A 144,179-nucleotide genomic window follows, 5' to 3' on the forward strand; every position below is an offset into this window, starting at 1 on the left:
GAAGGATAATGCAGTCTGAAATTATATAAGACTTAATAGACTTTGATGGATTTATTTTACACAGAAGTTATACAGCGTTGGTGCAGCTGAGAAAAAGTGGCGAGACTGTGATTCTGTTTGTCCTAACAAGCTGGTGCAGCGATACTGTGCCCTTTTCTCGATGTGTAGCGCTGTCTCAGGTGACAGTCTTGGTGCGTGCGTCTGGAGGTAGCGATGTGCGGCTCCTGTAATTTGTTATCACTGACATGAAATATGCAAAGCCGAGGGCGGCGATCTGTTAGAAGCATTGGAATTACTCTCTGACGGAGCCTTGAAATCTAGGCAGATTCCAGCGTGTGACACTCCCGTTTGCCGGTCATTACCATGGAGCAATAGGACTCGCTCATAAAGTAGCATGCACAACGCGATAAAACGTCAAGACAACAGATCTGATATGAATGAGATTGCACTTCACATAGCGAGTTGTCCAAGATGACTGAGGTCTAAGCTCTCGGTACATCTAAGACTTCACCACAGGCTCCCCAGTCAAGACCAAAGCCAGTGCGAAGTCCCGTTCAGGATGAGTGTCCCATGTGCAACCCATCATAATAACAGTCAAGACCAGAATCCTCTCCAGACAGAAGCCTGAATCAGATGACCAAGCTTCTCTGCTCTTCCTTTTTTACCAAACCCCGGTAAACTCGCCGAAATCACTCACACAGCCACCTCCACAAGGGTTCTGTGCCAATAACAAGACTCCACGAGCTCCTTGTCTCCCCTCAAACTCATCTGCTTTACCCTTCGGCCAATCCAAAACAAAGTTAATAATATACTTTTTCCTGCTGGAGATGCAACCAATCCCTGACTCGTAACTTCCTGTACAGGGAGGAGAAGATAGAAAACAAGTCACTCTCACACTTATTTTTATATTCAGGGCCGCTCATTAATGTTGTTATTACACCTGTGATAGTACCCCTCTACAAGGGTCCCTCGGGATTCAATTTACATTTACAAAGTCATACGGATAGAACATGCTACTTAACTCACACACAGATGGTCTCAGGACTGGCTGGAGCATCAAGGTGACAAGATGTTGAGCCAGAGTGATGATTGCCCTTCACTCAGCACTTGATGTAGGAGCAGCAGAAGAAGTTGCTATTCACTAACGTCACGAGTTGTATCTGAAATACGAAGTAAAACAACAATCGTAACCTACTCCATTAAACAACTAATAAACTTTAAAAAATTAAAGATTAACATCTAGAAACTGAAAATTATTGAAAACAGCTTGCCTAGCAGTAGTAGGACATCATGTCAGTGGTCAAACAGCTAGTAGACAAACATCTATTGTAGATAGACCGTCAAGTAACATTCCAAATTGTGGCTGCAAAGAGATTCAACTTTCAATTGCAGCCAAGAAAAATTCCACAGGGCGTGCATGCATTCTATAAAACTAGAGCCACCATAGGTCACTAGGTGAAAGTCACGCGCTAAACGAAAGTTAAACTAAGTAACGACCAGAAAGCGCAAATCAGCTTACAAAATGATACGATTAACCACGCGAAAACGCCTACATTCGAACACTTACCGAACCTTGATACAGCGCACCTGTGTGACCCGTGCGGCTACGGGAACCGAACTGAGCAGTTACACTGTGGGCAATATTCGTGGTAAACAACGTGAATGGGGCGCATAAAACAACATGCAGAGCAACTAAGGTCAAGCTAGTATGAATTCCAAAAAAATACAAAAGAAATAATGGTAATAATCGAAAGTAATGGAAGCTCAATACGAGAGAAAAGAAAAAGGAACATGACTAATAACGGAAGAAGTACAGCAAAGCAATACACGCGTGAAGTGGAATGTTAACATAAATCATAGCATAAGCCAAAGGCCGAAATACATAAAATTGTCAAAATCTGTAAGTAATAGCAGGAAAGTGCAAAATGATAAATGATAGCTTATGAACCAGTGAAATTAAAAGATAAAACGTTTAAAAAATAAAATTGGTAAATCTGCATCCAACAGCAGAAGCGTCCTAACGAAAATTAAATGTAAAACGTGTGCAAGATTTAAAAAAATTTAAAACTTAAAAAAAATGGAAAATAAAAATATGTTTGTACACAGTAATAAACCATCTGATGTTATTACAATAAAAGAGATAAAGAACGCAGATTAAGCAACCGTTCGCAGTGTGACTGCCGTTTCAATGGGCAAACTGGCAGATCTCTTCAGACTAGGTTAACAACCCCAAATTAGCAATGTTTATGCACTAAGCGTTAAATAACCTGAAACTAGGGAATACTGAGGAGGATCTTTTTAGACTTCACGTCTGTGATAAGAGCTTAACATTAAACGTTTTGAAGGAGATCGAGTTTTTCAAATGTAGATTGAATAATTCTGACACTGCTCTCAACGAATAAGTTGAGCTCAAGCATAAAAATCTCCTGAATAACTTTGTACAATGCTTCCAATAGCCAGTTTTGGCGGCAGCTTACTGTCTTCTATGCTAGCATTTCATAACTCTACCATGACTCCTTAATCTGTGTTCCGTATATCTTTTATTGCAACAGTATCTGATGGTTAATTCCTGTCAAAAACTTTTCATTTTTAAATTCCTTAAAATGATTTTAAATTTTTTTATTCTGTCAAATGTTTTACTTTTTAATTTTACTGATTCACAACGTATCATTTGTTGCGTCAGGGCTCTTCTGCTATTAGATGCAGATATGCCAATTTCATTTTTTAAACATTTTATCTTTTAATTTCACTGGTTCATACCTATCATTTGTAACGTTCACACTTTTCTACTATTACATGCAGATTTTGCCAGTTTTATGTATTTCGATCTTTATTTATTTTGGTGTTCCACGCCATATGTGTGTTGCTTTGTTGCACTTCTTCCATAGTTATTAGTCATGCTGCTTCCTCTTGTTAAAGCAAACATCTCTCGTATTGGACTGCCGTTACTTTCGGTCAATACCTTCATTGCTTCTGCACGGTTTCGGCATTCGTACGTGCTTGTATCTTAGTTCCTCTCCATGTCGTGTTATGAGTCTCTAACATTCTGCGTGTTGTCTGTTTGTTCTAAGTCGTGACTCCCTACCACTTTCGCGCAACGACGCTCTGAGCGTGTTTTTTAGGGAATTGGATATTTTGAACCTGGGACCTGTTGCTGGTAAGGAGACGCCAGACCACACATGACATGTAGAGTTCAGAAGAGTTGAGTGAGACTAGCGATGATATAACCAAATACTTAATTATTTCCAGCGTCAGCTCCACTGCACTCCCTGTAAAAGAATCTTAATACTAACTAAATTTAGTGGAAGGGGTTCAAGGCTTTCCTATTTTTAGTTAGCTGGTAAAATAACGTCGAAAAAGCACTTAAGTTTACCATTGGAAATTTTATTCTACTCACAAAACATTGTTTATAAATTGCACTATTGATAAAATGAAATATTTTAATACAGGATGATAAAAACCAACTGCGTTCAACAAAAATGTGAACGAATATTCCCTGAGTCGGTTTCCAAGTTCTACAATGGATCGAAGGATGACCTATGCCATATCACATCTATAATCTAGATTTAAATTAAGTTTCACAAAAGAGAAAACTATGAAAATGGTCTACAGTGACCCTCAATTATCTTTAATTACTTATCTAACTTGTCGTAAATTACAGTGGCTGATGTGGCTTCTCAATAATTATACAACAGAAAAATCATCGCATTTCAGATTTTAACTTATGTAGCAAATGTGAATACCATGAGCTTTAATTGATGATCGACACTAGTATTACGCAAAAAGGGGGTGTAACAGATGAGACTTCTGCAGTTCTGAGTGAAGCTTTATGCGCTGTTATGCGGCATCACGTGCATTCATTAACTTGTCGTTGGTTAGGCAGTGTCAGGGGGCGGCGGGTGGCACAGCTCCACGCACCTCGCCGTCTCGGAAGCAACTCTCTCCTAACTTCTCCTTACTACAATTTACCGAAGTTGGTTTAAAAAAAAACTATCTGGCTGTATTTTCATCTGACCAATCAGGGTCTCAATGTTAACCTTAAGCTCCACCTACAAAAATTCTGTCTATCCAATGAGAAACGTTATACTTTTCGTGGTGGGGCAATGTTTTTAACGTTTGCAATGTAACAGAGACGCGAAAAAGTCTCACGCTAAAACTTGCAGCTGGTGTGGCCCCTTTAGTGTTATCGTAAGATCTATGCTGTTTTTCTGGAGGGCTCTATCTTTTAACATGGGCTGGGGCGTGGTCCTGGCGGTTGACTGGCGACGTGGGTGTCCGTCCCTTATCGTAGGGCCTTCTAGCTTAACACGGTTCTGCTCTCGGCTTCTGTTCTCGTTTCTCCCCTCGGAACTGCGTCTGTCTCACGGTGGGAAGGTATGACATGCATTTAGGCATTCTTGTATTAGTCTGTGGTATTCCATTTGCTCACTCGTTACTCGTATTACTTTGGTTAATTTAATGTCACGACTTATTCGGAGCTATGTGACATACTGCTGGATTTGCTTACCATGTCAGGGTTTTCATGGAAGGTGATGTATTTGCCTGACACCTTACAAGTCCCCTTCCCAGTGTTTACCTTGAATACGGCCCACAGCGTTGCTACTCAGTCCGCTTCCCGTAGCCGCACGGGTCACGCGGTAGTGTTCGCCTAGAATGTAGACATTTTCTTGCTGTTCGCAATATCAGAATATAATCTGATTTGCGTTGTCTGCAGCGTAGGGTCTTTACATAATTTATCTTTGGTTTAGCGCGTGACTTCCACCTGTCCTATAGTGGCATTATTTTTGTAGACTGCATGCATTCCAGGTGGCAAATTTGGGACAAGAGGCATTTTCTCAGGCCGCAATTGAAAGTTGAGGCTTTTTGCAGTCACAATTTGCAATGTTATTTGATGGTTCACCTACGGTATATGTTTGCCTACTAGTTGTTTGGGCTAGGATGTGACATTCAACTACTGCTAAATATGCTATTTTTCAGTCATTTTATTTGTTATTCAGTTTCTAAGGTAGTAGTGGTAAGTTCCTATGGGACCAAACTGCTGAGGTCATCGGTCCCCAATTTCTTAATGTTAATATCTAATTTCTTAAAATTTCTTAATTGCTTAATGGAGCAGGTCGTGATTGTTGTTTTATTTCAGATTTCAGGTACACCTGGTGATCGGGCTAAGACCCCGAAACCATTGTAACGTATAGCGACTTCTGTGGTCCAAGACTTTGGTCAGTGAGCTATTTTAGAACTGTGGCGGGTTTTTTCACCATGAACCTGTTGCAGAACAGTTGTGGATGTCCCATAAATAAAAATTTATGCAAATACTTTCGCTGGCGCTGCCGCAAATACGGCCACCGAGTTGGATGGCGCACGTCTTTAGGCGTGTGCCGCTACCGGAAAGCCGCTCCGGAGACACAACAGTAGAGGATAAAAGCCATCTGAATACCCCCAGGCGAAGGTAGCACACCTCATAATGGCGACAGGGCTGCTCTCCAAGATTTCACGCAAGTTCGAGTGGGGTGGAGGACTATGCAGGCACTGGTGAGGGTCATAACTGCGGTTGCCTGAACCTCCGTTTGCATATATGGGAGGGGATGCTGCTTAGTAACTGTAATGGTAAGGACTGCTTCAGCTGATAATCGTGATATGATCGTAGTCGGTGGAGATGACATACCTGTACTGGGTATTTGCAGCGTATCTGCCGTATTTAATTACTAAAACTGTTTCGTTCACAGTTTTATGCCCACATGAAAGTGAAAATATTTTTGCTATTGACTCTTTTGATCTATTTGGCTTGCACATTCAAGATAGTGTTCTCTCTGTGCATACGGACAGGACAAATGAACGTTGTCATGAGTTTAGTAACTTTTTCCGAGATGGTCAATTCAAAGCTACTAATTTCGAGGCACACATTGTCACGAAAGACAATTTGCAACCAATGTTTTGCCGAGTGCGGTCCGTCCATCAAACTATCAGACATCAAGTGGCACAGGAACTCTTATCTTGGAAGGGTAACGGTGTGATTTACACTGTAGCAGTCAGTCAGTGGGCAATCCCTTTGGCAATTATAAGGGAACCTTAGGAAAATTACACTTATGTGCAGGTTTCAAGGCAATAGTAAATCCACAGTGACTGACTCTTTTCTTTGCCTCATAATGATGGACTCATGGTCAAGCTTGGTGCAGGTCGCTTCTTTCTTAAGATTGATCTTCGTGATGCTTATTTGCAGCCTCCCTTCAATGAACAGTACCAACAAATTTTTGTGATCAACAGCCACATGTGGTTATTTCCGTTCTTGCGGTTTTCGATTGGTAGTGCTTCCACACCTGCAACCCTTCAACACTACCTATCACAGTTGACTGCTACAGTTCCTTCTTGTTCGAACTATTTGGGCAACATAGTAGTTTTGGGTCATTCTCACAGTTAACATCTTTCCAGACCCAGGCAATTGTTCCAACTACTCTCGGATGCTGGGTTCAGGTGTAATATCACCAAATGCTCCTTCTTCACACTGTTTAAGAACATCTTGCCATGCTTGAAACTATTTATTTATGTAGTTGAAGACTATGTCCATTATTTTGGCGTAATGCTAAGTTTCCACCCGCATAAACAAACGATTCTAGATCTGTGCTGTCGAATGAATCAGGGCAGAATGAGAACAGATCTACCTATCAGCAGCTGCTGAAGGTCGTTGGTGATGAAGTGGGAAACGACATCGTGCGAGCAAGTTAAACGTGTTTTAACTTTTGTAACTTATGCGTAAGCTGGCACAACAGGTGGGAGAATTTGTAGCTGCGAGTGAATTGTCTGGAGAAGAATCCATTATCGACCTGCTGTTCCCTCGTGCCATCCTTCGACTATGATGGAGTCGTCATCCAGTTTCACTGTCACGTCTTCTGGTTGAAATTGCTGCACATCGAGTTTCACTACGAATCTGTTACTTTCGTTCAACGTGTCAGATGCGCAGGCATGCTCCCGAGGGGCGTCAGACTCACCGTTTGTATGTTATACTTTCGACATTGTGGGAAAGAATCGGCAGTACATCTGTGGACTGTTCGCTCAAGGTGTTAAACGGTAGCCTTTAACTGGGTTTTCCACAGGCATGGATTTCTTACACGTGCCATCCCCCTTACAAGCAAGTTAGTGTTTCTGTGGTGTCACCGCCAGACACCACAATTGCTAGGTGGTAGTTTAAATCGGCCGCGGTCCATGTAGTACATGTCGGACCCGCGTGTCGCCACTGTGATCGCAGACCTAGCGCCACCACCAAGGCAGGTCTCGTGATACGAGAGTGGACTCGACCCCAGTTGTACGAGGACCAAGCTACCGCCCAGTTGTACGCGAACCTAGCTATCGCCCAGTGGTACGAAGCCTTTCTCTCTCATTAGCCGAGAGACAGAATAGCCATCAGAAGTTAATGGCTACGAACTAGCAAGGAGCCATTTGTATCAGTGACTATAGCTTACGAGTATTCAAGAGAAATAAAAGTTAAGTAAAAAGCATCTACATACTTTTCTTATTCATTCATAAGTTTTTATGTTCCAGACTTCACGACCGTATGCTTATTGCTGTGCGTGCACTATCGGCCACAGCGTTAGTCTAGCGTGCCTTTCTTTTGGCTACTACCGTGTGGCGTAACAGTCTTGTTACGTCACAACAGTTTCCACGCGCTGAAATTGAAAACGCTATTTGCGCGGCTTAAATATGGCGGCAAATCAAATTATTCCTACAGGATTTGCACAGATTCTAGCGGAAGAGCTTATTGTGACGTTGGTGAAGAAAAAACTGGCCCACAATGTTGGGTATGGAAATGGGCATCTCGTAGGTATCGTTTGAGGAAATTCCAATACCCTAAAAAGGGACTTCGCTACGAAGGAGAACCTTTCGTTCGAAAATCATTCTCGAATGACTAAATTCAATTCTCAAATCTTTTTCAGCCATATTTCTCGCTCTGTCGAAAAGTGTAATACACATATATGAGATGCTATGCCAGTAACACTGAAATATCTGTCAACAGCAGTCACTGTAATATATGTATTGCATTGCAAAGAGCACTGTTTCTAAATTAGATACACCGAAAAGTAGGGATTTTGTCACAACAGTTCAGCTCTGTTTATATTCCCACGCGGCCAGTGCGCCGCTACGGCGTCGACTTAACCCCTCGCAGAACCACCAAGGGGTGTGTGTATATGTGTGTGTGTGTGTGGGGGGGGGGGGGGGGGTACTTTATGCTCACCTTTTCAAGATATAGTAATCTAGCTAGTTACTTAGCATTTCAGAATTTTGAAGAAAAGTATTCCTCGTTTTAATTAATTCTTCTACTAGATTCCACAAATGTTATAAACTTTTCAGTTAAACCTGATCCAAAGTTTCGGTCTTAGTAGTAAATGTCGCTTTCGACAATGCATGACATACTGAGTATTTTCAGGTCCATGACTTAAGCTACACATTAATAACATTTTAAAGAGAATATGTTGGGAGTAAAAGTCAACAATCAATGAAATTTACATTTTTAAATTTTTTTAGTAGTCATTAAATAGCTTGGTAATGAATGTCATTGAAAATGTGTTGATATTGCTAACTGTGTGCTAAAAGATATTTTTAGGTTAGGAAATATACATACACGTCAGTACCACTTTAAAAAGTCTGTTGTTAGTATAAGTCAACAACAATTAACTAATTACGTTTTTTATAAACCTTTTTCGTTGGAAATAAGGTACCACCCCCCCCCCCCCCCCCTTGGTAGTGCGCGTCATGGAAAATGCGTTGTTATTGCTAGGGTTAAAAGACGCTGCACCAAGCTCTAGTCTAGACTGTCTGTCAGTTCATTTCTGCTTGTGTACTCTTAAGTGTTGTCACTCAACCTGTGTTGCTATTTTGAAACAAACCATTCGCACTTTTTATTAAAATTCACCACCGGTTTCGCGCCGCTAGAAGACGCATTCTCAGGTGATATAGATTCTTTTTAACAGGTCATCGTCCAAAGGTAACTGCCTTAGAGCCACCCATATCGTTCACATCATGTTGTAAACAAATCGCGCGCTAAAAGCGGCAGTATAACGAAGGCGACAGCAAAACCGCGCCACAGGCAGGAAGGTGGTTGGGCGGCAGCAGGCAAAAATAAACGAGGTCCTAGCATATGCGAAGAGACTCTTGACTATCCTCATCCTAGCTTTCAACAGATTTTGGAATTAATGGAACGTCAGGATTCATATGATAGTGCAATGGTAGACTTTTATTCCACTCCTATTTATGCAGTTCAGAGTAATGGCAAACAGACTGTGCCTTTACGCTAGTGCGCCGAGGCACGCAAAATCTCAGCCAGGGCAGCATCGCAAACAAAACCAGAGTGCTAGGCAGCAGGCTAGAGAAGTTAAATACTACCCTTGGTGTTTCACTGCAGACAGCCTTTGGCACGCCCCTGTAATCACGCTAAGTGCTGCCATTACGGCAAGCAAGGCCACGTTTAATCCGTCCGCAGAAACGCAAGTTTAAAAGGACTCTAAATGTCTCAGTCAAAGGATATCAGTGCAATATATTCAAAGCCAAGTAGTTATTCGAGGATTGATCAGTGCAAGTCAAGTGCAACAACGAAGAAACTGCACCCTTCTTCCATCCAGCATTAGACTAATAAATTGTTTATGACTTCTCAGATTGCCAAATACAAAATACATATCCAATTGGACACGGCTGCATCTATGACTCTCTCGAATAGAAACACATAAGAACTGTTAGGCAAGCCCAAGCTACTTAAATCACAGGCAACTATTTCTGGGTGCGGTGGAGATGACATACCTGTACTGGGTATTTGCAGCGTATCTGCCGTATTTAATTACTAAAACTGTTTCGTTCACAGTTTTATGCCCACATGAAAGTGAAAATATTTTTGCTATTGACTCTTTTGATCTATTTGGCTTGCACATTCAAGATAGTGTTCTCTCTGTGCATACGGACAGGACAAATGAACGTTGTCATGAGTTTAGTAACTTTTTCCGAGATGGTCAATTCAAAGCTACTAATTTCGAGGCACACATTATCACGAAAGACAATTTGCAACCAATGTTTTGCCGAGTGCGGTCCGTCCATCAAACTATCAGACATCAAGTGGCACAGGAACTCTTATCTTGGAAGGGTAACGGTGTGATTTACACTGTAGCAGTCAGTCAGTGGGCAATCCCTTTGGCAATTATAAGGAAACCTTAGGAAAATTACACTTATGTGCAGGTTTCAAGGCAATAGTAAATCCACAGTGACTGACTCTTTTCTTTGCCTCATAATGATGGACTCATGGTCAAGCTTGGTGCAGGTCGCTTCTTTCTTAAGATTGATCTTCGTGATGCTTATTTGCAGCCTCCCTTCAATGAACAGTACCAACAAGTTTTTGTGATCAACAGCCACATGTGGTTATTTCCGTTCTTGCGGTTTTCGATTGGTAGTGCTTCCACACCTGCAACTCTTCAACACTACCTATCACAGTTGACTGCTACAGTTCCTTCTTGTTCGAACTACACTCCTGGAAATTGAAATAAGAACACCGTGAATTCATTGTCCCAGGAAGGGGAAACTTTATTGACACATTCCTGGGGTCAGATACATCACATGATCACACTGACAGAACCACAGGCACATAGACACAGGCAACAGAGCATGCACAATGTCGGCACTAGTACAGTGTATATCCACCTTTCGCAGCAATGCAGGCTGCTATTCTCCCATGGAGACGATCGTAGAGATGCTGGATGTAGTCCTGTGGAACGGCTTGCCATGCCATTTCCACCTGGCGCCTCAGTTGGACCAGCGTTCGTGCTGGACGTGCAGACCGCGTGAGACGACGCTTCATCCAGTCCCAAACATGCTCAATGGGGGACAGATCCGGAGATCTTGCTGGCCAGGGTAGTTGACTTACACCTTCTAGAGCACGTTGGGTGGCACGGGATACATGCGGACGTGCATTGTCCTGTTGGAACAGCAAGTTCCCTTGCCAGTCTAGGAATGGTAGAACGATGGGTTCGATGACGGTTTGGATGTACCGTGCACTATTCAGTGTCCCCTCGACGATCACCAGTGGTGTACGGCCAGTGTAGGAGATCGCTCCCCACACCATGATGCCGGGTGTTGGCCCTGTGTGCCTCGGTCGTATGCAGTCCTGATTGTGGCGCTCACCTGCACGGCGCCAAACACGCATACGACCATCATTGGCACCAAGGCAGAAGCGACTCTCATCGCTGAAGACGACACGTCTCCATTCGTCCCTCCATTCACGCCTGTCGCGACACCACTGGAGGCGGGCTGCACGATGTTGGGGCGTGAGCGGAAGACGGCCTAACGGTGTGCGGGACCGTAGCCCAGCTTCATGGAGACGGTTGCGAATGGTCCTCGCCGATACCCCAGGAGCAACAGTGTCCCTAATTTGCTGGGAAGTGGCGGTGCGGTCCCCTACGGCACTGCGTAGGATCCTACGGTCTTGGCGTGCATCCGTGCGTCGCTGCGGTCCGGTCCCAGATCGACGGGCACGTGCACCTTCCGCCGACCACTGGCGACAACATCGATGTACTGTGGAGACCTCACGCCCCACGTGTTGAGCAATTCGGCGGTACGTCCACCCGGCCTCCCGCATGCCCACTATACGCCCTCGCTCAAAGTCCGTCAACTGCACATACGGTTCACGTCCACGCTGTCGCGGCATGCTACCAGTGTTAAAGACTGCGATGGAGCTCCGTATGCCACGGCAAAATGGCTGACACTGACGGCGGCGGTGCACAAACGCTGCGCAGCTAGCGCCATTCGACGGCCAACACCGCGGTTCCTGGTGTGTCCGCTGTGCCGTGCGTGTGATCATTGCTTGTACAGCCCTCTCGCAGTGTCCGGAGCAAGTAGGTGGGTCTGACACACCGGTGTCAATGTGTTCTTTTTTCCATTTCCAGGAGTGTATTTGGGCAACATAGTAGTTTTGGGTCATTCTCACAGTTAACATCTTTCCAGACCCAGGTAATTGTTCCAACTACTCTCGGATGCTGGGTTCAGGTGTAATATCACCAAATGCTCCTTCTTCACACTGTTTAAGAACATCTTGCCATGCTTGAAACTATTTATTTATGTAGTTGAAGACTATGTCCATTATTTTGGCATAATGCTAAGTTTCCACCCGCATAAACAAACGATTCTAGATCTGTACTGTCGAATGAATCAGGGCAGAATGAGAACAGATCTACCTATCAGCAGCTGCTGAAGGTCGTTGGTGATAAGGTGGGAAACGACATCGTGCGAGCAAGTTAAACGTGTTTTAACTTCTGTAACTTATGCGTAAGCTGGCACAACAGTATGTAAATAGGATATTGCCACAAGTAAGTTAACTTACACGAGTGGGGGGAATGCAAATGGAAGTTTAACTAATTCATGTGTATGGAAATATGGCTTTATGCCTAAGTTTCTCTCTCTCTCTCTCTCTCTGTCTGATTGCTTAGAGAGAGCAGGCTGGGGCAGGGCGCAGAGAGGGAGATTTCTGGTGATTGCCGTTGATGAAAGAGTTCACTGGCAGTTTGTCTTGGCTATGAGGCACTCAGTACGAACGGACTCTATTTGGAGCTCGCTGGGGGGTGGATCAATAAATTTAAAACTGTTTAAACAAACAATGCTCAATTTCACCGCCCCCCTCCCCCCAAGGTCCCGTTATTCCTAATGTGTTAAGTCGAGCACACACGGTGGTACTGTAGTGCCATGCACCATATGCTACAACACAAACAAAACACAAAAAATAAACACACAATGGCAGTTGGCAACACTACACATTTTAAAAATCAACATTCAAAAATCACCGAAAACCGGTATCTGGAGCTTGCAGACCTAGTACATACATCTCCAAGACAATACACATGGATTAACATCAGAAATCATAAGTAACACCAAATGGCAAATTAACTTCACGGTGCTTGTGCCAAAGAGTTGTTTCTAACCTGCAAAACACGAGAATAAGAAAAGAAAACTTAAAATAGCGACATTTGTAACTATTATACAACGCATTTATTATAACTAACCTTTCCCCATCGCTTCACCTCTGTATATGTATGTCACGTATGATGCATACAACTCTTGGTCCATCTCCTCCTCTCTCTGCCCATCATCCCCCCCCCCTCTCTCTCTCTCTCTCTCTCTCTCTCTCTCTCTCTCTCTCTCTCTCTCTCTGAACATATCCTCCCCTCTTTCTGTCCACCTCCTCCTTCCCCTCCTCCCTGTCTTTACATTCCCTCCTAGAGGTAGAGCAATATAAATCCCCCATGTTGGTCCTCTTGGGGCATGGAGTTTGTTTCACATAGGAGATCTTACACAAAATACATATGCTCTGCTTTGTGTATTAGGTTAGTGGATAATCCTGTTGGTATTACGGTTGCTACGTGTTTATTTGTCACTTGTCTTTTTTTATTTGTTGCTAGCTGAGTTTACATATTGTTACTTTGTGATAGTGAGTGGAGCTCTGGACACTAGAAAATGGAGTGACAAGTGGAGAAAGCGGAACATTTCCGACATACTCTTCTATTTGACCTCAATAGAGGGGTGACAGCAATATTTGTACTGTGTGTGAGGATAACGCCATTGGACAGAGCACGGCACGAAAATGGCTTTCGCATTTTAAGCTGGATCGTTTTGACATTAGTGACTATCCATGTTCAGGAAGACCTTCAAGGATTTGATGAAGATCGTTTAAATGCATTAACTGCAATGATCAACGTTAGTGTTCTCGAGAACCGCAAATCTGAAGAACTATGATCATTCCACCATCTTGCGACATTTGGATGCAATGGCAAACATCCAAAAATTGGGTGTGGGTGTAACCAGAAGTTGCATTTCACACAGAGAATCCCTTTAACCACACGTTTTTTGCATTCTTTACACTCTGCGCTGTTATGAAACTTCTTTTTAGCTGAGACTGAAGTGTCGCTGCACTGTTCTACCAGTGCCATCTTGTGTGATGTGGATCCCAAACTGCACCACAGTGCTCAAGACGAGAACATACAAATGTAATGTTGGGAGCCTCTCTAGTAGACCTGTTGCATTTTCTCAATCCTCTGTGATGTGGAGCCTACACTGCGCCACAGTGCTCCAAAAGAGAACGTACAAGTGTAATGTCGGCACTCTCTCTAGTAGACCTGTTGCATTTTCTCAGAGTTCTGCCAATAAATCATAGTCTTTGATTTGCTTCACCCACAACATTACCCATGTGATTGTTCCAACTTAAATTATTCATAATTGAAAACCCAAAGTATTTTGTTGAATTTGCAACCTTTAGATAGGTGTGATTTATCGTGTAACCAAAATTTAGGGGTGTAGCAACACCACAGTTTAAGACAGGGAAGTTAGATTTCGTGCAATATTTCGGAGTGCACAAGCTATAGGCAGGTGCATGCCGGATTGCAGTAAGTTACACTGACCAGCGGCTGCAAAGTGGAATGGAGGCCACACGGCCATCGAACCGCTGAAAAGCTTAAACACAGTGGTTTGCATGTCGCAAGCTATAGGCAGAAGGGGCCCACAGGCACAACCAGGGTGTGGGGCGTACATGACTCGGAGCGATGCGTTAGCAAACCAGAGGGGCGCAGCCAAGTATAAATAGTTGCCATTTTCTGAAGAGATTCATTGAAGTATGACAGCTCTCCTGGATGGTGGGGCGTGTCGCACCACCAGCTACACCAGGCAACAGATGGGGTGCCACCGTCCCAGTCCACGGCGGGTCATTGGTTCGACCCTCTGAGGCCGTCACGGGGTCCGCAGCTAACCAATGCGGGCCACTCTTCAGCTCGCTACCGCGGACAGTCATCTCAGCTCCCGGCACATTCCGGAGACTTTCGTGGCGAGGGGCCACAGATTCAGACGCTGTATCGTGTGTGGTTGTTGCCGCCGTGTTCCTAGCTACACCAGCCAAGGAAGAAGCAGCAGCGGGGCCAGCCTACGGCTCCTGGCGGAGCAGCGCGGAGTCAATGGGGACGGCGGTCACTGAGTCGGCTGCTGGGGCAGCCACCCTGACGTAATCGGAACTCTACAGCTGGCGAACAAGGCCAGCACGACACAGCGTTGCATCGCACAGGTCGCTGGGGCAGTGGCCTCAGCATTGCAGGGCCTGTGGCGTGGACCGAGGTGAACTAAGCTCTGTAGTGGAAACGAATAAATCATTTGAAAAGCTCTGACGAGTTTTAATACGGCACATCCAGGCACCCACCCATTACATTTGGTGTCAATAGGCTGCATTTGGCATCTGATATTACTACATTTGGTGTCAGAAAAGCTGACGTCATCTGTCCAGTACTACGTTCCAGCCCACCGCCTACAGTATAGTCACAAGATGTGGTGAGTGCTGTCAAAATTGTTCTTTTGAGTGCTGGGCGTTTTCTTTCTTGTTGGTGTTTTGAGTATGGCTTGCCAGGAGCCAAATTTTAGATGTTTTTCATATGCATATTATTTATTTTGTCAGAATAAGTGCTAGTTTATTTGGGACAGTAAGATGACATTTTTCGTGGCATTTGATTACTTTGTATTGGTTTATGATGCTACTGAGTATGATACGGAGTTGTAGGAAGTCAGATTATTCTTGCACTTAGTCCCGAAACAAAAAGACAAACTGAGAACGAAAGCAACACAATGGCAGAGTCAAGGATGCAAGGTGCGTCGGAACCAGAAGCGGTGCGGATTTCAATGAAAAAGATACCACAATTGGCAGCGGACAATACTCAGTTGAGAAAGAATAACATCTAGATGTGAGCGGGAAACCGCATCTGATCAGTCGTTGTTGCCTAGGGTGCAGGGGATTGATCCAGCCACCGCAAGCTTTATTATTGCGTTTTCTGGCAAGGCATCTGAGGATGTGTGTTCATTTGTGGATGACTTGGAAATTTCAGTTGCGATGAATGGTTGGTCTGATGAGCAGTTGTTACATGTAGTCAAGATTAGACTAACGGGTGATGCGAAAACATATGTAAGGTGTTCTGAGGCCTTAAGGAAGGCACGACAGTTAAAATAGTTAAAGGAAGGGCCTTCACAAAGGTACAAGAAACAGAATAGCGCTCGGTACTTTAGGGAGAGGTTAAGGACAATGACGAAGAGACAGGGGGAGACGATGGAGAAATTTGCGGACAGGATAAGAGAAATTAACGAGTATACTTAAGAGTCGGGTCAGAGAGATGAAGCGAATAGTGTTCTTTTGCAGGAGGCTGAGCAAAGGGCACTTGATGTATTTTTGAGAGGGTTACCAGTGCACATGTCACAGAAAGTGCGTGAAGGGACTCCGAAAGATTTGTATTCGGCCATTAAGCTGGCAATTCAGTGAGAGGAAATAGACGCGGCAACAGGGGTATGTGAGAGGCAAACAGTATTTGCAGCGGGTATAAAATGTTATAAGTGTGGTCGTATGGGACATCTGCATAGGCAATGTACCCAGTCACCAAGGAATACAGGAAAGGGTGAAAATCAGCAGCCTGGAGGATGGAGAAATGGAGATGTGGACAAGTGTTAAATGACAGAGGGGGCCCAAGACACACCTAAAGGAGCTCCCATTTAATTTCAATTCTACGAATATGTATGCAGAAGTGGAATGTTCAGTGGTAGGATCCGTAGGAGCTAAAAAGTTGAAGGTTTTGTTGGACACAGGGGCTCAAGTGTCAGTGGCTACTAAGAATATAATGGGATGAAGGAAGTTAGACCCACCACGTTATAGGTTGCGTGGAGTGGGGGATAAGGAGGTCACGCCTTTGGGGTCAGTGAGAGTTGACTTTTGGATAGGGAAAATCCAATTTATTGCATGCATGGAGGTAGTACCATGGGTGAGTGAGGGCTACGACATGATCCTAGCAGTAGATTTCTTGCATCAACATCATGCCAAAATTGACCTTCGACAACGAGCTGTGGAACTTGGTGGAATGTTATTTCCACTAGGGGAAACTGTTGTCAATGCAGAGCTGTCGCAAGGGGTGTTCAACATAATGAGCAAACCAATTGAACCGCGTACATTAGCATTAAGGCTTAATTCACATGAGTGTGTGTCTAGTGGAACCGGGAAGTCGCTTTGGGTAAGTGTGGAGTCGAATCTATCTGTGTGTACATTATGTGTTATTGAACCATTGGAGCATAATGAAGATTTGAGTTCATTGGGTTATTTTGTGAAACATAGTGTTTTACGCGTACAGGAAGGGAACAAGGTGCGAGTAGTTAGCGTGAACGTGGATAATTTTAGCGCTGTAGACGGGAGTTTGAGAAAAGGAGTTTTAGTAGCAAATTTGGATGTGCCAGATGACGAAGACTGGTGTTCGAGAGGTAGGCGAAGCAATCAACCACTAACTGCTGATAGAACTGCATTGCGTGACAAAATTAAGCATTTGAAAGAAGAAGAAAGGGAGCAGATGGACGAATTATTGTGGGAGTTTAAGGAATTGTTTTTCCACAAGGGCCGTTACCAGCAACTCCATTAGTTCAACACTGGATACCAACAGGGAATGAAGCACCTGTTTACCGTAAACCATACAGAATACCGAGGTATTTGCAGATGATTGTAGAAGATTTCATTGATCAGCAGCTTGCAGACGGTATTATAGAGCATAGTAATAGTTGCTGGGGAGCAGGCATTGTCGTTGTGCCTAAAAAAATCTGTGGATGGAACTAAGAAATACAGGTTCCGTTGCGACTACCGATACCTCAATAATAAGACAGTAATGGACGCATACCCCATTCCAAACATATCGGAGACTTTGGATCACTTAGGACAGCGCCAGTACTTTTCTACAATGGATTTGACAAGTGGTTATCACCAGTTAGAGGTGGCTCCAGAGGATCGCCCAAAAACTGCTTTCTCTACACCTGCAGGCCATTACCAGTACATTAGAATGCCATTCGGTTTGAAAAACACTCCGGCAACGTTTCAGAGGTTGCTAGACAGTGTATTGAGGGGTTTGAAACCACGGCAGTGTCTTGTCTATTTGGATGACATTATAGTGTTTTCAAGTAGTATGGAGCAACATAGACAGCAGTTAGGGGATGTCTTTATGAGGTTAAGAGCAGCTCATTTGACGTGTAAATTATTTGGGTCATATTATCAGTAAGGATGGAGTGCGAACAGATCCAAGGTTGGTACAGGCTGTAAGGGACTTTCGGGAACCGAAAACAGTTAAGGAAGTGCAGTCATTCATCGGAATTTGCAATTTCTATTGAAAGTTCGTGAAGGGTTTTGCAGATTTAGCAAGCCGTTGACGCAATTGTTACGGAAGGGTGTGAAATTTGAGTGGACAGAAGAGTGTCAGAAAGCGTTTGACAAACTGTCATCAAGTCTGGTTTCCAGATTTTGAAAAGGAGTTTATACTAGCATGCAATGCATCGAATCGAGCATTAGGGTGTGTTCTTAGTCAGGAAATTGATGGAAAGGAGATCCTGTAGCCTATGCGTCTAGGCAGTTGAATGCAGCAGAGAAGAATTACTCAACAACAGAGAGGGAGATGCTTAGCGTAATCTATGGACTCACATATTTTAAATGTTGTTATATGGGAGAAGATTTTGGGTAGTGACAGATCATGCTGCATTGAAGTGGTTGTTGGGGTTGAAGGATCCGTCTACTAGACTAGCTCGATGGGCTGTGAGGCTTAGTGAATTCGACTACGAGGTGGTGCACAAGCCAGGGAAGAAGCATGGTAATGTGGATGCACAAAGTAGGAAGGTGGCAAAAGTAGAAGTCATAGGTTATGACCTAGCATTATGGCAAAAATACTGGACACAGACAACAATTGTAAATTGTATCAGACAGCCACAGTTTAATGTTTATGACAGTCTTCTGTGCAGGGAAATGAAGTTAGGGCCATGGGTAGTAGTGCCAGCAGAACTGAGGGACGAGGTTTTAACGGAAGCTGATGATCACGTGTTATTCGGTCATGGAGGGTGTAGAGTGACAAACAGGAGAGTGGTGGAGAGGTATTGGTGGAGAGGTAGGAAAGGAGATGTGGATCAGTACGTCAAGAATTGCATACCATGTGCGCAGAGAGCAGATTTGAGTCGGAAACGGATACAGCTACAACGATTACCGGAAGCAACATGTCCATTCTCTTTCCTGGGGATTGATGTCTTAGGACCTTTTAGGCGAACACCATCGGGGATAGATTCGTTCTCACAACAATAGACCATTTTTCGAGGTATGTGGAATGGTGGCTATGCCAAGTCAACAGGCAGCAAAGGTGGAGGAGGAGGAGGAGGAGATTACTGTTTAACGTCCCGTCAACAACGAGGTCATTAGAGACGGAGCACAAGCTCGGATTAGGGAAGGAAATCAGCCGTGCCCTTCGTAAGGAACCATCCTGGCATTTGCCTGAAGCGATTTAGGGAAATCACGGAAAACCTAAATCAGGATGGCCGGACGCGGGATTGAACCGTTGTCCTCCCGAATGCGAGTCCAGTGGCAGCAAAGGTCACGTAAGCATTAGTAAATAACTGGATTTTGAAGTTTGGTGTACCAGAGACAATAATTACTGACCAAGGGACCAACTTGAGGTCGGATTTAATGAAGGAACTATGTAAATTGATGACCATAAAGAAGTTGAGGGCGAGTGCATTGCATCCACAGGCCAACGGAAGGACAGAACGGGTACACAGAACAATCGGGAAGATGCTCAGTTTTTATGTGGACTCTCATCACCGTCAGTGGGACGAGTATTTGAAGCATACTGTATAAGCATACAATGCAGAAGTCCATACAAATACCCGTTTGTCTCCATATGTGGTCGTGAATGGGTGAAAAATGCCGTCACCGTTTGATTTAGTGAAGCTACAGAAAAGAAGGACTGGCGAATCTGTATGTCAATTCGCAAGGACAATTCGGGATGTTTGGAAACGGGTACAAAAGGCGAATACAAAGGCTTTGGAAAGGCAGGAAGACGCAGTAAAGCAGAAAGGAAGTTTACCACAGTATAGGGTGGGCCAATGGGTAATGCTGTCCAGCCCCTATATGCGAAAAGGGAGAACGAAGAAGTTCCTCATGAGATATCAAGGGCCATACCACGTTGTTGAAATCACATTTCCCATTAATGTTAAGCTTCAGCTGCCAACTAGAACGACGATAGTACACGCTGGGTGATTACGGCCATTTAAGAGTTGTCCGGAAGTGCTTCCAGACATGTCACAGGAAGGAACAAGGAAGAAAGAGAGTGAAGAGCACAGAGTAAACCAGGAGGATAGAGTACAGATGAAGTACCGTATGCTTCGCGTTCTAGAAAGTAGTAGAGTATTTGTAGTTTTTTTTTAATTTTCTGGTTATGTATCATTGGGTTTGTGTAGATTCATTAAGCATTGTGTTTTGTGTGTTTTCGAGAATTGTGAGCCTGCTAGGGATAGGAAGGGTGATGGTGATCCCTGTCCACAGGTCACTGAAAAAGGAAGTGTAGCATCTGACGTATGTGGAGTGTTGTTGTTGAAGGAGAGATCAAATGCAGTTCTGGAGAGGTAAATATGCGGAGTAAATAAATGTGTGTTGAAATATGTCAGAGTCATATGATTTCCTGTTTAAATTTTCAGTTATCGACATTGCTGGGTCAGAAACATCATGTTTATATAATGTAAATTCAGGCATGAAAGTAGTTACACAATCGGTGTTGGGTTTGGATCTTCTCCACCTACGAGAATTTGGTAGTAGTAGCAAGTTGTTTTGAGCAAGGAGTGTTTACGGAAGCGAAATGTGTAGATCTCGAAGGAAGTGGAATTTTAATCAATGGAACTAAGTGTAACATAATAGGACTAACCTTCCATCTGCCCGCGTCAATTTCAGGAGTCGTGCAGTCTAATGTTACACAGCCACAGCTGTACTGGCCAGAAACCACTTCAGAGTTTTTGCCAAGGCAGAATCTGTCCTTGTTAGCTCAAACTCTGGAGCCAGGTCTGTTGAGATCCGTAAACCAGTTCATTTCAGAGCAGGAGGGGCGCATATCAGCCGAAAGCTTGTGCAACATGTCGTGCAGTATAGGGAAAGGCAATGGCAAATAACGATCATTTTGAGCACCTCTGTGCCATGTGTCATCGCAGCCTTAACTTTGTTATGTGTTGTTTTCTTTCTGATCAGGTGGAGAGCCACTTCCCAGAAGGATCCGAGGGTAGTCCAAGTCCCAGTGGATTGGATACCAAGGGCGTTCTCCTGGATGGCAGGGCGTGTTGATCTGGTTTGACCCTCTGAGGCTGATGCGAGGTCCGCAGCCAGCCAGGGCACTCTTCAGCTTGCTACCGTGGACAGTCGTCTCGGCTTCCCACACAAGCCAGAGACTTTCGTGGCGAGGGGCCACAGATTCGAACGCCGGATCGGGTGCAGTTGTTGCCGCCACATTCCCAGCTACACCAGCCGACAGCCAGCCAGGGCACTCTTCAGCTTGCTACCGTGGACAGTCGTCTCGGCTTCCCACACAAGCCAGAGACTTCCGTGGCGAGGGGCCACAGATTCGAACGCCGGATCGGGTGCAGTTGTTGCCGCCACATTCCCAGCTACACCAGCCGAGGAAGAAGCAGCAACGGAGCCAGCCTACGGCTCCTGGTGGAGCAGCACGGTGTCAATGGGGATGGTGCCCGCTGAGTCGGCTGCTGGCGCAGCCATCCTGACGTAATCTGAACTCTACAGCTGGCGAACAAAGCTGGCAAGACACAGTGTTGCGTTGCACAGGTCGCTGGGGCAGTGGCCTCAGCATTGCGGGGCCTGTGACCTGGTCTGAGGTGAATGAAGTTCTGTAGTGGAAACGAATAAATCATTTGAAAAGCTCCGACGAGTTTCAATACAGCACCTCCTGGCACCCACCCACTACATTTGGTGTCAATATGCCGCATTTGGCATCTGATACCACTACAGGAGATTCCTTTTGGTACTAATATGGATTAGTTCACACTTTTCATTATTTAGAGTCAATTTCCACTTTTCATGCCACACAGATACAGTATAATTACTAAATCATTTTGCAATCTTCAGATCATCTGATGATTTTACAAGACAATAAATGACAGCATCATCCGCAAACAATCTAAGAGTGCTACTCAGATTGTCTCCTAAATAGTTTATGACTTTACACAGATCAGGAACAGCAGAGAACCTATAACACTTCCTTGCAGAACACCAGATATTACTTCTGTCTTACTCTATGACTTTCCATCAATTACTATGACCTGTGACCTTTATGACGCAGAACCATGAATCTAGTTGCACAACTGAGGAAATAGCCCATTGACATGAAATTTGATTAGAAGTTGTTTGTGAAGTACAGTGTGAAAAGCTGCAGGACTAATCCTAAAACAAACAGGATGGAATTTGGAAGCCTACTGGTTTATTTCTGAAGACTTTTCCCTCGTCCATAACACCTACTCAGCTAATGATGGAGAACTTCTCGATATTTAAATAGCAATAAAATAGTTCAAATAGCTACCTGACAGAAGAAAATTTTATACAGATCATATGCCAATAACTTATGCATTCAAAAAGAAGAATGAAAAGGTTTCACCACTGCACGTCCATTGTTTCCAGTATATTTCTCAGTTCACAAGTGATTTGCATAGTGTGTCTGGCACAGAAAATACACTGGCTGGTGATTTTTCAAGGCTGTAAGATTTAGAGATGATAGACTATGATGAAATAGGTACTTCACCAAAGAAACAGGAAGAACTTCAACATATGTAGTCAAGTTGCAGCACTTCACAGAAATTTAATGAGTTAAGTACTCTTGATCAATTAAGAATTCCGTGTGACTTCTCATCTGAAACCATTTCTCCATATGTTTCCAAACAATTTAGGACCACAGTTTTTAAGCATTACTATAACATTGTTAATTCAAGTGTGATATCTTGAGTAAAGCTATCATTCAGATTTGCCCTGCAAAACCTGAAGGATAGTCAACAATGGATTAAGACATATACAGCCTCTCAGAAGAGCTAAACTGCCAGGTATACTAAACCACTAACTGGAAAATTCCCCATTGTCAGTGAACGTTTTCACATGGTACCTGTTGATCTAGTGAGACCTCTACCACACTCCAATGGATTTATTTACTGTTTAATTTGTACCGATAGATTCACCACCTGTACAAAACCTGTCCCCCTTCGAAACACTGGAGCGAAGACCGTAGCAACAGCCTTTATTTCTTTGATTGTCAGATTTGGAACACCACAGCAGATGGCAACAGAGCAAGGAAAACAGTATCAATCTAGTATATTCTGAGCCTTACAAATATTTGTGGCTGTAAACTGACTAAAAATAGTGCACACACCCCACAGACTAATGGAAAAATTGGAAGGTTTAACCATACATTGAAGAGTACTTGGCTTGCTTTGTTCCTTCTGAAGTGAAAGAAAGTCTACAACAGTAGAAATGCTATATGGTACTACATCGAAACTGCTGGGAAACTACTTCCAATAACTTGATGTATCAATAAACACTGGCCTTCCAGCTTTCATAATTTAACTGAAGAAAAGAATGAATCACATGAATTCTTCTGAGTATTCCTGTATGGCCAAAGAAATTCCTTTTATCCATAAGAATCTTGAAAACACAAGTCATGTGTTTATTAGAATTGATAAGATACAGCCTGGGCTCTCACAGCTATATATGAAGGTCCTTATGAAGTGATTCAATATTTATCCAAGTACTTCACTGCCAAGATTAAACATAAACTAATCAACAGTTTCATTGATTAAAGCTACCCTTCTTTCTTCCTGATAAGGAATGTGTGTACCCAAAACCATAAATCCACTACTAGCTGAGCAGAATATGAAGTGTTCCCAAGAACTCCAGAAAGTTACATTGAGTTACATACACACTGAGTGTGGAGTGATGTGGGGATATATAATAAATGTAAATTGTGACTAAAAAGAAAATTATTTATTTCAAGGAGTCCAAACTGAATGTTCTCTTGTATGAATGTCTACATTTTGTGTTTTTAAGTGCAAGGACGGTAAAAGGGGAGTTGTGAAATAAAGTGTTGTAGTCTAAAATGGTGTTTGGTTTAGTTACATTTCAAAACACACACACACACACACACACACACACACACACACACACACACCCCAAAAGATTTCATGTTTAAGCACCTTGCTTTCTCGATAATTCCATATTTTCATTATGTTAATAGTTATGATTTAATTCAGTATAGGACCATAGCTATAATGTGGAAACACTTGTTATTCATCCTGCTTGTCTTATAGTTAGGCCAGCGATAAGCAATGTGCCTTGCTTGTTATTGCAACTCTAAGTACAATGGCATATTGCATGAGTCAGTCAACTTGAAATTGGTTGTTGCTTTCCAGATAGCCCTACTATTTCTCACAAACTGTGTTGGTGCTTAAATCAATGCACTTAAATTTCCACAATAAGTGTATACTGAAGATCTTAAGATAGGTGTCTTGGGTGCCCTTTAATGGAAAATATAAGACCTTAATAAAACACATATTTTATTTAGACAGTTACAGATTCAACAACAAACAGATAAATTACAGCTGTTATGTAATAAAATCCACGCACATGCGCGCGCGCGCGCACATACACACACACACACACACACACACACACACACACACACTTTCAAAGATTTACATGTCCACAGATACTGTACAACCATTCAATGACGGATCACAGATATTTAATCAAAAAGATTGATTCTAGTAATCAACTAAATTTGAAACTAAAAGATATATCTACTGTTTATCACAGGCTTGGAAAAAAAAATACTTTTCTCACAAAATAAAAAATTGGAAAGAATACACAGAAAGTAAATGTAAGTATCTGTGTGTACCACTTACAGGAACAAAAAAACTGTCATCTCCCTGTTCTTTCCTAAAAGTTTTGAGACATAAATCTTGTTCTCATTTCACAAATAAGTGCATTAAATACATCATACATATTAGATGCCATTTAACACAATGTAAAACACTTCACATAAATAGCAGAATATCTTCACTCTACTGATGACCATTTCTTGTTTTAATTGAAAATAAATTTTTTGCAGTATACTAACATTCAATCCTCCAGCATGTATTTCTACTTTTCAATGATGTCACTTATGTGAGTAAATGAGCACAGAAAAACAAAAATTTCTGCAACCATTATACCATTTCAAGACGACAATTATCATATGACAACTGATGGTTGAGCAACAAGAACATTTAAGATAGTATTACAACTATAAATTAACTTATTAATAGTTTTCACTGCTGCTCAATTTGTGAATAACAATCTAAAACCTTATATGGATGATGACAAGTAATGGTTCTGGAAGCAAGTCACATCCGGCCTGTTTACTGCTAAACACATGTTACGATTCATGCAGTAAAATATTTGTTGCGCTGTTGATGTCATTGTTCGCGCTTCGCAAAGCACTCAGAACTCTTGTTCGTTCAAATCCCATCTCAACTAGTGTTTGGACTTGTTCTTCTGACGGCTGAACACTGTTCTCTGAAATGATACCAATCGTCGTTATAAGAATTTAATGTGTTTTGAACATAAAAACACCTTCAACCACTGAATGTTTACAAAAAAACCATAAGAAAATCATTACTATGAAATAATAACAGGCAAACACATGTACTCACCTTCAGGTACAGCATTTGGTCGCCTATTTCTGAGGAAACCTCCAAATAATGTTCCATTTTCCTGAGGCCAATAGTTGTCAGGTCCAACCAAGGTTTCAGCAAAGCCCTGACCCTGCTACAGAAAAAGGGATGCGACTGATAATGACCAGCATATTTACACTTACTATAATATGTAAAGCTAATTTTTATCATCCATTTAGCTTCATTCTTAAAAATCAGTAATAACCCTAGATATAAAGCACAACTAACATAAAAAAGCTAAAGCATGTCTTGACATACTAAGCACAGACTGTTACTATTGTTTTATAAAAAAATCTGATATTTCAGTAGTACAGAAACATGATAAATATTTTTAGGCGATATGTGAAATGAAATGTGGCATGGCTATCTGCCACACATTTGTTATATAGAAAATAACACTAACAACAGTCATATGCCAGTGCCAGTGATCAGCTTTTCATTTGCACATTATCACGTGAAAATTATTTTTACTCCTTTGTTAATGGAGAATTGTTTTTGCTCTAATTACAGCTCACATAGAAAATCACAAAATGGTTGCAAGAACATGGCAATGCGTAAGCTAATACAATATTTTGCTATTTGTGTTTAAATTATGAGTTGTGAATAACGGAATGTAATGATGAAAGTGTTGCTGCAGCAATGATGTCAAAGATGAACGAACAGCAAGAAAGGTGCAATCGAACTACATCTGAAGCAGATATATCAAAAAATCTCATTATAAGATAAATTAAGATAGAAAATGGTTTTCACATGACAAATTAGGTCACTTAACAACAAACTATATGGTGGACTTGGTTAGTTTTATGCAAGAAAAAGGGGCATGATCAAACAAGTGCCCCAGCATATGCAAAATAAAGGTATGTGTTATGTTGTCCACTTGCACAACATCAATAGGAAGTTCAAGATATTGCAGCTGCATAAATACTTCAAGTTTTAATGGTGAGATACATCAACTTTTTCTGTATAAATAAACAAACTTGACTGTGGTGAGTGGTACACTGTCAATAGTGGGACGCATCACATCACACAACACAACGTATCAAATTGATTTGTACACCATGTATCAGCCATTTAAAACTCTAACATGGACAGTGCCAAAGATGTACAAACTGAAAGATTTGACATGGGTTGAATTTATGCACAGGTTTTCAATGGACAGAGCAATATTTTGAAGATAATTGGTTTTGTCAGGTGGATATTTTAACTTATTTTCTGTTAAGAAATCTGCACAAAAAGAGTAGATGAAATAATTAAAAGCATGGCAAGTCATTTTTATTTTTCAAAAACAACATTGCAATTGCTTTTTCTGCATCCAGTGGTCGAAACGAGCTTTATTGTCTGGCTGCGAAGGTTGTTAGTCAAGGAAAGTCCTGTGTTGTTCCTGAAACTGATCATACAAAGATTGTGTGATAAAATGAGTCATCACAATAAATGCTACATGCACCAGTTTTTGAAGGCTTGTGGTGTAAAGACATTGATTGATAGCAGCTTTTGTGAGGAGAGTGTATATGGTGGTAAACATCAGTGGCTCAAGTTTGGTGAAAAGTGTAGAATCCCACTAAACATGGTGAATTAGTTTATGCAGATGTTTGTGGACCAATGAAAGTAAATTATTTGCAAGGTCATCAATACTTTGCTGTTTTTAAGAATGATTTTCCCAGTTTCACAAAACTATACCTTTTGCAACTCTGTTTATTAAAATGACAAAGGCTAAAGTTGGAGTTACCGTGACAGAATTATGAACATCTGTTGGCAATGAGTTCCACAATGAAGATGTAAATAGGTTTTCTGGCTCAAAACTGGACTGAAAAATTCAATTACTGCACTTCATACTTCTCAGCAGAACGGAATCCTGTGTATGATGCCAAATTTTTGGTTCTGGTTTGTTGAACACTTCCCAAAAGTATTTTGGAGGAAGTAATTCTGCCTGCAACACAATGCTGCACAATGGAATAGTTGGTGCAGAAATAAAAATTTCGTTACAAATCACACGGACATTTCAAAATTGTGTGTGTCTGCCAGCAATGGAATGGTGTCGTAGCCGAATTTCAACTTGGGAGGGCTGAAGTACAAACAAGCTGGGAACTCAGGTCATCAGATTTTGTGAGAAAGAAGACCAGAGCAAGAGATTCAGCACTCTGACAACAGTGTGGAACAGAGAGAATGTGCTATTGCAAAGTGGCTAAATGTAGTAACTTCACTCAGAGATGTTACAAGAACACCTTCAGTGTGCAAATATTACATAAAGGAACACACTGAAAACCTGAACTTAAACACTTGACCAGCTGAGAGTGCTGTCAGGTTCAGAAAAGGAGAGCACATTTGGTCACAAGAGCATTGGGAGAGGGTGTGGGGGGAAGAGATCAAGTCACTGTCTTCGCTCTCCTCAGGCTCATTCTCAGAGTTAGGCCATCCCATCTGCAGTGGAAGACCAGCTCTATGAAACCACAAGACGCTCTTGTGAATGCTGCCAGCTTGGAGTCCCCTTCTGCAAATCCAAAGTCATCCACCTGTGGAGGGGACTTCTGATCTGCAGGTCACAATCCTGCCAGTCAAAAAGCTGACTGAGGATGAGGGCCAGGACGATCTTCCATGGATGAAGAACCAATCTGCCCACCTGCAAGCTGTTCAACTTAGACGCTGGGAGGCTGTGTCACCATCCCTGCGGGAGCAGTACAAGCACCACACTTACAAGCTGCATGCTGGGACCATCACTCGGGCTGTCCTTCATGTTGCTGCTAGGGCTTCTGCCTACACGCCATCTCAACAACCGACAATAGGGGCATGCAAATATGTGGGCACGAGCCTAAGTGCAGCTTCACTCTTCCAGAGTGCTGAGGCTCTGACGCATCCACACCATACCAGGCTGCGGGACGCAGCGACTGCATCCTCTTACAAAGGGGCTGCAGCACTGACTGCAGGCAATGCTAGGATCTGAGACTGATAGTTCCCTTGCAGGAAGCAAAGATTAGGGCCATGGGCATGTTTGTAAGAGGTATTTCAGCACATATGTTGTGAAGGGTAAGAATGAAGAATTCAAGGGATTTGTCCTCCACTACCATTTCCACATAGTTTAAGGAAACAGATTGCAACCCAAAGAGAGAGTGACCAAGGTATTTTCTCCTCTTGACATTAAACACTACAGCTGTGGACAGCAGGCCACATGAAGAGGCAATGTCGTCAACCACAGGGTGTTGAATGCGGTCAGGTTGGACATAATTTGTGCGATTGCAAAAACAATAAATTACAATAAGAAGCAGCTTGAGTCAAATGCAAAAGGGAGCGCCTTAACTGTCAAAGGTCATTTCCAATAAAACAGTACACTGCAAGAATGAGTGCAGAGGCAGACTGTTGCTTGATCGGCACAGTAGGGAATAAGGAACATAAATTCTTGGTCGACACAGGTGCCTAAGTATCATTTGTATGGACAACTTAGATAGGAAGAAACTTCAGCCTCCATGATATAGGTTACGTGAAGTGGGTAACAATGAGGTAGAATCCTTTGGGACAATGCTGCTCACTTTTAGAATTGGGGCTGGAAAGTTTAAGAAGCATATGGAGGTATTACTACATGCTGGTGAGGGCTCTGTGTAACTTTTGCGGCCTATGTTCGAACTTTATGAAACTTTGTTTCCATTAGGGGAGAAGACTGCTAGTGAAACAATGTACCAAGGTGTGCCTGTCATATAGGCAGTACCAGCTAAACCTGTACATGTGCACTAAAGGTTAATTCGCAGGATAATCTATCAGCAGGTACAGGAAAATTGTTCAGAGTTGTGATTGGTAGAACCACTGATGTGCAATAAAGAGATAGGTAAAATTATTTAATTGGACAGATAAAAAATCTACTCACCAAGTGGTGGCAGAACACACACATAAAAGACTGTTGTAATTGGCAAGCTTTCGGAGCCAGTGGCTCCTTCTTCAGGCATAAGGGTTGAAGGGGAAGGAAGAAGGGTGATGGAATAAGACTGGAGAGGTCTAGCAAAAGGGGTAGATATTGGGGAAGTCACCCAGAGCCGCAGATTAGGGGAGACTTACTTTCCTTCTCATCATGTATGGTGAGACTTCACTGGAGCAGTCACCCAGAACTGCAGGTTAGGGGAGACTTACTTTCTTTCTCATTCTGTATGGTGAGTCTCCACTGATCCACAGTACTGGTTGACTTTCCCAAAATCTACCTCTTTTCCTAGACCTCTTCAGTCCTTTTCCTTCCTCTTCAGCCCTTCTGCCTGAAGGAGGAGCCACTAGCTCCAAAAGCTTGCCAATTACAACAGTCTTATGTGTATGTTCTGCCACCAATTGGTGAGTAGATTTTCTATCTATCCAATTACATAATTCTGTCAATAAAAGAGTTAGGTAAGTCGCACTGTACGATGTGCAAGAGCTTAGAACAAGTTACACATACAGACGGAATATTTATGGTTCCTGCAAATATAGACTATTTTGGCACGGACAAGACGAGTCTACCAATGGGCCAAACGATTGCCAGTTTGAGTGTCTTGGAAGAAGAATATAATGACAGGCTGAGTAACAAGTGCAGCCACAAGCATATCATTAACAATTCTGCACTATGTGATAAACATTTGCAATGGAAAGATAGGGAAGACGGGGAAGCTTTACCGCTTAGGATCTTCGATTTCTTCAATGTAGTGGGTCCGTTACCAGCAACACTGATTACAAAGCATGGGACACTATGAGGATGCAATGCCCTAGTGCATAAGAAACCATACAGCAGGCTGTTCCAACCGAGCTCCAGGCAGTCGGAGCGCTCACTGCGGCAGCTCGGAGCCCGCGTGGAGGGGGAAAGCGAAATCACTGCCCCCTGGCCGCATGCAGCCACAACTGACGCAATAATCTTTGTTCAATGACAGCTATGACTAGCCACGGGAGCCCTGTACCTCTGCTGGAGGATACCTTTCTATTCATTGAGAGGGATGGTCGTCCGCAGTGTCTTGTATGTCATAAAGTATTCAATTCTGCAAAGAGGTACAATATACAATGACATTATACACGTCTTCACGCTGCGCACTACGATCAGGTAGAAGGCGTGGCACGCAGAGAACTGGTAGCCAGGCTTAAGAACGACATAGCAGGAGACTTAAGTTCAAAAACAGTTTCGTAATACGGAGGGTATCAAAACATGCAACATAGTTCGTGTTCTGTAATGCGTTTATAATTTTCAGGTGAATGAGAGTGGAGAAAACACTACTGAATCTGCACTTCGAGCAAGCTACAGGGTCGCTCACATCATTGCAACAAGTGGCAAGCCATTTTCGGTGGGACCACTCGTAAAATCGTGCATGGTAGCTGTTGTAGAATGTTTGTTTCCAATGGAGGTGCAGGCAACTGAAGGGGTTTGCCTGTCGAAGCAAACAATGTCTCGTCGAATCCTGGACATGGCAGCGGATTTAGAGACACAGCTCAGGAGAAAGGCGGAGAGCTTTGTTGCATTTTCGCTAGCGTTTGACGAAAGCACCGACATATCGGACCATGCTCAACTTGCAGTCTTTGTGCGTGGTGTCGACATGGAGCTGCAAGTACCTGAAGAACTCTTGGATGTGGTGTCACTCGATTACACCGCAACAGGACGTGACATTTTTGAAGCTGTTTGTGAATCAGTGGACAATATGAATTTGCCGTGGGATAAGCTCCATTCTGTAGCGACAGACGGTGCACCACAAATGATCGGGCGTCACCAAGGTTTTGCTTCTCGTTTGAAAAAATAAACTCAGGGACGAATTCGGGAAAGACATTTTGACTCTTCATTGTTTTATTCACCAAGAGGCACTGTGTGCTGAAACAGTAGAGCTAGGTGGCGTAATGAAAGATGTCGTGAAGTGTATGAATTTTGTGCGGCGTCACGGTATGAATCATCGCCAATTCAAAGGATTCCTGAAAGATATCAAAGTGGAGTATGGGGATATACCTTACCACAGTACAGTTCGTTGGCTGAGTCGGGGAAAAGTTCCTGATGTTTTCTTTGCCATTCGTGAGGAAATATCCCTTTTTCTTGAAATGAAAGGGGAAGAAATGTGTTGTCTGAAAGATATAAAATGGATATCAGACCTGGCGTTCCTAGCTGATATAACTATGCATCTGAATAATTTAAATCTGTCACTGCAGGGCAAAGGGCGGCTAATCGTTGACATGCACGACCAGATCAAAGTGTTCATGGAAAAGTTACGTTTATTTGAGAGGCAGATGAGTAATGGACATTTAACGTTCTTCAGTCGTCTTGCTTCTTTAGAACTACCTGAAGGTACTACTTTCGGCGATTACCAAGCAAAGTTAAAGCAGCTCCTCATGTCGTTTGAAACACGATTCCGAGACCTCTCTAGTTTGGAAATGGAACTTAAGGTGTTCAGCACTCCCTTTTCAGTTTCCCCCGATGACTTGTCACCGTCACTTCAATTGGAGATAATTGATTTGCAAAATTCAACTTTGTTGAAAGAGAGGTACTACAACACGTTGGATTTGTCACGATGGTATAGTTCATTACAGCAAAAAACATTTCCCAAGCTTCACAGCAATGCCGCTCAGCTCATGTGCATGTTTGGATCTAAGTATTGTTGTGAGCAGCTTTTCTCAGTAATGAAAAGAGTAAAAAGTAAGGAACGATCATTTCTTCAGGATGCAACAATGAAGGCCATCCTCCGCATTAACTCTGCGAACACTTTGACGCCTGATATTTCAGATCTTGTAATGAAAAGAAAATGTCAAGCTACAGAGACCCAATAAAGTTAGTATGCAATTTCTTGTAAAACAGTTGTTTCTTATTTATTTCCTGATCATCGTATTTCCTGGTGTAGCATGTCACCACGTCTTAGCAGCTAAGAGTATGATGATGTCGATCTTGTAAGGTGCAGCTGGCACATCGAAACACTTGCCTTGCCGCCTGCCTCAGCCAGCCGTGCCACATGCCGGCCCACTTGACTGATTACAGCGAGTGACACGGCTCCCTGGAGCAGGGAGCGCTCCGCAGCTCACAACGGAGCCGACGAGCTGGAACAGCCTGCCATACAGGGTTCCAAAGCAATTAACAATCTCTAATGGTGGAAGCAATTAACAATTGCTAATGGTGGAATTCACTGAACACCAGTTGGCTGATGGAATCACTGGGGACAGTGATAGTCCCTGGAGTCCAAACATGGTCAATGTGCCCAAAAGTCATCGGATGGTACCAAAAAATATCGGCTCTGTTGCAGTTTTTGTTTCACCAATGCAGAACCTGTCAGCAATGCATATCCCATCGCAAACGTCATGGGGACAGCCGACAATCTGGATCAACGCAAATACTTTTTTGACTACGGATTTGAAGAGTGGCTACCACCAGCTTGAAGCAGTTCCAGAAGACCAGCCAGACAGCTTTTTCCACACCATGTGGACATCATCATTATCACAGTATGCCATGTGGACTAAAAAATGCACAGGCTACATTTTGGGGACTCTCAGATGGACCACTTCATGGATTGAAGCCTAGGAAATGCAGGGTGTATCTTGATGACAACTGTATTTGCAAAGAATATGGAAAAAATGTGAAACAACTGGAAGAAGTCTTTAAGGGGAGCCAGAACGATGAAAATGACAAAATTAACATTTTTTGGTTTCTTTCATTATAAAATTATTTGGAGTTTTCTGAATAAAACAAATCAAGTTTCACCCTTCTAAGTGAATCCTAAGTGTGTTTTTTATTGCTGCTAAGTGTATGGATTGCGTTGCATTGGCAAGGGCAGTGCTGCAGGGACAATGTTACGTGGAATTATGAACTTGCCAAAACCACCAACAAGTTTGGATTTTATAATAAATTGGTGGGATTTTCTGTTTAAGATATTGTTCAAGAAATAATGAAGAAAGCAGTTGAAGAAGCTGTAACAGATAATGGGAATTGTAGAGATTTAACTGTTGCTTTAGATGGATCATGGCAACATAGAGGTTATAAATCTCTAAATGGAGTTGTGACAGCTACCACAGGAGACTGTTGCAAAGTAACTGATGTTGCTATTATCTCAAAACATTGTAGATGTAACGGCAATACCAAGGACGAACATAGTGAAAGTTGGGAAGCAAATTTTCATGGCACGAGTGGAGCAATGGAAGCAGAGGGAGTGAAAGCAATTTTTTCCAGATAACAGGAGTGGTATAATGTACGATACACTAACTATCTAGGAGATGGTGATTCTAAGGAATATAAAGCTGTAGAGGAACTCAAACCTTATGGCAATGAAATTCACATTAAAAAACAGGAGTCCATTGGACATGTGCAGAAGTGCATGGGGGCTCACTTGCGCAAACTAAAGCAGACATTAGGATCCCAGAAGCTTAGTGATGTCAGACCCTTGGAGGAAGAGGAAGATTGACAGAGGAAGCTATTGATAGATTGCAGAGAAATACAAGAAGCATTGAGCATATGAGGAGAGCAGTATGGACATTACTTTTTCATACTGCATCAACAAATGAGCACCCACAACATGCACTGTGCCCCACAGGTGATGACTCATGGTGTAAATACCAATCAGGAAAGGAATATGCCCATAAAAACAGTTTGCCAAATCCTGTAATTGATGTAATTAAGCCCATATGAGATTTATCACAGCCAGTTTATTGGAAAAGTGTTTACATGAGAAAACACAAAATCCAAATGAAAGTGTAAATAATTTAATTTGGATTAGGATTCCCAGAGAAAAACATTGCACTTTTGAGTGTAGGATGCAGTGGCAACAAACAATGAAGGAAACATTATCAAATGTGATGTGCTGAAACGTTTAGGTTTCCAACCAGGACAACGACATTTCCACAATGCGCCTAACTGATGGAGAAAGACTAAGAGGTGCAGGAAGAAGAGACAAAATCCTACAATATGCAGCAAAATGGAAGAAAAGACCAGTGAAAAGGAAAGTAACACTGGAAAAAGAAGAGGATGCTGATAATCCATCATATGGGGCAGGAATGTATTAAAAACCTTGGGAAGCCATTTCTAAAACTTTAAAATTTTGATCTTTGAGGAATATTTTCTCAAAAACTGCTAACAGTATATCAATGAAGTTTATACACAATATTGTTTACTTCTTTTCCTTCATTTTTATTGTAAAAAAATATTATATAATCCAAGCATTATAGAAGAAAAAGTGCAAAATGTTAGAGAAAAAATAAGCATCTGTTTAAAAAAATTGTAAAACACAAACCAATAAATATTTCTTAACGTGGCATTATAACTTTGTAGAGAAATATTCACTGAACATGTAGTCCAAATTTCAGAGCAATATGTTTAATGGTTTTAGAAAAAATGTTTCTTTTATTTGCTAAAATTAACATGGAGGAGATGGATCGTTCCGGCTCCCCTTGAATACGGTGGCATGCTTAACTCTCAGTGCAGGTAAGAGTCATTTCATTCAAACAGAAGTAAACTTTATAGGACAAATAATTAGCAAGGAACAAATAAAGACTCCTCTACATTTAATATCAACAGTTCGTGACTTTGTACCACCACAGACCACAAAACACTTAAAATCTGTTTTGGTCTCTTTAATAACTGTAGGAAATTCATAAGAGATTTTGCACGAATTGCCAAGCTTTTGAAACATCTATTAAGAAAAGGAGCTAAATTTGAGTGGTCAGTAGTGTGGCAAGTCACATTCGAGAAATAGAAGCGTGCTTTAGTATATAGGCCTGTATTTGTATTTCCTATTCTGCAATACAAGCAATAGGGCAATGGGATGCGTTTTGAGCCAAATCAGGGATAATACGGAACACCCAGTGGCTTATGCATTAGGACAGTTGAATAAAGCAGAACAACTATTCAGCAGTTCGCCAGGTGCAAGTCTTTCGATTTGACGCCACTTCAGTGACTTGCACATTGATGGAAATGAAATAATGATGATTAGGAGAACACAACACCCAGTCCGAGCAGAGAAAATCTCCAACCCAGCCAGGAATCAAACCCAGGCCCTTCGGATTGACATTCTATTGCGCTGACCACTCAGCTACCGGGGCGGACATTATTTATGGTGTTACCTACTTTCACTGTTACTTGTATGGACAAACGTAGTCACTGATCATACTTCCATTGGGAAGTGGCTCCTGTGACAGAGGCCCTTCCTGTGGATTAAAACAGTGGGCATTGAAATTAAGTGAGTTTAATTATGAGGTAGTGCATAAACCTATCAAAACACACAATCACGCAGACACGTTCAGTAAAAAAATTGGAGCTCTGCAGGCACTAGGCAAAAGCTTGGTTAGAATGGCAGAAAGTGCAAGCAACAGACATAGATGGACAAGCTTTTAGGTCACAGCATAGCGGTTTTCAGTGATAAAGTACGAAGTGTGGACCATGCATAGTGGTTCCTGCATTGTTCAGAAACAAAGTTTTGCAACAGGCTCTTGACCACTTGTTGGCAAGTCATGGAGGCCAAAGGACAACAGACAGAAGTGCAGCAGAAAAGTTTCATGGAGAACCAGAAAGCAAGATGTTGACTAATATGTGAAAGACTGTGTGCCATCCCCGTCAAGAGCAAATTTAAGTCACCAATGCATACCCCACTGCAAAGGTTACAGGAAGTGACAAAGCATTTTGAAATGCTTGGTTTAGATATTCTTGGACCTTTCAAAACAACAGCAGCTGGTAACAAGCAAATTCTAATGATTATAGATCATTTTTCCCAGTTCATGGCAATGATAGCAATTCCGGATCAGCAAGCAACAAAACTTGTAAATGTGATGCTTAATAATTGGATACTAACATTTTTATAAAATGAATAGTTGCTACTCACCATATAGCAGAGATGCTGAATCAGAGATAGGCCGAACTAAAACACCGTCAGAAAGTGAGCTTTCAGTCAATGGCCCAAACTGGCCCCAACAGATACTATTCTCGAGTGTGTGTGTGTGTGTGTGTGTGTGTGTGTGTGTGTGTGTGTGTGTGTGTGTGTGTGTGTGTGTGTATAGTCTATTTCCGATAAAGGCCCTTAGTCTGAGAGCTCACTTTCTGACAGTCTTGTAGTTGCGCCTATCTGCAATTCAGCATCTGCGCTATATGGTGAGTAGCAAGTATCCTTTTCATAGTGTAACATTACATTCCATCCTGGATTTTCCACTGTTTAATTTTGGATACTAACATATGGTGTTCTTGATACTACACTCCTGGAAATGGAAAAAAGAACACATTGACACCGGTGTGTCAGACCCACCATACTTGCTCCGGACACTGCGAGAGGGCTGTACAAGCAATGATCACACGCACAGCACAGCGGACACACCAGGAACCGCGGTGTTGGCCGTCGAATGGCGCTAGCTGCGCAGCATTTGTGCACCGCCGCCGTCAGTGTCAGCCAGTTTGCCGTGGCATACAGAGCTCCATCGCAGTCTTTAACACTGGTAGCATGCCGCGACAGCGTGGACGTGAACCGTATGTGCAGTTGACGGACTTTGAGCGAGGGCGTATAGTGGGCATGCGGGAGGCCGGGTGGACGTACCGCTGAATTGCTCAACACGTGGGGCGTGAGGTCTCCACAGTACATCGATGTTGTCGCCAGTGGTCGGCGGAAGGTGCACGTGCCCGTCGACCTGGGACCGGACCGCAGCGACGCACGGATGCACGCCAAGACCGTAGGATCCTACGCAGTGCCGTAGGGGATCGCACCGCCACTTCCCAGCAAATTAGGGACACTGTTGCTCCTGGGGTATCGGCGAGGACCATTCGCAACCGTCTCCATGAAGCTGGGCTACGGTCCCGCACACCGTTAGGCCGTCTTCCGCTCACGCCCCAACATCGTGCAGCCCGCCTCCAGTGGTGTCGCGACAGGCGTGAATGGAGGGACGAATGGAGACGTGTCGTCTTCAGCGATGAGAGTCGCTTCTGCCTTGGTGCCAATGATGGTCGTATGCGTGTTTGACGCCGTGCAGGTGAGCACCACAATCAGGACTGCATACGACCGAGGCACACGGGGCCAACACCAGGCATCATGGTGTGGGAAGCGATCTCCTACACTGGCCGTACACCACTGGTGATCGTCGAGGGGACACTGAATAGTGCACGGTACATCCAAACCGTCATCGAACCCATCGATCTACCATTCCTAGACCGGCAAGGGAACTTGCTGTTCCAACAGGACAATGCACGTCCGCATGTATCCCGTGCCACCCAACGTGCTCTAGAAGGTGTAAGTCAACTACCCTGGCCAGCAACATCTCCGGATCTGTCCCCCATTGAGCATGTTTGGGACTGGATGAAGCGTCGTCTCACGCGGTCTGCACGTCCAGCACGAACGCTGGTCCAACTGAGGCGCCAGGTGGAAATGGCATGGCAAGCCGTTCCACAGGACTACATCCAGCATCTCTACGATCGTCTCCATGGGAGAATAGCAGCCTGCATTGCTGCGAAAGGTGGATATACACTGTACTAGTGCCGACATTGTGCATGCTCTGTTGCCTGTGTCTATGTGCCTGTGGTTCTGTCAGTGTGATCATGTGATGTATCTGACCCCAGGAATGTGTCAATAAAGTTTCCCCTTCCTGGGACAATGAATTCGCGGTGTTCTTATTTCAATTTCCAGGAGTGTATAATTACAGATCAGAGTACAAATTTTATGAAGCATTGTGTTGTCTGCTTTGTATCCAAAAACTTTGCACTAGTCCTTTCCATCCACAAGCAAATCACCATATTGAACTGGTTTACCATACAATTTCTAAGATAAACCATTATGTGAATAGTGAACATGATAACTGGGATACATATTCACAATATGTACTCTCAGCATATAATTCAAAATCACAAAGTAGTACAGGCTTTTCACGTTATGAGTTTGTATACGGTAGAAAGACACCACCCTCTTTCGAGATTGTGAAACTTAAATTAGATGCCAATGACAAATCAGTGAATAAATTCACAAAACGGATTAGAGAAATTGGTAGAAGGTCAAATGAGCAAATACAAAATGCACTCCAGCATCAAGAAAAGACAGGGAACCAATGAAGAAATTGCCGCAATATCGAGTATGTCAGTGGGGTTTGATAACTAATCCATACAAGCCAAAAGGAAGAAAAAAAAAATTAATTAGATACCAGGGTCCACATCAAGCAATAGGGATGACATCACCAGTGAATCTGAAGGTAAAGTTTCCAACAAAAACATTGTTTATTCATGTAGGCCAAGTCAAACCCTTCAGTGGAGTGGTGGGTGCTCTGCCAACAGATTCCAAAACAACACGTGGTATGCAATAAAGGCTTTAGGAAGGTGAAGAAGTAGTAGTTAAAACTGCACAGGATTCACGTAACATACCATATGCACTGTGTGGTATTCAGTAGTATTTTGTTATGCACTGAAGCTAAGAGGGAAGGAAAATGATGGGGAATTCCTTTCTCTCATGTGGCGTGCCAGCAAAGGTGGCCAACAAGAATGCAGTAATTTTGCTGCTCCTTCAGCTTGCAGGGAGTGGAATAGGAGGTGAATAGCGGAACCAACTCAGGGGAAAGTTAACAGTATTTTACGACGTCAGTTGTCTATGTGTGAACAGATGTAGTGTCACTATATGCATCAATTCATTTTCTGATAGAATTCTTAGATTCCCAGTATCAATGTTTCATTACAACTCTTACCAGTGATATGGAGCACAATAGGGAAATAGATACAAGTTTGCACTAGTGCAGTAATGAATTTAAGAGAATAGAGAAACATATCCACTGATGTCCAGAGAAAAGTTACGGACTGCCTGCTGATCTGGACTGACATGCGCGCATGAGAGGTAGCATTGTTCCTAGGAAAATTCAAAGCACCAGAATGTCCTTTAGAAGATAATCCTTACCCACATTTCCAAGGAATGGGAGTACATTGGATTATTCGTTATTTGTTCTGGTGATCATATTTCTGAAATGATACAAAAAAGGAAAGCTATGGGACATTTACAAAATGTAGTTAAAAAACAGTGGAATCTCAACAAATGCAATGGTTTGCAATATAACCGGAACAACTTTTCACTTACCTGCAACAGTTTCAGGTATAACAGTAATGAAGGTGACACACCCTTTGCTGTTTTAGCCACAGAAGCAATTACAGGTACTGCCAGCCCAAAACCTAACATTTTATATCATTTGCTCAATAGACCAATTAACAGCATCATAGAAGGGGCAGATTTCTGCAGAACACGTTGTCACCTGATATAAAACCTCTGAACACCTCAAGCTCATTCTCAGAGTTCGGCCATTTTATTTGCAATGAAAGCCTAGTTCTATTAAGGGGAGACGGAAGGCAAGTGGGCTTCAAAAATTTGATTTTTAGATTTCAGAATATTTGAAATGCCTGGTCTTTCCTATGTGAAACAGTTCTTGTTTTATATAAACATGACAATTTTTTGTGAGATATAACGATTTTCCTGACGCTCTGTGCAATCTGGCATTTAAATTTCATGCCTTCCTTTTTGTGCCATGCAGAGATAATACACAGCATTCTTTTACTCCTTGTATATTATTTCGTGCTTCTATTGTTTTACTGCTTCAATGTTTCCTACCCTGTATCTACTATCGATACTTGATTTTCCAATTGTGTTTGTTATTGTTTTCGAGTGCTAATGGTTGTACTTAGTGAAGTTTGTTGTGAGTGAAGTTTGTGTTGATTTGTATTTTCTTTGGTTCTGCGTGTTTTCATAAAAAGTCCACGAATAAAGAAATTCTCGCCTAAACTAAAATTCAGAGGAAATAAATACATAAAGGTAAATTAGGCTAGTGGGTCAAAGGACCCAAGAATGTTAGACATAACGAAAATCAGCACATCAAGAAAGAAACTGCAGTGTCTTCAAGGCATTTCCTCCCGGTCAGCTTGTGGAGATGAACATTTGTTTGGAAATATTATGGTGAACCTTAGCATGCTCTGTTATTTCATTTCCAAAAATACTGTGTGCAGAATATGTGGTGGGGACATATCTTTGGGTGAGAACTAGCGTCTTCGTAAAGGGATTGTGTAGAACCTGACATTGAGTTGTACAAAACGTGGTGCAGTTGCTACAGCAATGACATCAAAAGTGGCAAATAGTAATTTATATGAGAACAACGTAAGGCTAGTTTATGGTCTCAGATCTACTGGTAAAGGGATGGAGGTTGGCAAACTCTTGTGTGCATTACTTGACACTCCAAATCCTCCTGCAAAATTTATAACTTACAATAATGTTATTGGTACTGCTGTTGCTGAAGTTTGTAACATCTCAATGAAGGAAGCAGCTGAAGAAGTATTCAAGGAAAGTGATGACAGTGAAAGCAGTGATATTTGTGCATGTTTTGATGGCAGCTGACAGAAACGTGGACACACTTCACTAAATGGTGTTGTGACAGCTACATCATATGATACTAGCATATAGAGATTCTAAGCAAGTACTACAAAACTTGTGGCAGTGTAACTGAGAAAGAGCATGAACATAACTGTCAGATGAATTATACTGGTCCAAGTGGTGGGATGGAAGTAGCAGGAGTTCTCAGGATTTTTAATCGTTTAGTGGCAAAAAGAGGTGTCAAATACACACAGTATTTAGGGGACAGTGACAGCAAGGTTTATGACTGGGTACATGCAGAACAACCCTATGATCCTAATGTCAATTTCTAAATTAGAGTGCATTGGACATGTCCAGAAGAGAATGGGGTCCAGGTTGAGAAGATCATTGAAAGGAAAGTCAAAAATAGTATTGGAAGATGGTAAGAAGATAGGTGGTAAAGGTCGCCTGACAAATGTTGAAACAGATAGATTACAGAATTATTATGGCTTGGCCATAAGAAGAAATGTAGGGAATTTAGAAAACAGGAAAAAAGCTGTATGGGCTATCTTTCTCCATAAGCTTTCCACAAATGAAATTCCAGAGCAAGGTCTTTGCCTGTATGATCCTGACACTTGGTGCAAGTACAGGAGAAGCACCAGATATGTCCACAAACATTCTTTACCTGCATGAGTAATGAATGAAATTAAACTCATATTTAGAGACCTTTGTAAAGATATCTTTTTGAAGAAATGTCTTCATGGGAAAACTCAAAATGTAAATGAATGTGTTGAATTCTGTCATTTGGAACCGGTTACTGAAAACTGTATTTGTTCAGCTTACAACTCTCACATTTGGTGTTTATGATGCAATTTTATGCTTCAATGATGGTGTAAATAGAAAACTGGATGTTTTGGAATTATTGGGCATAAAATCTAGTAGAAATACTGCAAAAGCCTTGATGCAAATAGATAAAGAGAGAAGCCGCAAAGCAGACATTGCTAATTTAAAACGCACAAAAGGAGCCATACATAAAAGACGAGGGACCAAGAGAAGAAAAGAAGACCACTATGATTCAGATGATGCTCAGTATAGTACAGGAAAATATTAGTGGTAAGTGATTTTCATCAATAACTATACTAGAATTGTAATATTAAACAGTAAATGGATTTTTCTCAAAACTACCCTTTTTTTACTTTCAGGTACCATTATTTGATAAACTAATGGGGTTAGAAACATGAAATTTGGTCAATTTGTACTGCAGATGGTAATCAGTTATTACAAGTAAACTGAGAACCACCAAACAATCAGTAACTGTTTTATAATAATTAATGTACAAAAAAAAGTTAAATTTTACTAGTGAAAGAAAAAAAAATTTTTCCTTCAAAACCATATAAGGTATTATGTTCATTTTACTTGTAAATTGAGGCATATATGTTATATATACACAGTAAAAATTTCATTGTTTTATCACTTATAGTTCTTTTGAAAAGTGTGCCCATTCAAAGGGTAAAATAGCATTGGCAGAATAGGGATAAAAATTGCCTTCCATCTCCCCTTATGTTGCATGATGCTCTGGTGAATTCAACAAGTGTCTACAAGCTGCCTCTGATCTGGAGTCCACTGCTGCAAACCCACAGCTGTCAAGCCACGGAAGAGGTTTATGATTTGCAAGCCGCAGTCCTGATGATCACAACGGTGATGGAGTGAGGACCGGACCAATCTTCTGTGGATGAAGAACCAATCTGCCCATCTGCAAGCTGTTCACCTTAAGACACTGGGTGTGTCTTTCACCATTTTTGAGGCACTACAAGTGCCACCATCAGCTGAATGCTGGGACTGCCACTTGGGCTGTCCATTGTGTTTCTGATGGATATTCCACCTGAATAACAGATGATGACAGAAGCATACAGGTTTCTGGGACTCAGCCTAAATGCAGCTTCACTCTACAAGAGCACTGAGGGCCTGACAAATGTCCACATCCATGCCAGGCTGCAGGGATGCACAGCCAATGCAACCTCCCGTGACGGGAGCCACGGCACTGTCCGTAGGGGGACCCGTGCTCAGCAAGTTCCTCCCTAGGCACTGACATGGCACCTCACGCTTTCAAGCAGGGCAAACTCTACACGGTCGATGCTAGGCAGTGCCGGTAAGAAGAAGGAGGGATTGTAAAATTCTCACCAATAAATGTCTATTAATTAAATGATGTTTCTTAGTGCCCCAGCACTTTACAGGATCATTAACCCCTGCTCTTCATTCAAACTCCTGATAAGAACACAACTCCGGCTCAGGTTGTAATAACACACACTGAATCAAACTGATCTCACAGAAGTTAATGGTAAAACTCTGAGATTTCTTGACAATAGAAAAAGGCTGGATTCCCATATAATGCTGAAGTGTGATGTTAAATCTTGAAAGGATACACGGTAGGTTCTGATGACTGTGGGTTTCATGTTCATTTTTCTGACAAAAGGTGTACCTATGTATGCAGATATGTAAAATTCAACTGCAAACAATTATAGAAACCTCTGACTCAAACAGTCTAAAAGGCTTCTCGATATGTCAGATATATATGGAAAGGAAGATGTTGCAGAAAACGAACATCTATTAATATTGATTTTGAGGAGGATGGTCAACGTGGCTGTATGAATCAAGATGTAGTTATAAGCAATGAAAATGTTAGCGACCATTTGTATGCAGGGTGTATACGTGGACAAGGAAAAAAAAATCCCGGATTTCCCAGTTAAAACTGCACTTTCTCCCGGGTGACAGTATATTTTCCCTTATCAATCCTTTGAATGGTTATGGTTTTATACACGGGCGTACAATTTCCCGGCACTTTAGAAAATGAAAATCAGGGAAAAAGACACGTTTTGGAAATATCTTTGATGTGCAGCAACATGTACGCTGCGTATTTTCGTATTACGAAAGTATACATTGGAATTCCACCAAACACCGCATGTTACTTTCCCAATCATTGAAATCGAGATTTCGATGCACTTTTGTAAGCCGTTCATAGCTCATGTCACGTGATCTCACCAGCCGATGACAGCGGATATTCATAGCATAGGACACGTGATGCAGTCAGCCAACAGCAACATCACTGTTAAGTTGCACGAACACACAAACAGCAAAAGTTAATAGTTTAAATTAATATTCATAGTGTTGCTACAAGAAAAGCAAAGCTTTCACATATAATATTGGTCTCAAGCTGCAAGAGAAGCTAAGCATTCTCATATACTGTTGATCTTTTTTGCACGCGTTACACTTTAAGATATATCACACAAATGTGCCAGGAAAATTTTTAATAATGACATAAATGTCTGATCTTCAGGGTTCGAAATTGTTCTAAATGGCTCTTCATCAAAAAGTTGATTGTTAAATGAGAATCTAACGCTCCGTGATTTAATAAATTCATGGTACATTCTTGCACATAGTTCAACTTACGTAAAAGGATATTTTTGAAAGTAACTCTTTTTCAAACCACTATTCGCAATATTTTTCTGCGACCTGTTAGAAATAGGTTCGTTTCAGCAGTTGCCAGAGAGCGCATATAACAGGTGACACCACGCTTGGATACCTATCATGATGTAGGAAGCCCGTATGTACGTACGTGTTGAACATTGAAAGATCATACATTATGTCATAAAAGAAACAAGACATCAGAGGATACTGCAAGAGCATCAGAATTTCGTGAACCATATTAAAATGTGCACATTCGTATGTCCAGATTCCCAATGAAGTAGACCTCGACCTGATATTAAGCTTTTGAATGTGGTTTTCGGGATGAAAATTTTCTTGGAGCACTTGAAATGCACCGAACAGTTGAAACTAGCCAGTACTGTGGAATTAAACATTTCGTTTCAAATACATTGACTGCCTCTGCGGAAAAGGTTAACAAAAGTCAAATTTCTTTAGCAAATAGACACAAAAATAACTTCATTGTTCTGCAAGGCGATTAATGCTCGACTGTCAGAAACGTAGAAATAAAATAAAATATGAAACTAATGATATATTTTAGCCTTCTGTAATTACGTGAATGTGTTTTAATTCACTTGCTGGCTCCCGGCCACAGATATCTGTTTTGTTTTTATTTCGCTTGAGAGTAAACGAAGGGGAAACAGCAAAATCACTAAATGTAAACACGGGTCACGTGGAGACTACCCACTATAACTCAAACTGCTCTGTGCATCAGCACAGGACCAATGACATTTGCGAACCGGGTCAATACTTAAAAAAATCGAATTTTCAAAATATGTTCATCTTGTAGGGCACATCTTTCTGAAAAGTCTGAAACATAAAACATATGTATTCGAGGAAATGTAAGACATATTATTTGGTCTTAAGTATGCCAACGTGCAGTGCCACGCCTCTTCTTAAAGCATTTTTCTAACGGCACGTCCAAACTATATTCAGGAGAGTGGAAATTGATATGTACTGTGGTGCCTCTCCTGCTCCTAGTCGGCCGGTTTGACAGCCTGCCCTCTATCTTTTTTAAAATCTTCAGAAAATCTGAACTCTTTATTGCCTATTAGTTAATAACTTGCTGTTCTGTGTGACATAAAATTAAATATAAGATATATAAAACCAATACTGAGTCTGCAGCTCGTGGTCGTGCGGTAGCGTTCTCGCTTCCCGCGGCCGGGTTCCCGGGTTCGATTCCCGGCGGGGTCAGGGATTTTCTCTGCCTCGTGATGACTGGGTGTTGTGTGCTGTCCTTAGGTTAGTTAGGTTATAGTCCTAAGTTCTAGGGGACTGATGACCATAGATGTTAAGTCCCATAGTGCTCAGAGCCATTTGAACCATTTTTTTGAACCAATACTGACAAGAGATTAGCAAGAAATTACACATTTCTTCAAACCTTAGCTCCTAGCATTTTTTCCCTCTCTAATCTTGTTACAGCTTTATGGCGTGCTTTCCTTTCTGCGAAAGAATCTATTACCTCATCAAAGTTCGTCAAACGTTTTGCTACATGAAAAATCGAAATGTCGTTATCTAATACTGAAAAGCTGTTAACACAAATATATACCCAATACTGGTGTGGTTTCTCGATCTGATTACATCTATTTTGTCACTGTCTGCTAGATAAAACAAAACAGGCCTTTCTAATATGGCAGCAACTTTGCTACGCACCAAATAAACGAGACTGTTTTGGCACAAATGGCCATTTTTATTATACAACAGAATATAATCCATGAAGTACCAATATCAAATGCCAATTAGGCCTACTACAAGCAAAAAGCTTTATGTTAGGAAATAGTTTCACATTTCATTCATACGCACCAGCTTCTGAAGCATGAGATCGAAAAGTAGCGTTACGAAATTTTTATATAAATTTGGAATCGTCTTATTCTTCCATAATTTGTGCGATGTCCCCGTTTCTTCTCCTTCTTTGTCCTAACAAACAATCTTGTCATCACCAATTCTGTAGCTATTGCTGCCATTGCCAAAATTTGTTCGCCGATTAACTTCTCTAACCCTGCCAGAATCACAGGTTTAGTTATCCCGCGATTATTTTCCGGTTAGGCGTTATTACGTGTTCGAAAAACACGTTTTCCGCCTTACTTCCAGAATAGAATTTCCATGGCTGCTAGCCGGGGACTGTACTACTGGTCCTTACTAGTGTAGCAATCTGGCCAAAAATTTTCTGTCAAAATTTCATTTTCTTGGATACACCGAGAAAATGTATGTGTGAAATCTTATGGGACTTAACTGCGAAGGTCATCAGTCCCTAAGCTTACACACTACTTTAACCTAAATTATACTAAGGACAAAAACACACACCCATGCCCGAGGGAGGACTCGAACAGCCGCCGAGAAGATAATACGTAACCTTTTGTACCTGTTATTCTTTTCGTTTATTTCCATTCTGATTGTCTGAATCCAAGGATTTTGCTAGTAATTATAACAATGCTGATCATTCGCAAACACAATCAACCGCATAATCAGACAGCGATTGGCCGTCATCCGTTCGACTTTACTCCCTCAGCTCGTATAGCACCGTCCCCTTTTGTCTGCGGAAAGTTTATTTATAGATGCGATGAGGATTCTCCTGACAGAGACATCACGTACACTACGCATGCATTCAAAAGTCAACTTATGATTCATTCAGAAATCAACTTAAAATGTGTTCAAAAATGTTCAAAAACCAACAGGGAAGCGTTTCAAAATCATATGAATAATGGATGGACAAAAGTGCGCTGGATGCTAGGCGCTTTGTGAAACAAGTTGTTTTCCTTCAAGAATATGAATTAGGGCCCCCCCCCCCCTCCCCTTTTGCCGGTAGCATCTTGCTGCGACTGCTTGCACAGCCAACAGCCACATTTCTGTAGCCAGAAGCGGGAGAATATACTCCTCAAACGTGACTCAACTGCGCATGCGCATGAGCCTGTTCACAACTGCTAAAACAAATCGAATGTAAACAGTTGCAACTTCACGCTCATTGGAGGCAATCTGCTGTTATGAAGCACTGCACAGTCTTCCTAAAGCCTTTGACACATTTTCAATTGGCAGATGCTTGCATGAACACTGTGCGTCGTCGTCGTACATGGCGCATTTCCTTTGCAAATTAAGTTATTTCTGTTTTTTTCTCTCATTTATGTTTTATTGTTGACGTATTATTCTGCAGTAGTGGGATACAGTAATATCCTTTGTTAGCGTATCGTTTCCTACCAGTCAAAATTACAAAAATTTAACTGAAAACTAAAACAATGAAAAATTCCCGGAATTCCTAAAATATCCCGGGTTTTTTCTGGTTTTCTCCCGGATGAAAAAAATTCCCGGGTTTTTCCCGGATCTCCCGGTTGTTCCGGGTCGTATACACCCTGGTATGACACTGAAGGAGAGCAACTCTGAAGCAAGAAATGAACTTTAAGTAATCCACAATTTATGTCAATGGCGAAATTTGGAACAACCCTCATGTTACTGTGAGGATTCAACACATTAACCAAGAATAGTGGTTCTCTGTGAGATTCCAAGGAATTATAAATAAGAAGTGAGATGAAAAATTCTGAAGAAAGCAATGAAGAAAGAAAAGAATTCGCAGAAGAAAAATAAAACATAAGAACTAATTTTTACAACTAAAACAAATAGGGTGATCAAAAATCAAAGGGATTTTGCTATAAAATTAAATGTACATAAGGAAGCAGTTTGATACATAAGGCTCAATTGGTGGCAAAAGGATAAATACAATGATTTGGACTATATTACGTTGATATATTTAGCCCTGCAGCAAGATTTGCAATGCTGAGAGTCCTGCTGAGTGTTGCAATTCAACGTGATTGGTATATAAGGCAATATGATGTAAAGACATCGACTGTCAATGGTAATTTGAAGCAGGAAATTTAGATGTCAATTACTGAAGAGTCTGTATGGTTTAAAGCAAACCTTATAATGCAGGTACAAATTTCTTGTTACATATCTTAGTGAACATGATTTATGGGAGAGATGTTCGGATCCATGCGTGTTCTATAGTGAGGGTCTGGCACTACTGTTTTGTGATGGATTGGTTGTGGGCTCTACTGATGCAACAGCTAAATCTGTTGAACAGTTGGCCGAATGTTTGTGGGTCACTGAGGATGGTGTTGGTTGTTTTCTGGGCTTACAAACCAAGAAGTCCGACAGCTGTATTCGTTAAAGTACTTTTATCTTTGAAGGTTTGTCAACTGATGTTATAGAACATCTTCGTTTGTTGTGTTGTGTTGTGTTGGCTATACTTTGGACATTTGACGGGTTTTCCAATATTGTCATACTTTTCAGGTTTTAAAATAAATGTTTTAGTTTATAAATGGCCTATTGTGCTTTACCAATGACTTCAATGGATCACCAGATCTGAAACTGAATTTTTAAAAGTTCTTCCCTGTAACTGCTCTAAAGTGCTTCCATTTCAATTTTACTCTTTATAACTGGAAGAATAATAAAATTGTAGAAGCAAATGTAGCTCTTCGTTCTCTATTACTACAGAGCAATGAAGCTAAATGAACTATGTTGAAGCTGTTGCACCATTAAAGCTATAAAAAAGCTTCTGATGGTGACATGCTCTCAGGTAAATGTCTATAGAGATCTCCTAGTCCTCCTCCACCAACACCAACATTCTGGGTAACAGTATCTACAGTATGACTAGCAGTGAAACAAGTTTGTATGGCCATATGAAACCAGTTTTTCCCAGTTCATTTACCATCACTAACTACCGTTTCTTGATTTAACGAAACCACTACTGAAATGAATGTGGAAAGTGGTTTCTCAATCTAGGTAAGATGTAAAGATGAAAATACATGTGTATCCAGTGCCCTCTAAATTCTAACAATATACTCTAAAATTACTAGCAGTATTATTCTATTTTATTCCAAGCAGTTGCTGATACCATCTACGACTCTGGTCATAGATGAGAAATATGATATATGGAAAACAAGCAAATTCACAACTAATACTACTGCCACCAACAAAATCTCCCGGAATACATGGTGAACTGCCACATCAGTTTAGGAGATGTATACCCATTGTAAGAGAACTTTAAGAACCTTTTGTTTGGAGACGTTTGGATTCTTGGGAAAGTATATACTATTACATTTACTCCAGTGCAAGAAGATTGGTTAAATACGTGTCTGAGATGATGAGTTCTACTAACAGAGAAGGATGTAAAATTACCCTGCAAAGTTCTGTAACTTTTAGTCAAACATCTCTTGGCATGTTCAACAGGAATTCCACATCGTGTTTGAAGAAAATCTGAAATTCACCATAAAATAATACTCTATAATCTTCCAAGAATAGCTTTAATATTCAAAATATTAGGCCATCTAACATACTACGTGTGCATGTAAGGTCACTGTAGCCCAACTAGCACTGCTCAGATGCTGGCCCAACAGTCTTCAGCACCGAAGTGTGAAATAATGGGTTTGATATAGCTGCACGTCACAGTCTACATCTACATCTACATCCATACTTCGCAAGCCACCTGACGGTGTGTGGCGGAGGGTACCTTGAGTATCTCTATCGGTTCTCCCTTCTATTCCAGTCTCGTATTGTTCGTGGAAAGAAGGATTGTCAGTATGCTTCTGTGTGGGCTCTAATCTCTCTGATTTTATCCTCATGGTCTCTTCGCGAGATATATGTAGGAGGGAGCAATACACTGCTTGACTCTTCGGTGAAGGTATGTTCTCGAAACTTCAACAAAAGCCCGTACCGAGCTACTGAGCGTCTCTCCTGCAGAGTCTTCCACTGGAGTTTATCTATCATCTCCATAACGCTTTCGCTATTACTAAATGATCCTGTAACGAAGCGCGCTGCTCTCTGTTGGATCTTCTCTATCTCTTATATGAACCGTATCTGGTACGGATCCCACACTGCTGAGCAGTATTCAAGCAGTGGGTGAACAAGCGTACTGTAACCTACTTCCTTTGTTTTCAGATTGCATTTCCTTAGGATTCTTCCAATGAATCTCAGTCTAGCATCTGCTTTACCGACGATTAACTTTATATGATCATTCCATTTTAAATCACCCCTAATGCGTACTCCCAGCCCAGCAAAGTCAGGTGCATAGTGTGAATCTGTCTAATGTTGTTTGTGAAATCTATAGAACCTCAAGTGAACATCATCTTTCCTGTGAATAGGTACTTGACGACTTACAGTGGCAATCAACCAGAGCAGTTGCAAAAGGGTGAGTATCTGATGTCTCTATGCACATGTAACATACCATGCAGAATATGCGTCTTTTGCAAACTTGATAGCATAACTGCTGGATTAGTTGCACAATTTAGCTCACACCAATGGTTGCTGGAATGAAACACTCGTCCACAATTGACATCACCCTACTGATGGGCTAAAATTACAAATTATAGCAAAAAATAAAAACATAAGAATCATTTGATGGCATCAATGTTCGAAAAGAATAGTCTTTACAATTAAGATCTGGCACACAGTCCAGTTTGCTGGGGTTTGCAAATCATGTAAGATTTTTTAAAATAATTACATGTACCGGCAATAGTTATCTAAGTTACACACCCCAATAGCCATATCAAACAATAGCAATAAATTATCAGAACAAGTGGTTATTTGTGCCTCAAGCGTCTATCTTCTTTGGCCGTTGTGGTCTAACAGATAGAGCACTAGATTCCAGTTCTCAAGGTCTCAGGTTCAATCTCGGGTAGGAGCGGGGGTTGTTACCTCGTTCCATTCCCTCCAGGACAGCTCAAGGTCCACTAAGCCAGCTCTCAAACTGTGTACTGAGGATCTTTTGGGGTAAACGAGGGCTGAGGTGATGTGCTCACTGCCCTTTGCTTCCTAGTTCCATAGCATATTAAAAGCTATGTTCTATCTGCTGTCATGACAGAAAGACCATTCACAGGCTGAGTGCCACAGACTTTTCAAGTTTCTGAATTATGTCACATCACTGGGACAAAGTTCATCAAAAGCTATTTCCGAAGACTTAGTGTACTTCAGTAAAACTGAGTTAAAGCTTTACAGACCTCACAACTGCTGTATTTTTTAATGGTTTAAAGTCAGTATTTCATATACAATAACGATTTCAAGAAGCAACACAAATGTGCGATTATGAAAGCCCTCCAGTTTAGCGAAACTGCATTTTTCCCCAAGAAACTCATGATGTAAATGACAAAGTATACTACAGTAGTCAGTAGTGTGATACTGATAGGTTGACGATATGTTCATTGCATGGCACCAAACACAGCAAGACTTAGCAATCAAGAATTGTGTTAATACCATCTACACCCACAGTCCTTGAAAACTGATCTGCTGTCTGCAGCTAATGTCTTTGGTTGATTAATAGCTCCTGACAGCACCACCATAATGAAAATTCTTGGAATACAGAGTACATATGTTGCCCTAAAGTATCAGAAAATTAGCTTGTGCATAGGAGTAGAGAGACACTAAAACACATTTAACATATATAACTTGAAGTATCTGTTCATGACATACAAGCAGCAGTTGGTAAATGACCAAATGAATTGTAAGCAGCCTTCTCTGTGTTACAGCTTCACTAACCTGTCTCCTGAACTCCCTTGCTCTGTTGAGAAGCATCTGCTGCTCCAAAATCTCCATCTGCTGAGCTCTTTGGATTTCCAGCGTTGCTCCGATTGCTCCCTCCTGTGGTGCTCCAGAACGAAGTATCCAGCCAAAAGATTTGTTACTAATTTGTGCCACACATTTTGGTATTTTCAACCATTTTCTCAAATATACCACATTGTAACGGTACATTAAACCTGCAGCCTGAAAAATAATAAACACAGATACTGTGCCATTGTGTAAGTAAGTGGAAAAAACTATTCTACTACGAAGGTTTGTCATGAGACACACCATTCATCAAAACAATACCTCTCAGGGGTGGGGAGGGGAGAGGAGAGGAGAGGAGAGGAGAGGGGGGGGGGGGAGGGAGGTAGACTAAGTAACATTTCACAAAATATACACAGAAGTAGCAAAAAACAGACTTACTTCTTTTTTCTCATCTCTGGGGCGACAAGCTTGGACAAACTTTCATGGAACAATAAGTTACAATAAGATAAATCTGCCATCTGGTGGTCAACTCCTGAATTAATGGCAGTCAATTCAAAAGTCAGTCCGAGTTTGTTTTTTTTTTTTTTTTACCTACATGGGATTTACCCCAACTACCTTACAACAACAACAGATTGCTAAACTGTAATTACTTCTGGCGAAAGGCCAATCCCCAACATACAGGATGAGCACAAAGTCTTGCCCTGATTGTAACAATTTATTACAGAATAACTGTTTGACATAATAATTTACATTTGATGCCATTACATAGGTTAGTGTTACTAGTTTTTTTAAGACACGTTAGTAAGCCTCATCGTGTGCTCCCTTGGTAGCTCGGAAAATGTTGAGGCGGTATTCCAGTTCCTGCCAGGTGTCTTGTAACATGTGTTCTGTCACAGTACCCACAGCAGCTTGTATCCTAGCCTTCAGTTCATCATCGTCAGCAACAGGTGTGACGAAGGCTCTGTCCTTGATATAGTCCCAGAAAAAAAAGTCAAGGGGTGTAATGTCTGGAGAGCGGGGTGGCCAGGGTGTTGGACCGTTCCTTCCAGTCCACTGATCCGGGAATGTTTCATCCAGGAAATCATGCACTATCAAAGCCCAGTGGGGGGAAGGGTGCTCCATCTTGCTGGTAAAGTATCCATGGTTGATACTGTTCTAACTGTGGGGCAATGAACTGTTGCAAAACAGTCTAAGTAAATGTTAGCGGCAATTGATTTATCAGCAAAGAGAAATGGCCCAAAAAGCTTGTTATGCATGAGGCCGCACCAAACATTCACTTTTTCACTGTCTCGCTGTAACTGTACAGTAGCATGTGGAGACTGAACCCCATATATGGACATTATGCCTATTTACCATTCCACTGACATGAAAGGTGCATTCATCGGTAAAGCATATGCAATTTAAGTAATCATTAGCACCATCTATCCTGTTGAGAATCTCAGTATCTCAGTTGCAAATTCAGCACATCATTCGGTTGGAAGGCCTGCACGATTTGCACTTCGTAAGCATACAACCTAAGCCTTTCATTAAGAACCTTCATCACACTTGCTTGCGGTATTTGAAGTTCACGTGATGCTTGATGAGTTGATTTAGACAGACTCTGTTGAAACGATTGCCGAAAACGACCAACAGTTGCATCACTCACACGAGGCCTGCCACTTCGAGGACGATCTTCAACACTGCTTGTTTCATTAAACTTTGCGTACCATCGATTTATTGATTTAACGTCAGGAGGGCTGCGTCCATAAGAAGCCCGAAATTTACGCTGAACACTGATGGGCGATTTCGTTTCGTGAAACCAGAGCACATATTACGATTTCTCCTGCTTCGACGCCATTTGGCCAGCAACTAACATGACCTAACAGACCACATCGGTGTTGTGGAGCACTAACGCCATCTATTGGTCGCAACTAGTTACACTAACCTATGTAACGGCATCAAAAGTAACTTATTGTGTCAAACGGTTACTCTGTTATAAACTTTTATAATCAGGGCAAGACTTTGTGCTCACCCTGTATATTCCTTCAGACAGTACATGTCTAATCTGAAATGCTCTTTTATACATATTCATCAATTTGTATCTCTTCCAAGTCAATCTTAAATGAGTGACTATTTCTTATCACTTTTACATTCAAATTCTGTCATTCAGTATAATGTTGGGTGCAATCTTCTCAGAATACTGGAATTTTAGTTTTCCACCCTTCAACTATATAACTAATCATCTCTTCCCACCATTAACAGCTGATACAGTTGAAAAAATCTCAAAATCTAAGTAAACTTCACTTCCACAAATTACTTAGGAAGCTTGAAAATATTAAAACTACAAATTGCAGATAAAACCTGAAAGCCATTCTAGAATTTCTCACTAAAACATCCGAATTCACTACAAAGAATTGAAACATACTCTTGGAACTTTACAAATATCCTGTTGTAATAGTTGCAGTTAACCACAGACATTGAAGTCCACCCACGCCAATGGAATGAGTATACAACTGAGGAAAATTTCGTCCTTTAATTCAATATTTAGGTAAGGTACCTGACAAATACAGAAGTTGCCCAATTAGGTATCATAAAAAGCACACACAAAAAGAAATCTCTATACTCACTATTCCACAAACTGCAGAAATTCCATTTGCAAATGACGAGGAACAAAGTTGTAATCCAAGTAGATATGTCAGAGTTTTTCCAGTAATAGGTATTCCAAGAATATGAGTCTGCGCAACACGAGGGACATCAAAGAAGAAGCTCACAAACAATGGAAATATCAGGCCATACCTAGAAGAGATTTCTGCAAGTTACAAAATAGTAAAAGTTCTCAAATCAGTAAAAAACAAATGCAGCTATACTTCAATCAGAATAACAAAGTGACTGACAGCTAGCTGTTCACATGACAGCTACCATAGCAACACCCAATCAGAGCAGGAGCTTAGTCACATCTTTTGTTCTGTGAACAGTTGTCTATCTTATATGTAAACTGAAGGTGGAGGGGGAGGGGGAACAAAGAAAAGGGAAGGGAAGGGGACTACTGATGTCAGTTGCATTGTGACTGTGCGGAATCAGCAGCAACATGTGAAAATATATGCTGCACCAGGATTCAAACCTGGGATCTCCTGCCTGCTAGGCAGCTGTGTTAACCACTACGCCATCCAGACACAATGTTTATCACAACTGCGCCGACTATCTCAGAACGCCTCTCAGTTGTTACTGTGAGATTCCCACAGGTTGCCACACATAATTGTGCATCCACACTGAAGAAGGCGGATTCATTGTCCGTCGAGATGAATCAATTATATGAATGCATGGTGTCTGTTCTTTCAGACACGTCTTGAGTCCGAATGAACAGACATCACGCATCCATATAGTTGTCAAATTGCAGAGCTACCTCTGTCGTCAGTTACTGGTCAGCTGCTGATGATGGCTGGAGTCTGCAAAATAATTGTTGTGATTAATATTATGTGCTCTGCTTCTCTTTATAGATTTTTTTAAGGAATTTGTGAAAGTAATGTGAAATTACTTAGAAAATGGTATGACTATTAAGATCTTCCAAAGCGAACTCAACAACACACATTAAAAGGGAACGCATTAATGTACTCAATACAGAATCACACTGCTGCCACTACCAAAACCATACTGCACTTGATATAATAGCGAACTGACAACATTGACCCCCCCCTTTTCATGCTAAACTGTCAATCACTTTGTTATTCTAATCCAGGGATACACACACTTATTCAACAGTATTTGGCAAAACATAGTACTACAAATAAAGTAACTTACTAAATGTTGCAGATAACCAAGAATATGCAGCTAGACACATTAAGATACCAATTTCACAACATAACATAATGAGATGTGAATGATTATAAAAAATAATATGAAAAACACACATATCAAAATTTAAAGCTAAAATAGTTAAATAATATCACAAAACTAAGTGGTTTTAGTATTCGTATCAACATTTAGTAGGTAATGAAAATCTTAATTTTTTCCACAATTTTGTTTAGGCTGGTTAGTTGATTGACTGGTGGGTAAGGGAATAAAAACAGAGGTTATCAGTCCCTTGGTCATGACTGTTAATCCAGGGGTAATGATGATCATCAATTTTGTTTATGCTGATTCTACAACTAATGAGTCCACCTCCATAGCAAATTGGTCAGCGCATGTGACTTATGTAGAGAACCTAGGTTCGATTCTGGTAATGACTGGGATTTTTGCTTGGTGGGAGGAGAGGAACAGGTGAACTCAGTCCTGTGGCGTTAACTGAGGAGCTACTTGAGTGAGGAGTAGTGGCTCCGAGATTTGGGAAGGAGAGTGGTTTGCTGACTCTGCACCCCTCCATACTGCATCCAGTGACCCCACTGACAGAGGATGACTCAGCAGTCAGTCAAAACTGATTGGCCCATCAAAACTAGAACATGGAGCTTTGCTTAACTTTTACAATGGATGAGATACTGACATTCATTATACTCAGTTGCTTGACTAACTAGAGACAGTTTGAAATGTAGTTACTGCAAGAATGGATGAGTTACTCACACTCATGAGGTTCAGTTGCATGATAGACAGATTGACAATCAGTCAGCCTTGTGTAGTTACAGCAGTTGTCCACCTCTGGTGCACTATATTACATAATATGAATACACTAAGGTTTCTTTCTTTCTCTCTTTCTCTCTCTCTCTCTCTCTCTCTCTCTCTCTCTCTCTCTCTCCACAACAAAGACTGAAATATAAACCGGACACAAAGCTGATTATGAAAGTTCATTAAAATTTATATCCATTTAATCAACATTAACAAGAATCTCATCTTAAACTACGGGATATGCTACTCAGTTTTGATCAACTACTAGGAGTTGCAAAGTGTCATAGTAAAGTTTCGCAATGTCGCAGTCCAGCTGAAAAATTAAATCCTCCTTTGTACACTTTTAAACCTGTGATATTTGAAATAAAAAAGAGCTTGAGTTTCTCTAATCAAAAATGACTTGATCATTGGCATTAACAAATGATTCAATGGAAAAATTAAGTGTGATTAGTAGTTTTGCAGTTTCTTCTTTTTTTTAGGAGTGAAAATGGGTCAGTGCTTTGATGAACTCTCTCTATAGATTGGAGAACCCTCTCTGGTCCACGTGGCCTTTAATGCTGCAGAGAATGCATACAGGTTAAGGGTCTTGATCGGCAATTAAGACCACAGGGATAAATTAAGACAATAAGGATCATAGAAACAGCTGCCAATTGAATCCTATTAATACAATGAATGCACTGCTAAGTGCACAATTTACTTCTATGGGCCATCCCCCTAAGACAAAACTTACTTTCTTAGGAAGTAGCTGTTGCTGATTATACAACTGATTCAATTTCCAGGGGATTTATTTTGTAAATTACATGAACTAACAAAAGACATTGTGTGGCAAACAGAAGATTTCCAAACTGACAAATCTAACTGTTCAGGGCAAGTGCGCATAACCGAACGCCTTTAGTATTATACAATATGACCACTAAGAAATTCCACCATTTCAAATCACACACACACACACACACACACACACACACACACACACCACAGCTCCAATGGAGTGAGGAATTCTGTCAGCTGGAGTGGGAAGGGAGAAAGAAGATGGAGAGTGCAACCCGCCCTTCCACTCCTTTCCCTTCTACCACACCCACTCCACCTGCCAATTATTTAGACAAGTTGAGCTGCAGTGCAGCACAGTATTATCGGCTGGGATAATGCTACACAAGTGAGTATCTGTTGTGTGTGCTTATTCTGTTAGCTCTAAAGTAATATTAGTCCAAAAGTCCAGCATCTTTCTGAGGCCTCTTTGCATATCTACAACAACTCAACGTCTTCAACTATATGGTGAGTTGTTATCTTCATCCCTTCGACTGCACGTATTTCCACAAATTAGTTTTCATCATCTGTAACTGTAATATCTGCACCAAAGGTCACAACTTTTTGACAATAAGAATGAAAATATAGTGACACAGATAATGAAGCTGAGAGATCGTACTTGGAAAAGTTAAAACTCAGCACATCAATCTGGTACAAATTCTAAAGAAGGGGTCATGATGTTAAGGAAAGTAGGAGTTAAATGTGTTCTCTAGAAATGATTAAATAACCAATCCTGTTTGAACAACGAAATATTGTACAGACAAGAATATGTATTATGTCTTTTTATGACAAAACTCTCATATGTGATTTGTTTGCATAAGAAGGGAACTACAATGAGTAACATTGTAGAAAGAGGTGGAGAGGAAGGCGCCATCAACCAGAGGGGTTAGTTGAACGTAATGGCTCTTTATAAGGCTTGGCTCTTTTAGAGGTGGCAGTAAGCCATTGCCTTCCTTTGACTTCTGAACTGACAGTTATAGAGGGCTGATGGTTTAATGTGGATTCCAAACCACAGTACACACGGCATTTTTCACACTGAATTGCGTTGCCAGAGGTGAAAGAAGTGAAACGTGGCACACAAATATCATCGGCGATCAACCCTCTGCCTTTGGCTCTATAGCCTGGCACTTTACCACTTTCAAGAAGACCACAGGTCAATTTGATTTTTATAATTTTTTTATGTGAAGTTCAGAACTCACATATCAATCTGTCTCAATAGTTCAATATAATTCTCAAGAATCCTCAAGAAAATCGAGTTGGACATTTTCCGAGGAACTTTAATTCACTAAACGTTAGGCCCTTTTCACAACGGGCCATGCGGCTCACTTGGTACCATTTGAAAATGGTAATCCCTAGATATTTGAATATAAACTTCGCCAAATATATGCTACTAAAAAGAACAGAAGCTTTCGAAACGTGGTGCTACAGAAGAACGCTGAACACTGAATGGGGTAGATCACACAACTAATGAGAAGGTACAAATAAAAGTGGGGAGAAAAAAAGTATGTGGCATAATCTGACTAGGAGAAAGAATAGACGACAGTACATATTCTGAGACGTCAAGGGATCACCAATTTAGTACTGGACGAAAGTGTGGGGAATAAAAATCTTAGATGATGACCAAGAGATGAATACAGCAACCAGATTCTGAAGGATGTAGGTTGTAGTAGTTATTCGGACATGAGGCTTGCACAGGTTAGAGTGGCATGGAGTGCTGCATCAAAACAGTCTTAGGACAATGACAACGACATATTAATTAACACATATCTAAGCATCAAAAATACATGTCATCTTGTTTCTAATTACATATTGCACAACTGCAAGTATAATTTCTCAATTATTGATACTTTGTAAAATACTGTTAGTAAATATGTATTTTTTTTTAATTTAAGCAATATTTATTAACAATGTTTTACAAAATATTGTTAATTATGAATGTATATTTGCAATGTGTGTCATATATATTTAAAAACAAAGATATGAGCTATTTTCATTATAAATGATGATTTTGTGTGTGTTAATTAGCACATATTTGATTAATTTTATATATAAAAGATGCAGGTATTTGGAAAAGAAGAAGAAGACTACTGGCACATCAATTACCCAACTGCCATTCTCCAACAATACCAAGCGAGCTACGGAGCCTGTTGTGAAAATTGCTACGGAACCTGTTGTGAAAGTCACCTGAAGTTTAGTGAATTAATGTTCCTCTCAAAAGTCAATATTCTCGAGAACTATCGAGTTGCACTGAACTGCTTTAGCGGATTGATATGTGAATTTCATGTACTAAATATACAAACAATTACAGAACTCCAACTGCCAGCTAGTCTCCTTGTTAGTTATAGTGTCTCACCTTCTGTCAAAATAGCAATATTTGGCAAGGGCGCGGAGGGGGGCGGGGAGAGCCTTGGAAATTTACAATACAACTTGGCTAGAAGAAGGGCTCTTGAGAGATATGACACATCATGGTGGAATAGTCCAACTTGGTAATGGACCAATGTGTAAGGTCTAACTTGTGGGGGCATCAGTAGTCAGGTTCAAGTTGATGTAGAGTGTAGCAGTTACACAGTGATGAGAGTTACACCAGACAGACTAGTGTTGAGGACTGTATCAAATCAATCTTCTCACCTGCCAAACTAGTACAGAATTCAGGTTATGTTACAGGCTGTCTACACAAACTCCATAAAAAAAGTGCCAACTGTGATGTCACTGCTCTAAGGCAGAATAACAGCATCACGATCTTTGATATGCTTGCCATCTTACTAATCCTGAACAACACAACTGAAGCCATCATCGACATTATGTTGTGAAACTATGTTGCTCACTAGACCTATATACAGCTGTGATACAACACAAAAATACTACAGACACTATCCATATAACTTATGACATCACACTTCAAAGAATAATCAAAAAACCACTTTTCAATAAAAATGTTGTTCAACATTCAATTGTGGGTACATAATTACTGAGTGACAGTGGCCCATTTGTAAATGCATTAATGAAGCTCTCTTTTTCCCTTTCTCTTTCTGCGTTGTGCATAAACATGACATTTTTGCAACTAGGGGCAAAACTTTAGTTTGCCTTATCGAGGTATACTCAAGATAAAAAAATCTCCAGCCAAAATACTGTGCCGTTCAACTCAATGTCTTAAACAGTGCACAATGTGCAACTGAAGAGAGTATCTGCTGCCACATAATTAACACCACCCCCTCCACATGAACTTTATAAATGGCATAACTAGTGTTTACATTTGAAAGACATTAACAAATAGTTGCAAAATGTAAACCGATAGCAACTTACGTTTTAATGGTATGTTGCATAGCTAACACAACTTACTCATTGTATATTTGCTTATTTGTTATTCAGTATCTCCGAGATATAACACAAGGTAAAATGTAAAAATTCTTGGTGTAGCAGTGAAATAAGGCTGAAATGGAAAGCAAATCAGTTTTCAATGTAGTCCCTTTAATGGTCAAATATTTTTCCAGTCAGTAGTTTCCATACTGTAGAAACTATGCAAAATCCAATTAAGGATAAGAATGAGTTCTTCACTAAACTCTGTTTCTCTTTCCATCTACAAATTTCTTTAGATGTGGGGTAAGTGAAACACACAGGTTGTCAAATATAGTGAACGGAGTGGATTTTCCAATGATCTGTACTTCCAACTACCATCAACAGTAAGCTTTGGTTGAAAGGTGCGTTATCGCGTTGTCATGATTTCTTTTTCAATTTAAATTCAAGCCTTTGGCAGTTATGTTTTTCATTCAGCTAATCCACAAGACAAGTGCAGTATTTGCTTGCTCTTGCTTTATCCTTTGCCAGTGAAGCAATAAGGAAACCTCTCCTAAGAATGGAATTTGTTTTGCTTTTCTCAGTAAAATACTACTGTCTCAAGCAAATGTCACCCCACTCAGTCATCTACTTCCCATCCTGCACATCATTCCTCTCCTATATAATACTGTTTAAGTTATATGAAGGTTACAATGCATGATCCTTGTGACAACACTGTTTTGAAGTTTAGAACAGAGCTTTATCACTACGTACAGAAAAATTTGTGTTTTTGAGAGTGCTCAGGAGTTCATGTAAGATTTTAAATAAAGTGCGATAATCTTTCAGTGTAAAGGAGATGTGATTTTTGATGAGTATCTGCAGCAGTAACATCAGAGTAGTAACTGTTACTGTCAAACAGGAAAGTAACTGAGTGTTGAGTCATCAACAGGCACAAAAATATTGAAAGCTTGCTAGCTTTGTGCCAGCTAGACACCAAATGTTGGAGCTGCAGTCCAGCAGGTGGACTAGGGTGGGATGGTGTTATGTTGCTTGAAATGGGTAGAGGGAGAAAGTGATGGGTAGCTTGTGGCTTGGAGGGAGGTAGCAAGTGTGGAGGAAGGGGCAGCAGCTGCACGAACAAAGCATTTAATACATGGGTAGGTACCAGAGCCAGTGAGGTGTGGCCACAACAAAGATGATGTGGATGTGTAGACTGGGAGGCAGTGATAGGACAGAGGAAAGGGAAAACTGTTGGTTAGAGATATGGAGACAGTGGGTTAGTGGAGAGTGGTGCCACGAGCATGCTGTGCTCAGCTGCATGTTCCCCCACTAGACGGTCAACTTTGTTCTTGACCACAGTTTGGTTTTTTTTTTTTTTTTGTGGTTTTCGGGCGCACAACTTCAATGGTCATTAGCGCCCTGACTACTCTAAGAATGCACCGCGAGGCACAAGTTGACAACAACAACTAAAAGGGAAAACACAATAAAAGACAGACTGACAGGCATAGGATTAAAAAACATCAAATGTCTTTAGCAAGGTTTGTCAAATTGATAAAACAAAGAACACGAGCAGCTGCTCGTGGGTCATCCGCTAAAATGGCATCTAAAGTATTAGGCAGGTTAAGATCGAGGCGCAGTGTGTTAAGATCTGGACAGGACATTAAAATGTGTCTAACCGTCAGCAAGTGCCCACATGGGCAGAACGGCGCCGGCGCAGCCGTCAGCAGATGGCGATGGCTGAACCGGCAGTGTCCAATTCTTAACCTTGCTAAAACGACCTCCTCCCGCCGAGAAGGGCGTGAGGAGGACGTCCAAGCCACGGGAAGAGGTTTTAAGGTCCGAAGCTTGTTGTCGGTAAGTGCAGACCAATCGGCATGCCACAGCGACACAACGCGCCGACAAATGACCCTGCTAAAATCGGACGAAGGGACACAACAAGAAGCTGTCCGAGGCTGGAGGACCGCAGCCTTGGCCGCGGCATCTGCAGCTTCGTTCCCAGGGATACCGACATGGCCAGGAACCCACATAAAGCTAACCGGCGTACCGACGTCCACCAGCTGCTGAAGAGAGCGTTGGATCCGGTGTACGAAAGGGTGAACCGGGTACGGATCACTGAGGCTCTGGATGGCGCTCAGGGAATCTGAGCAGATGACATAAGCAGAATGTCGGTGGCGGCAGATGTAAAGAACAGCCTGGTAGAGGGCAAAGAGCTCAGCTGTGAAGACCGAACAATGGCCATGGAGCCGGTATTGGAAACTTTGTGCCCCGACAATAAAGGAACACCCGACCCCGTCATTGGTCTTAGAGCCATCTGTATAAATGAAAGTCATGTTGTTGAACTTCGAACGAAGTTCCAAAAAACGGGAGTGGTAGACCGAACCGGGGGTGACCTCTTTTGGGAGCGAGCTGAGGTCGAGGTGAACGCGGACCTGAGCCTGGAGCCAAGGTGGCGTGCGGCTCTCGCCCACTCGAAAGGTTGCAGGGAGTGAAAAATGAAGGTGTTGAAGGAGGCGACGAAAGCGAACTCCAGGGGGTAGCAAGGCAGAGACATACAACCCGTATTGAAGGTCAAGAGAGTCGTCAAAAAAGGAACGATAAGACGGATGGTCGGGCATTGACAGTAGCCGACAGGCATACCGACAAAGCAGTATATCGCGCCGGTAGGTGAGTGGCAATTCGCCAGCGTCAGCAAGAAGACTCTCTACGGGACTGGTATAAAATGCTCCGATCGCAAGTCGTAAACTCCGATGTTGTATGGAGTTGAGGCGGCGTAAGATGGATGGCCGTGCAGAGGAGTATACGAAGCTCCCATAATCCAGCTTGGAGCGGACGATCGACCGATATAGACGAAGTAGGACGGTTCGATCCGCTCCCCACGACATACCACTGAGAACACGGAGGACATTTAAAGAACGGGTACAACGGGCGGCCAAATATGACACATGTGGAGACCAGCTAAGTTTCCTGTCAAAGGTAAGGCCTAAAAATTTGATTGTCTCCACGAGTGGGAGAGCAACGGGACCGAGTCGTAAGGACGGTGGGAGAAACTCTTTGTAGCGCCAGAAGTTAATACAGACCGTCTTCTCGGCAGAAAAACGGAAGCCATTGGCGACACTCCAGGAGTAAAGACGGTCAAGAGAACGCTGAAGACAGCGCTCCAGGACACGTGTACACTGCGCGCTGCAATAGATGGTAAAATCGTCCACGAAAAGGGAGCCTGATACATCAGCTGGGAGGCAATCCATTATTGGATTGATCGCGATGGCGAAGAGAGCGACGCTCAAAACTGAGCCCTGTGGCACCCCATTCTCCTGGCGAAAGGTGTCGGACAGGACAGAACCCACACGTACCCTGAACCGTCGATCCATTAAAAAAGAACGAATAAAAAGAGGGAGGCGACCGCGAAGGCCCCATGTATGCATGGTGCGGAGAATGCCCGCCCTCCAACAGGTGTCGTAAGCCTTCTCCAAATCAAAGAACACAGCCGCGGTCGGGCGCTTCCGCAAGAAGTTATTCATAATGAAGGTCGACAAGGTAACCAGATGGTCAACAGCAGAGCGGCGCCTGCGAAATCCACATTGTACATTGGTAAGTAGGCGTCGAGACTCGAGCAGCCAAACCAATCGAGAGTTAACCATTCGCTCCATCACTTTACAGACACAGCTGGTAAGCGAGATAGGTCGATAACTGGAAGGCAAGTGCTTGTCCTTCCCCGGCTTAGGAATCGGGACAACAATAGACTCGCGCCAGCATGCGGGAACATGTCCCTCAATCCAGATGCGATTGTATGTACGAAGAAGAAAACCTTTACCCGCAGGAGAAAGGTTCTTCAGCATCTGAATATGAATAGAATCAGGCCCTGGAGCGGAGGACCGTGATCGGCCAAGTGCGGTTTCGAGTTCCCGCATGGTGAATGGGGCATTATAACTTTCACAATTCGAGGAGCGGAAGTCAGGTGGCCTAGCCTCCTCTGCCTGTTTGCGGGGGAGGAAGGCAGGGTGATAATGAGCGGAGCTCGAAACCTCGGCGAAAAAGCGGCCGAAGGCATTGGAGACAGCCTCAGGGGCCACAAGGACTTCATTCGCGACCTTCAAGCCAGAAACTGGGGAGTGGACCTTAGTGCCAGATAGCCGGCGCAGGCTACCCCAGACAACAGAAGAAGGAGTAGAACTGTTGAAGGTGCTTGTGAAAGCAGCCCAGCTGGCTTTCTTGCTTTCTTTAATAATACGACGACACTGAGCACGTAATCGTTTATAATTAATACAATTCGCCACTGTAGGGTGGCGTTTAAAGGTGCGTAAAGCACGTCGACGAGCACGTAAAGCGTCTCTACATGCTGCGGTCCACCAGGGGACCGGTACGCGACGAGGAGAAGAAGTAGGGTGAGGGATGGAATATTCAGCAGCAGCGAGAATGACTTCCGTGAGGTGTGCGACCTGACTATCGCAGCTTGTGAAGGTTTGATCCAGAAAGGTCGCCCTGGAAGAGAAGAGCCCCCAGTCTGCCTTGGAGATGGTCCAATGAGAGGAGCACGGAGAGGGAGTATGCTGCAGGAGATGGATAACACACGGGAAGTGGTCGCTCGAATATGTATCAGCAAGTGCATACCACTCAAACCGGCGTGCAAGTTGGGGAGTACATATAGAGAGGTCTAAATGGGAATAGGTATGAGATGTGTCCGAAAGAAAAGTAGGGGCACCAGTATTGAGGCAGACAAGATTGAGCTGGTTGAAAAGGTCTGCTAACAAGGAGCCCCTCGGGCAGGATGCGGGAGAGCCCCAAAGAGGATGGTGGGCATTGAAGTCTCCTGTTAACAAAAATGGTGCAGGTAGCTTAGCAATAAGTTGCGTCATGTCTGCCCTGGTAACGGCAGATGACGATGGAGCGTAAACGGTACAAAAGGAAAATGTAAAAGTGGGGAGAGTAATGCGGATGGCAACTGCCTGCAGGCCGGTGTGCAACGTGATGGGATCGTAGTAAATATCATCCCGGACCAGCAACATAACCCCTCCATGAGCTGGGATACCTACCACAGGGGGTAGGTCAAAACGCACAGAGGTGTAGTGTGCCAAGGCAATTTGATCGCATGGGCGTAGCTTCGTTTCCTGGAGGGCTACGACGAGCGGACGATGCAAGCGGAGCAGCAACTTCAAGTCCTCTCGGTTGGAGCGAATGCTGCGAATATTCCAGTTAATAAGTGCCATCGTAAGAAAAGGAAGATGAGAGAAGGGGTCACCTCGAAGGCCGCTTAGGGCCTGGCTTCGAGCGAGCACTGCCGCCGCTAGCAGGAGGCGGACAGTCATCGTCCATGGGGTCTATAGGGTCATCGGCCATCTCGGGAGGATGGCCGGGAGGGGGAGCATCCTCCGCCGGTGAACGGCCAGATGTTCGGCTAGCAGCGGTGCGGCCAGGCGAAACGGATGACGGCCTGGGGCGGCAACCGCTGGGTGGCGCAGGAGAATAAAGGCGCCGCGGCGGAGAAGGAGAACTGTGCTTCCTATGCGCCTTTTTAGAAGGACGTTTGGTGGAAGTACCGGTCGAAGGCTGGGAGGTCGAGGGACGGAGGAAGTCTGCACGGGATGGTTCCTTCTTGAAGGCCCGTGCATCTGACTTCGGGGTCTTCGACTGAGCAGAAGCTGAGGAAGTGGCTGGTGTCTGTGGGGTGATGGGAGGAAGAGGAGACGTCGACCGCGCGATCTTAGCACTGGCCGAACGGACGACCGTGGTGCTGAAGGTCAGATCGCATGTCTGGGTTGCTACCTCCCGGGTAGTCCGATTAGAGGCGAGGACAGTGCTGTATTTCCCCGCTGGGAGCAGCGTGGGCTTCCTACTAGCCAATAGCTTGCGAGCAGCCGAGGTGGACACTTTCTCTTTGACTCGAATTTCCTGAATACAGCGTTCTTCCTTATAGACAGGACAGTCACGGGAGGATGCGGCATGGTCACCCTGACAGTTCACACAACGAGGAGACGGAGGTGGACAGTCACCCTCATGGGCATCCCTGCCACAAGTGACACATTTAGCCGCATTGGAGCAAGACTGTCGAGTGTGATTGAAACGCTGACACTGGTAGCAGCGCGTAGGTGTCGGGACATAGGGGCGAACAGAAATAACCTCGTAGCCCGCCTTGATGCGCGATGGCAGCTTAACACTATCGAAGGTTAAGAGAAGTGTCCGGGTCGGTATAAGGTCATTGTTGACCTTTTTCATGACCCGATGGACAGCCGTCACACCCTGCTCAGCGAGGAAAGATTGAAGCTCCTCGTCAGTCAATCCGTCGAGAGAGCTACTATAGACTACACCTCGAGACAAATTCAAAGTTCGATGGGCCTCCACCCGGACAGGGAACGTGTACAGGAGGGTGGCTCGAAGCAGTTTTTGTGCCTGAAAGGCACTCTCAGTTTCTAGTAATAAGGTGCCGTTACGCAACCTGGTACAAGATTTGACAGATCCGGCTATGGCATCTACGCCCTTCTGAATAACGAAAGGGTTGACAGAGGAAAAATCCTTTCCGTCCTCAGATCGAGAAACTACAAGGAACTGTGGGGCAGGCGGTAGTACTTTTGTCACTGTAGGCTGGTCACGTTTCCGTTTGTGGGTCGAAGTCGAAAGAGATGGAGTAGAATCCATTGCGGAGGAATCCCCCATGATTGCCAGCGTCTCCGATGGCGCGCTCCTTCCTTGTGGGGACCCTCTCAGAGGGCACTCCCGCCTTAGGTGAATGTTTACACCTCAGGTCACACCTCCCGAGAAACAGACGGAGGGACCAATCGGCATGGTCAGAAGGTATCAGCTCAGGCAATCACCCCTCCCCGGGCCTGGCCTTTACCAGGGGGTACGCGCGTGCCTTACATGTCTACCCAGGGCGGGGACTTACGCGTTACCCCGTCACCGGCTACGCGTGCGAACGCGTGGGTCGGCCTTCAGACACGCACAGGGAGGAAGGAAGTAGAGGAAAAAGAAGAGAGAGGGAGAAAGAGGACAGACTGTCTCAAACGCCGAGGCGGAGACCAGAGAAGGCAAGGAGAAGAAGGCAATGAGAAGGCAAGGAGAAGGAGGCAATGAGAAGGCAAGGAGAAGAAGGCAATGAGAAGGCAAGGAGAAGAAGGCAATGAGAAGGCAAGGAGAAGAAGGCAATGAGAAGGCAAGGAGAAGAAGGCAAGGAGAAGTCAAGGGAAAGAGTAAGGAAGACAGTGAAGTGGAGAAGAGCAAAGAAAGGAACCAACAAAAGGAAGGAAGAAACGAGAAGTGAAAAACCAAAAAGACCACGATTATAGGTCGTGAAACCGTCCGTCTCCGGACGCAGGCGCTAACTACCCCCGTGAGGGGGATGGACTCCTTTTAGTCGCCTCTTACGACAGGCAGGAATACCTCGGGCCTATTCTAATCCCCGGACCCGCAGGGGGGCCACAGTTTGGTGGCAGCCATTCTCTCTGATGGACACCTATCTGGTTTCCATGTTTGGAGGAAAAGAAGAAGAAGAAGAAGAAGAAGAAGAAGAAGAAGAAAGAAAGCTATGCTGTGATTGTCAGATTTGGTATATGACAGGTCTGCTTTCATAGGGGGATAGAACAATCCTGTGAGAGGACTGGAATAGGAAGGCCTGGGTGGATGAACTGGGCAGGTTTTGCACGTGCCACAGGGATATGGGGTTGTGAGTGGCATAAGGACAGACCAGGACACTGAGTGTGGGTGATTAAATACCACTTAAGGAGGAGTAGGGAGGCTCTTGGGTAAGAAGCCCCTCATTCCCATGCATAATGGTAGATAATCAAATTATCATGGACTGGACGGGTTTAGTGACATCTCTGAACAGTCGGAGGGATTGTGTCTGTGGCACAACATCCACAGCCAACGTCTATCTTCAGGAGTTCCGGGAACCGCGGTGATGCAAAATGTTTTTTGATGTGTGTAGATTGTAAAAAAGCACAATCAATGGTTATGTCAACACCTCAAATTACAACAAAGATTTTGTGTTTGTCCCATTCCCTATGCATGACAGAACACATTAGAATGAAATGACATGACATGATATTTACTAACACAAATTAAAATTAACAGAATGCCTGTTATGTTACATAATACAAAGTTACGTATCGTTTAAACCTGGGCTACTAAAACATATCTACTTACGGTCCTGGTGGAAGGTAACCACCTCCATGGACATCCATATTTAAATACTGGAGAATCATTATTGTTGAAGTTTCTAAAATTGTTGCTATTGTACAGGTTGCCAAAAGATATGAAGCAAACTTATGTGAACCATATCGCCTCTCAAATATCCTGAAAAAGAGAAGAAAAAAATTAAGAAGTGCTGAAGCACAGCTGCTTGACAATAACATTTACATTATGTCCTGGTTGTACAGCTGAGGCAGTTTTAACATTCTCTCACAGAGGAAAGGACTGATCACTACTCTCACTTTTAAGTAGTTATCTGTGAAGTAATGGGATATTTGAAAAACAAGAATTACAAAAATCAGCATCTACCAACATATCACAGTTTCTTACTTTTCCATAACTAAAGTTAAATCACTGATTGCACTTCTAGAGAATGCTATGAGCTGTTTAAAAACTATGACATAATAGAAAGCATTAAATTTTATGCCAACTCTTCGTATTTGGACTTAGTTCAACTGCAGAGACAAAAAACACACAAAAACAAACATGTTGTACATAAATCCATTTTTTAGTGTAATGTAATTGGATACATAAAAAAATCTATTCACCATACAGTGGCAGAACACACACAATAAAAGGTTATAATGAGGCAAGCTTTCAGAGCCAGTTGCTCCTCCTAGCAGAAAGGCCTGAGGGGAAGGAAGAATGGTGAACGAAAAGGATTGAGAGATGTAGGAAAATGGGTATAATTCAGGTGGTGGTTGTTGGGATGTTTAAGGGGGACTAAACAGCGAAGGTCATCAGTCCCCCATTCCAAAAACAAGCGAGACAAGGTCGCAGAGCAGATAAAACCCCAAGGGGAAGGAGACTGCCCCCCACCCCAAGGTGCTAAAGAACACAAATTAGGCAACGAACACTACAGAAAAGAAGAGGACGGACAAACACCAGACAGAAAGAAATAGAAGAAAAGAAGATGGCCGGAGACTGGTTGACTGACCACGACAACAAAAAAGGGAAAGAGTCAACCATCTCACGGCACACCAGAACAGCAACAGACACAAGGACAAAAGACACAGAAAGGGAAAGGTGTAGGACCTCCCTAAATCGAACCATAAAACGGACTACCACGGATAAAATTTAAAACGTCATCAGCCATGGAGGCATCGTCAGATAAAACCAAAGCCAAAGTGCCCGGGAGATTAAAAGATCGCCGGAGTGTGCGCAGTCCTGGACACTCCAGCAAAATGTGGCCGACCGTCAGCGGGGACCCACACCGACACAAGGGGGGATCCTCCTGACGCAACAGATGGCCGTGCGTCAGGTATGTATGGCCGATGCGCAGCCGACACAAGACTACCGAGTCCCTGCGAGAAGCCCGCAGGGAGGAACGCCACACAGCGGTCGTCTCCTTAACAGCCCGCAGCTTATTCGGGGATGTCAGGCCACGCCACGCATCAGCCCACGCCCCAAGCACCTTACGGCGCAACACCAGCTGCAGGTCGCGAGCTGTGAGGCCGATCTCCAAAGCTGGGGCGTCGATCGCCCCTTTGGCCAGCCTGTCAACACGTTCGTTCCCCGGGATGCCAACATGACCTGGCGTCCAAACCAAGACCACCGAACGACCAGAACGGGCAATGGCGGAAACAGTCTCCTGAATGGAGGACACCAGAGGAGAGCAGGGAAAGCAGCGGTCGATGGCCTGAAGGCTGCTCAGGGAGTCACTGCAGATGACGACAGACGCATCTGAGCAGGAACGCATATGCTCAAGAGCTCGCAAGATGGCCACCAGCTCTGCAGTAAAAATACTGCTGCCAGCCGGCAAGGAGCGTTGCTCAACATGGGCAGCGTGAGCAAAAGCGTAGGCAGTGCGACCATCAACCAGGGAACCATCCGTGTAGACAGGCTCACAGCCCGGAAATGATTCGAGGAGCGCAAGAAAACGACGACGGAGGGCCACAGGTGGAACCGAGTCCTTGGGTCCCTGTGCCAAGTCCAGACGGACGGACGGACGGGACAAACACCAGGGAGGCGTAGGTGTACGGACCCGGAAGGGAGGCAGAAGAGGGAATGACCCCAGTTCTGACAGCAGGGACTGGACACGGACAGCTATGGAAAGCCCAGACCTAGGGCGCCGTTCGGGCAGATGGAGGACCATAGCAGGGAAAAGCAGGCGACGATTGGGATGATCTGGCGAGCAATGAACGTGGACAGCATAGTCGACAAGCAGACGATGGCGGCGAATCTGCAGTGGGGGAACCCCGGCCTCCACCAGTAGACTATCCACGGGGCTGGTGCGAAAAGCGCCAGTGGCAAGCCTAACCCCACAGTGGTGTATGGGGTCTAACAACTTTAACACTGAGGGGGACGCAGACCCATAGGCCAGGCTCCCATAATCAAGCCGGGACTGCACAAGGGCTCTGTACAACCGCAGCAGCGTGCAGCGATCTGCACCCCAAGACGTGTGGCTAAGGCAGCGGAGGGCGTTGAGGTGCCGCCAGCATTTTTGCTTCAGCTGAGTAACATGAGGAACCCATGTGAGCCGGGCATCAAACACGAGTCCCAAGAAGCGGCAAGTGTCCACCACTTCAAGCAGGTGGCCGTCGAGGTAAAGTGCAGGATGAGGGTGGACCGTCCGACGCCTGCAGAAGTGCATTACTCGAGTCTTGGCAGCAGAGAACTGAAAGCCATGAGTCAGTGCCCAAGATGCTGCCTTGCGAACGGCGACTTGCAGCCTGCGTTCGGCGACTCCCGTAGTCGTGGAGCTAAATGAGATGCAGAAGTCGTCGGCATACAAAGAAGGAGACACCGACGACCCCACTGCTGCTGCCAGACCATTAATGGCCACTAAAAATAAGGAGACGCTCAACACCGAGCCCTGTGGGACCCCATTTTCCTGTATATAAGAGGAACTAGAGGTGGCACCGACTTGCACCCGGAAAGAGCGGCGCAATAAAAAGGTTTGAAGGAAAGCCGGGAGCCGACCACGAAGACCCCACCCATGCAACGTGGCGAGGATGTGATGCCTCCATGTGGTGTCATACGCCTTCCGCAGATCGAAAAATACAGCAACAAGATGCTGACGTCGGGCAAAAGCCGTACGGACAGCAGATTCCAGCCGCACCAAATTGTCCACTGCAGACCGGCCCCGACGGAAGCCACCCTGGGATGGAGCGAGGAGACCGCGCGACTCAAGGACCCAACACAAACGCCGCCCCACCATACGTTCGAGCAATTTGCACAAAACGTTGGTGAGGGTAATGGGACGATAGCTGTCCACCGCCAGTGGGTCCGCACCGGGTTTCAAGATGGGGACAATAACGCCCTCCCGCCATTGCGACGGGAACACGCCTTCGCTCCAAATGCGATTAAATATCGCGAGAATGTGTCTCTGGCAGTCCCTGGAGAGATGCTTCAGCATCTGCGCGTGGATGCTGTCTGGGCCTGGTGCTGTATCAGGGCAATCGGCGAGGGCGGCGAGGAATTCCCTCTCGCTGAAAGGAGCATTGTATGATTCAGAACGACGCGTGTGGAATGAGAACGGCGTCCGCTCGGCTCGCTCCTTTAGAGAGCGAAAGGCGGGGGGATAGGAGGCAGTCGCAGAGCTCTGAGCAAAGTGCGCGGCTAGCCGTTCAGCAATGGCGGCAGCGTCCGTGCAGACAGCGCCGTCCAAGGAGAGCCCAGGGACACCCATAGGGGTCTGGGAGCCATAAATCCGCCGGATCCGGGACCACACGTGCGAGGACGAGACACGGGAGCCCAGGGAGGAGACGTACCTCTCCCAGCACTCCTGCTTACGCCGTGCAATAAGACGACGGGCGAAGGCACGGAGCCTCTTAAAGGCGATGAGGGTCTCCAGAGACGGGTGCCGCCTATGACGCTGGAGAGCCCGCCTACGGTCGCGAATAGCCTCAGCAATCTCTGGCGACCACCAGGGGACAGCCTTCCGCCGAGGGAGGCCAGAGGAACGGGGGATTGCAGCCTCGGCCGCCGAAATGATGGACGTGGTGAAAACACGGACCACCTCGTCAATGTCACCCTGTGGGGGAGACGCAATGGTTACAGCGGAAGTAAAAGCCGGCCAGTCAGCCCTGTGGAGAGCCCAGCGGGGCAAGCGCCCAGAAGAATGACACTGTGGCAGTGACAAATAGATGGGAAAATGGTCACTGCCACACAGGTCAGGATGCACCCTCCAGTGGAGGGATGGGACAAGTCCAGGGCTGCAAATAGAGAGATCGATGGCCGAGAACGAGCCATGGGCCACACTGAAATGTGTGGGAGCACCGGTGTTCAAGAGGCTAAGGTCGAGCTGAGCCAACACATGCTCCACGGCCCGACCGCGATCATCGGAGACAGTCCCACCCCATAGAGGAATGTGGGCATTGAAATCGCCCAGAAGCAGCAATGGTGGCGGGAGTTGAGCCAGCAGCGCAGCCAAGACATGGCGGGGGAGCTCCCCATCCGGAGGAATGTAAACAGAGCATACAGTAATAGCCGGCGAGAGCTCAACCCTGGCAGCAACTGCCTCTAAAGGCGTCTGAAGGTGTACTGGCGAGCTACAGACAGAGTGGTGAACAAAGAGGCAAACCCCACCTGACGCTCGTTGACAGGCAGCACGGTTCTTATAGTATCCCCGATAACCGCGAAGGGCGGGGGTCCGCAGTGCAGGAAACCAAGTTTCCTGCAGAGCAATGCAGAGAACAGGGGAACCACTCAGAAGCATCCGGAGCTCTGGCAGGTGGCGGAAATAACCGCCGCAGTTCCATTGGAGAATGGAAGCAGGAAGGGACTGGGACGGCGTGAATGCGACTAAGAGGCAGACAGCGCTGCAGAGCCAACCGCCGCCACTGGGGGAGAGTCAGCTGAGTCCATAGGAGAGGCCCCCAAGGGTTCCGTGAGGGCGAGATCCGCGGCAGAGGCGAGGATCTCCACCTCATCCCCGGAGCCAGGACTATGTACAGCAGGCGGTGCTGAAACCGCCGGAACGTCCTTCTTCTTGGACACATTCCGTTCCTTCTTCTCGCGTCTGCCCTTAGGGTGAGAGGGCTGGGAGAGCTTCTCTGAAGGAGCGTCGGAGGCTGACGACGACGCAGAAGCCCTACGACCAGCAGGTGGCGGAACCTTCAGCCACTGGCTGACATCTGGCTGGGAAGGAGAAGAAACGGAGGAAGGGAGAGCCCCGAGGGACCCCTTCCGCGAGAGAGGAACCGGCGGAGGCAACGCCGCCGGAGAAGGAGGGGGAGGAATCGAGCCTCCCGGTTGTGGAGCAGATGTCACTCCCGAAGTAAGCTTGGGGGGAGCGACAGAAGAGGGTTTGCCCCCAACTGCTAAGGGGGCAAGAGAGGAAGGCTTGCCCCCAGGCACGAGGGGGGCAGACAGAGATACATGGCCCCGAGGGCCCACTGAAGGCGGCACAGATGAAGCGACAACCGTCGCCCGTGCGGGCGACGATAACGTGGCTGCAGCATAAGATGTTTGAAGGGAAGCAGGGTACAACCTTTCATATTTCTGTTTAGCCTCTCGATAAGTAAGCCGGTCCAGGGTCTTAAATTCCATGATCCTCCGCTCCTTATGAAGAACGGGGCAATCCGGCGAGCATGGAGAGTGGTGCTCCCCACAGTTAACACATACAGGCGGAGGTGCACATGGAGAATCAGGATGAGAGGGGCGTCCGCAATCTCGACATGTAGCGCTGGATGGGCAACGGGAGGACATATGCCCAAACTTCCAGCACTGGAAGCACCGCATCGGGGGAGGCACGTATGGCTTGACGTCGCAACGGTAAACCATCACCTTGACCTTCTCGGGCAAGACATCACCCTCAAAGGCCAAGATAAAGGCACCGGTGGCCACCCTGTGTGTCTTGGGTCCTCGATGGACACGACGGACAAAATGCACACCACGTCGTTCCAAGTCGGCTCTCAGCTCGTCATCGGATTGCAACAAGAGGTCACGATGGTAAATAATCCCCTGGACCATATTTAAGCTACTGTGGGGAGTGACGGTAACAGGGACGTCACCCAGCTTATCACACAAGAGCAACGCTCGTGACTGGGCTGGGGAGGACGTCTTGAGGAGGATGGACCCATTCCTCATTTTTGACAACCCCGCCACTTCCCCAAACTTATCCTCCAGGTGTTCCACAAAAAACATAGGCTTCGTCAGAAGAAAGGAGTCACCATCAGTCCTGCTGCAGACAAGGTATTGCGGTACGTAAGGCTCCCGCTTGGCACTAGATCGGCGTCCCTCCCATGGCGCAGCCAACGAGGGGAACGTCTGAGGGTCATACTGCGCAGCATCGAAGTCGACTCTACCTCGCTTAGAGACGCTGGTGGCCGTGCGACCACCAGCTTGATGTGATTTATTGCGCTTCATTGCGCCACATCCGCCCAGATGCCACCTACTCCGAACGAGGGCTCTCCCCAAGGGCGCCACCCAGCCAAAGCAACGGGTACCTGGCCGATATCCCGTTGCCCGGAGTCCCCGTGCCCCAGACAAGATGGGCACATACTCCTTGGCATGCATGGGGAGGAAACAGCTCAGGCATCTGTAGTGCGATCCCTGCGTGGTCAGGGGGCTACCACCAAGAGGGTACATGACGACCCCACCACAACGGACTGGCTACCGTGCTGGATTTTAGGTGTTTAAAGGGTCCACAGTTGTCGTAGGCGCTAAGAAGAAGAGTGCGCACAAGGCGAGGAGGAGACCACCCAGAAGATGTTGGGCGTAGTCCCCCCCCCACGACAATAGGCAACATGCAAGATGGTGGAGCATGATGGACCAATACAAAAACACCACGTAAGGTGTCCTTCCCCAAATGGCACGCACTGACGACGGAAATTTGGAAGAAAAAAGGAGGTCAAACCCAAGAGGGGACCATCACAGAAGGCCGAAACGTTTGAGACTCCTTTTAGTCGCCTCTTACGACAGGCAGGAATACCGCGGGCCTATTCTTACCCCCGAACCCGCAGGGGGGGGTATAATTCAGAAAAGTCAACCAGAACCACGCGTCAGGGTAGATGAGGAGGAAAGATCTTCCTTCTTTTCTTCTCATCCTGTCATCTCCACTGATCTGCAGTTCTGAGCGACTTTTTCGAAGTCTACCCCTTTTCTAGACCTCTCCAGTCCTTTTACTTCACCCCTCTTCCTTCCCCTTCAACCCTTCTGCCAGAAGAAGCAGCCACTGGGTTCAAAAGCTTGACTTTTATGTGTGTGTTCTGGCACCACTTTGCAAGTTAATTTTTTACTATCCAATTACATTACATTATAAATACAGGTTTACATGAATTTTTAACCCTGAGAATGCTACTTTTAATTCTTATTTCAACTGCATTTTACAATTGAGTTTCCCCAAAGTTACATAATGGTTGAGAGAAAAAACCACTCATCATCTTTAAGACAAACTGCCAATTGACAGGCATGTAATAAGTAGTGATGAGTATAAAGATTTCAGTACATATATTCACTGATGTGCTTCATAATAAATAACCCCACTCTGTACGAAACGAATTGCCTACATCATGAACATAACACCAGAAGAAAAGAGGATTTCCACTGTGAGTTAAAGAACTTGACACTTATTCAGAAAGGGGTAAAGTACGCTGGAACGAAAATTTTCAATTCCCTACCCAACAGCATCAAAAGTATAAGGAGTAGTGCATCAGTATTTAAGCGTAGCTTGAAAAATTATTTACTTGAGACCTCACTTTATTCACTAGAGGAATTCTTTCAGAGAAATAAGTAAAACCCAGATTGGAAAGATGTTTTTAAATTTTTTGACACTGTTTACTGTTAAACTAATGTAATAATGCCCTAATGTAAAAATTCCTGTTTTTCTCATTTCCATTTTTGGGTCACTTTTAAACCCAAAGTGGGAAGTTTTGATTACTGTTCAAGGTTAAAATAAATGCAATAATGTCCTAAATATGAAACTGCTATCTTCACATTTATGTTGACTGGTTTTTAAGCTAAAAAGTATGACTTTTGTGCACTGTTATTAATTCTATAACAATGTCTTTATTCTATGTATTTTATTATGTATATTGACACGTTCCACATCTGAGTGACTTGCTCACATGTACAGATCTATGGAACAAGTATATAAATAAATAAATTTTCCTTCTGGGCACAAAGTTTAAACAAACTTCTGATGCTGCCGTCTCACTGGTCCATGTAGCAGTCAGGCCAAACATACCTAGCATATAAAAATGAGATGAAGGGAAAGAAAGTGTGTGATTTCACAGATAACACACACCTCACAAAATAGCTGAAGAGCAGATAAGTTTTATGGCAAGAAAGAGCAAAATGGAGGTAGAGGGGCAGAAGAGAGGAAACAAGTCAAAAATGAGAAACATGGAAGAACTGAGGATGAGGGGAATACAACTAAAGAAAATAAAATAATAATATTTTAATTATGTAAAATATGATATACAATAAAATAATAATGGATAATTAAACTAAATATAAATGACAGGGAAAGTTGGGAAGTTTCCTGCTTTCTGCTGCCAATCGCCCTACATGATGTTCTGTGGCAAGTCATTTTCAATTGCATCTTTCTTTGGTCTGCCTTGTGGTCTTCTTCCGCAAATAGTAAAATCCATGGATTTCGAAATGCTCACTGATGTTCATCCAATCAACTGACATGACCTGCCCATACAAGCTCTTCGGTTCTGATAATGCCTACAATATTTGGGCTGTTGTAGATATCATCCAGCTCACAATTATGCTGTATCCTTCATTCCCTTGTGATCTCATCTTGTACCAGACCATTGATCTTCCTTAAGACTTTCCACTCAAAAACAAGAAGATTATTTAAGTATTTTTTTCAGACACTCCATAATTTGCTATGATACATCCCTACAAGTTGGAGGTGTGTTTAGTACAGCTGGAGTTTGACATTCTTAAAAAGAGTGAGTGATTTAAAAAGCTAACTGAAGTACAACTGGTTTGCGGTTTGACTTACATTTCATTTCACATGATGTGTCTTCTGCAAATATTACCCCTAGATACATAAAATTATGAACCCCTTTGTAGAATTATGTTTCGACTACCAGCGGCCGGAGTGGGTCTCTTGGATCAGACATGAGTTCAGCTCACCATCAGGTATCTGGTCTTTGATCCACTGACATGGAGACCAATCTTGCTTGCTGCCATCTCCACACTGTCACTTACCTGCATTAGTTGTTCCTTAGATCTGGACGACACGGCCATGTCGTCGGCGAATGCAAGATGTGATTTTTTAACCTCCCCCCTCAATCCCTTTGAAATTCTTAGGGAAAGCTTCCTTCATCATCTTTTCAAGCTCCAGATTGGACAATATTGGTGACACAACATCTCCTTGTCCCAAGGTTTTGTTTATGTTAAAGGTCTCCATGACTTGGCTCCTCAAGTTTCACTTTGCCTTTTGTATCAGTGAAACAAACTTACTACACTGACGAGTTTTTTTGGTATTCCAAACTCAGTTAGGCAACCCATCAGGCTCTGCTGGTGAAAACAACCATATGTCTTATTAAAATCTATGAAAAGCAAATGAAGGTTTTGTCGTATTCCCATGTCTTCTCGGTGAGCTGTCTCAATATACAGTTGTCCGCAATCCAACAGCACTTTCTGAAACCACCTTGATATTCACCAATCACTACTTCTGCAAATGGTTGTATTCTGTCCTACATACAGTTGGCCAACAGGGTGTATACGCGGATACGGGAAGAAATTACCGGATTTTTCCCAGATAAAAATACACTTTCTGAACTGTAAAACTTGACAATTCCTTAATTGGTAAAGGTTTTATACAGCACTTCCCGGCACTTTAGGAGAGAAAAAAAAAAGGCATTTTGGAAAGATCTTTGATGCACAGCAATATGTACGCTTCATATTTTCATATTATGGAAGTATAAATATGAATTCCACCAAACACAGTACGTTCGTTTCCGAAGCACTGAAATCGAGATTGCAATGTACTTTTGTCAGCCAATAACAGCTCACGTCACGTTATCTCACCAGCAAATGAAAACAGATATTCAGAACATAGGACACCTTATGTAGTCAGCCAATAGCTACAATCACTTAAGTAGAGCGGATGCACAAATAGCCAAAGTTTATAGTTTAAATTAATATATATGTAGTATAGCTACAAAAAAAAAGCTAAGCTTTTATATGTTTATTTTTTGAGTGTTATGTTATCCTTTAAAATATATCAAACATAAATGTGCCAGCAAAATTATAAATGATGACTAATTTCTTGTCTTCTGGGCCTAAAATTCTTTTAATTGGCTGGTCCTCTAAGTGTTAAGTTTGGAATGAGATTCAATCACTCAGTGATTTAAGAAATTCATCACACATTTTCACACTTAACATAGCTCATATTGCATAAAAGGAAATTTACTTTGAAACTTAACACTTGTCAAAGCAGCATTTGGAATATTTTCCCACAACCTGTTAGAAATATAAACTTTTGTGACGTCATGCTCATCAAAAGCAGCTGTTATGAAGTATTACACAGTCTTTGTCCTGAAGCCTTTGACACATTTAGCTGTTGGCGAACTATTATGTGCACACTGTGTTTGGTTATAAGTTTTACACTGGTGTTTCCCTCTTGTTTATGTTTTATTGCTGCAGTATTATTCTACAGTAGCAGGCTAAAGTAAAATTCTTTGTTAGAGTACAGTCAAAATTACACAAATTTAACTGAAAAGTAATGCAATGAAAAATTTCCAAAATTCTACAAAATTCCCAGGTTTTTCTCAGATTTCCCAGCTGTCCCGTGGCATATATGCTCTGGACAAGATGTTATGGCATATGTTCAGGAGGGCTATTCTTCTGTGGTTGGTGCAGCCCATTTTGTCACCTTTTGTGTGTAGGGCAGGTAACTGCTGTATGCCAATCTACTGGAATCTCCTGTACAATCCAAATCCTCTTGATAAGCTGGAGAATTCTCTTGTGGAGTCTCTGCTCCAGTTTGAACGACGTCCGCCTGGATTCCATCTTCTCCTGCATTTCAGCTGGAGGTTAAGCTAAATCTACGTGTCAAGAGACTGTAATTCTAAATCTATATCAGGAGTTCATAACTCAAACAAAAGCTGAGGAACACACTGATGTATTATTTCTATCTTTCAGCAACATTGAACTCAATGGTGTCCTCGACAGACTTTTGCCAGCTCTGGTGTCCCTCCTTAAAGAAGTTGAGTCCATGGTACATCTATCGAGCCTCTTTTCCCAAAAAATGTTGTTGATCCTCTTTCTCATTCCTCTGACACACATTCTCTTTGCTCTCCTCGAGATTGTTTGGGTAGTTCCTGCATACTTATCCAAACTGTGCTTTGCCTTGTGCAAAATCTGTGCCTTGTAGTCAGGCTCTCCTTGGCTCCTCTTCTCTTGGCTATTGGCTATCACCTTAATGCATTTGTTCCTAAACCAGTTCCACATTTCTTCAGGGTTCTTTTTTTGAGTTCTTTTCCTGCATATTTTTTTGCTGTGTCTGAGTATCAATGTGGTAGCATTCTACTTGCTTAAGACTGTTTCTCATTTTGGCTGTGAGTTGTACTTTTAGTGTTTTCTACCAGAAAGTGGTCCCTCCCACATTCCACTGTCTTTTTACACAAATCACCCAGTTCTTTAGTTTTGTGGCAGTTGTAATGTAATCTATGTGATTGTCTTACTATCAGGTAACACTCAAGGCCCTCTGTGTATATTATTTTTTCTGCTACTGATGAACAATTGTTATTGGGTCACACTCTGGGTTAAGGCTTGGTGTGAAAATGAGTAGTAGTAGCAGCAGCAATAGCAGTGCTAGGTCTGGTCTGAATAGAGATAAGGTAATTGGTATTTCAGGCATCACTTCTCCCATTGGGTCTGCAACCTTGTTTTTGGCTCAATACATCCTCATCTTTGTAACTACATTCTTTTTATTATACTCCATATATTTGCTTTAACTGCATTGCAGGATAAATATGTGGTACAAATAACTACATGAGAATGCATGACACGCACTTTTACAACACAATACGTTTATAATAATTGAGGAAGGGATACATGGTACCTAGTCAAAAGTTGATGTATTACACAACATCAGAGGCCAAACCAGCTCTTACCGGTTGGCACTTTACAAGGTAAACATGTTCCATCACCACATGGGTGAAGTGAATGGCACATGTTGAATATGTTTTCCTGTGTTATTTTAATGTGAAATAATTATTCCCATAATAAATATTCTACACATATTAAATTATAAAACATTATTTTACAGTAAATGTTGTAAGTCAAAAAATGTTTACCTTGATCTCTCTCTCTCTCTCTCTCTCTCTCTCACACACACACACACACACACTTAATTTGTAAGTGTGTGAAATGATGGTCTGTTTTTGTTTTCATCAAATATCTGGGCACAGTTACGTAATTATATTACACATATTTTTATGTTGACTATTAAGAATTCTTTTATCGTGCATAAAATTCACAAGAATGTTAACTTAGCATGCATGCATGGTCATGTGCAGTAGAAAACATATTACTCATGTATTAATGATATGAACTAAAAGTAACACTGTTACACGTACAGACGAGAAGGGAATTTTATTTTGAAGTTGGGAGTGGAAAGTAACCCTTTCCTTTATATGGCATCCGAAATAGAGGAACAAGGCAAAAACATTAATGACAGTAATAACAGAAAGGATATCTAACATTACCGAGACAATGGTAACACACAACGTGACATGGCTGTAGGCACTTTCGTTAAGTCATATTCTTCTGATACTTATGTACAACTTGCAGCCCAGCTAGCTTTGCAAGTGTAGCACTATACATCTACAGTTGGACAACTTGTCTGGTGTAGCTGTAATTTTGTTTAAGCGGCAGTATGTTGAGTTACGTTTAAAAATTGACAGCAGCATTAGCTAACTGTTTCATCACTTTCATATAAATTAAAAAATTTAAGCATAAGCAAAACATGCCACTTGCTGGCACACTACAGCACCTACAGGCACAAACAGACTGCCTGACCACAACCCGCTAACAATGAGAGCCCTAAATCAAGGGTCTGCAGCCACTCATTTGTTGGTACGGTGGTCGCACCAGCCTGCTGCATGTGCAAAAATCTCTACAGCAGTTCCCGAGAACAGCCTTCACATACAGGCAGAAAAATAGGGCAGGGAACTGTAATTCATCATAGTTCAGAAATACAAACATTTATAAATTAACCTTCCTTGTGAATCAATGTATCTATTAGTGAAAACCTTATCAAAATCTTTACAGAAATCCCTGGGATTAGCCCATATATACGCAGAAGAAGGTGCCAGGGGACTTTAATTTATAGCATGTATAGAAGGAGATTGTATGTATATGTAAATTCTTTCATGTGGCTCAATGTCCTGGTGTAAGTCTTCAACTGGACATCATTTTGGTGATTTGTGTCTCCCTAGCTAGTTATTCAACTGGGAAAAGGGAACCTACAATTTAATACGGAATCCAAAACATGTTTCGTTTGTGTTGCATCTCTATATCATCGAGAGGTGACGGCTCAGTTAGAAAATAAAGAAAAATGTTTCTGGTCCAGACAGGATTCGATGTGACGGTGTTTCCATTACCAAACACACACTTTAACTCTAGACTACCAAACACAACTTTGATTTTACTCTTGTAAATAACACCTACAGTTTAACATGGATTCCAAACTCTGTGCCACTGTCCCATGACTCAAGGATCAATCCGTACCAAATGATCCAAGAAAAAATAAGTAAATTAATTTTTTTATGGAAGGGTGGTGCTGTTTAATGTAGTTTGTTAATTTTAGTTGAAAAATGTGCACTGCTGCAGTCTTGTGTTCAAGGTAGTCACTTTATGATGCACAAGCTGTTTATCTTCATCTTTATAATAGACTACAAATGGATGAACTGTGGCCTGTTTGTTTACCCAGAGGTGCCTTTGTATTTCATCTTGAACAACAAAGGAATAATTTTCCAAAAAGTCAGCAAGAACTAAGCATTCATCAGCAGCCAAGGTCTGCTTTGTCTTTCAAAAATTTACTTTGAGCTTTTGCAATAAAATGATGCATTTTCAGATTTTCAAGGTTAACCACCAAGACTTTAAAAAACTCTTCATGATTTTATGACTGTCACCATTTCAGATCTGTCTTGTGTCACCCATTGTTTGTATCAACAAATCGTCATCTTCAGATTCTTCAATCAAATCAAGGAAGGCTTATTTGCCTGGGCAATCTTCACATTTTCCCTTGATCATAGAATTGTAACTGCCAATATCGCGTACCGTAACTTCCAAATGGTCTTTATAGTCAACTCTAAGATTGGTCCCATCTATCATCAACTTTACGTTCTGATGATACAAACACACACACACACACACACACACACACACACACACACACACACACACACACACACACACAGACAGACACTATGGGTGCCAGATGCCCCTGCAACAATACACCATCTTGGTCTCAACTCGCAAAACTTTGATCTTCCAATTTTAATGTCAGGATTCTCTTTTTTAAATTCAATGAATGGTGCATTTAAATTACACAATATTAATCATTTTTGTCTTTCAATCTTAGAGCCATTTTCTTTCACAGAAACACAGTCGTTTTTACCAAACATCAAACAGCTGTTATTGTCATCGTCATAATGCTTAATAACTTTAGTAATGCTGTTAAAATTCTGTGTTCTTTTACCAATTGCCTTGTTCACTTAACAAGACACTCTTGACACATTAAACTCATCACTAACTTTTGATCAACTCCAAGAATTTGGCAGTAAACTGATAATCTTAATTTTATCCACTTTGTTTGAAGTACTGCATTTAATTTTTCTATGTTGTATTTTGAAATGAAACTTCCAAATTCTTTTTGACTGTAGCTGCCACTTTCTCAATTTTTGTATTCAAGGCACCTGGTCTTTTATCTTGACTTCGTGTTCTAATTTTACTAGCAGGCAATATACCCAGAATTTCACAAGCTGTATCTACTTTTTTAATGGTTTCTGACAAGTACAAAATTCGGTATCTGAGATTTCACTATCCTTTCTCTTGTGAATTACAAATATCTTACAATAACATGTTGGACACAATGATTTTCCTGTTATGAGACTGACAAAAGGGCTTTTATCTTTAGAGTAATGATCAAATGTTATTTCTCACAGGCCTTTTGCTATAGGTTTCTTATGTTTCTCAAAAGGGCCCATACAAGAATGACCAAAAAGGTGATGAAACTTTTCATTTCATGGCACTTGCACGTTGATTTAACCTCTGGGCCAACTTAAGTAAAACACCACTTTTTTTTCTTCACTGTAATCTTCGATTAAAGTAATGTCTTTAGGATACACTCCAAACACACTTTTATGACATGCTTCATTAACAATAACACCAACAGAACTGCGCACTCCTAGAACTTCTAGCTAAATAAGTGTGAGTAGACAACTGTTGGTGTAAGGGGAGGACAACTATCAGACTTGTATATGCTTGCAGATGCAATTGTTAGCCTGCTGAAAATTACCACAGCATTGTTTCGACAAATGCTCATTAGCTAGTGTAATGTGGTGTGTTACATTATGCAATTGGTACATACTTTATTTGATTAGCCCACCAGATATCTCAGATGTTAAAAAACGTATTTTTGACACGTGTTTGTAATCTTTTTTTCCATAACTTCCAACTGAATTTCAAAGTCGAAATTTATATTGAAGTTGGAGCTCAACAGCAGCTCCCGATCCCATAAATTATGACCTAACACTTCCCTTGACTTATATAGCTCAAAAACATCTCCCGATACCAATACTAACATTCACAGCCACACATTGGGATCGAACACTTCCCTTGACGTGTTATCCTTATGACAGCTCCACATACAGCCGTCCCTGGTCCGAGACGCCAGAACTTTAAGTAAGCCTCATTTCTTCACAACATACTGAACACTTCACGACTTCATCCAAAAATCCGAATAGTTGAAGAAATTTTATCAGAGACAACGCACTGTTCCCCATCATAGCCGACAACCGAAAACTGTTGACCCCGTCAGTCATATCCATACCTACCAAAGACATAAAAAAAGCAATTTACCAAAATTCAAACACGACGCCACACTCGCAAAGTAAACCAAAAACATCACCTAACACACCACCAGAGACTACCACCGATCACATCAAAACAACACCTACAAACACGCCACTCTCACGGACTAAATTCCGCGCCGTCATGACGTCACACACAACAACCACCGTACGTCATGGGTCAAAGCCGACGGGTGGGGCCGGACGCTTCGGTCGACCCGATATTTTAATTTTTCCATTTTGTGGCCTGCAATATCTATGTTGGGGGACCAAATAAAAATCAGAAAATTTCACAGTTAATAGACCTTTATGATAACAAACTTCGGTCAAGGGGAATTGTTTGATCCCAATTTATGAGATCGGGAGCTGCTGATGAGCTATATACGTCAAGGAGAGTGTCCGATTCCAGATGATACTGTGTTTGGGGAGTTTTTTAATGTCTGTTTTTTCGTCGTTTTGCGTGGTTTTGTATGGGGGTGGGTGTCTAAATTTATTTATATTTAGTTTGTCCCCACCCAAAAACCCCATATTTCCCGCACTTGTTCTGTTGGTGTCATTAGGCTTTTTGCGGAACGTGTGTGTGTGTGTTTCTCGATGTATTTTCGTCCTCATAATGTGTACATAACGACTTTATATGCGCCATATTGGAATCGTGGTTTACGGTCATTTCCGCCATATTTGTAATGTCATGGGTCAAAGCAGACGGGCAGGATCGGACACTTCCGTATTTCCAAAAAATCCATCTTTTAAAGTGTAAGCTGCTCAACATTGATACTATATAAAAAGTAACTATACTATACAGTGTAATAGCAGAAAAAATATTAAATCTGAGAAACTGATCTTTCTTTGGAAAACTACTCTTCAAAAATTGGGTTTTTTAATTTGTGGCTGATAACTTTGAACTATCAAAAATATATTAAAGAATACATTCAGCTAAGTGATAATGAGTGTGTTGAACAAAATGCATTTTATCTGAAAGGTTTAGGACATTCCACAACTGAACAGTTGTAAAAAAATGTAGATGCTTGCAAATACGAAAAAACGCATGCGACCTGGAACAAATATGGCCGCTCTTTCAAAATAAAACACAATATTATTTATTTATTTATTTTAGATTACCTTAACTGCATGGACGACATGTTACCCTTTTATAGCACCTTCCTTTTCTTCCTCTCACAACTTCCCCTAAATGTGTATATACCCCACCTTGTTTGTGCCTGGATCAGAAAAAGTGACTAACAGTAAATTGTTTCAGTACAGTCACCATAGCAACAAAACAAGAAAATGTAGTGTGTGGGGGTATATTTTTGCTCAGCTACATCAGAGCTGGCCACAACAGTCAGTCAGGGGGAACACTTGTGGCTTGCAGCAAAATTATGTTCTGCAATACAATTCTCCGTGTGGAAAATTTCTTTCTGATGTCAAAACAGTACAGATGTCAAAACAGTACAGATGTCAAAACAGTACAGATGTCAAAACAGTACAGAAAGTGCACATCAAGAAAATAAGGGTAGAAGTTGCATGGGAGGTCCAACTTACATCTTTCTTAATTTAGGTCTGATAAATGTACATATTATGCATCAAAATATTCATGCTTGTACATGACCTAGTACGAGTTTCCTGAATGTTCCACAACTGTTTCCAGCCTTTTACCCTCACTCGTCCACCTTGATTAAACGTGTTATCTTTTAAGGTGTTGTGTGCCAACTGCCAAGGTCCTTCGGCATTGTATGATTTAAAATTTGCTGGCCAAACAATAAGAAAACTCAAACTCATAAGGTCACAACAAATTACGAATTTAACCCACTGCTTGTTTACCACTGTGCTTTCTATAACATTGTGGAGGCAAGCTACATGCATAGTACATTATGAGTAATATACCTGAAGTAATAAATCAGAAGGGCACCACAAACCAAATCTTTTGTCTCCAGAAATGTAACACGGGATGTGAGTAATCTCCACACCTGTAGGAAGAATAGTAATATATCAGTAGAACAAATGGGCTAATTTTGTATACGTTAACAACACTACTAAAAAAAAAAAATAAAAAATCATTCGATACTATGTTACAGAAAAAATGGGCAACTTCATATAGACATCAAACGCACTTCTCATGCTGTAATATAAAATATAATACGTGCAGAAGAATTGGTTGCATAAATGTAGACTACGTATCCACTTACTTCACCCTCTACAAATATATCGGGCAACTTGCATACGAGATACTTCCGCATATGTGCCAACAGGGGCACATTCATTGCGGTGCACGTCAGAAACATGGTGCCCATCAAACCTTTGCATACTGGCGCCTTGTCTGAAACAAACACATTGCTTGCGAGTGATATTCAAAAACAAACAACTCCAGACGCAGGGCAGTTAACCAAATTCCTGTTGCATTCACAATACAGATGTCAACTAACATTGCGTAAGTTCTGTAGATACGACGGAACGGCACAGCTATTCTCTAATAACTAGATAGTGTATTGAATAGTGACACTATTATATTGTCCTGCAACACTTAACATTCTACCAAAATGACACTGCCAAAATAAGTCACACAGTAATTCGTCATCAAATAACACTTACAAAATCCTGTTGTGCTGTATGGTGAAAGAATTGCAGCCATTGTTGATTTCGTAATATTATTCAGATAATTTCTTACGCGAATATTTTCTGACGATCGACCTAAACATTACACCACGCATATAAGTTAGACAGCACACAACAATTTCACAACGTAATTACGTCTCATGATCTCCAACACAATACACAACAGTACTAGACACCTGGCGTCCAAAGCAAATAACGAAGATATTCCTGACAGTAACAATGTATCAAAGTTTCTCACTTTGAATAGGGGTATGGCGCAATAAGGTCGATTTCATTTGACTCAACGGAACAGAATGTTAAAAAATCCCACTGTGCTTTTCAAATTTACGCAAGTTGTTAACAGAACGAAACATGTTGGTTGAAGGCCAAGGTTCCTCAAGAGCAAAGCAAAGTCTGACATATTAGACAGAGATAAAGCTACGACGTTGGGATTGACACTGGGTTCCTGTCGTCATCCGCTAACATAGATAGCATGAATTGATATTCATAAATGAATTACAAAGTTATTTAATACAAGCTGATACCGTACTGTTTGCTGACGATAAAATGACTAGAATGTGATATAACTCTTCACTAAAGCTCAGAAGGAGACTCGCTTGCACAAAAATAGAAATAACAACAGAAGAAGCAGGTGAAAGGTTCACGGATAACTGCTAATTTGTAAACGAGGAAAGAACATTATGGGTGACTTTCGGACACATATAAAACAATCTGAATATAATATAATTGTGAAGCTACTCAGGCAGAAGATACTACAAATAATAAGTAAAATCTTTTAAAAAATCTGTTTGGATGAGCATATAAAGTAACGATAAACATGTTGACATGCTCAATAAAAAATTAGGGAAATGCTGATGTGTATTTAGCATAGTTAAAAACCACTGCCTCTTAAACATTTATGCATAGTCCATCATGGCAGGGTTTCTTCTTTTGGGATAATTCAAGTCTGGCAAATCGTTCATTTATTATTCAAACTCGAGCAAAACTAAAAAATGGCCTGCATGTAGGATGCCCTGTTGGATCATTTCCAAGGAAATTAAATTATGACTCCTCAATCTATTTCTATCTGTGGAAGACTCTGCTTTTTGAAATCTCACCCCCAGGTTTTTTCTTTAAACACTGATTTCCGTGAGTGTTCAATAAGACACAGCAACGATTTCCATAAAGAAGTATATAAGAAAGATCAGTATTATGAGTGCATTATACTAACCCAAAATTCTTTTTAGTGCTAGTCCCTTAAGAATTAAAAGGATACCAAAGTTCTGCAGTTTCAAAAATGAGTTTAAAAGGATAAAATGGATGCTCAATAAATAAATAAATAATAAGTAGTCGACATTGTTTTACCACACTCATTCGAGCTATAATCGCGGATTTTGTGTTTTCTGTCTTCTTATTCTGTGTTTAATTATTTTATTTTATTTTTGAGACACATTAACGTGATAACTTTGATATTTTTTACATTGCGTGGTCTCCCACAAGAGAGGGCTAATTCATGAAAGCGAAAAATGATTTACGTTTTTCATCAATTGAAAAGAGTTGACACCAACACTTTGCATAAATAAGGACATAAACTGATGAAACAATTTTCATTAATTTATAATGTTTTTCTATGTGGAACATGCAACACAACTGTAGGAGAAAAGCAATTGTTTCTGATGGTGTTTGCTACATAGAAAAAAAACACAGAGGATAAGGTCAACAAGCTCTATGTATTATTAATAAAGGTGTTTGTATATATTTTCTCTAGCAAATAAATATCAGTGTTTCGAAAAATTGTTTCGTTTTTCATAAATTTACCATACAAATTTGATCAAGAATATCCATTACAATGAATGTTTTGGTGTTTAATAAACTTTGTCGTTGGTAGTTCCTTAATTCTGGTTCTATATTCCGACTTTTTGAATCACAAATGGCATCCCATAACATCACTTCCACTCTTCATTACTGGGCTAAGCGACTTGACATCTTATTGAAATTCCATCTAGTGTAAACATTTCATTATTTGATGGTGGTGTCACTTGTCCTTCCATTCCATAGCATTGAAGAGTAATGTGAATCGGCATTATAAATTCTCTCATTGCCACAACGTAATTATTTCATAATTTTTAAACCTGAAAAAGCAACCATTTCGTACAAATCCCTTCCAAATACGTGAAACAAGCATTTATTCTCCTGCAAGGCCAATTCACACTGGCCATCACGTCATCTCACATCATGTCATCGTCACATCAGGGTGTATTCACTCTGTCAAACATATCACATCAATTTGCTTACAGCCAGTTGTACAATCTCAGATAAATCCAGGGCTAGCTAATTGAGGAATAGGCTAACCACAGGTTAACTTGGAGTGTGCATTGTACAACCGCACTTTATTCCCTATTTAATTATTCCTGGAATAGCATTCCCAAATAGTTAAGTTGCCAACAATGGAAGAGCTCATTGGGTATTTTCGCGTCCATCATGTCATACTTCTTCAGTAGTCATCTACAGAAAAAACTAGTTTAACCTGAGCAGTAAGCGTTCTGGATCGCAAAACTATTCACTTGAGCAAATTTTGCGATTAGTAAATGTTGCAAATGAGTTCAAGAGAATAGCAGAAAACACGAAAACTGATGTTTCATGCACTGAAAAATCAGTACAAAACATGTAAGTGAGCTTGTAAGGTATTTGTTTGTATAACATAACGATCTATCTTGAAATTAGTTAAAGGATTAGGTATTTATTATTTGATCGCTAAGAGATCATTCTAAACTTAGCGTGGGATAAAAATGTACGTCTCACTTCATAAACAGCTTCACAAAGATCACCAGAGAAGCTACAACAAATGTACGATTTTTTTGTTTAAGAAAGAAAGACATAAATATTATACCTACAAAAGGTAGCGTAGGCTACATAATGGTGTTGGCCCATATGTGGAATATAGGTTCAAAGTTGTGTACAATGAAATACACAATTTGATAAGATTGTCAACAGAAGGTAGCCACAGTCAGTTTGACTCAGATGCTACATCTCTAGCAAGATAATTTTCGATCAGATGTAGCTGTATGATTGATGTATAATTGTAAGAAAGCACCTCACATGGTAGCAACTATAAAGTGCAGTCTGATTTGTGAAACAGTTGGTCTTTTCAGAGGTTCCAAGGAACTGTGACAGCATGGACATCATGCAGATTGATTTGATTGTCAATTCTGATAGGTGTTACTGGCTAAATGCTGTTTCATTTACATCTTATAATTAGAATGATTAATTCAGTGGATGTTCTACAGAAAGTCCCTTCACTGAATTATTGAACACTATCTGCACATCCACTTTTCCAGTTCTTGGACATATACAAATCCTGTTCCTATGATGCAATGATTATTAACAAATATATTGGAAGGACATATGAAGAATAGGATACCAACATTTACAATGAACAACCACAACCTTTTTTTATATTGATAGGGTATAAATGTATCTATGACATGTATCCTAACTGGAAGCTGGTCTTATTGCAATATCTTACCCCAAAAGCTTTGAGAAAAGTAACTAAATCACACATAGTTTTGTTTGTGCAATCATCTCTAGCAGCTACAAGTAATCTCAGAAAGAATGGGGAATAACTGGAGATGAGACACCTTCAATGTGTTCTTCCTTCTTTTCTACAATCAGTTCTAAAACTTTCAATTTTGTTTTCTCATACGTGAAAGAATTAATGGAGTTGCAGATGATGCTGTTGCAAAAGTAGTATGATGAAAACCAGAGAAGGGACGAGAACTATATAGGTAAAAACGGAGGATAAATTTCAATATTAGAAAAAAAATTAGAACAAGTGATTTCAGAATAAAAATATATTAATCGATATACATTTGTTTATTTTATTTCCTTTTAAATGCAGCAAAGTGCATGTAATACTGGGTGAAAGAAGGAGACTTAGAAATGAAGACTGGTATGATGAATGCAGACTGGCAGAGAAACAGAAAAAGGAAACAAGACTAAAGCGCATACAGCGAAATAGTAGTCCAAATCATGCATTATGCAATGAAAAGAGAATAGAGGCAGCAACAATAGGTAGTTGAAAAATAGGGAAGCCTTCAGGAGAAAGACAGAGAAGACAGAAGAGCACTATCAAAGGAATGAGAGCAGAAAGTTTTATGAGAAAATTAAAAAAAGGAACTAAAGAATATAGACCAAAAATAACAGCATTTAAGGGCAAGGTGTGACATTTGTTGATAGATCAACAAGATGTTCTGGATAGATGGAGAGAATATTTCAAAGAAATTCTGGAAAGTTGTCCTAACAGGAATGTGCAAAAAAAAAAAAGGTTCAAATGGCTCTGAGCACTATGGCACTTAACATCTGAGGTCATCAGTCCCCTAGAACTTAGAACTGCTTAAAGCTAACTAACCTAAGGACATCACACACATCCATGCCCGAGGCAGGATTCGAACCTGTGACCGTAGCAGTCATGCGGTTCTGGACTGAAGCGCCTAGAACCGCTCGGCCACGGCGGCCGGATAGGAATGTGCAGCCACTCAATTACACTACAGATCCTGAGATAGAAGAAGCCTTATTAGAGAGGTAGTACAAAATCTGCAAAGAACCAGGAACTGATGGAATAACAGTAGAACTGTTGAAAAATGGAGGAACTGGACGCCATAGGCGCCTCCCAAAACTTATCAAGTTGATATGGGATAAGGAAAGAATCCTAGAAGAGTGAATCTTTGTGAATTTTGGCCTAATAGATCAACAATAGATTATATATTTGTGCTGAGGTGAATACATGAAAAGCCATATGAGTATAATATTTAGCTTCATAAGCTCTATGTAGACTTCCAGTAGGCCTTCAATAGTCTCAATAGGGTAGAAACGCTAAATTTTTTGGTACTCCTTCGCATTCCATGTAAGTGTGTTTCACTTATCCAAGTAGCATTGGCTGGTTCCAAGTCTGCAGTGTGAGTGTTTGAAGAACTCAGAAAATGGTTTAACATTGTAGAAGAGTCAGACAAAGGAGTGGCTTTCTACAATGCTTTTTAACCTGGCTCTTGAAGCAGCCACTCAAAAGCCTCAGATATCTGGTTACATAAGCACCAAGTCAACCCAAACATGTGCATAAGCTGATGATGTAGCAATTATTAGTAGAAGAAGAATTTCCCTAGAGAGAACAATAGGTAAGCTGAAAGAACTTGTACTACCCAGAGGCCTTGCTAATGAATAAAAGGGTAGAAACATGAATTTTACTAGGAAGGGAAACAATAACTTGGATAAACTGTTAGCATCTGGTATCAATTTTGAACATATGTGACACTTTCATTATCTTGAATATAATGTTAATTGAACAAATTCCAACTGCCAACTGAAATAAAACAGCGTGTTCTAAGTGGTAACAGACGCTTCCGAACGTTTAAGAAATTGTTGGCCTCTAGGTTATTAAATAGGCAACTGAAACTGCAAATTAATAAGGTCATGATCAGGCCAGTTATAATCTGCTGACATGGAACAAGGACACTAACATCTGTTGATGAGCAGCAGCTCAGGATATTTGAATGCAGTGTTCTGTGCAAGATCTATGGGGAAATTCAGGATAACAATGATTTCTGGGGATCTAGAATGAACATTGAGCTGGACCGATTCATAAAAGGAGCTGATATTGCAAGAACAATAAAAAGTAGGAGAACAACCTGGCTTGGACGTATCCTTAGGATAGATACTAGACAAACAACTAAAAGGGTTTTTGAATGGACCCAACTGGAAGAAGAGAGCTAGGAAGGACACCAAAGCAGTGGATAGACGATGCGGAAGAAACTTGCAGAATTAGATGATGTCACTGGAAAAAGCACAATGGAGGAAATTTGTTGAAGAGGGTAAGACCCATGCAGGGTTGTTATGCCATGAGAAGAAGAAGACAGCACAGAACTGAAATAATTAACAAAACTGTCTCCTGTACATGTTGCCGATTGTTGTACACATTATTTTAATAATCCTGGTGGCTGTCCTCTTATCGATACCAATGAAGTTTCCAATGGGCAGAAGGAAAATCACCAGAGGTAAAGTATCTGTATGTCAGTAGTAGCTGATTCACTGTCAGAACAGAGTCATTTCTGAAAGAAAGAAAAGAATTGCATGCGAAAATTTGTCTGACAATACAAGAGAAATTATAAAACATAATTTGCCAACCACTTATTTCATTGTTATGATTATGTAGTTTAATAACTAAAGATTCCTCTTAACCAAATGACAAGTACATATGGCCTTATAACACACAGATAACTATTATGTTACAAGAGTTACGGATGTGATTGTGTGGATAATACTAATAACTGAGAAACACAACAGCTATACATTATAGATTTTTTAAAAGAGAGAGTACTGACTTCACTGTTAGTGTGTTAATCTTAACTTGAGTAAGCATACACAGTTTATGTGTTTATGGAAATAATGGTAGGTGGAATAAAATTTTATTACTTTGAAACATTAGTGGGCCTGTGGTCCTAATATTTTCACTAAAAGGTGGAGACTTTTGGTCACAATGGGAAATAAGAACAAGAAATATTTTCTGCTATAGATATAATGTGGTCTAGTGAGCTAGGGACATCAGTGTACTATCATACTTTTGTTAGATTAATGTTACATAATGCTTTTGCCTAATACTGAATTTTATTAGGTCTATTTTGGCACTGTATGTTAAATAAAACAGAGCAATTTTTTCTAATACTGCAGCAGCTATAACACACACCAGGTAACCAAGACTATTTTGGCATGAATTACCATTTTTATGCATCATGTTTATATAAATAACACAACAGTATATTATTCACAAAGTACTGATATCAAATGTGTATTACTACAAATAAATGGTATATTTTAGGAAACACAGACATAGTCTTACCTGTCAGTCATATGCTCCAGTTCCGATACATAAAGTGAAAATGTCAACCCTATTCATGGAAAAAATACAGTTTTTTTAAAACATTATTTGCTATGTAAGTTAAAATATTGGATAAGATACTCCCTTAGAAATATTTTTGATGTGGTTGTATGTGTATACACTGGCACCAAGAAGGAGTTGTGCAACAAAAACGAAAGTTGGTAGGTGTGTTTCTACATCTGAAAGATGATGTCTATTCTAATTTCATTCCAGTCACATAGACTGACACTAGTAGTGCCACTATGAAGTGGCAAATCAGGTTAGCTTTAAATACATGTTGTAACAGTTGAGAGCATTAATTACCTTTGAGAGTGTGTTGATGTTAGTCAAAAATGGCTTTAAGGTGACAAAGATGCTATTATCAACACCTCACTGAGTTTAAACAAGGTCATGTAATAGGGCTGGATTTTCCTTTTGTGTTACTGCAGGTAACACTTGGGGAATGTAGCCCTGTACACGTTTGTTGACAGCAGCTGTAGTGAGAATGAATAGTCATAAGAAGACTAGACTCCAGACGACCATATGGCACTACGAAGAGGCAAGACATTGTGTTCAGCATATGGCTCTGGTACATCATATTGCATCTGCACCAACAATTTTAGCAGCATTTGACACTACAGTGACACAACCAATTGTTACAAACTGGTTACTTGATGGAGAGTTCCAAGCCATATGACCTGTAACGAGCATTCCACTGACCCCAAACCATGGATGGTATCTCACTTAGTTATTTTTGTGTTCCATGGAACCTTTACATAAGTATTCTGCTAGGATGTATACGTATCTGACTATTTCAGTAATAATCACATGCAAGTTCATTGGTGGCAAGAAAGAAGCAATAGCTAGAGGGAAACAACATTGTGAAGTGCTGCATGGCAGAGGAAATAACACTGAGAAAGAGAACATTTGCATGGAATTTGACATGAACCTGATATTCTGTTCAGTGAAATCGAGAATGCCATCAAGGTACTGAAAAACAAGAAAACCGCAAGTACAGACAGTTTTTACAGGTAAATTCTGTTTGCAGTGGAAGAGGATGGCTTGCTTGCTGTAAGGCCCCTGTAGAAGATAAGCCATCAGTTAAATTTTACTATGTTTGCCGAATATTTTTACGATGTTCAGTGATGTTTGATGTATCTGTCATAGATAGAGTGTGGTTGTCGTGTTTGAGAGAAATTTTGATTGATAGAAAATTTAACAAGATGACAGATGTTGTTTGAGTTGATATTTTGCTGTATATGTTCAGTGAAAAAGAATTTTATTACAGTCTGTCTCACTGTAATGTCAGATTCCACAGCTATGGAACCTAAAGTCAGGGATAAAACCAAAAAAACGCAGTTACCAAAGTGGCATAGGTCTCGCACCTTTCCCAGCCATATATTATACAGGAAGTGGTTAAGAAGAAGATTGGTAATCAACACATATCAGCAGGAGTACAAGAAAATAAAAAAAAGTCTTTCTCTGGTTCTTCCACAGACGACTCAGGCTATAAGTTCCCACGTTATGGTATTTAAATAAACTGTCATTAGAGAACCAAGTAAAAAAGAATAATTTTTTTGAGCTTGTGTCTTCTTATGTAATATAAGGACGAAGCTACTCCAAACAAGTTTTTAAAAGTTTCATAACCCATTTGGAGAAAGTTGATGTAATCAACAGGTTCAAGTGTAACATTTCCTTTAATCTTTTTCAAGTGTATATTTCTCTTTCATTTTATACCATTCTCTGGACCAGCGTCTTGTATTCTTCTTCTTTAAACACAGTACTTAAGTCCATGTTAGAAATGCTTTAGCTGCATTTGTAGGCATTCTCACTAGTGTCAAAGCACAGCATGTCAAACAGTGTCTGCTTCAAAAGTGAGATTAAATTGAGAAACTTGTTTGATCATGTATAAGCTTGTTTGACAAATCGACAGATAGATAGGTAAAGGTACTTGACGGACAATTATGAATTTGATGCAGATAATTAAAAAATATCGCGACTTTTCTGTCCCTGTCTTCTTCTGCTTCTCAGATTGTAACAAAATCTTTGATTATATCATGTGAGACAAGTTGTGGAGTGTGCTAAATGAGTTTGGTGTTTCAAAACATCTAGTATCATCGCTAAAAGTTCTTTACAACAATGGGTGTTGAATACTCAGAGTTCTTGAGGTGGCAAAAGGAGTTAGACAGCTCTATAACATCTATGCAGAATGTGTCATTAAGGATGGCTGGGAAGCTGGAATTTGAACTGATGACAGTAATATCAACAATCTACAATTTGCTGATGATTCTAACCTCATTGGAGAAAGTGAAGAAGAACATAGTGATTTATTATCCAGAGTAAAGCCAATTAGTTTAAATTTCATCCTGGAGATAAACTTAAAAAATATGAAACTAATGGCCTTCAACAAACAAGGCATACATCAGACCCGACATAGAGGTTTCTCAAGGAATCTGGAGATAGTGAGTGATTATGTATGAGTAGGATCTCTGATCAGTGACACAGAAAAGTGTGATAATGAAATAAATTATGAATTATCCTTAGTTGAGCCACAATGGTCAACTAAGGTCTGGTAAAACAAAGCAATATCCAAAACAACGAAGATGTACTTGGTGGAATCGTTAGTGTCCCCTGCTGTGGGATCTGGACTGTGAAAGCTATTGTTAAGAACCGATTTGATGCCTTTGAGATGTGGTGTTGCCATAAAATGTTATGTATTCAATGTACAGCAAAAAGAATCAAAGCTTCCATTATACAAGAACTGAGAATCATAAGAAGTGTATCTCCCCACATCAATCAAAGACACTTCCAGTTCATTGGACACATTTTGAGAAGAGAAGGGAATCACTTAAAAAATACCATCTTGCAAAGCAAAATCAAAGGCAAGAAATAGATACATGGACCAGCCAAATGAGATTACTGGCCTACCTCTTCACCTTATATTGAGAAAAGTTGAAGAAAACAGTGGATCTATGGATAGAGATATCTAATTGAAGATTCAGTTGCTCATGAAATGAAGAGATAGGGTCTCAACACTCACCAATGTCTAAACTGGCTAATGATGATGGAATGGTCATAAGGCTTATACTCTAAATCGTATGTAAACAGATACACCAAAGTCTGATAGTAACTCAGATAATTGTAGTAATAACAGTGAAACATACAAATCATAAGGTTTACCATCTAATTCACATAAAAAGCACTCTGTTAAAGATTGAGATACCACTGCTAATAGAAAATTCATATACTAATGGTAAAGTTACAGTTCACAAAGTATTACACACTTTAAAACATTCCTGTAAGGAATTGAAGAACTATCCAAATGATAGTTTTTTCTTGCAATTTATTGAGTTTAGTCAGATCCTCAATAACTGATCCGACGGGAACTGAAAGTTTGTTGTATGATGTACTCTCTTCTATACCGTACTGAATTTGTTTAAATCTCTGTGAAGATCATCTTTATTTCATGTCTCTGGGTTTATATCACTGTTTATTGTATTAAGTGTATGATTCCTTATGACAAAGTTCATAAGTGAAAAATATGCTGGAATGGCATGGTGAGGGTGCCAGCAGTTTGAATAAATCTCTACATTGGACTCTACTCATAATTTTGAAGACCGTCTGAATACAGTCAGAGAGAGCCCCTTTAGTCATCCACAGTGCCAGTAGTGCTAGTGTTTGTTTTGTATGCAGTCCAGAGACAGGTAGTGCTATTTTCATTGTTTTGTACAAGAATTGTTTAGTAACCACAGTTTAGCCAACTATCAGCCGCCTTTAGTGAATTAGCAGTCTAGTTAAAAGTTGATTAACTCTCTACAGTAAATTGATTTCTTAGGATGGATAGGATGTGTGACTGCTGTGTACAGACGCAGGAGGAGCTGGCCACTGTTCACGAACAGCTGAACGTGTTGATGGCCGCGGTCAGCTGTCTTCAGGCTGCTCCCTCGGAGTGTAGCGGCAGTGGGGAGTGTGGTGCGTCGCATGGTACACCCCAGGTGTTACATGCTTCACCCACTGTCCCTGCTGTCGAGACATCTTCGCGGGTACCGGGCGCGGTTGGGTCACCCTCTCCCCAAGGGAAGTGGCGGGTTCAGCGGTGTTCGCGGCGCATGAGGCGGAGGGTCAATGTGGAGGCTGGCCATGTGGCATCGCCCACTCTGCCTGTGAGTGGACATGTGGCCGCTCCTTCAGCAAGGTCGAGCAGGCACACGGGGGAGGGGTTTATTAGTGATTGTGAGGTCCAACGTTAGGCGGGTGATGGAGCCCCTTAGGGAAATAGCGGAAAGGTCGGATAAGAAGGCCAGTGTTCACTCTACTTGCCGGGGGGTCTCATCCGAGATGTGGAGGAGGCCCTGCCGGCGGCGATAGAGAGCACTGGGTGCACCCGACTGCAAATTGTTGCTCATGTTGGCACCAATGACTCTTGCCGTCTGGGTTCAGAGGTCATTCTCAGCTAATACAGGCGGTTGGCGAGGTTGGTGAAGACGGAAAGCCTTGCTCGCGGGGTGGAATCTGAGGTAACTATTTGTAGTATCCTTCCCAGAACCGTTCGCGGTCCTTTGGTTTGGAGCTGAATGGAAGGCTTAAACCAGAGGCTCAGATGATTCTCCGGAGATCTGGGGTGCAAATTTCTCGACCTCCGCTATCGGGTGGAGAAATGTAGGGTCTCCCTGAATTGGTCAAGCATGCACTACAAGCAGGAAGCGGCTACAAGGGTAGCGGAGTACATGTGGAGTGCACATGTGGGTTTTTTAGGTTCGAGAATTCCCTCCCTAGACCCGACAAGACGCCTCCTGAGACGCATCAAGGTAGGAGTAGACAAAATGCAACAGGGAATAACTATATTAATCTGTAAATAGTAAACTGCAGGAGCGTCTATAGAAAGGTCCCAGAACTGCTCTCATTAATAAATGGTCACAATGCCCACATAGTACTAGGGACAGAAAGTTGGCTGAAACCAGATGTAAACAGTAATGAAATTCTAAATTCAGATTGGAATGTATACCGCAGAGACAGGCTGGACAGTGAAGGGGGAGGCGTGTTTATAGTGATAAGAAGTGCAATAGTATCGAAGGAAATGTGAAATAATTTGTGTGAAGGTCACGGTTAAAGCAGGCTCATACATGGTAATTGGATGTCTCTATAGGCCCCCAGGCTCAGCAGCTGCTGTGGCTGAGCACCTGAAGGATAATTTGGAAAATATTTCGGGTAGATTTCCCCACCATGTTATAGTTCTGGGTGGAGATTTTAATTTGCTGCATATAGACTGGGAGACTCAAACGTTCATCACGGGTGGCAGGGACAAAGAATCCAGTAAAATTTTTTTAAGTGCTTTATCTGAAAACTACCTTGAGCAGTGAAACAGAGAACCGACTCATGGCAATAACATATGAGACCTTCTGGTGACAAACAGACCCGGACTATTTGAAACAGTTAATGAGGAACAGGGAATCAGCGATCATAAAGCGGTTACTAGATCGATGATTTCAGCTGTAAATAGAAATATTAAAAAAGGTAGGAAGATTTTTCTGTTTAGGAAAAGTGACAAAAAACAGATTTCAGAGTACCTGATGGCTCAACACAAAAGTTTTGTCTCAAGTACAGATAGTGTTGAGGATCAGTGGACAAAGTTCAAAATCATCGTACAATATGTGTTAGATGAGTATGTGCCAAGCAAGATCGTAAGAGATGGAAAAGAGCCACTGTGGTACAACAACCAACTTAGAAAACTGCTGCGGAAGCAAAGGGAACTTCACAGCAAACATAAACATAGCCAAAGCCTTGCAGACAAACAAAAACTACGTGAAGTGAAATGTAGTGTGAGGAGGGCTATGCGAGAGGTGTTCAATGAATTCGAAAGTAAGGTTCTATGTACTGACTTGGCAGAAAATCCTAAGAAATTTTGGTCTTATGTCAAAGCGGAGGGTGGATCAAAACAAAATGTCCAGACACTCTGTAACCAAAATGGTACTGAAACTGAGGATGACAGACTAAAGGCCGAAATACTAAACGCCTTTTTCCAAAGCTGTTTCACAGAGGAAGACTGTACTGTAGTTCCTTCTCTAGATTGTTGCACAGATGACAAAATGGTAGATATCGAAATAGACGACAGAGGGATAGAGAAACAATTAAAATTGCTCAAAAGAGGAAAGGCCACTGGACCTGATGGGATACCAGTTCGATTTTACACAGAGTACGTGAAGGAACTTGCCCCCCTTCTTGCAGCTTTGTACCGTAGGTCCGTAGAAGAGCGTAGCGTTCCAAAGGATTGGAAAAGGACACAGGTCATCCCCGTTTTCAAGAAGGAAAGTCGAACAGATGTGCAGAACTATAGACCTTTATCTCTAACTTCTATCAGTTGTAGAATTTTGGAACACGTATTATGTTCGAGTATAATGACTTTTCTGGAGACTAGAAATCTACTCTGTAGGAATCAGCATGGCTTTCGAAAAAGACGATCGTGTGAAACCCAGCTCGCGCTATTCGTCCACGAGACTCAGAGGGCTATAGACACGGGTTCACAGGTAGATGCCGTGTTCCTTGACTTCTGCAAGGCGTTCGACACAGTCGTTTAATGAACAAAGTACGATCATATGGACTAACAGACCAATTGTGTGATTGGATTGAAGAGTTCCTAGATAACAGAGCGCAGCATGTCATTCTCAATTGAGAGAAGTCTTCCGAAGTAAGAGTGATTTCAGGTGTGCCACAGGGGAGTGTCGTACGACCGTTGCTATTCACAGTATACATAAATGACCTTGTGGATGACATCGGAAGTTCACTGAGGCTTTATGTGGATGATGCTGTGATATATTGAGAGGTTGTAACAATGGAAAATTGTACTGAAATGCAGGAGGATCTGCAGCAAATTGACGTGTGGTGCAGGGAATGGGAATTGAATCTCAATGTAGACAAGTGTAATGTGCTGCAAATACATAGTAAGAAAGATCCCTTATCATTTAGCTACAATATAGCAGGTCAGCAACTGGAAGCAGTTAATTCCATAAATTATTTGGGAGTATGCATTAGGAGTGATTTAAAATGGAATGATCATATAAAGTTGATCGTCGGTAAAGCAGATGCCAGACTGAGATTCATTGGAAGAATCCTAAGGAAATGCAATCCGAAAACAAAGGAAGTAGGTTACAGTACGCTTGTTCGCCCACTGCTTGAATACTGCTCAGCAGTGTGGGATCCATACCAGATAGGGTTGATAGAGGAGATAGAGAAGATCCAACAGAGAGCAGCGCACTTCATTACAGGATCATTTAGTAATCGCGAAAGCTTTACAGAGATGATAGAAAAACTACAGTGGAAGACTCTGCAGGAGAGACGTCCAGTAGTTCGGTATGGGCTTTTGTTGAAGTTTCGAGAACATACCTTCACCGAGGAGTCAAGCAGTATATTACTCCCTCCTACGTATATCTTGCAAAGAGACCATGAGGATAAAATCAAAGATTAGAGCCCACACAGAGGCATACCGACAATTCTTCTTTCCACGAACAATACGAGACTGGAATAGAAGGGAGAACCGATAGAGGTACTCAAGGTGCCCTCTGCCACACAGCGTCTGGTGGCTTGCGGAGTATGGATGTAGATGTAGATGTAGATATTCCACTAAGAATTCACTTGCTTGTGACTGGTTTCCTCAAAATGCGGTGTATGATGCCATATGTCATAAGTGGCTGGAAGTAGCCAAGGCACACAGATTTCATTGTTTCCAAGGTACGAACAGGTGCAATCGAACAAATAGCCAATGCTGCCAAATTTAGTCCTTTACATAGATCAAGGATGTGAATTGACCATTTAGGTTGTGATAACAAGTAATCCCACGTATGTGGAGGACTCAAATCTCAATATTTCTTCTCACATATTATGTTTTGCATGTGCAGTGTGAAACTAAATGAACTGGGACTTTTTAATATTTAGTGTCAGACCATTTGAAGTGAACCAATCTAGAGCTTTTTTGAATGCATTGGTACCAACATTCTCCACACTGTAGTTGTGAACTTTGTCAAACACAATGTTGTGTTGTCTGCAAATAGGGTGAAGTGTGCTTTTTGGCTCATACACCATTGCACATCACTGATAAAAATTAAGGATAGTAAGGACCAAGAAATCGATCCTGTGATACTCCACATTTGACTGTGCCCCAGTCAGAGGAGGCAGGTGTCATGAAATTATTTAACATTACCTTCTGCTTTTTGTCATCTAGATACAATTTGCGCCACATCCCTACTTTAGCTTTTAAGCTACAGTTCTCAGTCTAAGTAAAATTTTCTGACCTGTCGAATGCTTTAAACAAATCACAGAATATTCCAGCTGGTAACGTTTTATTGTTTATGGATTCTAGAATTTGGTTAACAAATGAGAAAATGATATGTTCAGATGAAATACCATTTCGGAATACAAACTGGCTTTTGCTAAAGATATGGTGTTTGTTAAGATGATTCATAATTCTTTATGCAAAAAGACTAGTTAGCAATAGCACTGGTCAATAGTTGGAAGCTTCAGATTTGTCGCCTTTATCCCATTTTTTGAAGAGTAGTTTGACAGTTGTGTGTTTGAGTATATTTGGGACTGTATCTTGATTTAGTGAATCATCATTTATGTGACAGACAACTTTAAGCATAAATTTACAGCAGTGCCTCAGCACTTTGACTGACATGTTGTCCATATCTGCAGAATTTTTATTTTTCATTTACCTTTTCATGGCCTCAGTGTCATACATTGCGATATTGCATATATAATTTGGCTAGTTTTGTTCTGCACTGATATTTGCAAAACCACAGAACCCTTTACAATCAATCTGATCAGCTATTGTCAAGAAATGATTGTTGAAAATATTGGGAAGTATTAAATCTTCATCTGCCATGGCGCCATTATGGCATACTTCGCTATTGTCTGTATCATTTGAGTTTTTCTGTTTCCTTTCCTTATCGCCCTTCATTTCATTGTCTGAACTATCAATTTCAGATTTAATGAACATCTTTCTGAATTTTTAATCCCATTCTTTACTATATGCCAATATAACATGTATCCCAAGGTATAACAGAATATCTTAGTGAAATCTACAGCAAGTCCCATTCCATGCCTGCTGAACATTTTCGAGTTTTCAACTTTTTTGTGTTAGTGATGCAACTACTTTCGTTAGAATGACTGGCACCATGCATTTTCAACAGGAACTCATCACAATCAGAAATACCATTTAAAATTTGTCTTATACCAACATTCTGTTAATATCTGCAAAATCTTGTCACTCAGTCTTGTGTAATTCTTTTTTACCCGTGTGAGAAAGTAAGTAAATGATATCAGATTAAAAGAGCTCGTTACATTTGCAAAACCTGTCCTATCGTTGTTGCAGGTACAGAAATTTACATTAAAAGCACCAAGTATGATTACTTCTGTGGATATTTGACACCAGGTGAATTGAAAATGATTCTACTTTCTTAAGGAATATATTCAGTTTTCCTGAGGGAGTTCTATAAACAGAAATCACATAAATAGGCTGTGCATTAACAAGGAGTTCAATTCTAGAAAGCCTCAAAATGTTGATCAATGCAACTGTTTTTTATGTCTGTAGACTTGCATACTACATTATTTTTAACATGCATTATCACACCATCTTCTTCAATTCTGTTCTAGAGTAATAAGGTGCTAAGCTGTACCTATCTCACTGTGACATTTCAATCCTTTTGCTCATATGATATCCAGTAAAATGGGTGTTGTCTATCACATTGCTGTCATTTATTCAAACAGACTGCTGATCCAGTTTGTTTCTTAGAGCCATTATGTTCTGGAGAAGTATGTTAAGTTTGTAATTTTCTCAACTCTTTGTTTTGGTGTTGCTGTTGTTATTAAGCTTTATTTTTTCAAGGCTCATAAGGAATAATCTGTCTTAAAGGAAGCGGAGCTGTTGAGAAAGTTCACACTCTGACTCATAGGCAGCATACTGTTACTGGCTTATCATTTCCCATTTTGATGAAAAAACTAGAGACATGTTTGATTTCGAATGTTGTTAATTGTAACTGTAGCTTTTAGGTAGTGTACTTGCAATTATTTGAGTTAGACCAGTTCTGGAACTGAGGGCACGCACCAACGCTCCAACAGAGTTGCACATATTTTGGTTATTGGGCTTCTTCTAATTGCCACTGATTCTGCTGATGATCATGGTGGCATGTCAGGGGTTGAAGCATCTTGAAACTGTTGAAGATTGTGTAAGCATAAGTAGTGATGAACGGTTTAGGGCTGCTTATGAAAGGTCAGCTGCTGACAAAGTTTCTAAAATTGCTGCTGATAAAGGCAGTGGGATAATTGTAGTTCTTTTGACGGCTGTTGGAGGAATACATGGTGTAAACTTTCCACAATTCAGAGTATTTTCTAACACTGTCTGGATGTATCTTACTTTTTGTGATATCAGAGTCATTATTCTTGCACAAGAAGTTTATGATTATGTTTCTATTCCTTCTTCGACTGTTTACGCAAGTGTGGTTGAGCCCTATATAGCTGTCATTGTTGGCGGAGGAATTGGGACGTTGTTTATTTATGAAACTGATAGAACAGATTTTATTATTTCGGCTCAAATGGCATTTTTACCCTTGTTATTTTCTGTGTAGAGCATGTTTTTTGCAGCACTCTCTTACAGAGTTGTCAGATGGTGTGGATGTTGCTTTACAAAATTATTTATAATTTTTTTGTTAACTCCTATCAGTGTTTGTGATTTCAAAATTACCACAAGATTTTTCTGTTGAGTAATGTCTCTATGGAACAGCTATAACAAAAACGTTAAAAAGTGCGTTATTTCGAAGTTTAAGTTTCAAAAATGTCGTTACTCACCTAATTTCAATATAGTAAATGTCGTTTGCACCCCCTACCACAATACACTTGCCTTCTTACTGCCAAGAGCTTTTACAATTTTTTTTAGAACTTCATATACAGGAGTCCCCAGCTTGACAGTCCAGATGTTTACAATTTCGGCCATTTGTCTTCCATGTGTTATGTATATAAGAAATGTGGGAAAGACAGAAATTTTTTGATGATAACTTTATTATTTTGTAACTGATTATGGTAAATTGTTCGCAGTAATAGGAACTATGAACACACAATATCTTCAAAGTGATAAGCAAAAGTCTAAGATTAGGCTACATTCAATTAATTTTAATTAGCTTCTGCTGCCTATAAGAGTCATTGCTGGAGTGTGTTGAGTGAATCCACCATATTAGAGTTATTTAATAAAACCTCCACTTTAAAGGGAAAATGTATGAATATTTATGAACGCAAAGCTATTCAACTTATTTCTTTCTCAACCCTATACAAGAAAAGGATTTCTAGTAGGTAGAAGATGCAGCATGGGGACACAAAAAAGTACATTCGATTGCCGAATTCAGGCCCCTACAAACTAACCTACTAACACTATACAAAAGTCTTTGTAGAAAATTTTCACTGTTCCTTCAGTTTCTATAAGGGACGAATAAAACTCTTATTTGATAGGTGAAAGAGCAACATAACGTAAAAGTGGCAACCTTACAGGGACTATGCTTCTCGGATTTAGTCAGTACAGTTTGCTTTAACTACTGTAAAGAATTTGATTGTTCACATAATAATGATGTGCATTTGTTAATTAGGTGATATGTGATCATAAAGAAAATGACAGTAACATAACAAAGATAGAAAATGAAGGGTGAAATACAAAATAGGAAAGAAAAAATTTATATGACTATACACAAAACAAGCACATCAGCGTAAATCCAGATAGGAACAAGTATTAATAATTATGGTAACCATTAGCACACTGTAGCTACATTCATCGTCAGCAGATCCTTGATTTCTTTCGTTTAATCAGTTTCCAATTTTTTTTAACATTTCATTGTAGCACCACTTGTGAGAAAGCTGATATTCAAACAGGAAATGATTTTCGCACCATTTAATTTGGGTAAAAGGAAACAGCAGCCATCTTGTTGAATACAGTTTGTATAGTAGAATTTTCGATGAAAACTTAATATAACTTGTAATATTATAAACAATAGTTAATGCAAGTAAAAGTATATATTTGACAAAATGAAACCAAAGGAAAGCAACAAAATGAACGCAAGTATTTTAGTAAATAGGGGTAGGAAATAATTAATATGAATGAGCAGACTGACTTAACTAATGCAAGGAGATAATTAGATGGCCCTTATCAATGGATGATTGTCGACACAATTGTCAACAGAGTGTGCTTTCTCGCCTAGTAGTTTAGAAACAGGCATTGTGGTTGACTCTGAAATTTTCAGTAGCCCAATAACAATGAAAAGTATGTTTTTGGAGGAAAGGGTATCACTAATAGAAGGAAACTGCAGGGGGCCTGAGCCAGGTAAAGACAATGGAATGATGCAGTTTATGTGACATATGTTTGTAAAATTTGATCAAAAACTTTCCAACCTTTTTAATGAATTACACATAAGTATGCCAGACGATTTTGTTCAAAGACTGGATATAAAGCATGTTCAAAAAATTTTCAACTTGTCCAACGATTTCATTCAAAAGTTACCTAACTTATTAGAGGAATAAAAGAAGGGTCACAGAGGTTAGATGACTTAAACAGAGTGTAAAATAATTTACAAACTGTGCATGATGAGCTGGCTAAGACTGTGTCTGTAGTTCAAACAAACGTTTCAGAACTACAATCATTACATAATCAGATCCCTGATAAGGTGCAAAAATGTTTGAAGAATATCAGATTTATGAAAATAGAGCACAAACATGTTGATACCAACCTAAAGAAAATGAAGGAACACACAGAAGTAGGTATGTTTGATAGAGACACCAGATGTATTCAAATCTGTGATACAACTAGGACATAAATAAACAAAGTTGAAAAAATAATGTCAAAAAGAGAAAACAATATATCAAATAAAGTCAATGTGGACGTCAAAGCTGCCAAACAGAGGATTCATTCTGAACTAGCTCATGGCAGATTTAGTTTGAACGAATCAGCTAAGGCTAACACAAGAAACAAGTCACAGAGAGTATAGGAAACAACGGAGAAAGTACCTTTTCACCCTTCCAGTTTCATGGCAATGGTGAGAAAAATTTTGGCATCGATAATCAGTTGCCTACATCAATAGCAAATCACCTTGGTTACCCCCTACCACGACACATGTAAGTGCCACAACTAATGGAGGCAGTATCTTGCCTGTTGTCAGAATTAGCAGACGAGAGCTTATTAAAATACCATTAGTTCCACGTGTTTTCCACAGAATCAAAAAGGCTCATCCAGTGGTTTTCAGAGGAGGCTTCCACAAATCTTTTCTGAGTAACCAGACAGTCACAGAAAATACACTATGTAGTGGGGTTCGCTCAGTGAGACGCAGTTTTATGGCAGCCGATATGGCTGAGTGGTGCCAAACTTATGAACAGGCTGTGCAGGAGTTCTGGATAAATTTTGGTCGACTGGCGTGCAAGAACGATTGCAGCGTGAAGTATCTAACCTCCAACAGTTCAATAGCTAACAAGGAGGGTTATGAAGATACTTCGAAAAACGTACAAGCAAAATGAGGTATTGGAGTAACCACATCATACATATTGTAATGCCAAAGAACTTCAAAAGTAAATTACCTCTGAATTTGCATGAGAAATTGGGTACTATCCCTGAGACAGACCTTGAGTATTTTCTCTCAGTAATGAACTCTATAGATCTCATGTATGAGGATGGCTGAGGTTGAGAGGACAATTTGAATCACGGTCAAATGTTCAAAGCAGTGGAAGCAACCAACCTGGTAATAACAACAACAACCACAGTTGGCATCCAAACGCATTACCACCTGATAATACGCATAGAAATTTCGATTATCATGGGAACAGAGGGTGTCAAAAGAGAAATGACCATGGATATGAGCCAAGCTATTAGAACTCACCAAATCCGCACATCAGAGGCAGGTATAATGATTGACAAGGTGTTACAGACCATAGGAGATAAAATAATGGTAACTGTAATGAGTACAGACCAGTAACTACTTATCTAGTACAAGATAGAGAAACTAGGTCAGGAAGATAGGGTTTAGGAGTGAACAGGCCACATACTGACGCAACACAGAGCATGCAGTGCATGCAGTTGAGGCAGCTGACAATAACGGTGCTATGCCAGTGACACCGATTGCATTAGGCCTCCTAACGACCCCCAAAGGGCAACACCGAAACATGTATTTTTTATGTTGGATGTGTGGGGCGAGTTACATATAGACAATGTACAGGATGATGACAACACTGATGAAATAGTACAGGCAATAATAAATACTGAAGTAGGGAAAATTTCAGTATCAATTTTAATCACACTGGAGCTTTGACCAATGTGTTATCAACAAGCTTATTTAATGAGATTAGAAGGAACATGCATACACCAACCTTACCTGTGCAAAAGTGTAGAACTCTGACCACAGCAGGAGGTAGGACAAGAGGAATAAAAACACAAACACTTATACCTGATACTCTTAATGGCATTACAGTGGAACATACATTTCTTGTGGTGAAGAAGTTAATAGTTAACTGTATCCTCAGACTGGATTACTTTCGGCAGTTGAAGTAAGGACAGATTTAGGTAATGGCAAGTGTCATTCCCAGTTTGGAAAGTGTATGATTTTGCTTCAGCTAATTAGAACTACAGCAGGGCACTGTAAATACCAGAGCAATGTAGATTTGCAATTTTTTAATACTGAGGTATTTTTTTATAAATGAACAATGTAATGACCTGTCATTTGATCGCATAAAGACATACAAGTGGTGCGAGATAAGGTAAAGGAATCTCCATGGTTATCTGAGACTCAAAGAGATGAGTTATGTGGATTGCTTTTACAATACACACAATTGTTAGAGAAATGACCTGGAATTAATAAAGATTATCTTTGTAAAATGGACTTATACCTACACCAAACCTCTGGTAATTCATCATATGCGATACCACGGTCTAAAAACGAAGCAGTAAAAGAAGACAGGGCCGGAGAACTTAGATGAACAACTTAGGGCTTCCTATTGACAGATCACAATTCATCCTGAAAGCAGAAAGTATACTGTGTTTATTTGTTTTGGTAGGAGCTACCAATTCATTGTTCTACCCTTTGCGCTTAACATCAGTGCTGATTTATTCATTGGAGCACTGGATACATTGTTGGGCTCAGAGCTGCTAAGTAGAACAGCGACATATGTAGACGACTTATTGAATGCGACCACTTCATGGGAAGAACACAGAAAGTTACTAGGTAAAGTGTCAGAGAAATTTCTGAAGTTTGTCGTCACCATAAACCTATTAAAATCCGAATTTGGGTGAGAGGAAATTAAATTTTTAGGTCATCTCGTCTTCCTAGAAGGAATACTCCCAGATACAGGAAAAATAGATGCAATCAAACATTTTCCAGTACCTCAAACCGAAAAAATAGTTGCAAGCATTTCTTGCAAACGTACATGCATTGTCATTGTGTTGCACAGGTGCCAGATGTCAGTTTCTCAGATGGAGTTCCCTACCTGTTGCACTTGGTCGGTCAATACAGGGACAGTAAAGCTGGTTGTGAATGACACTGGAGTCATCATCCAATGATGCCCCATATGTGCTTGATTGGAGACATATCTGGTGATTGAGCACACCAAGGAAACATGTCGACAGTCTGTAGATCGTTTTGGGTCATTACAGCAGTATCTGGACGAGTGTAATCCTGTTGGAAAACACCCAACGGAATGTTGTTCACAAATGGCAGCACAACAGGTCGAATCACCAGACTGAACTACAAATTTGCTGCCATGGTATATGGGATACTCATGGGAGTGCTCCTCCTGTCATTAGAAATCGCATCCCAGACTATAACTGAAGATGTAGGTCCAGTAAGTCTAGCGCATAGAGAGGTTGGTTGCAGACCCTCAACTGGCCATCACTGGCCACAAGGCAGAATTAGTTTTCATCAGAAAACACAACAGAGCTCCAGCCTGCCCTCCAATGAGCTCTCGCTTGACACTACTGAAGTTGCAAATGGCAGTGGTTTGGGCTCAGTGGAATGCACATTACAGGGTGTCTGAGTCGGAACTGTCCCCCAAATAACTTATTTGTAACAGTTCATTGTGTTACTGTGGTGTCAACTACTGCTCAGATTCCTGCTGCAGGTGCAGTACAATGCCCCAGAGCCATACACCGAATACGATTGTCTTTCTTCTTGGCAATGCCACGTAGCTGTCTGCAGCCCAGTCTTCTTTTGAAAGTACATTCTTTTGGTCAATGCTGCCAACAATTACATACAGTTGCTAGTTTCCTACCAAGTCTTTCTGCAGTATCACAGAAGGAACATCCAGCTTCTCGTAGTCCTATTACATGACGTCATTCAAACTCAGTGAGGTGTTGATAAAAGTGTCTTTGTCGCCTTAAAGGCACTCTTGACTTAAATCTACTCATCACATACAATCTCAAAGGTAACTAATTCTCAGGGCCATTACAAAGTGTATTTAAAGCAAACATAATTTGCATCTTCACAGTGGCGCTACTAGCGCACTATTGTGAAACTGGTGTGAAATTTGAATATACTTCATCTTTCAGATGTAGAAACATACCTACCAACTTTTGGTTATGTCCCACAGCCCCTTCTTGGTACTGTGATTTTTTTCCTTCGGCGTATGAATTTCATGCTTAGGAATAAAATAGGGTAAGAACATAAGAAAACGATAAGTATGTAACTAATGTGAACATGCTTAAAAGAAGTAACTACAGTTACTACATATAGAGTGTGACTATTTACAAAAGAACATTATACAAGTAACCCAAACTAGCTAGACTCCATCATAACGATTTACAATGGACCTATTCTGCACGAAATATGAACTGCACTAAATTAGAGGATAACTAAATTCATGCTATATACAAATATTTACAAAAGCCTCATAGACAACGAATGTAAGAACAAGAAGTATCATGGCAAGACACGACTAGTATTTGTATGGAGTAGGAGAGTCACTGGCCACCATGAAAACAACATGTGTAATACTGAAAAAGGCAGTTGATTTAATTTACTGAATAAAATAATGAGAATGTAAGTTTAGTAATGAAGTATACGACATGTTGGGCAATATAAGCTTGCAACATGAACACTAACATGTGAACTCACTAGTATAAGCTTTGATGGAATAATTTTAATACTGGTGGACTCGGTGAGACACAAGAGCAATATCTGATGAGTATGAGAAGTTATGCGCAGTAAGCTACTTTGCTGATAACTATTTGGAGTGTACATGGTGCCCTGGCAGACCTACAGGGAGTTAAGAATTTAGTCATTTTATTTAGGGAAAACTGTACAAATCTTCCCTTAGATGCTGTTGAATGTAATTACTAACATAGATATGATAGATTTCTGACAAAAGTCGTGATTTTGAGGATAGAATTGATTAAATAGGACGTTTTCATTTGCTTTAAATCGGAAAGAAGCCCGAATTACCTAAATGAACTTCCAAATTTTCTTCTCCCCCAAAAATGATTTAATATAAAGAAAACTGGCAGTTGGGAAGCTTCGTCTTTCTTTAAAACTGTTGGTTTGGAGATATTCATGTTACAAATTATTTATAGCAGTGTATGTTTTGTAAGGAAGATATAACCAGAAATTTATTTCAGTACATTGAAGCGCCTAAGAAACTGGTATAGGCATGCATATTCAAATACAGAGATACATAAACAGACAGAATACGGCGCCTATATAAGACGCCTGTATGAGACGCCTGGGCCCGTCAGCATCGACATTGGACTCTTGATGACTGGAAACATGTTGCCTCGTCGGACGAGTCTCACAAATTGTATTGAGCGGATGGACCTGTACGAATATGGAGACAACCTCATAAATCCATGGACCATGCATGTCAGCAGGGGACTTTTCAAGCTGCTGGATGCTCTGTAATGGTGTGGGGGTCTGCAGTTGAAGTGATATGTGACCCCTGATATTTTTAGATACAACTCTGACAAGTGACACGTATGTAAGCATCCTGCATGATCACCTACATACATACATGTCCATTGTACATTCCAACGGACTTGGGCAATTACAGCAGGACAACGAGAGACCGCACACGTCCAGAAATGCTACAGAGTGGCTCCAAGAACCCTCTTTTGAGGTTAAACACTTCTGCTAGCCACCAAACTCCCCAGACATGAACGTTATTGAGCATATCTGGGATGCCTTACAATGTGCTGTTCAGAAGAGATCTCCACCCCTCGTACTCTCGCGGATTTATGGACAGCACTGAAGGTTCCAGGGTATCAGTTCCCTTCAGCCCTACTTCAGACATTAATCGAGTCCATGTCACGTTGTGTGGCGGCCCTACACAATGTTAGGCAGATGTACCAGTTTCTTTAACTCCTTAGTGGAAGTTGTGTAAAATAAGTAACGGCTTCATGTGAAGTGGTTCTTATGCTTCCTGAAAAAACAATAATTAAAAAAAGAACAATAAATAGATATAGTGACATGATTTGCAGTGTCCATTACAGTTGTCATATTTAAAGTTTGTTAAATGATTTAAATTACAGAGCGAACTGCCAGTTCAGGAAACTACTTGTAACCATGTGGCAAACCTAAATTATAAGGTTTTCGCTGGTGTACCAGTTCTGGTGGCTTCTTTTTGTCGTTCAGCCTGAGAAGACCCTTTGTATTCCTTGAGAGAAATGATTATTTGGACACAAGACAACTATAGGCATATATCGAAAGCGGTTTGTACTGCAAACTTACTCCTGTCAACCAACACGATGACATCACTACTGTTTTGGTGTTTGGACCAAACAATATGACTTCACCGAGAAGGAAATTGAATAATATATCTCCACTGCCAGCAAAATAATGTACCTCTGATGTGGATTAATAAATGAAAGATGACAATAAATTATGTATAAGAAAGATAACTTAATAAAAAGGACGATAATCTCATGTAACCTCAAAGCTTGCAAACATGAACTTAAAGATAAGACAGCTTTATTTAACTATGAAATATAATTTGTAAAATAACATTCTTAAGATTTAAGTTATAATTATCAAAGAGGACTAACCCATTTCCGTGAAATATAAACTCTAACAATCGATTCTCTTCCTGTGGTCGAACATCAAGAAATAAATTTCAAGATGATGATACAATTCTGATGAAATATGACAGGCGGAATGCAAAATAATCCTGTTTTACATGAAAAGGTTTTTTCTTACAATATGACGATATTTTCGTAATATACGATAGCATAAATTTAAAATGCGACTTGCATGCATACAACGCTATAATGCCTCTACTGCATACTGTCATCGAAGGAACTGAAATGATCGATGCCAGTAGGAAAGATGAGACAAGAAAGAATTTTTTTGTCATTTCTTAACCGATTATGGTAAATCGTACATAGTAATAGGAACTAAGAAAACGTAATATGTTTGACATTATAAAGAGAAGTCGAAGATTAACTTATATTCCATTTTTTAAATTCCATCAGTATGAGTCATTGCTCGAGTATGCTGTGCAATATAGCCATATTAATGATATGCGATAAAAAATCCACTCTTAAAGAGAGGATATACGACTCCTTACGAACACAGAAGTTATACGACTGACTTCTTTATCAACCAAATATGAGAAAAGGATTTCTAGTGGATAGAAGATGGAGCACAGCAATGCGAGAAAGTATGTCTGATTGCTGAATCCAGGCCACATGGAAAATACCGCGAGATTCATTTTGGTAGACGATGATTAAGGTGCAGAGATTGTAAGACCAGACAACAAATAGGTAAAGTGTTGATCTTAACTGCTTCCAGAAAAATCAGCATCTAAAATTACTCCAGAGAGGACAGTCCCAGCGAACATCAGCATTGTGTAAAAATCTTTGTAGAAAATTGTCATTGTTCTTTCAGTTTCTGTAAGGTATGCCTAAAACTCTTAATTGATCAGTGAAAGAACAACTGAACAGTATTCATAGGTATCTGCAAAACGTGATTATTGCTTTTTTTAGGTATATGTTTATATGTACGATTTGTTTTTCATCCACTTTTACTGGAGATTTATCACTACCTTGCCAGTCTTTCTTGTCATTACATTTCCTTAGTACTCGTAAGTCTTCATCGTCAACAAGATTGAATTTGTTCTCTGTACACAACAAAAAATTTTCTTTGATCTGCAGTGAGTTTTATTTTTAGGAGTAATATTTGTTTCCTGATGGTTCTCGTCCTGCATATAGTTTTCAACGTTGAGTTACAGTAACAATGATTTTACATTCCACAAATAATTTTCGGTTGCTGAAACATTCATTTCTGAGTGCTTCTGACACATATTTATCCAAATCAGCACCAAATTTTGGGTTCACAACTTTTTCATCTGCAGTGTGTTAAACCATATTCACTCGATGGATTTCTTATTCTTTAGTCTATCTGTCTTACGAAAAGTTTCAACTGGAGGCTCTTTATCATCTCCTATTCTGGGCATATTCCTTCATCTGTTTATAAGTTCACACATTTCTAATGCTGTCCATGACTCTAATTCTCTTCTTACCTTTTCCTGTCATTCTTTCCACTTTTTCCTCTATAATTCTTCGTTGCAGACAACTGCTATGCTGTATATGTCTCAGCAAAGTTTTTTTCCTCTTTCTGATCGCTTCCAATAATCTACTTTCTTCCTACATTTTCTCCATTCTTAAATTATTCAGTCCATTTCACCTTAAGCATTATTCTCCATAACCATATTCCAAAACTTTCTAAATATCTTTCTTCTGTCTGTTTAACTGTTTATGATTCACTGTTTTGTAACTCTATTCTCCAGACATAACTTTTAGCAAATATATTCCCCAGCTCTTTAGGAATTCTTCTAACTGTTAGTAACTGTTCTTCCTTTTCAGATGCTCTTTTTCCTATGGATTTACTCCTCCTTATTTTTTCTGTGCAGCTTCAGTTCGACATCATTATACTTCCCAGACACAGAAAGGATATTAGTTGTTCTGTGTTTTTCCATCAATGAATATGTTAACTAGTGCTTCCTTCTCACTTATTCTCACATCTTTTGTCTTTCCTATATTTATCTTCACTCCATACTAAACCATTCTTACAATATTCTGCAACATATTCTGTAGGCCTAGCTCCCCTTCTGGCTCCACCAACACTGCTTGATCATCCACATGTTTTATAGTCTTCACTGTTTGTGCTACAGTATGCCAAATAAGATGATGAGTCCACATATGTATCACTGGCGTAACTGAACACCTTTTATAGCTGTTTCTTTTCCATAATTTACTGTTTTAATTAATCAGATACAGAGATTTAAAACAGTGATTCACTAATATGTGTAAACACTATAGCATATTTCACCATTCAGTACTGAGATAAGTGAAGTGATATGTGGATGTTGTATCTAGTGTGACCACACTGCCATTTGAGTAACATCACCTGCCTCCCCATTCCATTTGTCACGTCCTTCTCGGATCTTCAGTCTTGGCTAACACTCAGTGGTAGAGCAACGAGATTGTTATTTCTTATGTATCGGTATCAATGTTACAAACAGAACATTGATGAACTGAACTCCTGACTTGTGAAAGATATTTACTTCACCAAATGTCGTAATTAAATCGTTTATAATCGATGGTTTATCAATTGCTACTTAAATATTAATGATAAGTTCAAATTAATTCGCCGGCCGTGGTGGCCGTGTGGTTCTAGGCGCTCCAGTTCAGAACCACATGGCTGCTACGGTCGCAGGTTCGAATGTTGCCTTGGGCATGGATGTGTGTGATGTCCTAGGTTTAAGTAGTTCTAAGTCTAGAGGACTGATGACCTCAGAGCTATTTGAACCATTTTTTGAAATTAATTCCAGCGACACCAAATTCCCTATAGACTGGTTGTAATCTCAAATATATAATCAGTCGTAACAGTGTTATTAATTCCTAATGTCATGGAGTTTCTATATAAACGCCGAACGCTTCAGTCAAATAATATCACAGCACATTATCTCTATAAATAATATTCTAAAACTTGAATGATAAATGCATGAATTGACACGATATGCTGGTTTATTAAACAATATTAGTCACTTCCTAACAGAGCCATGAGGAAGAAGCTTTCCCAGCTGTTGGGGGAATTATAAATTATATGCTTCATAACTATTGCCAAGTTCCATAGTCCATTAGTTATTACGAATGAAATTGTCTATCAGTGTTCACTTCCTAAATAGTGTTAACTTCAGGTTATCTAATTAAAAGTTACTTCTGTCTAATATATGCAAGTCCTCTATCTGAATTCTAAATAATGTAATATTTGAAGTCAAAGTATCGTTTCACTGCGTGATAGTAGATCGCAATAATCAATTCTGAAAAAACAATCTAACTGCACCTACATATACGAGCATTCAAAAGTATGACCTGCTTTGGCTAACTCTCGTAACGTAGTGACAATGGATTGAATTATCCTTAGCCATTACGTACGAATCTCAAAGAATACTCACATGGAGCATTCTTTGGGAATGTTGGTTCTACTTTGCGAATTTTAATTATAATGATTTTGAAATTTACTATGATTTTGAATTTTGAGTTTGATTTTACTGGAATCCTATCTTTCTTTCGTATGTTAATAAATTACTAAGTATTAGATTCCTGATTCAATTACTGGTTAATATCCAAATAATAATGTTAACTGGAAATTTGTTTACTTGTTCATTTTTCATGGAATTTGGAACTTGTTTGGGGGAAATCTTGATTTCTCGTCCGAGACGGCTAGTGTGAACTGAATGAAATGAGTCATAAGTTTTAAATGGATCATGATATAGAACATTTTGTATATAAAATAATACAGGGTGAGCACAGAGTCTTGTCCTGATTACAAAAATTTATAAAAGAATAACCATTGGACATAATAAGCTACATTTGATGCCGTTACATAGGTTAGTGTTACCAGTTTTTTTAAGACCACTTACATCTGTAGACCTCAATGTGTGCTCATTTGGTAGCTTGGTGAATGATGAGGTGGTATTCCAGTTCCCACCAGGTGTTTCGTAACATGCGTTGTGTCACAATACCCACAGCAGCTTGTATCCTAGCCTTCAGTTCGTCGAAGTCAGCAACTGGTGTGATGAAGACTCTGACCTCCATATAGCCACAGAAAAAGAAGTCAGGGGGCGTAATGTCGGGAGAGTGGGGTGGTCAGTGTGTTGAAACATTCCTTCCAATCCATTAATTCGGACATTACTCCCCTCTCCAGACATTACGCCCCTTGATCTTTCTTTCTGGGGCTATATTAAGGACAGAGTCTTCGTCACACCAGTTGCTGACATCGACGAACTGAAGGCTAGGATACAAGTTGCTGTGGTTACTGTGACAGAACACATGTAACAAAACACCTAGTGGGAACTGGAATACCACCTTGACATTCTCTGAGCTACCAAGGGAGCACACGTTGAGGTTTTCTAAGGTGGTCTTAAAAAAACTAGTAACACTAACATATGTAACGACATGAAATGTAAATTATTATGTCAAACGGTTATTCTGTAATAAATTGTTTCAGGGCAAGACTTTGTGCTCACCCTGTATAAAGAGATCACCATCTTCCCTGCACCACCTATCAGCTTAGAGCTGGCTTTTGACGTTTCAGTCTTAAAAAAGGTTTCATTCAAAATTGTTTCATCAGCTTATATCCTCATTTGTGCACAATGTTGCCTTTTTATTTGTACAAAAATCATAAAACCTGAAATATTTTTCTCTTCTACGTATTTGGCCTCTTTTGAGGGAGAATACTCATATGAAAAGTTACCAACACCACATGGAACCTTCGTAAAGTGTCACAGAAACAAAGCAAATAATAAAATAAATCTTAAGAAGACACAGTAGCAGGAAATCTACTACCATAATATGAGAAGACAGGGGAATATATTAACTTCTGATGCTAACAGAGGATGCCACTCTATCCCCACCAATCTCATTCTTAAAATTTTTCTTCGAGAGAATCCTTGACACTGACTCTGTTGACAGTCTGTGTGAATATAGCCATTTCAAATGCATTGTGGAATGTTTTGAATTTCCATTCTCTGACGACCAGTGTGTTGCGATCTTTAGTATTTTTCTCAGAGTCAGCTGAACATTATCCTGTTGGGATACTTCTCATTGCTTACTGGATCCAAGTGACTAGTTCTTTGCTCTTTGTCATTTTGTCCAGTTGCTATATTGGTACCCTAGACAAGAATTTATCCATTTACAGCAGGACTTTCAATTGCCAATTGATATCTGCAAATAAATTTGCAATTTTTTCTGAGAATGAACAAAATGAAGCTTCAGTAGTAGCAAATATAGGAAACAATTGTATAAGATCAAAATGAAGTGCAACTGCAATTCATTATCACAACCCCACAGAAAATTTGTAATGAAAACATGTTTCGAATGAAAACATTGCAATAATCTACCGATTTCTGAAAATAGCAGTGAGGGGTGCCAAAGGAAATGGAGAAGTAGAGCATTTGAACTTACGGTAATAAGAAATTAGGCAGAGGAAAGAGTTGTATTTATAAGTGTTAGAAGAGAACAAGCTTAAAAAACCTACTAGTATTATATGTTAAACGATTAAGCATTATTTCATTCAGTTGATTTTCGTTTAGAACACCAAAGAAAACGCTGAGAGATTCATGAAAATAAGACAGAGTAGTTGGAATCGTTACATCACAGCCATCATCCTAAGGTTGTTGGGCATGTGGCTCCAGCAGTCCCATTACTAGGATGTCAAATATGAGCTTGGGAAATGAATACTTTTACTTATCTTTGTACCTTTTGAATAATATTCCAAGCTACAAAAGTGGTAATACAGAATTTTTGTAACTTATCAGTCGATTAATATTTAGGAAGTAGCGGACCAAACACTCTCAGTATAATACAATAGCAGAAGTGATGGCATTCTCTGGGAGACACAGCATATTACAGTGGAACTTGATGAAAAAATATAAAAAAACCAAATGAATCATTCTGTCATTGTTTGAGAACACAGTCCAATCTATGGATTATTTCAAGCAACCTGGACTCATCAATAGTTGGGAGAATTTAAAAAGAATATTGTTATTAGAGAATATTCAGTGTACTGAATATAATGTATAATCATCTTTAGACGCATAATAGGTAAGGTTTTTCAGAATGTAGTTCTGTATACGTATTCTGTTCTTGTTCAACCTCATATTGAAGTTGTTTGCATTCATTAACTTGTATTCAGGAGATGGTTACCAGGGCACTCATTTTGCAGATAGTGCAAAAATTGGAGCTCTCTGTACTGACTTCATTGTACAAGCTTCTTTCGACACACAGTAGGACAGGAGTTTCAGAATGTAATTAAATAAATAGATTACCTTTTTGTTCAGCCTCCTACTGAATTTGTTCACATGCATTAATATGCTTTCAGGAGATGGCAGCCAGGATGGTCACTTTGCAGATACTGCATAAAATTGGGCAATCATGTAAATTGTGATGTGCTGAGCCATGATTGCTGTTTACATTTGATGCAATATAATCCAATGTCTCTTGGCATTTTCCATCATGATAGCTTCAATGGCTGCAGTTTTTTTGGAGTCACAATGCAATGTTATTCAAAGATTTCCATTTGTTTCACATGCTACACAGCCACCAAATAATAGAGTGTGGAAGTCACTAATGGTACGATCACAGTGATGTTGTTACTGTGACAGTATTTGTGCATCTGCATGGTGCACTGTTATCTAGTGAAATCTGTCAAACTGTTAGAAACATGCTTCACAACATACAGGTTACTTGCGCCATTTTTTGCTATTTAATTTAAGTTAACAGTTTTCATGTGTCTCACCCATGTTCATAAGTCAGGTAAAGAAGGAAGAATATGATGATTATCTACTTTATGTGGTTTAGTTGCACCACAATCTAGGAAATTCAGAAAGAAGGAAGACTGAGTTTAGAAATCTAGAGATTTATGTGGGGAAAAGCAGTAGTGCTGACGTAGGTGATGCACAAAATTCATTAGTGCAGATGCAGAAGAGTATCAGCATTGGAGATATTGAAGAATATGTTTTTGTTGTCAAGCGTATAAGACAATATAAGTAGAATATCTGTATGCATTCAGCGTGAATGAGAAGAAGGGGGACGTTTATTAAATTGATAAAATATGCTGGAAAGTGAAAGCTGATACAGAAAGTGAGGAAAAAGTTAATGCTCTTCAAGAATTTGAATGAGTTTGCAGATGTTGTGGGCAGGAGTAGGCTGTGCAGCAATTCAGGTGATGGTTTCAAAGATAAGGCTTAAGATTAGAATTAAGACTGGGATTTAACAGGTAAATAGTAAGATGAGTGGATGCAATCAATCTATTCAGTTGGTAACTAGCTTGTGTTTTTTTGTGATATTTCTGTTGACTGGAGAGATAAAATATCTTAGCTAGTTTAGAATCAAGGGTTAAGTCTGTGGTGTTTAATTATGTTAGTCAGCGTACACAACAGCCTGTAGATGGAAAGAAAGAATTCAGTCTGTCAGAAGTGACTATTGATGCATCATACGATCAAGGCATGGATTTGTGTATGATAATTAGCGGTGGTAAAGACCATTTCTGTATGCACAGCCACAAACTTCTAACATATGCTTCATCTGCTATTTCATTTCTGGATTGATGTGATGCACCCACATCTCATCCATTGTTGGTGCTTGGTGCACAAAATCAGTTAGATGACTTTTAAAGTGACTCAGACATAGACGAAAGATTTAATGTTACGTTTGCTTTTGGTCAGTATAGAATGAATGATATTCCTTTTTAGAATAAAGCTGTATGTTGCGTAATTAAGGAAAAATGTTCCACACTCTCTCTTTTGGTATTTCAATGGCATTGTTTATTTGACACACCTTTAACTGCAAATCGTCTTATATCATGTTGCTAACTTCTGGGTGTTATAAATTTGGGACGTATGACATATGTGAGTGGGTAAATGTGTAGAGCTACAATGTTATTATAGCATTGTTTCATGTTATATAATGTTATTCAGGTTTCACTTATAAAATAACGTAAATGTCGTGTGACTATGGCCTCCCGTCAGGTAGACCATTCGCTGTATGCGAGTCTTTCGATTTGACGCCACTTTGGCGACTTGTGCATCGATGGGGATGAAATGATGATGATTAGGACAACATAACACCCAGTCCCTGAGCAGAGAAAATCTCCAACCCAGTGGGGAATCGAACCCGGGCCCTTAGGATTCACATTCTGTCATGCTGACCACTCAGGTGTCACTTGTGTATTGTAGACATTTGTCTCTATGTTGATTTGTGCACACTCTGTCTGGGGCATTTGTAGGTCTACGGGCAGTGTTGGGGTGCAGCAGCCAATGTCATGACATCAGAGCACGTGCAGAAAGACATCATTGCCAACAAGGAATACTCCATACAGAAAATTCCTTGCACCCTAATAAACAATGATGAAGAATAGAACAACGAGACTGCATGAATATTTTAAGCATTCTCTTGTATGAAGCTCGAGAGAGATCTCTCATTTGATAGCATTGTAAGAGACTTCACATTGTGTGACTAAGTCTGAAAATAACGTTATTTATTAACGAGAACTTCAGCCAACTGATTTAAAGAAGCTAGAACAGATAAGTAGCTGTTCGTGTTGTGTAAATTGGTTTGAGAACTGTATGGGAGTACTGCACAAACGTCATGGTCACAGTTTAAAACAATAGCACTGACACTAATCTGTGAGGCACTCCTGCACATGATGATCGCCATTCAAAAGAAATTCTGTAAAGATAAGATGTCCAAAGTAGTAGGGTAAAGTTCATTTTACAAAACTTTTGATGTCAAATATATATGCAAATTAATTAGATTGTGATAGCTGATTGATTCATAACATCAACCTATTGTTCTGCTTAGTGGTTTTTCATGTAATGCCTCTTAATCCCCTTAACCTATTGTTGGGTTAATTGATTTATGATCCCTAACAGACAATTCGTCCTCCTGAGAAACCCCCCACCACTCCCCCTGTCGCTCCTTCTCACAAACCTCCCGGGGAGATCCCCAACCTTCCCCCTCCCCCTCCCCAATACAAGCACACTTTTAATATCAAATTAATTGACTAATTAATAAAATTCATCAATTTATTACTCTTTCCCCCTTCTGGGAAATTCCTCCATCCCTCCACTCCCCCACTTCCCCCTCTCCACACAGAAAAGAATTGGCGGGAAAATGGCTCAGTTGTGCAGAGATGTCGGTGTGGAAGGTGCAAGTATTACTCTGTCTAGCAACTGCATGTCCTAATTATATAATTACACTGCTGAATTTTGGAGGTGTTGTCTTGCTAGAAACTTGTTGTGTGTGTTCACATTGTGAAATTGCAAGGGTCGACTGAGCTAGTGCACAATCCCACCATCAGAGGATGTTCCATCTCCTACCCCTCAGCCCTTCCCTAACCGCCTCGCCCCGAAAAAAATGGCGGGAAAAAGACTCGGTCTGTGCTGGAGAGGAAGCATATAACAACACGAAATTCAAGTCAGTGTCAGTAACATATTGTTGCATATTTTTTATTGAATCAGTTTGAGGGAGACATCCCCCCCCACTTGGGGAGAGCTCACATCTGCATCCCTATCCCCTCTTCCCATGACATAATAACGGTAAGTACTGACGAAGGGAATGAAGTGCAGTGTAGTAGCTACTGTTTAGGGTCCCCTGGCGTGTATCTGTCGGATGGGCGCCGCCAAGGAGGTCGAAACCAGCTTAATGTCCTAGTTACACATCTAATCTCATGGCCCTAAACAAAACATAAAGTGGCAGTGTTTCGTTGATCAGGGAATTCCTGGCTCATTCCTGTCTCTTTCTCTCAAGAGGCTACATCCTGTTTGTGTGTGTGAACCAATGTCTCCAATCACACAAATGAAAGTTTTCATCTCTCCTGAGTTCCTCTTGGCTAATGCTGAGGACAAGGAGAACTACACAATTTCGATACCAAAAATAGAGGGAAATAGTCAATTAGCACTACCCTATCAAATTAATTGTTTAACAATTTATAGGAGTTAAATAGATTGTTTAAAACGCTCACCACTAGCTAACAATGATCCTTCTCCATAATAGAAACATATTTTCAACGCTTGAGTATCCCATGCAAACATTATGCAAATCAAGTAGCCCAATTTCCTCCACAAACAGATCGTAGAGCTAAATATATCTGAGGTTTTGTATACACTGACGTTTGAGAATACAAGCACCCTCTTCCATCGCAACGATTCCACTAAACATGGCCGGTGAAAAAATCCCACCAATCATACACACTTGAGATCGCACCACTGGCAGGGACGTCGTCTCGTCTCATAGATGCCGATCATGAGAGATCTGCACATGCATCAGACATACCAGCAGCTGCACGCCCACCCCCAGCATCCACACGCCTGCCCTACAAAAGACTCAAAGGTCGGAGAGAATGTCACCAAGCAGTCAACCAATCAGTTTACATGGGGGGAATAACAGTCCATCGCAAAACACCTGTCATATTGAATCTTCTCACTCAACACACACATTTCCTTCTGTCGCCACTCACCCAGCATATTGGTCACTATGCTAGTCAGTAATCCAGCGAATGCCACTGCTGGGACTTTGTCCCTGCTGGCTTGGGCAAGATCTGACAGGTCGTCGCATTATTGGAAATTAATTTGCCACTTCCGGTCGACCAAAGGCTTGTGTCCACTCCTGTCGCTGTCCATGGCGCATTGCGAGACAACAGCAGGGGCCTGGACGTATAGTTCTAATTGCAATTCCACCCTGACGTAGACTCCCCCCAGTTAAAAAAATCCACTTTTCCCAATCCGAGTCAGGGATGTTCTTAATCGTACACCTCGAATTCTCATATGTAATGTCGATTTCTCACTTTTATATGAGTAATTTTCGGAGACAGAAGAATTCGGGCAATACACGCGTTTTAACATCGCTAAAGTGCTGTTACGTGTTGTGAAAACCCCTTAACAGTATGGCATAGGTTATATTTCCTCTAAGTGTTCTCTCATCAAGAAAAAAAAATCTGTTCATAAGTAGAAGTGACAAAAAATCGATTGTTTGTTGTTGTGGTCTTTAATCAAGAGACTGGTTTGATGCAGCTCTCCATGCTACTCTATCCTCTGCAGGCTTCTTCATATCCCAGTACCTACTGCAACCTACATCCTTCTGAATCTGCTTAATGTATTCATCTCTTGGTCTCCCTCTACGATTTTTACCCTCCACGCTGCCCTTCAATACTAAATTGGTGATCACTTGATGCCTCAGATCTAGTTCTACCAACCGATGCCTTCTTCTAGTGGAATTGTGCCACAAATTTCTCTTCTCCCCAGTTCTATTCAATACTTCCTCATTAGTTATGTGATCTACCCATTTAATCTTCAGCATTCTTCTGTAGCACCATATTTCGAAAGCTTCTATTCTCTTCTTGTGTAAAATATTTATCGTCCACGTTTCACTTCCACACTTGGCTACACTCCACACAAATACTTTCAGAAACGACTTCCTGATACTTAAATCGATACCCAACGTTAAAAAATTTCTCTTCTTCAGAAACACTTTCCTTACTATTGCCAGTCTACATTTTATATCCTCTCTACTTCGACCATTATCAATTATTTTGCTCCCCGTGTAGCAAAACTCATTTGCGACTTGCAATGTCTCATTTCCTAATCTAATTCCCTCAGCATCGCCTGATTTAATTTGACTGTACTCCATTATCCTCGATTTGCTTTTGTTGATGTTCATCTTACATCTTCCTTTCAAGACACCATCCATTCCGTACAACTGCTCTTCCGGGTCCTTTGCTGTCTCTGACAGAATTTCAATGTCATCGGCGAACCTCTCAGTTTTTATATCTTCTCCATGATTTTAATACCTACTCCGAACTGTTCTTTCATTTCCTTTACTGCTTGTTCAATATACAGATTGAATAGCATCGGGGAGAGGCTACAAACCTGCTCACTCCCTTCCCAACCACTGCTTCCCTTTCATGTCCCTCGACTCTTATAACTGCCATCTGGTTTCTGTACAAATTGTAAATAGCCTTTCGCTCCCTGTATTTTACCCCTGCCACCTTCAGAATTTGAAAGAGAGTATTCCAGTCAACATTGTCAAAAGCTTTCTCTAAGTCTGCAAATGCTAGAAACGTAGGTTTGCCATTCCTTAATCTTTCTTTTAAGATAAGTCGTAGGGTCAGTATTGCCTCACGTGTTCCAACATTTCTACGAAATCCAAACTGATCTTCCCCGAGGTCGGCTTCTACCAGTTTTTCCATTCGTTTGTAAAGAATTCGTGTTAGTATTTTGCAGCCGTGACTTATTAAACTAATAGTTCAGTAACTTTCACGTCTTTCAACACCTGCTCTCTTTGGGATTGGAATTATTATATTTTTTTGAAGTCGGAGTGGATTTCACCTGTCTCATACATCTTGTTCACCAGATGGTAGAGTTTTGTCAGGGCTGGCTCTCTCAAGGCTAACAGTAGTTCTAATGAAATGTTGTCTACTGCTAGGGCCTTGTTTCGACTTAGGTCATTCAGGGCTCTGTCATACTCTTCAAGCAGTATCATCTCTCCCATTTCATCTTCACCTACATCCTCTTCCACTTCCATAATATTGTCCTCAAGTAAATCGCCCTTATATGTACCCTCTATATACTCTTTCCACCTTTCTGCTTTCCCTTCTTTGCTTAGAACTAGGTTTCCATCTGAGCTCTTGATATTCATACAAGTGGTTCTCTTTTCTCCAAAGGTCTCTTTAATTTTCCTGTAGACAGTATCTATCTTATCCCTAGTGATATATGTCTTTACATCCTTACATTTGGCCTCAAGCCATCCCTGCTTAGCCATTTTGTACTTCCTGTCGATCTCATTTTTGAGACGTTTGTATTCCTTTTTGTCTGATTCATTTACTGCATTTTTATATTTTCTCCTTTCATCAGTTAAATTCAATATATCTCCTGTTACCCAGGGATTTCTACTAGCCTTTGTCTTTTTACCAACTTCATCCCTTGCTGCCTTCACTGTTTCATCTATCAGAGCTACCCATTCTTCTTCTACTGTATTTCTTTCCTCCATTCTTGCCAATCGTTCCCTAACGTTCTCTCTGAAATTCTCTACAACCTATGATTCTTTCAGTTCATCCGCGTCCATTCTCCTTAAAATGCTACCTTTTTGCAGTTTCTTAAGTTTTAATCTACAGTTCATAACCAGTAAATTGTGGTCAGAGTCCACATCTGCGCTGGATATGTCTTACAAGTTAAAACGTGGTTCCTAAATCTCTGTCTAACCATTATATAATCTATCTGAAGTCTTCCAGTGTCTCCAGGCCTCTTCCACGTACACAACCTTATTTCATGATTGTTAAATCAAGTGTTAGCTCTGATTAAGTTGCGCTGTGTGCAAGATTCTACCAGGCGGGTTCCTCTTCCATTCCTTACTCCCAGTCCATATTCACCTACTACTTTCCTTCTCTTGCTTTTCCTACTATCGAGTCCCCCATGAATATTAAATTTTCATCTCCCTTCACTATCTGAATAACTTCTTTTATCTCATCATACATTTCATTAATCTCTTCGTCATCTACGGAGCTAGTTGGCATATAAACTTGTACTACTGTGGTAGGCTTGGGCTTCGTGTCTATCCTGGCCACAATAATGCGTTCACTACACTGTTTGTAGTAGCTTACCCCACTCCTATTTTTTTATTCATTATTAAACCTACTCCTGCATTACCCCAATTTGATTTTGTATTTACAACCTGACCAGAAGAATTCTTCCTCCTGCCTCTGAACTTCACTAATTCCCGCTCTATCTAACTTTAACCTATCCATTTCCCTTTTTCAATTTTCTAACCCACCTGCCCGATTAAGGCATCTGACATTCCACGCTCCGAGCTGTAGAACGCCAGTTTTCTTTCTCCTGATAACGACGTCCTCCTGCGTAGTCCCCACCCGGAGATCCAAATGGGGGACTATTTTACCTTCGGAATTTTTTATCCAAGAGGACGCCATCATCTTTTAACCACACAGTAAAGTTGCATGCCCTCGGGAAAAATTACGGCTGTAGTTTCCCCTTGCTTTCAGCCGTTCGCAGTACCAGCACAGCTAGGCTGTTTTGGTTAGTGTTACAAGGCCAGATCAGTCAATCATCCAGACTGTTGCCCCTGCAACTACTGAAAATGCTGCTGCCCCTCTTCAGGAACCACAAGTTTGTCTGGTCTATCAACAGATACCCCTCTACTGTGGTTGCACCTACTATCTGTATCGCTGAGGCACGCAAGCCTCCCCACCAGCGGCAAGATCCATGGTCCATGGGGGGATAGAATTACGAAAACTGACAGAAAATGTGTTTGAATTTGAAACTTCCCCTTAGAACAATTATACACGACTGTCCTTCAACTGACACACAATATTTTGTTAGCGCAACGCAATCTGACTTTCAAAATTCCCTACAAAAGAATGGCCCTGACTAACATTAAACTATACCTTTCACAAATCACTTACCTCACAAAAATCTTCGCTGCTCAAGCTACTGCAATACAGCGAGCGCCACTACTGCCAGCTAAATAAAAGATTCAAACTATGGAAGGCACTAACTACTGATAGGGATAGTTAGCAAATGAAAGAAATTAATAGAGAACAAACAATGTATTTACCTTGATATCATCATGTATAAATATACCAGTTCATGACAAATTACAAAACTCCGCCATCTCTCTCCCCACATCCACCACTGCTGGCGGCTCACCTCCAACTGCGCAACGCTACGCGCTGTTCACATCCAGCTGCCGCTGCCCAACACTACAATGGCAGACAACAATGCAAACTAGCCATAGACTGCACACAGCACAGCCAGTGATTTTCATATTGAGCGCTACGTAACGTTGCCAATAAGAAAACATAAACAGCCTACTTACATAGCCCCCATGCTCCCCACAAAAATTTTTACAAATGGTGTTGGGCACTGGCCAATACAGATTTGACAAAAATTTTTCTTTTCATAATTACAATAACAAAGAAATCAAATGCACACACTTATTGATACAACGTTGGTCAAAAGCTAAAATTTTGTCACAGTCCATAAAGACAGTCCTGATCATTCATTACGGTAATCACAGGTTTTTTTTTCACAAAGTCTCATTAGTAAAAGAAATTGCACACAGAAGTAGTGGATTTCCATGCAGTCTTGAAGAAGTAGTGTTGTCCTTCCAACGGAAAGACAGTGCTGACTCGACATGCAGACAGGTAATGGGCCACAACAGAGTAAACCCACAGAAGAGTCAGTCGACGTTTTGAAGAATATTGGTAGTTAGGTCATCACAGAGCAGACCCACTGTAGTCCTGGTAGAAATTACGGTACTGGTGGGCCACCAGAGGTGCAGACCCACTGCAGTCCTTGTAGCAATTGGTGGGCCATCAAAGATGCAGACCCACTGTAGTCCTGGTAGAGATGGCCAGCAGCCAACTGTTGTGACTGTGCAGGTGCACAATCACCATTGAAGAGTCTTGCGGATAATATAGCAAGTCCATAAACCACCACTTGTGCACTCACAAAGTTTTTGAAATTGTCCTTAGAACCAGCAATGCTGTTATCCAGTCCCTTGCTGAGTTATTAACACACGTGCAAACACTAACAGTCCCTACTTCTCACATATTGTCCACATACTATGACCAACAGAAATGTGTGCAGTGAAATGTAACTAACAAGTTAATAATATCATGAACTGGTGACAATTACAATTTTATAACATAAGAATACAATAACAAAGGTACAAAATACATCATTAAAAACATAATAATACAGATAACATTTGTAGTACAGGCTTTACAAAAGAATAGAAATAAACATATACATCAGTGTTACAAAAATAGTGACATAAGTACATACATAAAATAATGAGAATAGTTTTCGAAACATTAATTTCACACATGAACATTGAAACAGAACAGAATTGTAAACAACTTTACAAAGAAAATAACATATTATTAATGCAACTTATATTTGAGGATAACAGTATTCCTCCTCATAGTGAATATAGCTTAGTATTAGAAGAGAAAAAAAATTCTATGAAACAGTACACAGAGACAGGAAGAAAACAAATACTCAAGGGTACACAAACACATAGTGGGATAACACCAATAGGAAAGGACAGGGTTCGTTTTCAGTGTAACATTTGGTACTGCAGTCCAACCCAAAACTTCATATATCTTTCCTCTTATTTCATCCTCTGTTTCCACGAAAAAAAATTCTATCTAAGCATGCTTTCTGTATTTATATGTTCACACATTTCTTACCTCAACATTTATTTCCAAGAAAATCCTACCTAAACCTGTTTTCTCAATGCATTTCTTCCAATTCATCGCAACTCATTCTCTTAGAGGCTACCCCCTCTTAAGCTAACTTAAATCTGCTGAGCTCAGATGCTAAACTAAGGGACGAGGCAATGCAGCAGCACAAAATAAGTAACACAAACAGCAATGACCAAAAAATTGGAAAATTGCAAAGCAAGCTACAGTAAATCTAAATTAACAGATAAAATGCAAAATTACAACTAATATGAGCCAATGAGCAGCAACAAAAAAAATCAGTTGTAAAACTGGCTTAACAGAGTAATGTAATGTGAAATTTAGTAGCACTATGCCTGGCAAACAGCAACAGCAAATGCAATAACTTATATCTAAACATGACATAGCTCAAGCAGAAAAAATAATACAGTAAAAACAACAATGCAGATAAGGGAAATGTATATTCACATCTTAATATCTATGTAATTAAAGTGGTGCACCACAACAACTTATTGTAAAAGAAATATTACCATGTACTTGAAAAGAATATTATGTATGCAGTTACTAGTTCCTTCTTATTGTTCTTTCCTTTCCAAGTGCTCCTTTTTTAAAGAATGTGGATCATAAAATAATTATTTAATAGATCTGTTGACAGAAAGTGTTCACATTAGCAAATGCATTTCATTTTATAAAAGCAATGCTGCAACACAGCTGGAAAACAGATGTCAAGTGAAATAAGCAATTACGCAAACCAAGGCATAAAAACATCATTCAATAGTCATGTGGCATTTCGTAAGTCAGTAGCTCTCAACTCTCATAGAAAGACACTTGTCATAATCAGGTGTGCAGATGTACGAATATTTCCCATCAATTCATAAGCATTTCAGCAATTAGCACAAAGTGCGAGTAATCATATGTTTTCAAGTAACGAGGGTGTCGCATTAGCGATGAAAGGCACACCCTAATGGCTTGTTCTCCAGGTGTTTTCCTGTGCTCTGAAAGGCACGCGCTAATGGCTTTTTCTCCAGGCGTCTGACACAGCTGGGTGCCCACGACGCATTATGTGTAGGTGGTCCGTTAACTTTCTTACGGAAATATTTACGACAGCAGTTTCCGCTACAGAGACAGTCGCATATAAAGATATTTCACAGGTCAAGAATTTGCGTTACAAATCTGTAGAAACAAAATGCTATTGATATAACAGTGTCCAAAAAAAAATTTCGTCTGCATTGTAATACATTCACGAATATACACACACATTTCATAACTCTTAAAGTACGTTTCTTGGTTTCCAACATCCTTTTCATAAATCAGAGTCCCTAAACACTACTCATTATTCCTTACCTCATTATACATATACATATTCGTCGACACTTCTTCAATATTTCATCATTATAATCAGATAACTCATATAGCCTCAGCCTATTAATCATAAACATACCTCAGCAGCATAATACACATCGTCGTCGTAAAAATAACATCATAACACCTCAGTCAAATCTCAAATCGTCGTAGCTTCCTCCAAGAATTAAAAAATTCTCTGCTCATGTCAAAATGTCATCTGCCTCAAACGTACTTTAAAAATCATGAATCCATATCAAATACATCATTCAAAGCTCTCATAGTATCACAATGATTCCGAAAAATATGAACAGTTTACAAAGTACAGACAAAATACAGTTTCATAAGTGTGAAGTTACCCAACTGTGTATTGCGTAAACATGTGTCACTGATGTAGTGTAAAAAAATGTTTATCTCTCAGTTAAATGATCAGATAGCTGTGTAATTTGTGTGTTAGAGAAATATGGTACCGATGTGTAAAGTTGTATAAGCAAATACCATATTAGCTAGGGCTCCTTGTGCTTGCCAAACACATGGTACACAAAGTAAGCGTGTACCCCCCTGAGGATTAATGTAATTATACCCTCAGGTGTTACAGATTACAGCAATGGAATGAAATGTATCACGGAAAACTTTCTTTGTAATTCAAAAATCTTTAAAAATAAATGTTTTAAGTATAAAATTGATCACTCAAATGCGTGTCCTGTAGCGCTAAATGCGCGTCTTGCTGTAAGATAATTCTGTGGAACTGTCGTAGTTATCGTCCTCTGTAAGCAAAGTTCTGCTAAAGTCAATGTACTTACCTCATGATAAACGAAAGTGAAATGCTTTGCGTATAGATATCGTAGTTATTACGCTTATTGTTGTGTTGAAGAACGTACTGTGCTGTAACGTATTGTTGTGCTATGGAAAACCCTGTCTCATTGTAGCTATACTACAAAAGTTACTACTAAAACATGTTTTACTTTCCAGAATAAAACAGAAAAACTGTGCAGATATAAAACAGAAACACCGCACAAGCAACATTGTAAATTGTCACTCATTAGTAGCGTCATGATAAAATCGTGTAGCTGTCACATAAACTAACCACTGTGCCGTTGGTATCTCACAGAAAGTACTTTAAATCCGGAATGTATTTTCAAGTAAACCAAAACGTTGCATTAAAATCTCATTAGCAGTACTGGTAAATGTTCTAATCGTGCAACTAACAAGCAAGAATGTACACACACAATTACACTGTGTCGTCTGTTCGCAATAACAATGCATTCGTAATTTCTGTTTAAATAATTTCTCTTGGTTCTTGGCTGGATATTTAACTTCAAACATTGTTGCATGGTAACAGTTTCTAAAGCATACTAGTAACGTGAAGTGAAACGTTTTATGGCAAAGACAAAGTTAAAAGGCAGATTATCTGTCAATAAATGGTTTTACATGAGAAATGTGGTGTAAACCTTTACTCTTCCTAGTACGCAGAGTTTCAACTTCAACGCAATTATCATGTGGTATACGTCGGATTCTGTAAGGTCCATTGTAAACTAGAAAGAATTTGTGACTCAAGTGTTTCTTCTTATGTGACAATGAATGAGCTTTAATGAGAACTTTCTGACCAATATACAATTTCTTTGCATTTGCTTTACCGTGTAGTTTTCTCCTTTTGTCTGCTGCAGATTTTATATTTTTAAGAGCCAAATCAATTATGTCTTTGTGTCGAAGTTTACGTGTATTCGGGAAAGGTACAAGCTCTCTGATTCTGTTCGGTGGTTCTTCATTCTTCAGTACAAGAGTAGGTGGTAAAGCAGTGGAATCATGAGGCATTTCATTCAGCACATTTTGAAATAAGTGTAAATATCTGTCCCAATGCTGATGCTTTCTGTGACAATAAAGTCTGCAAAGCTTATTGATTTCTTTCATAATCCGTTCAGACGGGTTACAATGTGGTGAGTACAATGAAATAAAAACAGGTTTGATTTTATGGTTGCGAAGCATGCGTGACCAAACAGCAGATCTGAATTGCGGTCCGTTATCTGAAATGACTTTACTAACGTGTCCAACTTCACGTAAGAAATTTTTAACAAAGGCGTTGGATACAGACCGTCCAGTGGCTTTACGTAACGGTGTGAAAGAAACAAATTTTGAAGTAAGTTCAACAGCGACTAGAACGTACGAAAATCCATTAGATGTTCTGACAAGCGGTCCCAAGAGATCAACAGCAGCAAATTCTTTTAATTTAGAGGGAATGATAGGAAACAGCGGAGCACTATGGGAGATAGTAGATGGTTTCGCCTTTTGACAAAGTTTACAAATAGACAAGACTCTTCGAATTCTCTTTTCCATATTGTTAAAATAACAAGTCGTTCGAAGAATATGATAACATTTTCGTGGGCCAAAATGTGCGTAGCTGAAATGAATGTACCAAATGAGCTTATTAACAAAATCGTCGGGAATGCAAAGTACCCATAGCTTGTCATCAACAGTGCAGCGTTTGAAGAGTATGTTGTTTCTAACCAGGTAATAATGCCGAATCTGAGTGTGTGTCTTTTCATGCCATTTACTTTTGATGTCTCTCCAAATCGGATCTTTATCTTGTTCATGAGCAATGTCTTTTAAAGATGTGGTGATGAAGTTTTCAAAGGCGACTTTCTGAATGTAAAGAATACTGAAATTTTTCTCGAGGTTGCCTTCTTTGTTACTTTTTTCAAGCCCAGCCGGTGCGCGTGACAGTGCGTCCGCAACAATGTTCTCCTTGCCGGGAATGTAGACTATTGTGAAGCGGAATTCTTGCAGAAACAATGCCCAACGTTTTAACCTGTCATGATTTAATTTTGAAGACATAAGAAATTGTAATGCACGATGATCACTGTATACTTTTACGTGCTTACCAGAAAGAAAGAAACGGAATTTGTTAAAAGCCCAAACGATAGCTAAAGCTTCTAATTCAGTAACGGAATAATTTTTTTCAGATTTTGTTAGCACTCGGCTAGCAAAAGCAATGGTTTTCTGAACGGTAGTGTCATTTTCTATGGCTTCTTGAAATAAATGGGCACCAAGACCGACTTTAGAAGAATCCGTGCTAAGGCAGAAATCTTGTGACAGATCTGGATGAGCTAAGATTGGCGCGTGAAGTAACGCTTCTTTCAAAGAATTGAATTCCAACTGTGCTTGTTCGTCCCAGTTCCAAATAGCATTTTTTCCAGTGAGAGAACAAAGTTTTGGTGTAACAAGAATTTGCATATTCAGAAAACGACGGTAAAAATTTACGAGACCTAGAAAACTGCGGACTTGTCTTTTTGTGGATGGAACTGGAATGGCTCTGATTGCTTCTAACTTTTCAGGATCCGGCTGAATGCCTTCAGAAGAAATAATATGTCCCAAAAACTTCACCTTTGTCCTACCGAATTCAGACTTTTCCAAGTTAACTGTGATTCCAGATTCTGCAAAAATACGTAACAAACTGTTGAGGATGCGATTATGTAGTTCCCATGAAGCTTCTGCTATTAGAATATCGTCCACATATAAGGTGATGTGACGTTTTAAGAACTCAGGTAATATCGAATTTAGCCCGCGAATGAATGCTGCTGAAGAAATGTTCAAACCAAAAGGAAGTTTCCGAAACTGATAACAAACGCCGAAACAAAGGAAAGCTGTGTATTTTCTACATTCTGGATGAAGTTCGATCTGATAAAAGCTGGATCTGAGATCAATGGAAGACAACACTTTTACACCATTAAAATTTTGAAGAAGTTCTTCCATCGTCTGCGGCCTGTCTGTTTCAGGAATAATGATAGTATTGATTTGTCTCGAATCCAAGACAAGCCTGATCGATCCATTTTTCTTCTCAACAACATGTAATGGATTGTTGTATGAGCTTACTGCAGGCTCAATAATGCCCTCGTCGAGCATAGATTGTATTTCTGTTCTAACACGGTCCCTATAATGTGCTGGAATTACATATGGTCTAACACAAAATTTAGTATGCTCACGAACACGAAATTGGTATTGAAATCCCTTGATTGTTCCTGTTTTATGAGTAAAAACTGTGGAATGTTCTTGTAAAATCTCAAAAAGGTCCTGCCTATCAGTGTCATTACAATTCTCAATTGTTTGAATTTTATTCTGAATTAACTTATTAGTGTCAAATGCGCCGTCGACATCATCCCTGTCAGTACTTGCAGAGTGATTGTTAGTGTCTAGTTCCGTAGAAAATTCCGAACTGTTGTCTAACAGAAGGTAAAGCCGATTGATTTCTTCGTCATGGTTTGAGAGCCAATCTTCAAATTTCAAAGCTATTGACTTACCTTCCTTCTCTAAACCTATTTCAGCATCGTGAAAGTTTAAGATTGCTTTGTATTCATTCAAAAAGTCTACTCCCAATATAATTTCCGTCGACAATAATGGAACAATGAGAAAGCTCATAGAGAAGCTGTGGCTTTGACAATAGAATTCTAAGTTGGTTTGTTGGCGTACATCTACACTTTTTCCAAAGATTGCACCTTGTAATTTAATCTTACGTAACGGAAGTGTGGGACAATCGTTCGATTTGTTGCATTTGCTAAAGGCTGTTTCACTAATTACTGAAATGGGACTGCCAGAGTCAAGTACTGCCGTAAATTTTACATCATTTACTGTAATGTGAATCACAGGATATGCAATATTGTTATGTTTTATGTCGTGTTCCTGGAGTAAGATGTCCCTAATGTCTTCCATTTTTACGTAATTACTAGCTACGGCAGCTGCGTCGTTAGTGTCATAAGAACGTTTTGTGGCTGCCAGCGGTGTGAGTCATTGCCTATTGTCTCTTTGTTGGCGAGCGTCGTTATTGGGATTTGGAGACCTAACTTCTACAAATTCACCGTGACGAGAGGGCCCTGCCCTGTTTAAATCCCGCCAGTTCTGATGCAATTCAGGTCTGTCGTTACGATCACATCGTCTGTCGTCATGTCGGTAGTTCCTGTAGTTCCTTTCTTGTCGGTTAAGTGGTGGAGAATTTCTCCCTGAATCGTAACTGCGCGTTGGACCGTTGTGTCTAAAGTTATTCTGTCTCCCTTGATAATAATTATCTTGGTTCCCAAATTGTCTGTTTCTCTGATTGTCTCTGTGATAGTCACTACCGCGGAGAGGTGATCTTTCCCTGTAATTATTACTACTCTGCCAACGGTTGTAATACGGGTGGTGTCTGTTTCGGTCACGATTTGTGTTGTGAGAATAGCCTTGTCGCGTCCAGTTATTATTTCTTTCATCGCGGAATTGCGACTGATGTGATCTGTAATTGTTGTGCTCCTGTGTTCCGCGATTGTCAGTGTCACTTTCCAGTTCTTGTAACAGTCCCTGAAAAGCTTCAATGTCGTCTTTGCAACGTCCTGCCAAAATAATATGTCGTAAATGTTCAGGTAATTTGATTAAGCAAATGCGGATGAGTTCTGAGGGGCTGTATGGGTTTGACAGGTACTGATTCTTGTGCAACATGTCTTCAAAATATTTCACAAGACTGGAGAATTCAGATTGTTCGAAATGTTTCATCATTATGATGCCATGTTTTACGCGGTCTTGTGTGGCTTGAGACCAATATGCTGAGAGGAAGGCATGGTAAAATTCTCCTTCACTGTGGCAATCGTGAATTACCGATCGCATTCTTACAGCTGGTTCATTCTCTAAGTAGCCACACATAAATTCTAATCTGTGCTCCAATGACCAGTTGGGAGGAAAACAATGAGAGAATTGATGGAGCCATGCTTGTGGATGAATGTCGTTGCCAGAATTCTTAAACGTTTTGAATTTACGTGTAGTAATGAACAGCTTATAGTCAAAATCATCGTGTCGGCGAGTAGCATCTCGGTCATAGTTACGTCGTGTCGGCGGTTCCATCTCAAAATTCGGTGTACCTTGCCAATTTCTTTCATAATTACCGAAATGCCCTGTATTATTATTTTGTGGCTTTTGCGTATTTCTAAGTTCCTCTTCCCGTGTTGGAGCGCGAGTGTCTTCTGAAATACGTAATTCTTGTATTACCTGTGTCAGCTGATCTTGTACTTCCCGGATTTCTCTTTGGTGTTGCGTATCAATTTGATTCAGATTTTGTTTCAGTTTCCTAATTTGTTCGCTCTGTTCTGTGTCATTAAAGAGTACCGGTTTTGCGTCATTCAGATTATCATCTACCTTCGTAGATAAATTATTTAGCTGATCCGAAAGTTCAACTACTTTCTCTGATAATGAACACATTTCCTCAGTGTGTTTTTCTGAACCAAGTTTCAGAGTGTCCATTTGTGTTGAAATCGAATCTACTGTGTCCTTTAAGTTATCCTGAGTTTTTGCAAGTTGCGTAACCGAATCGGTAGATGCAACTGAGTCAAATTTAGCTTGCAAGGTGTCGTGATTTTCATGAACAATGGTTTGCAGTTCTTTTATGGCTGCTTCGTGATTCTGTAATACATTTTCATGCCGCGAAAAAATAGGTTGAAAATGCTCACAAATTTGTGTTTTTACGTCATTACAGACTTTTTGACATTTCGATTCAATGTTATGTAACTCAGTAGTTAAATCTTCACGTGTTTGTTCAAGCGTGGTGTGAAGATTTTGTTCCATTGCGTCTAACTGTTGCTGTGTTTGTCTCTGATGTTGTTCCATTGTGTCTAACTTTTTAAGATTTTGTTCCACTGTGTCTAACTTTTTAAGATTTTGTTCCACTGTGTCTAACTTTCGAAGATTTTGTTCCATTGTGTCTAACTTTTGAAGCTTTTGCTGTGTTTGTCCCATTTGCTGTATTAATTGTAATAACAATGCACTGGTGTCTGGAACATGTTCCTCAGTGCTTTTCGGCAGTGAATTTGCACCGGCAACATTCACATTTTGACAAGCAGAAAATGTGTCTTGACTTATTTGAGAAAACGGTGAGGAACCAAAACCTGAATCTACAGTATTTGCGAGATTATTTCCTGTCATTTCGGATTCCTGAGGCGAGCTGTTGCCGACCGATCGTTCGATAATGCGTCCCTCTTCACTAATTGTTTCACTGTCCACGCCATTGTTTGCCGCCCGCTCCATTTCCCTATGCACAGTTACCAAATTACTACTTTGAATGTCTGTTAATTCATTACTCTGCGGCGCTAACACACTGCTTTCATCTTCACTGTCATTTCTCAGTTTACTTTGGAGCCTAGTATTACGTTTTTCACACGCCATTATTGTCACAATATTTCACACGACAACACAGAAAAGCACAATTTGAAGAGCAAAAATAAGAGAACACATTAACATAACACAGAAAAAATATCTAGTTAATTGCAGCTGCGAAATACTTGGTGCAAATCTACATGCATGCCACAACTGTTTTACTGTACAACAATGAAAGGCTACAACTACAAAGGAGATTCTCTCTACAATTACGCGCTAGCAGTAAACAAAATCTACACTAATTACACAAACTACAAGAAAAAAAATCAGAAGATTCCAGTGAGGTATCCTCGGCTAAGGGTCGACATATGAAACGTCCCCTTTGAACAATTTATATAGGACTGTGCTTAACCTGACACACAATATTTTGTTAGCGCAACGCAATCTGACTTTCAAAATTCCCTACAAAAGAATGGCCCTGACTAACATTAAACTATACCTTTCACAAATCACTTACCTCACAAAAATCTTCGCTGCTCAAGCTACTGCAATACAGCGAGCGCCACTACTGCCAGCTAAATAAAAGATTCAAACTATGGAAGGCACTAACTACTGATAGGGATAGTTAGCAAATGAAAGAAATTAATAGAGAACAAACAATGTATTTACCTTGATATCATCATGTATAAATATACCAGTTCATGACAAATTACAAAACTCCGCCATCTCTCTCCCCACATCCACCACTGCTGGCGGCTCACCTCCAACTGCGCAACGCTACGCGCTGTTCACATCCAGCTGCCGCTGCCCAACACTACAATGGCAGACAACAATGCAAACTAGCCATAGACTGCACACAGCACAGCCAGTGATTTTCATATTGAGCGCTACGTAACGTTGCCAATAAGAAAACATAAACAGCCTACTTACAAATTGAGGGAAAATACGCCGAAATGCGGGGAAATTGAGGGAGAATGAGGAAGTACTTCTACATCTACTTGGTGAGGGAAAGTTCTAGTAAATGGAAACGAGTATGTGCTGACAAGACGAATATGAGAAAAAGTTGACATGGAAGCATGGGGACCAGGGAAACAGTCATTTTTCGTGGACAGCGATTAGACAGCTGGGGTAGATTGTTTGACGTGGATGACCACCAAATGTAGAGCAATAAATTTATATGTGTCAAGTCACAAGCCCAGGTGTGTATCCAGGGCTATTGGCGACCATCTTGTAGATTTTTTTAAAGTGCCCTTAGCTAAAGAGCTGCAGTCTGCAACTACAGAATGGACCACAAGTTTGACCCTGTGCCAGACTGTTTAGGTGTTTTAAACCCTAACAAACAATATTAACAATATGCTTCTCTGTACTATCTAACAGTCACAACCATGCAGTGCCAGCTACCAAATATCTTGTAGAACAGTTGCTGCACGATTTTTTACAAATTACTGCTGTATGTCTATTCAGGTAATAGGGATACACACAGTTGACTGCTTTCTTTGATGTTCTCCTGGACAAGAGAACTACCTGCATCTGAACCGACATGTATCTGCGTTAAAGGATGATATAAAGGAGACAGAGTAATCAATTGAGATGGGGTGTGACGAGGTATGTTTTAATGGTAGACTGATGATGCGTTCCACAGAGAGGAAGATGTTGTGGCAGATCATTTATCAAGCATTTAACGATTTTTTCCGTTGTTCTCTTGAAGTGTATCAGTTGTTTGGTATAACCTTCGTTTGACTCGTATAGAATTGCGTGTTCTGTGTGTGACTTAGACCGTTATCTATCTACAATCATTAACAGCAAACCTCTCCATACCACAGTCAGCAGGGGCTTCCAGTGTATCTTTGATGAATCATGTCCATCAAACCGGTGAAAAACGTATAACGGGACCCAGCTCCAGGCGAACGAAAATTTACGCGAAGTACCCCCTCCCACTGTCACATCTTGGGCATAAATCTAGTCTTCAGTTTGATAACTGCGTGGTTCTAAGCTAGTGACAGGGGTTTGTGAGACACTGCAATTCCTATGCTTGACAGCAGATGTTGTGTGTGCAAGAGAGTGTTTTGTTCACGGGGTTAGTGCAGCATGGCGTGTAATTTAACATGTCAAACACCACTGTTATGCATTTGTCTATTTCCTCATAAGATGTCATATTTTCATTAATTTTTCATTGCTGACGATAATTTTATAGGATGGATGCCAGCATAGCATAATTTCTGAACCACAATTGGACGCAAACTGTGAGCGCTATACATCTCTGGAAAACTATATAGTGTCATGTATCACAAAGATACTATGTTTTTTCCCTTTTGTGTAGAAAGTAGTAGTTTTCTGCATTGGGTATTAACAGCATTGCATCCCACGCGACTACTATATCGGAAACCACACTAGTTTTGACATTACAGCATGTTTAAGAGCAGAACTGTATAGGTTTATGGTGTGTTTTTATGTACTACAATCATTTCTCTCTTTCCACCATCTTCCTGGTATGGAATCCAAACACTACAAGAATACTACAGAATTGATAGCATAAGTGATTTACATAAAATGTTCCAAATTCCTTCCATCTTGATCTCCATCATGCATAAACCATACGTTTCTTCTTCTTCTTAATGGTCTATTAAATCACTACAACACTCTCAAATGTATCAGGCTCGTATTTACTATACACCAGTAAAGGGCGCTAACTTCCTCAGCATGCATGCATCTAGAGAGACCGTGTGCAATTGGATGAATAACATGAGTAAGAACAGTCTTTACCGGAAGGTAGTTATGTATTGGAATGAGAATACAGATCAGTATCACAGGCGTTAGTCGATTGTGCTAGTTTGGAACACGTGTTAGGCTCTTCCCAAAAGCGAAATACCAAAATGTATTGATTATGTGGAACTCAGCTCGTCCTGTTCCTTAACGACTCATCGAATGTAGTGGGTATAGTGCACTCCAACCTCTGGTCAGTTCCAAATTAAATCGGAGACAATGTTAAAGGGAGAGTTGGTTAAAGAGAGAGGAACAGTTACAAGATGCATAGAGAGACCTTCTACAGTTTGCTCAGGATCAACGAATGCGGCAATACTTTGTGAGTCCCATCTATGTAGGCAGGAGCGCCGATTTAAAAAAAATACTGGGGGGCCCATGCTGGGGGTCTAACCCTGGGAAATTTTCTAAATTTTAGATGAAAATAGTGCGTTTTAAAGTTTTTTAAGCATTTTAGAGTCATATGATCAACATTAGAACCCTGAAAACTTGACTCTCGATAACTCGACACTCCGGGAAACTCGAGAAGCCTGACACATTTTTTGGCTTTGGGAAAAGCAACAAAGCACAAACACATATAGTATTTCTGTATAAAGCTAACTTAATCTACAGTAATAATCATGCTTACAGAGTAGTGAATATATAGCTCTGAAAAGACTGAAATTACACTCCTGGAAATGGAAAAAAGAACACATTGACACCGGTGTGTCAGACCCACCATACTTGCTCCGGACACTGCGAGAGGGCTGTACAAGCAATAATCACACGCACGGCACAGCGGACACACCAGGAACCGCGGTGTTGGCCGTCGAATGGCGCTAGCTGCGCAGCATTTGTGCACCGCCGCCGTCAGTGTCAGCCAGTTTGCCGTGGCATACGGAGCTCCATCGCAGTCTTTAACACTGGTAGCACGCCGCGACAGCGTGGACGTGAACCGTATGTGCAGTTGACGGACTTTGAGCGAGGGCATATAGTGGGCATGCGGGAGGCTCAACACGTGGGGCGTGAGGTCTCCACAGTACATCGATGTTGTCGCCAGTGGTCGGCGGAAGGTGCACGTGCCCGTCGACCTGGGACCAGACCGCAGCGACGCACGGATGGACTCCAAGACCGTAGGATCCTACGCAGTGCCGTAGGGGACCGCACCGCCACTTCCCAGCAAATTAGGGACACTGTTGCTCCTGGGGTATCGGCGAGGACCATTCGCAACCGTCTCCATGAAGCTGGGCTACGGTCCCGCACACCGTTAGGCCGTCTTCCGCTCACGCCCCAACATCGTGCAGCCCGCCTCCAGTGGTGTCGCGACAGGCGTGAATGGAAGGACGAATGGAGACGTGTCGTCTTCAGCGATGAGAGTCGCTTCTGCCTTGGTGCCAACGATGGTCGTATGCGTGTTTGACGCCGTGCAGGTGAGCGCCACAATCAGGACTGCATACGACCGAGGCACACAGGGCCAACACCCGGCATCATGGTGTGGGGAGCGATCTCCTACACTGGCCGTACACCACTGGTGATCGTCGAGGGGACACTGAATAGTGCACGGTACATCCAAACCGTCATCGAACCCATCGATCTACCATTCCTAGACCGGCAAGGGAACTTGCTGTTCCAACAGGACAATGCATGTCCGCATGTATCCCGTGCCACCCAACGTGCTCTAGAAGGTGTAAGTCAACTACCCTGGCCAGCAAGATCTCCGGATCTGTCCCCCATTGAGCATGTTTGGGACTGGATGAAGCGTCGTCTCACGCGGTCTGCACGTCCAGCACGAACGCTGGTCCAACTGAGGCGCCAGGTGGAAATGGCATGGCAAGCCGATCCACAAGACTACATCCAGCATCTCTACGATCGTCTCCATGGGAGAATAGCAGCCTGCATTGCTGCGAAAGGTGGATATACACTGTACTAGTGCCGACATTGTGCATGCTCTGTTGCCTGTGTCTATGTGCCTGTGGTTCTGTCAGTGTTATCATGTGATGTATCTGACCCCAGGAATGTGTCAATAAAGTTTCCCCTTCCTGGGACAATGAATTCACGATGTTCTTATTTCAATTTCCAGAGTGTATAATTAAATAAATCCTAAACTATCATTAAAAGAGTAAAACATAAAATATTGCTGTTGCACAGTAATAGCACTTTGATTAATAAGTGAAATAGCTAATTTAAGCTTACTTTGAATAAGACTCAGGATTCATTAAATAAAAAAATCTCAGAGTTAATGCTTTAATACAGTTAATAAAGTTAAAACAGTAAGCCTAATACTTTCAGTCAAAGAGTATGTAAATAGCGACTTTTAATTGGGTCTTACAAACTAAAAATACTTAAGTATTTGAAAATAACTAATACAGTACTATAGTAATATAGTAATGCAGTACTTAACTATTACTAACATTTCGAAACAGGAAATTTATATTATGAATGTATTTCATTCTCTAATTTGTAAAGATGTTTAATATTGCTCCAAATGCCATTATTAGAGCTAGTGTGCCTTTAGAAAGGTGCAAATGTCGACCATCTGACTGGATTACTGAATATGAAGTAGTTGATGATTGGTCAGATATCCAATTCATTCAAAACATCTCGGTGGGCATGAAGAACAGCCAATCTGTTCAATCGCTTCTGTGCCATTTTTGATTGGAGATATGACTTCAGACGTCTAAGGGCGCTAAATGACCGTTTTGCTGTTGCTGTCGTGATTGGAAGTACTTGGAGAAGCTTAATGCACTTAACTGCTTCGCATAACATTCCTCCAACTGCAGGCTCTTGTGTAATGTACTGTCTTACATCACACATGTTTTTTAAGACCAGTTGTTTTTTATTAGCGATATCAGCTAACATATACAAATGTAAGCGCAGTCTCTCAATGTTTAGGTCATTTTCGAAAAAAACTCAGTTGATTTTTCCAAATTTGTTTCACTTCAGTTTACTAAAAGAAAGAACTCTTGTTCAGCTGCAATGACCTGTGTGAGTCCAGTTGAAGCAAACCGCTCAGTAATACAAGATTGCACCGTTTCAAAAACTTCAATGTAAATAGCTTTGTAGTAGTCCTTTGGACTTTTGAAAGTGTGCAGTGAGCTGGCTTCATTGTTTTCATACTTCTTTGGTATACTTCCATTCCGAGGAAGTGAAGGATCATCAACTTGTGAAGGTTTTTCTTTTAAACACAATTTCCAAAAGTGTTCAAAACTATCACACCTTCCATTCAGTATTCAAATCAAGCCCACATATATTTTTTCCAGATCAGCAACACTTAGATGAGGGCACTGAATTTTTTTGTTGAGATCCTCTAATAGGTTCACTGCATGGCAATAAAGACATAAAAAGAAGTGTCTTGAATTGTAAAATTGACTCAAGGAAGCCTGCACATTTGTAACCTGCCTCTGTTTTGTCCTCTGCAGAAAATGTTTCAAACAACTCTAGAAGTTCTTCAAAGGATTTCAATATTCTCAAGATACTAGAAGCTCACATAGTCCATCGAGTCGGGCAGAGGGGTCGCAGACCAGCTTGGTCGTTGGCGCTCTCACAGTGTATGCCTTACGGTGTTTATTAAGTCCTTGGCTAAAGCCTTAATATCCTTCATAGACGTAAGATG

At 41.1% G+C, this 144,179-nt stretch overlaps 1 protein-coding gene across 2 annotated transcripts; it reads right to left on the reverse strand.

Moving 5' to 3' along the window:
- Positions 1-24,400: 24,400 nt before the first annotated feature.
- LOC124776392 (rhomboid-like protein 18) lies at positions 24,401-87,450 on the reverse strand. Of its 2 annotated transcripts, none has more exons than XM_047251366.1 (8): positions 87,221-87,450; positions 86,818-86,948; positions 86,516-86,598; positions 68,604-68,753; positions 54,422-54,590; positions 51,807-52,031; positions 25,555-25,666; positions 24,401-25,417 (listed from the first exon to the last, which is right to left on the reverse strand). In XM_047251366.1, exons 1-8 carry the CDS (start codon positions 87,258-87,260, stop codon positions 25,278-25,280), a joined length of 1,050 nt encoding a protein of 349 aa, XP_047107322.1. In that variant the 5' UTR covers positions 87,261-87,450; the 3' UTR covers positions 24,401-25,277. The 2 variants fall into 2 exon arrangements, with proteins under 2 accessions (XP_047107322.1, XP_047107321.1); XM_047251365.1 differs by having other exon boundaries at positions 25,555-25,669; positions 87,221-87,449.
- Between the last annotated feature and the right edge of the window lie 56,729 nt (positions 87,451-144,179).

This window comes from Schistocerca piceifrons, chromosome 2, assembly GCF_021461385.2.
Source record: "Schistocerca piceifrons isolate TAMUIC-IGC-003096 chromosome 2, iqSchPice1.1, whole genome shotgun sequence".
NCBI classification, from domain to species: domain Eukaryota; kingdom Metazoa; phylum Arthropoda; class Insecta; order Orthoptera; family Acrididae; genus Schistocerca; species Schistocerca piceifrons.

Coding starts and splice junctions, on each gene's coding strand:
- LOC124776392 (XM_047251365.1), bottom strand. CDS start 87,260: ATGGCTGCAATTCTTTCACCATACAGCACAACAGGATTTT. Junction 86,949..87,220: donor ATACAGCACAACAGGATTTT/GTAAGTGTTATT, acceptor TGTTTGTTTCAG/ACAAGGCGCCAGTATGCAAA. Junction 25,418..25,554: donor ACCAAATGCTGTACCTGAAG/GTGAGTACATGT, acceptor GTATCATTTCAG/AGAACAGTGTTCAGCCGTCA.